This window comes from Callorhinus ursinus, unplaced genomic scaffold, assembly GCF_003265705.2.
Source record: "Callorhinus ursinus isolate GAN/ISIS: 27379988/994484 unplaced genomic scaffold, GSC_fseal_2.0 scaffold8, whole genome shotgun sequence".
Classification (NCBI taxonomy): domain Eukaryota; kingdom Metazoa; phylum Chordata; class Mammalia; order Carnivora; family Otariidae; genus Callorhinus; species Callorhinus ursinus.
This window is the reverse complement of record NW_027397070.1, coordinates 28,933,407-29,077,585: the sequence shown is the minus strand read 5'-3', so window position 1 is coordinate 29,077,585 and position 144,179 is coordinate 28,933,407. Positions and strand designations below refer to the sequence as shown.

The 144,179-nt window shown below is 41.7% G+C and overlaps 1 long non-coding RNA gene across 1 annotated transcript; it reads left to right on the top strand.

Moving 5' to 3' along the window:
* The first annotated feature begins 74,048 nt into the window (after positions 1-74,048).
* On the top strand, positions 74,049-141,086 carry LOC141373166 (uncharacterized). Its single transcript, XR_012378867.1, has 3 exons — positions 74,049-74,133; positions 139,150-139,218; positions 140,929-141,086. It is a non-coding gene; the product is annotated as an uncharacterized lncRNA (long non-coding RNA).
* The last annotated feature ends 3,093 nt before the right edge of the window (positions 141,087-144,179 follow it).

The window sequence follows — 144,179 nt, the reverse complement described above, 5'->3', positions numbered from 1 at the left end:
CTTACTAGCTATTTCATGGGAAAGGAGATAAGGTGCATTTGGGAATAGACACTAAATCGTACTGTTTTCATATTACCTTTTGTAATATTTTTCTTGTGAATAAACTCATCTTCTAATTTGTATCCTTTGGTGATGGTTTCGTTAGAGGTGTGCAAGCCCCACCCAGTGAGAATGAACGTCTTGAAGGTTTTATACCTTGCGTTGGTCCTGCCACTCGGTAACTGCCACTGTGTGTGCAGCGAGATGTAAGTGGTTTTTCGAAAATGGCAGTTGGAACAAGGCATCTCTCAGCATAAAAGCTGTCGGTGGTTTTTGATCTCATTTAGAACGAACCCCACCTCTTACTCTGCCTCCCAGGGCTTCTAGTATATAGCCTCTCCGCACCTTCAACATTGTCTCTCTCTCTCTCTCTCTCACTTTCCTCCCTGCCTCCAGGCTAAACCTGAAACGGTTTATTCAGGGTGCCGAGCTGGTCCACACTCTGCCGTCTGCATTTGCTCCTGCATCTGCTCAGCGAACCTGTCCACACACTTTCCAGGGACCAGCTCCTTCCCACTTCTCAGTCCCTTGCTTCACACAAATTCCTCAGAGAGGCTTTCTTCTTTGTCAGTGGGGTCTAAAATAGGCCTCTCCACATCTAGCTTTTTTTTTTTTTTTAATTAGAAAAATTTAAATTGTGTTCTGATTCACATGATGATGTTTTACATAGCATAGATGTCACCATTTTTTTTTTAAGATTTTATTTATTTATTCATGAGAGACAGAGGGAGAGAGAGAGAGAGAGAGAAGCAGAGGGAGAAGCAGGCTCCCGCGGAGCAGGGAGCCCGATGCAGGACTCGATCCAGGACCCTGGGATCATGACCTGAGCCGAAGGCAGACGTTTAACCATCTGAGCCACCCAGGCGCCCAGATGTCACCATTTTAAAGTGTACAATTCAGTTGGTTTTAGGATATTCAGAAGATTGTGCAATCATCACCACGATGCAACCTCAGAACATTTCCATTACCCTAAAAAGAAACCCCATACCATTAGGAAGTTACTCCCCACCCCCCCTTCCTCCCAGCCCCTGGCATTCACTAATCTACATTCCCTCTCTGTGGTTTGTCTACTCTGGACATTTCACACCCACCTCTTTTGAACCATTAAAGTCCTCTGTTTGTTTCCTTCCTGGAACATATGCCTTTGTTTGTTTACTTGCTTATTGTTTATTCTCATATTCCATGAGTAACTTGTAGAATTTCTTTCCAATTCAGTCTGCCTAACAATGATGTGAGCTCAGCCTCTTGGGGGGGTAGTGAATCATTGGGGGTTCTGGGGTTGCTGGGCAGGATGACCTCTAAGAGCTCTTCCAATTCAAAGTTTCCACATTTCTGTGCAACATCTTCCCATTCATTACATTTCCAGTAATAGTTCTTTGGGCTCCAGGTCTTCCCCAAGGATTTTCTCTTCTTCACTTGCAACCTGCAGAGTCATAACTGATTTAATCCCTTTTAACCAAGTGCTATGTTGTACTTCTAGAAAACTCTTTAAGGGCTGGGACCATGCCATGGCAATAATAATAGTAACATTCAGGGAACATGGGCCATGTGCCAAGCATGGGGATGTGTGTGCTATTTGTATTTTTTTCCACTTATTTCAATGGTCTTCTTACAACCTGGTGGGATAGGCACTGCTATTATCATCCCATTTTGAGGATGAGAAGACTGTGGCTTAGGGGAAAGGACACATTTTACTCAGCTGGTTTGTGGCAGAGCAGGGACTTGAGTCGGGGCAGTCAGCCTCTAGGGACACTTTCTTAACCACTTCATTCTCTATTCAGCTTCGTAGGTTTCAGCCATGTGTTTGCTCAAAGTGCTGGTATAATGTTTGCCTGCAATATATGAATTAATATTATTGCACTGTTAAGATTCTTCACAACAATGACATCATAAATAAAGAAATATTTCTTGGGACATCTGGGTGGCTCAATCGGTTAAGCGTCTGCCTTCAGCTCAGGTCATGATCCCAGGTTCCTGGGATCACACCCCGCATCAGGCTCCATGCTCAGTGAGGAATCTGCTTCTCCCTCTCCCTCTGCCCCACTCATGCTCTGTCTCTATCTCTCTCAAATAAATAAAATCTTTTTTTTAAAAAAGGAAATATTTCTTGCTGTTCTTAACACAGCAGCAGAGGAAGAGTCTGTTTTATGGGATTCTCTGCTGTCCTTTGGGCTAGGGAAGTGACCAACTAGTGTCCTTTGGCATATCTAGGGGCTATGTAAGCATTTGTGCATGGATGAAGGGAAGAATTCCTGTCAGTGACAGCAGCTCATGCATCCAGAGCAGTTGGCTCATGGAAGAAGGTGTTTTCTTTCCTTCAGGAAGGTTGAGCCCCAGGAGAAATGCCTCTGAATGGTTTAGGTGGTGTATTAGTCAAGGTTCTCCAGAGAAACAGGACCAAGAGGACACACACACACACACACACACACACATGCACTCTATATAAATTAAAAGATTTATTCTTTTTTTAAATAAAATCTGCAAGGTGGGCTGGAAGGTTGGAGATGCAGGCACGAACCAAGGCTGCAGTTCAAATTTGAAAGCTATCTGTTGAAAAATTCCCTCTTGCTCAGGGAGGTCAGTGTTTTGGTCTAGTCAGGCCTTTGACTGATTGGATAAGGCCCACCCACATTAGGGTGGGAAATCGGCTTTACTCAAAGTCCATCAGTTTAAATGTTAATCTCAACCAAAAACACCCTCACAGAAAATCCAGAGTAATGTGAGCCTAGCCAAGTTGGGCTCATAAAATTAACCATCAAAGCCTGGAACTTTGTGCTTGGGTTCAACCTGCCCAGGGCCTGGGCTGGAAAGCAAGGGGGTCAGTATTGGAGAATGTTCCAGTTCCTGTATAGTGAGGGGAATACAACTACCACCTGCTGTAAGGTACTACCAATTGGTTCTCCAAGGGTGGTCGTGGTGGGTAAGGATGTGTCTCAATCACTTTGAGGTTTGCCCAGAGAACAAGCACTTGCTTGAGACCCATCATTGGATTGGAGGGTCCATGAGCAGATGGTTCCTGCGCTTTCTAGCTGGGTGGACCTCAAGGACCTACTGATCACTCACCCAAAGAAGGCCTGCTTGGGGTTGACTTTGTCACCTCTGAGTCACATTTTTTTTAAATTTAAGTAGAATTAATATACAGTGTTATATTAGTTTCAGGTGTATGATATAATGATTCAACAATTCTATACATGACTTAGTGCTCATCACGGTAAGTGTACTCTTAATTCTCCTTATCTATTTCCCCACCCACCTTTCCTCTGGCAACCACCAGATTGTTCTGTATTTACGAGTCTGGTTTTTTTGTTTGTTTCCTTTTCTCTTGTTCATTTGTTTCATTTCTTAAGTTCCACATATGAGTGAGATCAAGTGGTATTTGTCTTTGTCTGACTTATTTCACTCAACATTATATCCCCTAGGTCCATCCACTGTTGTTGCAAATGGCAAGATTTCATTCTTTTTTATGGTTCAATAATATTCCATTGTGTGTGTGGGGGGGCGTGTGTGCATGTGTGTATACATCTCTCTGTGTCTCTCTCTATATATCCCCCCTTTTTTTATGCTACATCTTTATTCGCCCATCTGTCAATAGACACTTGGGGTGCTTCCATATCTCGACTATTGTAAATAATGCTGCAGGAAACATAGGGGTGTGTATATCTTTTCAAATTAGTGTTCTCATTTTCTCTGGGTAGTGGAATTACTGGATCAAATGGTAATTCTGGTTTTAATTTTTTGAGGAAACTTCATACTGTTTTTCACAGTGGCTGCAAAAGTTTGCATTCTCACCACCAGTGCTTGAGCATTTCTTTTTCTCCACATCCTCAACAACACGTTATTTCTTGTCTTTTTGATTCCAGGCATTCTGACAGGTGTAAGGTGATATCTCATTGTGGCTTTGATTTGTGTTTCCCTGAGTAGTGATATTGAGCATCTTTTCATGTGTCTGTTGGCCATCTGTATGTCTTCTTTGGAAGAATGTCTCTTTGGGTCCTCTGCCCATTTTTGAGTTAAATTTTTTTGTTTGTTTGTTTGGTGTTGAGTTGTGTAAGTTTGGATATTAACCCCTTGTTGGATATATCATTTGCAAATATCTTCTCCCACTTAGTAGGTTGTTTTCTTGTTTTACTGATGGTTTCCTTCACCGTCAAAGCTCTTTATTTGGGTGTAGTCCCAGTAGTTTAATTTTGCTTCTGTTTCCCTTGCCCCAGGAGACATATCTAGAAAAAAATGTTTCCATGGCTGATGTTAAGAGAATTACTGCCTAGGTTTCCTTCTAGGAGTTTTATGGTTTCATGTCTCACATTTAGGTCTTTACTCCATTTTGAATTTATTTTTGTGTATGGTGTGAGAAAGTGGTCCAGTTTCATTCTTTTGCATTTAGCTGTCCTGTTTTCCCAGCACCATTTATTGAAGAGACTGTCTTTTCCCCATTGTATACTCTTGTCTCCTTTGTCATAGATTAATTGACCATATAAGCATGGGTTTATTTCTGGGCTCTCTCTTCTGTTCCATTGGTCTGTGTGACCCGTGGATTGATTGATTGATTGATTGATTGATTCATTCAACAAACATTTGTTGAATGTCTATTATGTGCCAGGCTCTTTCTAAGTACTGAGGATACAGTGGTGAACAAACATAGACACAAATCAAGAAATCTACATTCTGGGAAGTGACGAGAGACAGGTATTTAAAGAAAATAAGTAAAAAAAATAGCAGATGGTGTTAAGTGCCATGGAGAAAAATAAAGGTGAGCAGGGAAATAGGGAATGCTATGGTTGGCAGTGGGCAGGATGCTCGTGGTTTGCATTATTGAAGTAGAGTGGGTAAGGAAGGCCTCACTGAAAGAAAAGGTGCTTTTTGAGTAAGGATATAGATTATATAGAGAGAGATCATATCATATAGATAACAGGAGGAAGAGAATTCCGGGCAGAGGGGATAGCAAGGGCCAAGGCCCTGAGGAAGGAGTGTGCCTGGGATGAAGTGAGAGAGGAAGAGTGATGGGAGGTCCACCTAGAGAAATAGCAGTAGGCCAGAGGGATGGGGGCCTTGAAGACCACTGTGAGCGCAGCAGGTTCTACTCTGAGAGAGCTGGAAGCCACCAGAGGGTTTTGTGTAGAGGAGTGACACGATCTGGCTCCTCTCTTGAGAACTATGGGGTGTGTGTGTGCTTGGGGGTGGGAGGAGTGTCTTAGTCCACTGGGGCTACTAGAACAAATACCATAGACTGGGTGGCTGATAAACAACAGAAATTTCTCAGAGCTGTGGAGGCTGGGAAGTCCAAGATCAAGGCGCTGGCAGATTTGGTGTCTGCTGAGGAGTGCTTTCTGGTTCATAGAGGACTGACTTCTCGCTGTGTTTTCACAGGGTAGAAGCGGGGAGGAAGCTCTCTGGGGTCTCTTTTATAAAGGCACTAATCCTTTGGTGAGGGCTCTGCTTTCATGACCTAATTACCTTCCAAGGGCCCCACCTCCTAATACCATCACCTTGGGGGTTAGCATGCCAACATAGGACTTTGGGGGGACACAAACATTCAGACCTTAGCAGGGAGTGTGAGGCAGATGTACGGAGGCCTGGCCAGAATTCAGGGGAGAGACGGTGGTGCTGTGGACCAGATGGCAGTCAGAAGAGGTTGGGTTCTAGATGCGTTTTGAAGGCCAGGCCAACAGGATTTGCTGCACATGGCGAGGCCCCTGTGAAGTGTGTGTGGGCTGGAGAGTGATGGGAGAGAAGTTTAACATTTACATTGCCATCCAGCCCTCTTTTGCACATTTACACTCGAGCTAGGGAGAAAATGGCTTTGAGCTTTTTAGGATTCTTGAACTCAGTGAGAGTGTCTGAGAACTGCCTTTGGGGCTGTTTCAGGGTGTGTGACCAGTTTGGTCTTAATGGGCGAGAAACCCCTTCCGTGGCCAGTCTCCGTGGCTGAAAGTGGATTGCCTGACTGCCCATCTTCCTGGTCCTTCTGCGAGGTGGACATCCGTGGTCCAGTGGCCATTCAAAGGAAGTAACCTCATAAGCCTGCCTTTCAAGCCACACAGGATGGGTCCTTGTGCGACATTCAGCCGTCTTTCTGGTTTACACCAAATTCAACAACTTGTGGCCTGCAGATACTCAGTATAAATAGCTGGAAAAGCCTGACCTTGACAACCTCATTTCTCATTCCTTTCTTGTTACAGGTAATAGAGCTGAAAATGTGGTTTTAATTATAGCACTAATGAAAACTGAAAATCCAGACAGACACTTGACGAACTCTGCTGTGCTTTATATTACATTTGTGCTAACTACAAAGTGCCCAGCTGGGTGTAACATTATCCCCCTTTCCTCGAGCATCCGCCTGACTGAAGCTGTATAATTGATGTGTACTTTGGCAGGAGGTCAGCTTAAAGGGTTTTTTTTTTTTTTAAGATTTTTTTTTTTTTTTTTGAAAACATCTTTAACGGTATTTGGGGGAAGGAATACGTTTATTACCTGGGCTGGGAGAACATTTCTCTGTGTTGCCCGACCCTCCCCACCCCCACACCAAACCTCTTCTAGAGCATTCCACACATTATCTTCAGGGAATTCTGGGGCCAGAAGTGGCCTTAGAGACTTACTTTAAATTGGAAACCTGTACTTTTGTCTTTGGCCACTGATATTGCCAGGGCAAAGCAATGCCTTACCACACAAACCTGTTCAGCTCTCTCGTCTTTTCTGTCAGAAGGGCATGCTCAGTGTCTATGAAAGAGAGAGTGATGGTGGCCATATCCCCATCTGCGTGGGCCCATCTCTCCTCACCTGCTAGCCCGTGGCTGCCACATGGCCTCTAAGGGAGTTCCTTAGAGGTAGGGTTTTGAAATAAAATATGGGACACCCAGTTAAATTTGAATTTCAGGTCAATAGCAAATAATTAAAAATTAGAAAGTATTAAAAAACCCTCTTAATTTTTTATTATTCATTGTTTACCCCAAATTCAAATTTTAGCTGGGGGTTCTGATTGTTTTATTTGTTGAATTTGACAACCCTACTTCCAGGATTTCTGAGACTGGACAAGGTTTCTGCAAGGACTCCTAAAGAATCCTCACCTATGACTTAAAGCAAATCTAAATCTTCCTTTGGAGACAATGTAAAGTTAGCTCTGTTCTAGCTCACCAAAGACTTCTATTCACATTCCACCTGAATTGAGAAGTAACTCTCTCATCCTGCTCCTTAGGTCACAGAATGCCATGGGTCTAGAATGACGGGAATTCATGGCCTTGCCTACCTCAAAAACAATGAAGTTTCTGCAGAGACCCACTGATGGTAAAGGTGTCTTTACTGACTTGGTTGGTGACCCTGGTCAAGCTACATAATATTTTTCCTGTTTAATTTATATTCTTTCTGTTTTTGTTTGAATTCTTGAATAGTTAATCTATTTATATTACATGTACTGATTTCAACAAAATATAAAAAGTATGTGGTAAGAAGTCTCCTTTCCTTTCCATTGTCCAGCCATCCAGTGCCCTTCCCCATAGGCAGAAGCTGCTATTAATGTCTCATTTATTCTTCCAGACATATTTATACATATATATGCAAATAAGCACATATTTTCCCTCCTTGTCATTTCTGTATAATTGTTAGCATACTGTATCCACTGTGCTTATACTAAAAGCATCTTTTTTCCGTTTACTAGCTCTTGGAGATCTAGTCATATCACGATATAAAGAACTTTCTTATTCATTTTTTATGGCTGCATAATAGTACATTATGTAGATGGAATATTTAATCAGCCTCTTTTTGATGGATATTTACATGGGTTCCAAATGTTTGCTGTGACAAACAACAATGTGGGACATGCATCATCTTGCATGTATGTGATTATATCTTTGGTTAAATTTTTAGATGTGGAGGCATTGGGCCAAAGAGTACATGCATTTGTAATTTGCCAAATTGATCTATTCGTTTCCCATTGCTGCTATAACAAATTACCACAAATATGGTGGCTTAAAACAACACAAAATTATTATCTTATATTTCTGGGGGTCCAAAATCTTAAGACCAAGGTGCTGGAGGACTGTGTCCCTTCTGGAGGCACCATGGCAGAATCCAGGTCCTTGTTTTTCTGGCTTCTAAATGCTGCCTGCATTCCTTGGCTTGCAGCCCCCTCCTCCATCTTTAAGGGCCAGAAGTGTAGTGTCTTCAGATCTCTTTTTCTCTGACCCTTGCTTCCATCATCACATCTTCTCTGACTCTGACCCTTCTGTCTCTTTTTTATAAGGATTCTTGTGACTATATTGGGCCCACCTGGATAATTCAGGATAATCTCCCCATTTCAAGATCCATAATGTTAATCACATGGACGAAGTCCCTTTTGCCATGTAAGGTGACGTAGTTGCAGGTTCTGAGTTAACATGTGGACATCTTTGTGGGGTCATTACTCAGACTACTATACTTACAGAATTTGTATCAGCTTAAACTCCTACCACAGCCTCACTCTCAGTGCACATTCCAATATTTTGAAACTTGATCAATCTGGTAGGTTAAATACCTGGTGTCTCCATGTTAAATTTTAAGTTGCTTTTCTCTTTTTATGAGTGGGTGGGTGGGGGGAAAGCTATCTAAGGGCCCTATCTTCTTTTCTTTTTAAACTGTCCAAATCATAATTTATTTTTCTATCATGTTGTCAGTTGGAAAATGATTATATATATTAGAGTAGAGGATGTTTCTGAGAAATGAATTGCAAATGTTTTCTTTACCAGTTTGTCATCTGTATTTCAACATTGCTTATGAAAGCTTTTTGCCATGCAAAAGCTGTTATTTTTATGTAGTTAAATTTATCAAATTTATTTATGGCTTCTAGGTTTTGTGTCATGATTACAAAGGTCTTTTCCACTTCAAGGCAATGAAAGAAACATAATTTCTTTTTAAATTTAAGTAAGTAAAAAAACAACACAGGAATCACGTGGTCTTTGTTGAAAAAGTAGAAAATAAAGATCAACAAGAGGAAAAACAAAAGCCACCTAAAGCATGCATTCTATTGTTTTTTCTCTGTAAGAGTGGTCAACAGATTACAGTATGTTTGCAGGTAGGGGGTGGGCAGTGAGTGCTGGAGCTGGTTCCTGTGGGTTTGTGAGAGTGGTGGAGCCTTTTCTGAGCCTCTCTCTTCAATACCACATTTAGGAAAATCAAGTTGGTAGTTCTAAGCTGATCATGTTGAGAGTATTTACACCATGGAAATTGACAACTGCAGTTGCCAGAAATCAGATCTTGCTCCCGGGGGAACAAGTTGTTAAACTTTTACCAGCACACCACTAGAGAACTTGTCTAAAAAGCCTTTAAAAAAATCCGAGAAATGATTACTTTAATTTTTATATTTGGGAGTAGCTGATGTGAGGGAGAGCTCATAGGAAGTGTGTGGGGAAGTGTGTGATTGACGGTGCCTCTGTGTGTGTATATGTACACACACACACTTACTAAAACACGTTGTATATTAAACTGGTGACCTGCTTTTTCATCTCCTTAGTGGTATATTATTGCCATCTTTCGATGTTAGTAAACATTTAACCAAATCATTTTTTTAATGGTTGCATAGTATGCCACAGAATGACTTACTGCCTTTGACCAATCCCAATTCTGAGACATTTAGGAAACTTCTGTTTGTCTTGGTTTTTCCCTCCAGTTGGTATGATATGAGGCTGCTCAGCTTTCAAGGATGTTGGGTTTATCAGTGAGAAAACTTTCGAGAAGTGCTTTCAGATATATGAGGCCTTTACAGTGTTGGCATCACTATTCTAATTACCCCCAGCCAGGCAGGCCTTTTGGGAAATGCCCTGGTTTCTTTTGGTATAATTGCTCAGACTCCCTAGAAACATAAATTCTGGAGATGTTTACATGGCAACAGCAGCTCAGGAAGAAAGAATGCTGGTACTAGAGATGTGGATTCCAAGAGACAGAGGCCCAGCCATGAGACAGACAGGGAAGGTGACAATTAAGCCATAGATAAAAATAAAGAGGATAAATCTCATCAACTCACACAGAGATTTCAGACAGGCCAGCGAGAATGGAGGATTCAGAATGAAGGATAATTAGAGAAGGTATTTTAGGGCTAAGACAAAATGAGAATGGTGTTTCCTAGTTAGCATTAGGCTTTTAAAAAGGGCAACATGATCCTTATTTCTCAAGGATAAGAATATTGTTAATACTATGTTAGGCGTTTTGGAGAACTTAGGAGAAATGTAAGAAAGGAATGGGTGGACTGGTTTTAATCAGGGAAAAACTGGAATTTTCATAAGTTCATAAGCGGCTTTGAACAACCACTTTGCAAAACATTGGTTTGATTTTGCTATGTCTGGAATCATTGGCTACCGAGTACGCTTTTGATGATGGGATACAGGATTGCCACACTCAAGTCAGTTCAGAGTTCTCCTGTGACGTTACTTGAACAACATAATTGCTTTGAGTGGGATTCCCATCCACAAAAAGGAGGTAGGTGCTTTGAATTTTTTCAACAAGTACTAAGAAAGAGTATTACTAATAGTGGAATTTTAATTAGTGCCTACATCAAGGCTTTGAAAATAATCTTTTGGTGTTTCCTTGTGCCTGAGGGCACACAGGTACTACCTGGGCAAAATACTATACACACTCTGTGGTTTTTGATTTTTAAAACCTATTGTTGCCACTGGAAGGCAGTGTTGCCTAGTCACTGTGTTCAGCGGAGCCAATGGGCAGATCTGAAGACTTGGGCTGAATTTGCAGGAAATCCAAATAAGCCCAAGGAAGTGCTTTTCTCTCTGCCTCTTTTCTGAATCTGGCCAAGATCCTGGGCTGCCTGTAGACGTACCATCCGTGTTGGATGTTTTCTGGTATCGGGTGTGCTGGCATTGATTATGTGAAGTCAGCCTGTGTGGATTAAAGGGATGAGACTTGATTCCCTTTGGTCTCCACTTTTCTCAAATGTACCATGGGACCACCAGCTCTTGCAATATCACAGCTTCATTAAAAGAAAAAAGCAGGTGGTGGAATTTCCAATCAGATAAAAGCAACCTAATCAATGATTTATACAGGTAACCTTTCAGAAATCTCGCTTTGACTATTAACTTTCGTTAGACCAAATTATTTCATGATTATCCTAGATAATTTTTTTTTTCTGTCACCTAATATACCTGGTAAAATTCTAGGTCAATCACGAGTTCTCAAAGGAAATCGGCTCAACAATTACATAGTCTTTCTGTATTTTTTTTTCTTCTTATCAACAAATCTTCAAGTAAGGTTTTGATTTAGAAGCACTCTTCAGGATTTAAGTTAGGGAATATTCTATTGACTTTCATTTTATTTTATTTATTTATTTGACAGAAAGAGACATAGAGAAAGAGGGATCACAAGCAGGGGGAGTGGGGAGGGAGAAGCAGCCTTCCCGCTGAGCAGGGAGCTCGATGTGGGGCTCGAACCCAGGACCCTGAGATCATGACCTGAGCTGAAGGCAGACGCTTAACGACTGAGCCACTCAGGTGCCCCCCCTTTTTTCTATTGACTTTTAATTGTAGACATCTCCTCTTTAGACTATTAATAATGATCCCTTATCTTTGTATGGTGCTTTGAAAATGTAAAGCTTTCCTATATGTTTTCTCCCTGGATTCTCTGGACAGTCTGGTAAACTTGGTAAAGGAGGAATCATGATTTCCATTTTGATGCTCAGGAAATAAGTTCAGATTGAATCATGCTCCCAGAGCCAGTTAAGCAGCTTCTGGTTCTAAACTGTGCTTTTGTCTTCCCCATACATACTGCATATAAACAAAGGCCCCTTCATCTTACAGGCTATGATAGTAAGGCTGGAATTGGAGCCTTTTATCCACAGGTTTTTTTTTTTTTTTGTCCTATCTTTCCTCCCTTGGTTCATAGAGAAACATACCTCTTTTTGGTTATGTCAATAAATGGTCAGCACAGCATGATTTTTCATAGACTTAGGGTGAATAGGGGCCTCTATACATTAAAAACGTTTCTGCTTCTTAGGAGGCTTTATTCAAAGAGTGTTTCTGTAGAAACGTTTTTTACTTGAAAGACTATGGATCACTTTTCAAAAGCGGAATTGTCTTATCTGAAATACATTCCTACCTTTGCTGAAAGACACAGGTATAATCAATGCCTTGATCATACAGACAATCTTTATCAAAAGTGCCTTAGATCCCGAAGAGCCTGAGGGGACGAGAGAGAGAGAGAGAGAGAGAGAGAGAGAGAGAGAGAGAGGCAGAGACAGAGAAGAGTGCTTTACTAAGTGTCTGAATGTGGCGAGGAGCTTGGCCCCTTCGTGGACCAGGTGCAAAGGAAGGTTTCAGCAAACTGCCTCGGAATCCCCTCTAATCCTTCCCATGGTTTCAGCATCAGATAATTAACATATTTCTAGATGCAGGCCACTTTAGCTCAACTGATGCCTTTATGTTCTGCACTATCTTAGGTTTAGTGTCATTTTGAAAATTGAAAGCTAGAATGTACTAGGCAGTAAATTAGTTAATGAGGATTCTTTTATTGTAGTGGCTATCAAAATGGATTGAAAATTAAATTCGCCTTCCTCACTGCCCTCCAGCAAGATTCATCAATAAAGAATAGTCCCCCAGAAGCTGCTTAGAAAAACCCAGGTCAGATTTACCAATGGTATTCAGACAGTCTGTAAGTACCATAAGGTAGGATCCTTGTATCCTTGAATAATCCAGCTACGTGCAAGGTGTGTTTTTGAGGAGACTAGAGAGATCATAGTTGGTGCTCTTCCTTTTACATTAATGTTGTGCATGTTAGTGGAGTTTCTCACATTGTACCTGTACCATTTGATAATATATCACAAACCTATAACTTATAATTTAAAATTTAAATTTTTAAAAAATTTGGAACTTTTTTACTGAGGTGATTGTTGATTCACATGCAGTTGAAAGAAATAACAGAGAGATCCAGTATACACTTAGCCCAGTTTCCCCCAGGGTAACATTGTGTAAAACCCTAGTATATATCGCAGCCAGGATATTGACATTGATAGAATCCACTGATCTTGTTCAGATTTCTAAGTTTTACTTGTACAAGTGTGTGTGTGTGCGTGTACACAATTTAGTTCCGTACAGTTTTATCACTTATGTAGGCTCATCTATCCATCACCACAATCAAGACATTGGATAATTCCATCACCACTAGGATCCCTCACCTTGCTCTTTTAGAACCACCCCCTGCCCCTAATTCCCTAGCCCCTGGCAACCGCTAATCTGGTCTCCATTTCTAAAATTCTCTCATTTCAAAAATGTTATATACGTGGCATCATACAGTGTGTAAACTTTTATAACTGCCTTTCCCCCCCCCCACTCCATGTAATTCCCTGGCGATTCATCCAAGTTGTTTGTATCGATAGTTCCTTCTTTTCTATTGGCAGTCGTATTCCATGGTATTGATGAACCACAATTTGTTTAACTGTTCACTTGTTAAAGGACATCTGTGCTGTTTCCAATTTGGGATTATTATGAATAAAGCTTCTTTGAACATTTGTATATGGATTTTGTGTGAGCATTAGTTTTCATATCTCTGGAATAAAGGCTCGACATATATAAATTTTTAAGAGTAACAGGAGTAGTAAAATTTTCATGCTGCTTTCTAGGAGGCATATTCTTCTAAAAGATGATCCATTTCAGCTTGTATTAGTGACTCCAGACTTGTGAACAGGTCTTATAGACATGTATATTATTTCCATCTTGTCCTAAGTGGAGTAGAGTTTTTATGCATGAAAATAATTTGAATTTCAGTTCATTATATGGCTATTTCATGGGGAGATGAGGTCTAAGTACTTTAAAAAAAAAGATGTATAGGCAGAGTTATCACTTCCTGCTTTGCCTTAGCACCTCTAAACTCTCCAGTCATTTAAGTATCTCTTTGTTGCCATGTAATCATGTGTTTGCACACCATACTCCCCACCCTGGTGGTCTCTTGAGTAATCATTTCAGTCTTCATCATTTCAGTAACAGATATTATCAGGGTAGAAATTTAATAAATGTTTCTAAAAGAATGCATTTCTTTTTTGCATAGGACAGTTTATAAATCATCATCATATGTTTAAGTGTCATACAGCTAATTTGTTAAAAAGAATGTACCTTAATATCTTCCAATTATGCTATTATAATCTTATACAGAGAAGAAACTCCTGCTTATAACCATGCTTTGGAGAAAATTGGAGAGTGGTTTAATGTCTGTTAGGATAAAAGGAATTTATTAAGGACCAAAGTGATATAATCCAGTTTTTCACATGAAAGAAAATAGATTAAGAATTCAACCCCTCCCTGGGTAATGTCAAAAAATGACATAATCCAACATTAAGCCCAGACGTGAATTTTGTAGTGGGATTAGTGCATGTGTGACATTTAAAAATACTCTACATTTTGACAGTTGGAAGATATTTAATGTTATTTTAACTCAGGTTTCTAAGAGGTATGATTTCAGCAACATTCCTTGGAGACTATAGCCATCATGGCAGAAAGAGTATCAGAAGCCTAGGATAATTTTATTTTACCACCCATGGTTTGAGTTTGGTATTTTCTTTTATACTTCATGATGAATATTGCATTTCTGGTATTAACACCATAGCCTTTGTGTATTACATTGCTTTGTTCCTCATTCAAGATGGTAAGGCCCAATGGTCCCGGAGCCCAGAGTCTAGATTTATTTATACAAATAAAGTTAACATTGAAATATCTATGGCATAAGAAAAATATTAACACAGGCCAGTGAAATGTACAAACAATTATTCAGTTATTTTAAAACAATAAATGTGAACTTCTCTCACTACCCTTATAGAGTTTCTAAAAACAACAATAGTTAGTAATTGTCCTATGACCTCTCCTTTTGCTGCCTCTACTAGGCATATGTATTTATACGTAAAGCTGCCAAATGATGGAACAATTAGAAAAATTGGGTTTCAAATTATATAAAAATTTAATTATCTGAAGTAGTCGATACACTCCTGCATGATCTGATATGAATGTTGTCCTTTTCTTTTAAATTTGGCATATTTTATGTCAAGGAGATTATAGGTATCCTTATGTGAAGATGAGAGAAAAATTTTAAACTCTTCCATTCTTGATGTCTTTCTTATTATTTTTTAGAGAGTTTACAGTAGCAGGCTAATAATATGTGATATTGTTTTAGAAGCGGCAGCAATTTATAGTTTGGTTGAAGCAAGTTCTTGTAATAATGACAGGCACGGTTCAACACTAATCCATGGGGATCTATGCAACATGGCAAACAATACACTTTCCAAAGCGTGTTTGAATTATGAATCCAGTGGTGGGCGGTCTCTAAGTTCTGTGCAGAATAGCTTTGGTGTGAGTTGATGGAGCATTTTGTACCTGGGATTCAGAACTTTTATGAAGGCCAATACCCTGAAACTCATTCAAGCAATAAATTCACTTGTCTTTGAGTTTACAAGGCAATAAACAGTGAAGGCCTTTGACCTTAACATTTACTGAATACATTTGCAGCAGTTGTGTTTATTGACAACTATTTATAGGGAAGCATTGGGTACTGAATTTGTTAAGGGGAGGGGAAGAGCAATTTTGCAGGTCTTTTTAAAAAAAATAAAAATGATGAATTTAATTTTTGGCTATTCGACAGATTTTCAGTCTTGGAGTTGAGATTTGATTCTAACTGCGTACAAATCATGCTTCAGGAATTTCTTTCCTTATAAAACTTCTTCCTTAAAGAAGACTCACAGGGGAGAGGACGAACACAGGAGTTAGTGTTTGCCCATTCCATTCATTGGGTATTCCACACTTTGAAAGGAGGACAGAAGAAAATGGTAAAGATATTTTAAGGTTTTTTTTCCCCCCCATAAATTCATTGTATGTCACAGAGTAAGTAACTTCTCTTCTGTATAAACTAACAGTTGTATGGAATAATTACACTGTGGCTCAACAAGGAAGTTGGGGGAATTTACTAATCCCAAGTATATTATGCATTTTGAGTTTCATGAGTTATGAACATGAAAGTAAGAGAGGAATCCTTATTACTGAAATAATGACTATGTCACAGAAAGGGCAGCCTGCAGTTCTTTATTCCTGAAAGTTGGGAGCGGTTACCATTGCTCCACATTGCAGGAGGGGAACTTGGGTGCCAGGCAATCAAGAGTTTTGCTTCAGTTAGAGGGTGATTTGGTAGCGATGGCTGAATCAGGAAAGATGCAGCAAGCACCTGAGGTTTGTGGCAAGAAGCAACCGTAATGGGAAGGTCACTTTTATGCAAGGAGATTCCTCGGAGTTAAGTTTTTGCTTAGACTCAGACCCCAGTTACTTCTCACAGTGAGGAAGCATGAGTCTATAATGGCCCCGGAACTCAGGGAGCCCCTTCTGATCATGCTATTTGAATACGTTCGAAACAGGGAGGAATCCCTTGCTGATTTTGGTGGGGCTCATGCCTTGGAGAACAAGATGTGCTGATCATTATCTTAACATCTGGTGATGGTGGGAGTACTTGAGGGGGCAGTTAACAGAATCCATCCCTTCTAGATTCCACAGTAACACTGACACCACACTCGTAGAAGAATTCTGCAGTAACAGCATTTGGCAGCCTTGCAGTTAGCTTAAAAAAAAACCCTCAGTTCAAAAATTCTTCGCAAGCTTTCTTCTCACTGAAGGAGCAAACTGCAAAGTAAACAAAAGAAGTATGTGTTCTCTGGGTCATGTTGATTACTTTTTCTTAGACAGTGTATCTGTGGACCCACTCCATTGAGGCCAGGACTGTATTTTTGCCCACTGGCTTGAATGTGGGCTTGCTTATGTGTCTGTTTTAACAGGTTGTAAAAGAAAAGTATGTTTCATCTGCTTGTTGAGGGGAGTGGGGTAGGATCTGTTTGGGTTGGTTTAGTTAAGTAAATCTGGTGTTCTGGCGTCAGGGGTTAATGGTTCTAGTTAACTCTGCCTAGAGAAAAAGACATGTTTCAATTGCACAGGCTGCTGTCTTACAAATGTGGTCATTGTTCTGGGAAGGGAGGAACGGTGTGAGTGACTTGGGATAGTTCATTCATTAAGACCGGAAAGGTGACTCCCAGAGCAGGTGCTACTGTTAGAATTCGGTTGGTGAGGTTAAGGACCAATAATGGAATCACTTGTTACTTCATAGAACACAGAGTTTTTCATTATCCTTTTCATAATGATCCCATATCTGGTAAGTGTTTAATTATACCAACTTTATAGTCATACTCTGAATAACATTTCAATATGGGCATGTCCCACTGAAATTAATTTCATCTCAATTTGTTGTTTTGGTGGCATGACTCTGGCCTGTAATTGAAGACAGCGCTCCATGCTAAGTCACGGTGTTGGGCAATAATATTAGTTGGGCAAAGCAAGTATCTGCTTTCCAAGGTTATCATGTGTAATTCCTTTTTCCAGTTCAAGAACATATCTTGTTTTAAACAACTTTTTGAAAAGCAGCCAAAGAAAAGGTTGGCTCCGATATGCCCTTACCAGCCCTGTTTATGGGATACAGTGTTCCACTTCTTGGAGGAAGACGATAAAGTGAAGCTGGCTTTGGGAGGTATGTAGGAATATGTGTTCAAGTATTTAAATTTCATGTGTAAGAGTAAAGTCCAAAGGGAAAGAATAAGAGGATTGTGGATTACTCTCTCATGTTCAGTTACAGGTACCAAGGTAAGAGTGAAGTTCTAATGGTTGTTAGTGAGAAGCGTACATTAGTAAGAGCCATCGAACGCAAGACTAAGCGGCATTACTTTTGATGGATCAAATTTGCGGCGAGAACATGAAAAATGGCATGAAGATTTGGAGGTCTTCTGTTTTCTTTCCTGTTCACTCTTATCAAATATACAGGCAAACAGTAAAATTTTCTTTGAAAGCCAGTTTCTCAAGGGAGGCAGAATTGTTTTTATGATTCAGCTGATCCCCTATTAACTTCAGGGCACTCACCTCGAAAAAACGGGAAGCTGAACTCGCTGAAAAAACTAGGAACTCCCTGAAACAACTAGAAACTTCCCAGAAAGCGGTGCACTCAGCCTTGTGTTGGAAACAAACAGAAAACAAATCCGAAGGCTGCGAAAACCTGTTTGTTAAGCAGCAAGGGGAAATGCCCTTAGCCAGGCAGTCTAAACACAGGAATGCCGGGCGGGAGATCCGATCCACCATCGGAAGGCGAGAAGAGGCTGATAAGGCTGCAAAGAAAGCAGCGTCAGTCACCAAAATTGGTTTCAGAGGTAAAGTGAGGAGGGCCAGGATGTTTGTGATATGATCACATTGTGCCACTGAATCCTGGCACACACCACAGGAGCTGTGACTAAGAGGCACCATTTCAGTTACCCAGCCCGTGCCACTCTGGAGCCTACCCAGTTGTGCTGAGGTGGGAAATGAGATACATCTCATTGACTCTGGAGGAGTCTTCCTCATTCTCAGTGGGGCGCCTGGGTTCTGTCGTCAGTGCCAACCTGTTCGAGGTATAACTGGGGTTACGGATGATCCACGTCTTGAGCTCCAGGCTCAAGACCCGCAAGGCTCATTTCCATGTGTTCACGGGGAGATCATTTTTGTGAAATGGGTATTTCTGTGGCATTACTTACCCTTTTCATCGAACGTAGGCGTACTTCAGTTAGCCTCAAGATGAGGCATTGTCATGCTTCTCTTTCTCCTTTTGGTTTCTCAGAAGTGTCCTCTTTCTGGGGTAGATGGCATCTCTGAACATTTCCTGTGCATTTGTGAGTTTCTAGGATTTCAGCGTATGGCCCCATAATGACAAGAGGTGAAAATTGGAGCATCCCCAGATGTGTCTGAGGCAGTCGTGTGAGCAAGCCTTGTCACCCTGCACAGCTGAACGTTTGGGACTCGCTTCATCACTTCTGATTCTGCCGACTGAGGGCACAGAAGCGAAAAACCACCTGCTGGGGTTTCAGCCGAAGCTAAAATGTATTTCAAGGTGTCCCGAAGCTTGTTTTTGGACACTCTAAGCATAGTGTTGCTGACGGGGAGGTGTTCAGGTGTCCATATGTGGAAGGCGAACATTGCTGCTGAGTGGGAATTGTCAGTAAGTGGAAATCAGTGGCAGAATACCTTAGCCTTTCTTCTTGTTCAACATTAATCTCAGGACTACGTTTATAGGCTGATTCCAGATGTGGTTGACTCTAAGGCTGAGTTTTCAGAGGTGACAGGTGGTGTGTTTACTTCAGTATAAAGAAGGTCAAATGGTATTATAGATCTCAGGGCAAATGTCTGCCTATCCCACGGGAGGGCCTGACGGATCATTTGGCTGCAATCTGGCCCAGAAGCTGGAGGCGAGAGTCCTCCCTCCTGGGAGGAGCGAAGAGATGTTGTTCTCAATGGCCTCGATAGAGGTCGCAGCTTGAAAGGAAAGTGCTAAGTAAGGGACGTGAAATATGAGCTTTTCACTTGGTGTCCCCCGGGGTCATTCCTCTCCGTGCCCCACTCTAAGCTGCTGGCTGGCTCTTGGTGGTGTTATCCCGCAGCCATGGTATTTGGTGAGCTCTGTTTTTAGGAACACTTAATTGGTTTGACCTGCCCCACTGCTTCTTACACGAAGGAGAGCAGAAGGGGAGCATTCCAGGAATAGAGCTTGAGACTCCTGCCTCTCAAACTTGAGAAATGTACAGACATCTTTTAAAGGGACAACACTGTCTTTGTGCATTCCTGATGTTGACTCACATCCTTTTTGTTACTGTACCCTACATACGCATCAAGTTGGACATATATTCCTGATGCTTACTGAACACATACTGTTCAAAATAACAACATCAATCAAATAGAGTGGATGGTGTCGTTTTGCTCAATCCAAATCCCTGATTCATGGTAGAAGCACAAACCTGAGATCCAGTCCTGTGTTTAGTTTGTACTTTTAACTTCAGAGATGCTAGTTCTGAGATTTTCAGTACATGCAAATGAATCGTAGGAAAAAGATTAGTGACTTCAAGGCATTATTTGTGAGTTTAGGAAAAAGTCAGACCTCACGTTAATATAAGATTGGCTGAAAATAAATTTTTCAAATGCCAGTCTGAATGAGGCATTAGTTAATTGTGTGAAGGTATCTTCTGCAGTGGAAAGTGAGATTAGCATTACAATGCATTGAAATCTGCGTCAAACGAGTGTCTGGTTCAAAGACTGTTGGAATTGGGACTAGAAATATTCTTTTTGGGTTGTTTGCTAATATATGCAGGTAACAAACTGGTGCAGACAATTATATACAAGGACAGGGGCCACCCAATGTATTAGTGCACACTATAAATGGAATATAGATTGTTACAACAAAGGTTCCTTTGAGCACCGTATGCTTATATTACTATGTGCCTTGTGATGACTCAAATTCCCCTCAGTGGTTTCAAATGTGAAGTACTGGGAGACTGTCCCATGTGGATCATATACTGTGGAGAGGCAGAAGCGGGCTTGGTCATCCCAGAGGATTCACTTATGAGGCACTGGCAAGATGATTCCGAATTTGCTTATGTTACCTATTTGAGATTTATTTGAGATTATTATCATGTGAAAAAAATAACTTAAAAATTCTAATAAAGTATAATAATCAAAAGATGGCAACAGCCTACATGTCCAGGAGATGAATGGATAGACAAAATGTGGTCTACACATACAACAGCATATTATTCAGCCTTTAAAAAGAAGGGAATTTAGGGATGCCTGGGTGGCTCAGTCGGTTAAGCATCTGCCTTCAGTTCAGGTCATGATCCCACGGTCCTGGGATTGAGCCCCGCATCAGGCTCCCTGCTCAGTGGGGAGCCAGCTTCTCCCTCTGCCTGACACTCCCCCTGCTTGTGCTGTCTCTCTCTGTCTCTGACAAATGGATAAATAAAATCTTTTTTAAAAAATGAAGGAAATTCGGACACATGTTACAGCATGGACGATCCTTGAAGACCTCATACTCAGTGAAATTGGCTAGTGACAATAAGACAACTCTTCTATGATTCCACTATGAGAAGTACCTAGAGTAGTCAAATTCATAGAGAAACAGAGCAGAATGATGATTGCCAGGGGCCCGGAGGAGCAGGGGATGGGGAGTTTATTATTTAGCGGGTTTGGAGTTTCAGCTTGGGAAGATGAAAAACAGTTCCTAGAAATTGGGCGGTGGTGATGGTTGCACAGCAATGGGAATATACTAAATGCCACTGAACTGTGCACTTAAAAGTGCTTCAAGGGATACATTTTATGTCACAGATATTTTACCACAATAAAAAATTCTAATGCAGCAAGTTCAGTCACCCAGGAATACCACAGTCTCTGAAATGTGGTTGCCCAACGTGAGTTGGGGCACCGGAGCTGGTCCACTGTCTTCGGTGAAACACGGGAAAAACAGGCTGTTGTATTAGGGTTTCATAAAGTGAATTTTATCAGTTTCAAAGGTTTTCATGTATTCTAGGCTTGGTTTATGGAGCTTTTTTTTTTTTTTTTTTTGAGGAAGGGGTGCCTAAAATCTTCCTTTTGTGAAATGAACAGAGTAGGAGTTGGTAATGATTGTTATTCTTTAATGCACTTACTTGGCAAAATAAGTAGTTGGGGATACCATGTTTCTGCCCCCAATTAAAAGTTTATTTTAAAAACCAATGAGTAAGATCTGAAAGTCTTAGAACTGCTTCTCTTTAGAACTGGCATGTGGTCCTGTTATTCCTTCCCATTTTGATGGCTATACTTACTCAAGGTGCATTGAACAAGAGAAAAATTATAGCTTAGCATTCTAGAGCCACATTCCACCATCTCCCTCAGTGGCCTTTGCAAAACATAAGGACCTATACAGATGTACGCTGTTGTTAACTCTCTTTCCATATTTATTGAATACCTATGGTAGGGCTGGGGAAACAAAGATGAATAAGGTTTGGTCCCTGCCGTGGAGGAGCCCGTGGCCCGGCAGGGGAGGCAGTCACATAACCAACTGTAACACAGCCTGATAAATTCTGTCACAAAGAGATGGACAGTGCGCTATGGGAGCACAAAGGAGGGGGTAGTAAATGGTAACATTACCCCAATGTTTTACAACTTTTATAGTAAGGAAATATGTTGTTTAAGACTTGAAGTCAAACCCTTCTGGCTGAGGCATGGGCCCATTTCCCCTCATGTTGACCCCGGATTAGAAAACAAATCATCCCACCAGGACGTGGGCAGCATTGGCTTGTGAATTCAGGGTGAGGATCTGTGATGGAAGGCAAGTTTGGGGGACTTGGCATTTATCCAAGCTTGAGCATGTCGGAGGGAAGAGTTAGGGGCTCATGGGTGGCCCAGACCCCAGAGACCAGAGTGAGACAAGCCCACACAAGGACCCCAAGTGGCAACAGGGCAGGAGGACAGCTGTGGTGCAATGTTAAGAACGGAGTTGATTGCTGTAATGAAGGGAATGGCTCCAATGACAGTAGAGTTGACCCTTGAACAGCACAGGTTTGAACTACACAGGTCCACTTATATGACGGGGTTTTACGACACAGCCCTGTAAATGTGTTCTCTCTTCCTCATGACTTTCTTAATAACATTCCTTTTCTCTGGCTTGCTTTCTTGTGAGAATACAGTGTATAACACATATAACACACTATGTGTTAATCAACTGTATATGTTCTTGGTAAGGCTTCCGGTCAACAGTAGGCTATTAGTAGTTAAGTTCTTGGGGGAGTTAAAAATTATACATGGGTTTTCAACTGTGTGGGGAGGTCAGTGGCCCAACCCCATGTTGTTCAAGGGTCAACTGTATTTATTGAAGGCTTACTGTGTTCTAGGCACTGTGTTAACATGTATTCTTTCCTTTAGTCTTCACAAGGATGCTGGGGATGTGAATACTGTTGTTATCCCCATTTTACAGTTGAGCTAACTGAGAAGTTATTAACTTGCCCCAAATCACATAAGTAGGATGTGCTAGAGGCAGAATCACAGCTTGCCTCCAGGCCTCCAGGACCCCAAAACTCGTCCTCTCCAGTCCACCTCTCATGCAGGTGCTGGCTCAATCTCACCTTCCAACTGAGTGTCTCTAGCTGGGTATTCTACCAGCACCTCAATTTTTTTTTTATGTAGTGTTGCATGATTCATTGTTTGTATATAACACCTCAAATTTAATGAGTGAAAGTAAAATTCATGCCTCTTCTCTCTGTTCCCGTAAGCATCCCTGTTTCTCTTCTCTCAGGCCTCTCTCAGAACCTCAGCTTGTTCTTCTCCCTTCCCGCTCCTTGCTTGCCCCATCAAGAAGGTTGCCTGGTTTTGTTGGCACCTGACCCACACTTTCCGTTCCTGTTGCCACGGCTGTCCAGCTGCACGCTGCCCATCACCTGCTAATTTGTCCGGGGCTGCCAGTCTCCACCATCTCCAGTTCACAAGACCGCTGCTGCCAGATCAGGCTTCTCCTAAAGCCCAACCCCAATTATATCGCTCTCTGCTCAAAATCTAACCTATGAATAATGGCAGTGGGCTACTTCCTGTGGACTCAAGAGAACGTTTAGTGTCTTTAGTTAATCACTTAGGGCCTTCGATGACAGTCTTCAGGCCACCTTTCCAGTGTTGGATTGCCTGAAGTTCTCTTCAATGTCTGTTGTTGCCCCTCACATCCTTTTATCCCAAGCCAGCTCTTCCCGACGCCTTACCCTTTACCTCTGTGCCTTGAGTTGTGTGCGACTGTTGCCTGCATTGTGCTCTCTGTCACCTCTACCTGCCGAGGTCCTAATTGTTGTTCCAGCTGCCACTTCTTCCCCGAGAACCCCCATTCCCCCTGCTGGAAGTGACCTGTCTCTCCTTGGGATGCTGGTGGCATTTTACACAGTGGAAGGGGACAGTCCCGTACTGCCTTATGCACACTTGCCTTCCTTCCTCCTTTAGACTTCGACTTCCGAAAGGCAGGGGTCTCGTCCTATTCACATTTCAGTTCTTCTCAGGGCCTAGTCCAGGAATTCACATATTCACTGAGGGCCGGAATGAGGTTGGAAGAGGTTGGCTGATGGAAGAATGAGCGAGCTGAGAGAAAATAGGGTTCTAGTCGCATAATCGATACTTTAGATGTCCCCAGAATTTCTCTGAAGAAGTAACTCCAACTTCATCATATATTCTTTTTTAAAGATTTACTTATTTGAGAGAGAGAGAGCGAGAGCGCGAATGTGCTTGCATGAGCGGGGGTTGGGGAAGGGCAGAGGGAGAGAGAGACTCTCAAGCAGACTCCCTGCTGACTGTGGAGATCATGACCTGAGCTGAAATCAAGAGTCAGACACTTAACCCACTGAGCCACCCAGGTGCCCCATCCATATTTTGGTCTCTGGCTTTGCTTTGTGGCTGTCATATCACACTGTATTTCTCCTTCTTCAGATCATTTTTTCTTCACTCTCTTTTACTCTGCCAGAAACTGTTCCATCTTTTAGGATTAAGTCAACTCTCCAATCACCTCCAAAATTCATTTATACTTACTCTAAGGATTTATGTTTTATATATTTATGGAATACATAAAACATAAATCCTTGTTTTATATATTCCAAAAATATTCTTACAGCCTCTGCTATTTACATTTTGGGCAACTTAAATTTTGGGTATTTGTACCCTGTCCTGTATTCCCTAGTTATCTCTTTGCCGAGGGCAGGACCATTGTGTGGCACAACATCAGGGCCCCAACATCAGTAGCCTGTAAGAATGGCATTCTCTGGAGCTGAGCAGTGCTCAGCCTGCTCCACAGTATGTGGCAGCCCTGATTGTGGACTCATGGAAGTCAGGTGCACGTTTGTCTGACTGTGGATCATTTTGTAAGTCCTCGTGGGCTCATTCAGACCTTGGGTATCTCCAGAAAGGTCCGATGAGAAGCCAACTGCATGCTGGTTTCTCATAGAGTTTCAGGAAAGCAGGCTTCTGTTTGGACATCCAGCCCTTGTCTGGTCTGTTACTGCACAGGCAGAGACTCCACAGACTGTCGACGTGAGTGCTGGGAGCCTGAGAAACCACTTGCAGGTGCTAAATTTCACATTTGGATATTCAGATTGGCACCAAGAGGAGAAAATACTTGGAATCCAACAGGATTGTCAATTACGAGAAGTTAGTTGTGGCCTTTTGTGTCAAAATTATGTGCTTGTTTAAGCCCTGGGTACTATGGTGATTGGTCCTGTGTAAACACAGACAAATAACACTTTATATTAGTCTACCACCTGTGCCTGTCAAGTTACCTAATTGCCTACTTCTCGTAGGATAAATGTACCAGGCAGCGCAATGAGATGTTTCCCCTTCGAGCATTGGGATTGCTTACTCCCACTTGGAATGCCCAGCCCTCTGAATGCCACGGCAGCTAGGGACGGGGGCTTTCCTGCAGAGGAGTCATGGAACTCCTCGTGAGTTTGAAAGGAAAAATGACCCAGAGGAGGACAAGCAAGAAGAGACAGCCCATTAGCAGCCGAACCATATGACAAAGTAAAAAGCAACTTCGGAGCTGTCAGCACAACAGCTGGGGGAACATGCCAAGAAGCCAGATGCTGCTGCTGAAAGACTATTTTCCACAAAGTTTGGGCCTGTGATGTTCATCTCAGCCCCATGTGTGGCCCTGGGCATGGGGCTTTACTGCTGGATGAAATAACAAAGGCAGGGAGAGGGGGGGATTGTGTGCATGCCTGGGGGCTGACTTACAAAGTTAAGGAGGACAATAGGAAGTGGAAATCCTGTTCATATAACTTCCCAGCACTATCAGGAATTAGAACTCTCTACATACTTCTTTCCGAGGGGTTTGTTTATTTGGAAGGCGACCTAATAAGTTTAATTTGAAGCTGGACATGAGGTTGGTGACATCCCACTGCTAGCTCATTCTATCAGACTTTCCAGCTTTTTTTTTTTTTTTTTGTGGTCCCCAGAATATTCTTATATGCGAAGTCTTCTGCTGTGGATCATTGACCCAGATAAGTGGAGTTTGTTCTCATTTTACAGATGAATGAACTGAAAAGAATCTTACCCACTTAAAGGAATGTGATGTGGCTTGCTTAAAGTTATTCCATTGGACATCTCCAGGAATAGAACTTCCTGAGTGCTGAAACCTTGTCTTCAGTCTTACCACTGGACTGCAGCTTCCTGATTTCTCCCTCTACCTTACCCACTCTTCGGGTTTACCTGTTTCCATCACCTGTTCTCTCCCTTGCTCCTTCACCCTGGACTACTGATGTAGGAAACCAATATAGTTCCGTTCATACTCAAAAGACGTACTGGAGGAGTCATTTCTTAATTTCCTGGAAGAGCAAAGCATTTTTTTTTTTTAAAGATGATTTGTACTGGGAAAATTTTCTGGAAACAGGCTGGATGGATAGTTACAAAAATCTTGAGGTGTGAGGAAATGATTTTTTATGCATCCAGCAAATAGAACAGTCAGAAGATAAATTGCAGAAATCAAGCTTTGTGCATTTCTTAAAGTCTTTGGCGGATGAGAGAACTTGGCCATTATATTTCTAGGGTGCCCACTCTTGGTTTATTCATTCTCCCCACCGCCCCCACTGAAAGAGAGCAGATGTGCGACAAACATAGTGTTGGGTCATCTAAAACTCAGGTACTCTGTAGCTGGTATTGCAGTGTGGTTCTGCCTCGACACATTTATATAGGGTTGGGGGAAGTTTGAAGATATTGGGTTTGCTGGCCAGGTCATTGAGACCTGGTGTGTGTGGGGGGGTGAGTTTTGAATAGGCATAAGAAAAAGGTGTTTTCCTCACTGTTTTTTTCTTTGTTTTCTGAGCTTTTCTTCTGTTTTGGAGCAATAAGAACTTCTCACTCCCTTAGCTTGGGTTCTCTCCAGAAAGCAAAGTCAGAGAGAAGGGCTAGTGTACAGGTAGTTTATTTCATGAAGTATCTCAAGGGAAGGGTCGGGGGGGGGAGAGAGAGAGAGAGAGAGAGAGAGAGAGAAGGGAGGGTTGGGAATAGTGACAGGGAGAGAGGGAAGCCAAGGTAAGGTACATCACTGAGCTGGTCGCCACCTCGGGCAACTGGGACTCAGTTCATTGGGAGCCCTATGAGGAGCCATGGAAAATGCACCTCAGGATTACCTGCCTAAGGGACAGAAGAGGGGGCCATTTGTCCACTAGTTCCCATGCTCCATAGGTCAAGGTTTGTCCCATGGGCTTAACTTCCTCCAACTTCTAGGTTTGTGAAATGTGAGTGACAAGATGTCCCATGCTGCCATGTCAGAGAAGCCTCCCAGACAGAACCTGAGAGACTGTGGGTGCAGCTGAGGCCAAGTTGCTGCTGGGTGTACCTGTGAGGAGCTGACTGCCACAGCAAGGGCTTGAGTAAAAGGTGGGCTGACAGGAGCTGCAGGGGAACCAGAGGTATCTGACGGTTATGCCTCCATCTAGGTGTGGCCCTAGCATCACAGGGTGGCCTTGAGATTCAGGGCAAAGCACAATTCCTGGGCAGATAGTAGGCCCTCCACAAGACTGGGTTGAATTCCATCTATTTCATTGATTTTTCTCTGAAGTTGTCCTGCTGTAGGACTATAGGATGATCTGCTTTGCCCCCACTGGCTTTAGACACAGGATGAAATGGGAACGTGACTTGGTGTTGGACAATCATTTTCTGCATTGCCTGATGGATGAGTCAGGGTCCCAGCAGACACCAATGGCATACTTGAAAGGGCAAGCCAAGAGAAGGGTTTAATTACACAGATTGGGTACAGTTAAGGAAAATCAGCAATATTGGAAAGCCTCACCACCTTTAGCCTGCAAGAACAAGAAGAGGGCACATTTCCTGAGCCCTGAGAATGGTAGCTGTAGCTAAGTGGAAGCTTGCAGGAGAGGAGCTGTGGACTTCAGGAGAACGACGTGTCAATCCGTGGAGACCCAGCAGGGAGGGAGCTGGGGGGCCAAATACCCTGACCTCACTTTCCTCTTGCCCTCCAATCTGCCAGTGCCTTCCATTGGCTGACCCCAACTAGGAGCCAGAGGGCGGGGGAGCCCAGGACGAAGTCCACGCAGGTTCGCCTTCCTGAGCATAGAGCAGAGTGGAGAAGGGTAGAGCGTGGATCTGGAGGGGCAAGTGGAGGATATCCGGCGTGGCTGGTGTACAATGTGTGTTGGCAGCTTGTGGTCCAGCTCTGTCTTACTGGGTATTGGGTGTTAGTCACACCTACTTGGAAGTGGCTTGCTTTAGTACAAAGAAGGAGTCTTTAGGCCTAACAAGTGGCTGGCTCCGTACAGATCTAAATGGGGGGATGTGGCTGAGAATGTGGCTAGATGGATCACTGTGGGATTTTAATAAATTCAGTTACTTGGAAAACATTTTTTAACAATGAGACTAAAGAGACATTTATTTACTATGTAAAAATTGTGTTGGCCCATGGACAAAGAATAGAAGGGGGAAGATGAGATTAAAAGCAAGTCCATGGTTTGTGGTGAAAGTGAGGCAAATTTTCTCTCTTCTAATTTCCTTGGTTGCTATTTTAGTGCAGTTTTTGCAATAAATTAAAAATAGGGAAAAGCCACTAGTCACCTCGATGAGCTTGTTTAGGCTTCTGGACAACCACGCTGGCTATACCAAGCATCTTGGAGGAGGAAGGCTTCAAACATGAAAACTTCTTGCCCGAGTCTTGGAAACTTACACTAGAATCCATGTGAGGTTCATTTTAATAGAGCCCTCTAGGTTTTTAAGCATTTTTTCCCATAATTACTTCTGTTTTCTTTATAAGCAGTTTTATGGGGAGTGGAGGGGAGGTATTTTCCTTTACCCCTTCAGGTGGCTTCGTGCCCAGTTCCCAGGTCACTGTGCACAGAGTGAGATCCCGTCTCTTACGCAACTTCGGCTAAGTGGGACATCCAAGGTTCTGAGTCCCGTCCTGTCTTTTGGGGGAGAAAGGTGATTGCTGGGTGTGGTGAGAGGGGATGGGGGAACCCAGGGCTTCCCAGAACGCTGCCAAGAGTGGCGGCTTTTCCTTCTCGCTTCTCCCTGCTGGGGAGGCTGCAGCCCCTGCCAGCCAAAGCTGGTGTCACTGCTGTGTATCAGCGTCCACAGACCAAATGCCAGACTCTGTTTCTGGTCCGTGAGCCTGCAAAGCGGAGACGGGCAGCCTCAATCCTCTTTCTAACCACAACTGCAAACCTGACTCCAATGTCTTTGGACTGTCACGAGAATTTACCCTGAGAAAAATGTTTTAGTTGAAAGGTATTGTTTCTGATCTCACGGACTATGACCAGTTGACAAGTTATCTGAGCTGAACTGGATCAGGGGCCTGGCTTCTTCCAGATGTGAACTGGTAGTTTGGTGTTCCATTCTCCTCTCACCCCTATCTGCCCAAAAAGAACGAAAAGCAAAAAAAAAAAAAAAAAAAAAAAGTGTGTGTGCGTGCGCACACCTTCATGTGCGGGTTCGAGGGGAAATAAATACCTGGCCGGTTCCTGGCATGTATCTGATGTCTTCAGGTTTGGGACTGCATCTAAACAGAATTTTGTTTGTATGAAACAGTGGTGCCTACAATTCTATCTAAACTGTGGCAAGATAGTTTTCTGTCTTCGCTACGTGCAAGGAACCAGTATAGGCATATGGCAGAATTTACCAGCAGCCAATTATGGCCTCCAGATTTGTAGCAAAATTAAAAACTTAAAAAGACTACCTGGTAAAGTTTCTTTGCCTCAGCATGGCTGCTTGATATTCTTATCTTTGGTAAGAAATTCATTTTGAGGGGCGCCTGGGTGGCTCAGTTGTTAAGCGTCTGCCTTCGGCTCAGGTCATGATCCCGGAGTCCTGGGATCAAGCCCCGCATTGGGCTCCCTGCTCAGCAGGAAGCCTGCTTCTCCCCCTCCCACTCCCCCTGCTTGTGTTCCCTCTCTCACTGTGTCTCTGTCAGATAAATAAATAAAAAAAGAAAGAAATTCATTTTGAGTTGTCTAAAATGTCTTGAATGTCAACTGTGCGTTTGAGATGGAATCTTATAAGACAAAGGATGGTCCCATCACCCGTGAGGGGGAAGTGAAGGGAAACCAGAGGCCTGGTTTAGAGTTTTTCATGGGTTCTGGAGACAAATTCATAGTCTGCAGACAAGTCCCTTTTGCTTCCATGCCAGCCTTCCTGCCCTTTTGAAAACTGGAATTTTGTCTGTGTGTCTGGACTTCCAGCAGCAGGGCGTGTGGCAGATTCCCGGTGGAAAGCCTTCTAGCTTTGGAGCTGGCCATTACCTGGAAACAGTCCAGCAAACTAAAGGCAAGATAATGGACTTTTCTGTGCTTCCTTCTCTTAATTTACAAAAGACGATACTAATTGCTTACCCTGTAAGATTCTTGTGGTGCTTAAATGAAACAACATGTCTAGTTAGCTCACACGAAGGTCGTTCTTATTTAAGTTATCTTTCTGAAACTAGATCTTCTCAGGCCTCACTCTCGCCTGACCTCCTGAGCCTCAAATACACACAAAAAAGTGAAATACGGGAGACAAAGTGCTAGACCCCAAAGAGAGAGAGCGTGTGAGGCAGCTGATTAGGAAAGCTCCATGGCTCCACATTCTGAGTGGTCGGAGATGGACAGTGTTAGCCGTCCCACAAAATGTCCTTTTGCTGGCCCAGGCCGGCCTCTAGGCTGTTTCTCGGGAGCAACCTAAACTCAAACCTCAGAGGTGGAAGTCCGATTTCCTAGAGGGTTTCAATCCACCCCCAGGCCAGAGTGACTGGACAAGGGATTCTCAGAGCCAGCCTTTTCTCAGGCCCCGCATCTCTGACAGAGAACTCTCTCTGGTTCTGCTTTGCACACGCAAGACGCCGTGCAAGTGCAAGGACAAGACAAGAACATTAGGAATTGCTTCAGAATCAGAGACGAATGTAAACCAATATAAAAATAACAGCACTCTCTTGACCCCGTGTCTTTGAGGTTTGCGGGGCCTCCGAGCTCTCTAACATATTGTTTCATGGTTTAATCCGCTTTGCATAGCTCTGAATTTAGTGATTCCGGGAGAGCAGGGTACAGGACTCTAGGAACTGAAACAAAGAACAGAAAAACAGGGAGTGCTTGGAACATTAAATTTTTAAAATATTTTTTGTTTTCTTTTCTGAATGTATCTCGGAGTACTGTTGAAAAAGAAATCCGTACAGAGAGTTTTTTTTTCAAAGAAATCAGTGTGTGTGTGTGTGTGTGTGTGTGTGTGTGTGTGTGTGTGTGTATGTTTGTCACGTATAGATTTTGCTTATCACATTAGAATAATAAAGAAAATGGTGGTATAGAACAGTAGAAGACTTTAGTGCTTTCTTCTCTTCCTCCCTCTTTCTTTGAAAACTTCCAAAATAAACCTGCAAGATGAAATTCAGGGATGTACACACACACACACACACACACACACACACACACACAAATATGCTTTAAGAGTTCATGTTTAACAATTTGGAAATGAGCTATTTATATGTTGTAACTTTAAAATTCAATTTGTGTGTTTATCAAACACCTACTAAGTGCCTGGAAAAAAAAGTACACAACTCAGTTTTTATTCTTAAGAAGCTTGCAGGCTTGTCAGAGGTAGTGGGAGTCAGGATGGGTGGAGAGCCTGGACATGCAGGAAATAGGGTTATGGTAACACAAATGTGTGTATACAAGTGCTCAAGAACCTTCACGGAGCTGGGGGGAGAAAGTGACCCAGTGATGGCTGGAAGGCTAGGAATGCCAGAGGTGGAGTTGGAGATGGACCACATGGAACTTTTGAGAGATTTTCTTCTCCTTACAAAAGGGCCTCCATAAAGCAACTGTGTGTGTCCCCCGCTAACCTTGGCATGTATGGCAAATATGTGCCACGTTTCCTTCCTCCCCTGAGCAGAGGATGTTAGCAACTGGAAAGCCGTTCTCGCTTTGCTCCAGGAGACAACAGACCTAACTGATTTTCAGTGAAGCTGCTGTCAGGGCAGATCTGCCAGAAACAATGACCAGATCTCAGGCTTCCAAACCTGGGCTGTTCTAGAAGAGACTTTAGCTCTGAGACTCAGAGCTGTTGTTTATTCTCCCCGGATGCCCAGAGTGGGTCTTTGGTGCACCATGGTCTGTGCCTAATTTTAGCTGGTTGAATTGTATTAGTTTTGATGCTACATTTTTAATTTGAGGTCCCTGGGATCCTTCCAGTCTTTCGGTTTAAATGTCCCCACTCAGGGAGGTCTGTCTGGATTGCCCTACCTTATGTGGTCACAGCCTCTATTATTTTTCAGCACAGCATCCTGTTTATTTTGCTGGAGGCACTTGTCACAAATGAATTACTTTGTTCATTAGTTTTGACAAAGAGAGGGGTCCCTCCATACTAAGACAGCATTATGTGTTCGTAGTTTTAGAGAAAGAAAGGTTAAAGTCTCGACAGGGTTTTGACTCTCCTTTCAAATAGCCTTCTGGAAGTTTACACATGACTGTAAGTCTGCCTCCCTTCCCTTGCTGAGTATCACAAGGTGTCTTCTTTCCCACCTGAGTGTCATGACCCCAAGGCCTTCCTCTGGAGGTGCTTAGGTCCCTCTGGAGTAATTTCAGTGCGGCCAGGCACTGGGAGTGGTGGGCCAGGTCCCTGGGTAGTTGGCCCTTGTGTCTATCCCTGCGACGTACTTCTGAGCAATGCCAAAAATGTATTTCAAGTTCTGAGTCTAGGGTATCTTTCTTTCCCCTCCACATATATTTGGTACTTAATGTTTGTCTTCCCTACTGGATTATGCATACCGTGAGGAGAAGGACCATGTATGTCTTGCTCTTTCGTATGTTCCCAGGGTGTAGCATAGTGTCTGACCCATACTAGGTTCTCAGTCAAGGTTGATCTTTGCTTCTTCCTGTCCCCTCTAGCCACCTTTAACTTCTGAAGTGCTCCCTCCCCCCATCTCCCAGCAGCTGTGTAGCCCATTTGAGCCACCCAAACTTGCAGGGTGATGAGGAAGGAGAGGTAGAACAATTGCTTCTGGTTCTCCTGCTAATTGGTAACAAGCTGTCTTTTGGGGGACTTGGGGGAGGGGTGGAAGAATACAAGGAGTCCCCAGAAGTCATCGTCCACTCCCGCACGTTCCTCACTCCCCAACCCAACTTTCTGATTCAGCCTGGCGGTTATTTGTTTTTAATTGGCCTCTCCTGTCCTCTTGCATTCTCTCAGCCCAGCTCCCTATGTGGGCCATTCTTGTTCTTGGACGCTTGGATCGCTCTCTATCTCCTCGCCATCTGTGTAAGGGGATCCTGCCAAGATGATCAGATGTGAACTCAGTGCCAGAAACATTTTAATTAATTTATGGTGATAAAATGCGAAAAGAAAACCAATGAGGAAAGTCTGGGCCAAAGAAAATTAAACATAAGAGGAAACAAAGAAACTAGAGCCATGCGGCCTTGGAAGGAAGGGCCTGGTTGGCAAAGGAGCCAGCAAACACTCTCTCTTTCTTGCCTTCTTCACTTTTTTAATAACACCCAAGTGGAAAAGCCACAGAGGACCCAGGGACTGGAGGGGGCGAGGGAGAAAATTGAGTAGCTTGCTGTTTGCCTTGACTTCTGGATTAGGTCAACTGAATGTAAGATAGACAGCAAGGCTGTATGATCACAGACCCCCACTGTAGTAGGGGTGGCCAGTGTTCCTCAGGTAAGTCGAAGAGGGAAGTGCCTTAAGCTCCAGCTCTGGAAAAAACCTTCAGCAGATGCTTAAATAAGTCAATATTTAATGAAATATGGCTTCATTGCAGCCTGGCAAACACTACTTGGGTTGGGTAATGCCTCTACTGGGAAAATACTAAAGAAAACCAGTATTAGCTAGCTTTTTCCCAGCTGAGACAAAAACAGGCCAGCAATATTTATTTGTAGGCTACCAGGTCATTTGACTTATTTGCAAGTTTGATTTGATTTAGTTTTTCTTCTTTTCCCTCTTTTTTTTTTTAATGTGAAACAACTGAGTGCTGAATTATGACAAATTTTGCAGTGACTCTTTCCAAGTGAACTTTCTATGAAGACAAGAGAAAAAGGGGAAGTACTTGTGAGCCAGCACATAGGCATTCTATCAAAATAAATTATTTTTTTCTAATTTATTTGGATATTTTTATAGATATGATGGTCTTAATCCAGCTGGTGTAATTCAAGGACAGTAATATACTCTTAAAAGCAACCTGGAGAAGAATATAGTAATGAAAGGAAAAATAATAGAATTTTAGAGCTGTAAGTGACTTCATACTATGGATCTGAATCAGAACTGCCTGGAGAGGTTTTCTTTTTCTTTTTTAAAATTTACATGATTGGGGGATGTCTAGGTGGCTCAGTCAGTTAAGCATCTGCCTTCGGCTCAGGTCATGATCCCAGGGTCCTGGGATCAAGCCCTGCGTCAGGGACCCGGCTCAGCAGGGGGTCTGCTTCTCCCTCTTTCTCTGCCTCTGGCCCCTGCTCATGCTCTCTTTCTCTCAAACAAATAAACTCTTAAAAAAATTTACATGATTGGGCTTCACCTACCAGGGCTTATGGGGTGAGGCATTGGTATGTATATTTGAAAAAGCCGGCAAGAGATTCTGATACGTATTCCCATTCATTCATTCATTCATTCAACACTTATTAAGTGCTTACTATGGGCCAGACACTATGGCAGGTGCTGGGAACGCTATGTTCAGGAGGAAAAGACATTGTCCCTGCCTTCATGGAGGGATGGTCTGTAGGTAATGTACAACCCTTTAATTTTCAGTTAAAGACACTATTACTCTGAGAGTTTAAGTGACTTTCTCTGGTCACTCAAGTAGTGGTGGTAAACTGGAATGGAAGGTTATCCCCAGATCTCTCAATTTTTCCTTCCATATCCTTTCCATTAGCTACTGCTGATTTCCTGACTATCTTTTATTTAGGCTAATATTAAAATGTTTGAGACTCCATTTGTACTGGAAAACAGCTAGTTTTGGATCTTGGTTGAAATTCTTGCCCTACCATGTGTTAGCTTTATGACAGTGGGTAAGTGTATAACCTCTAGCAACCTCCAATCCCCTCATCTGTAAAATAGAGTTGTACCTACCACACTGAGATGGAGGGACTGGATGTGACTATTTTATAAGACGATATAAATGGAAAAATCTGTCCAGAGGCTACAACTTTGGGAGAACTCAATTATTAGAAGTTCTGTCCAGTTCTGTGCAGGAGGCCCCCAACCTTAGTGGGTATTGCTGGGGGTGGGGTGGGCGGGGACCCAGCCTGAGAACTGGTGGAGTGACCGAATCTCCCTCACCCTTTGGAATGTGCTGGGTCAGTGTTGGGCTCTTTAGCATCAGGTGAATCCTGCCATCCAAGCAGCAATGGTATGCTTAGGATGCCAGTGGTTGGTCTCTGCGGCCCATGACAAAACACTGGCAGTCTTTCCAGAGAAAGTCAGACATTCAGAGTTGGCAGAAAGTCTGAAATCAGAGGGAGTGGTCAGCCCTGGAGTCAGAGCCTGGAGTCTAGTGGCAGTGATTTCAGAAGCCCCTATAGAATGGCTTCTTGGTTTTTGGTGCAGACCTATCAGCCTTGCCCCAGGGCATGTTGTGGTTACCTCCCACACTGCCTCCTGCTGAACAGCTCAGCAACCTTGGCCATGGCCTGAGTCTTGAGTGAGTTCTCCCTGCCAGGACAGAAGTCACCACCCCAACTTGCTCCAGGTACTAGAACCAGATCATGACACCAAATTAGAAAGGAAGCTATGAGAAGAAATTGGTTGCATCAAAAAATTGATTGGATGGGCCACGAGCAGCAAAAATCAGATTTATAATGCACTTCTCAAAGTCTTTTAGATCTTAATTATGTAAGAATATATCGTCTCTCCTAGGTATATAGCCAAGGGAAATGCATATACATGTTTACTAGAAGACACATAAAAGAATGTCTGTACATTCTGTATATTCAAGAATAGCAGCATTGTATATAATAGACCCCAGTTGGACACTACTCAAATGCTCATCAACAGTAGGATGGATAAATACATGGTGGTATAATCACACAATGGGATATACAGCAACAGGCATGAACAAACCATAACTACATGAAAAAACATGGTGGACTCCCACAAAAAAACTATTACTGCAGGGAGCCAGATATAAAGGAGTATATACACTAATTCTGTTTATGCATAATGTTCAAAAACAGGCAAAACTTATCTATGATGTTAGAAGTCAGGAGAGTGGCTACCTTTGGTGAAGGGGCAGTAACTGGAAGGACATGCAAAGTAAGTTTCTGGGGTGCTGTGGTGATGTGGGCTCTTTCTTGATTCGAGGGTCGGTTGTATGGGATTGTTAAGTTTGTGAAAAGTCATCGAGCTGCATACTTAAAAATTTTTTGCCTCAATATCTGTATATTGAGTTTCAACGAAAAGTTTAGAAGAAAGAAGAATGTGTTACTATCTCTGCACTGTTATCATCATAGATTGCTGCCTGGACTGGAAATCTACACTGTGGTTTTTCTACCGGTAAAATAATAAAGTAATACTCAGCATTTTCTTATGTCTGGCACAGAGTAGGCACTCAAAGAATATTTGTTGAATAAATGAAGAATGGGTCTTGGCTCTTCTGTGGGACAGGTAAGCTATTAAGTAACAGTGGTAGGGCATTAAGTAAGAGTGCCTGGGGAAATTTCTATTATCAGAGATTTTCATTCTCGAAACCACTGTGTCAGACATTTAGGAGGGGAACCTGTGCACCATCTGGCTTCAGTCGGCATGTACAAATCCAAGGTACTCTTCCTTGGTGGTAGAGAACAGCCCACACTTAGGGTAACCTCCCTGTAAGGAGCTCTTCCTCTGTTCCACAGCCCCCGGAGCCCTTCATTAGGCCCAGTTCAGCTGGATCTTTGATGTCATCTCTGTAAATGCTACCCGATCATTTTCTCTTGGTCTTTGATGAGTAAAATGTGAGTGGGAGATGTTTGACCTTGGGGCATGGCTTGTGGCAAGGCAGGAAATGCCTCATCTTGTTGGGGTACAAGAAGGGAAATTAAAAGGTACCATGAACTGGTGCACGTGGACTGCCTCTCAGGTCTGCCAGACATCTTTCAGGAAGTGTGACGGGGCCTGAACACAGATTTGCCAAGTGGGGCACATGGGAGGTGGCAGCAATTCAAGTTGCCCTCACTGCAGCCCAGGTGTAATCTCTTTCAGTCTGATGCGCCCTCTAGTCAAACCTGTTAGGAAGCCAAAGGTGTCAAGTGTTCGAGAACTGGTTTAATTAAGCCACAGAAAAGGCCTGTTTAAGGTCATTTTCCATTAGAAGATTGTGGGTGGTGAACGTGCAAATATGCATCACACATAGATCCAGTCCTGCCCACAAAGCCTGGATTTTGCTTCCTTTTCAAAGGTTCAAAGAACATCATACTCTGCAGCTCAAATCCAACAAACAGCACAATATCAAGAAATGTGTGCCTTTTGAAATCCAGTTTCCAAAGATATTATTCCTTTGTCTTTAAAGATAGCTGCCCTTGGGGTGCCTAGGTGGCTCAGTCGGTTATGTGACCTACTCTGGATTTCAGCTCAGGTCAGATCTCAGGGTTGTGAGATCAAGCCCCATGTTGGGCTCTGTGCTCAGTGGGGAGTCTGCTTGAGATTATTTCCCTCTCTCCTCCCCCCACGCTCTCTCTCTCAAATAAATAAATAAATCTGAAAAAAAAAAAAGATAGCTGCCCTTCTCTTGGTTCTGGTGGTACAGACCAAGAAGTCTTGGTTTTCAGAGCGCAACCCCAGAACTGGGTTCTTTACACCACGTGAAATGGTGGTGAGCTAACATTCTATTGGGATCTCTCAGAGATTTGCTTCTTTTTTAATGATGAAGTTGCTTAACCAGCTTGTGTAGCAGGAATATCTGTGTTTTGCCAAATGTCAAATAATGATGCATTTGCGCAGAGATGAAGTCCAGGGGTAAAGCCTGTCTTCCAAGGGCAGTCTGGTTCAGAGGGTCTCATGGAGCCCATCCTGGAAGACTAGATACCCCAGCTTTCGGTGCTCAGGTCTCTCTTGGCCCTGGACATTATCCTTGGGGGACAGCCATCAGTAGGGTAAGCACGGTGGCCTCTCCACCTGCCAAGGGCTAGGGCAATCAACATGATAGGAGAGGGCAGATGCAGTGGTTGGGGAGGAGAGTAGAGAAGAGCTGGATAGTGTAGGCTTTGGAAATGCCAGAAAATGCCAGAAGACCCAGGGTGTTGAAAGACTAACAAACGTACAGTTAACATTAGCCCTGGGTTTGCTACCAATAACCCTTCTCCTCCTTCTGCTATTAACACTGCCACCCCTAGATCCATTTGGGGGGGGGTGACAAAAAGGCTTCCCTTTTTTCATTTGAGAGAGAGAATGAGAAAACAAGATTGATTGATTGTAAAGATCCTTGCAGATCTGGACATGTGAACTTGCGAAGGTCTGCGGTCATGTGTCCCCCTTGGGCCTTTGTTTTCTTCTCTGCGGCAGGGCAAGGATATTAGACTTTCTGATCTCTAAGGTCCCTTTTAGCATTAAAGTTCTGCATTCCATAGTATCTTCCAAAGAGCTTACTAGGGAGGTGCTACCACCAGAGGCTTCAGTTAAAATCTAAATGTGTTTCCTCTGAAAGATAATGTTGTAAGCCTCATTAAAACGAATACCTCAGGTCAAATGCGCTTGCCAAATATACTTGATACTGGGATTCAGGACACAGGCTTGGCTCATTTATATTGGAAGAGAAGGGAGGAACATTCTGGAGAAAGGGGAACTGACAAAGGAGCTCAGGATTTAGTGACGTTCTATGGAGGATGCTCTGCCCACTATCTTACAGGAAAGGTTACTTGAGGCATTGGCAAGATTCTAGAGGAAGGATTTCTTTACCCTCATAACTGGCATCAAGAATCCAAAACCCTTCAGGATAACAGAAGGCAGCCAGCCTTTGAAATGGCCCTAAATGATGCCCACCTCCTGATAGTCACAGTCTTGGGTAATCTTCTCCCAATGGGTATTGGGTAGATCTGGAATCTTATACCTAATTCATGCAAGGGCGGGGAGGGTCTATAACATTTGTCATCAATACACGCATACTGAATAATTCTACTTTCACCAATAAAAGCCTATTTCTATCAGTCATGATCCTCGTAAAAAGACCACTACTTTTGTTTAAAAACAATTACCCATTTCTAACACTGAATATGTTAAACTTGTGAGCCTTGAGTTCAATAAGGAGCATTTGTAGTAGCTCCATTCAGAGTATGGGTTTCCTGAAGAGAACTCTAGCCAACCACCGCAGGTCTGTGCATTCTATTTTTTAGGTTTATTTATTTAAGAGAGAGAGAGCATGTGAGCGGGGGGAGGGGGAGAGGGAGAGGGAGAGAAACAGACTCCTACTGCAGACTCCCCACTGAGCACAGAGCCTGATGTGGGGCTTGATCTCATGACCCTGAGATCATGACCTGAGCCAAAATCAAGAGTCGGTTGTTAACCGACTAAGCCACCCAGGTGCTGCAGGTCTGTGTATTCTTGAGTAGAATGATTTCTTGAACCTGGGCAGCTCAAGCCCCAGACTTAAAGCTTAAACCAAGTCATACACAATGTCCCTCTGCACATGTGGAAGTATCTTAAAGCAAATTATAGACTAGTGGTAAATAAGGTAGGTTTGCAGAAGGGTTTTAATTTCTTGTTCATGTTGATGGCCAAATCCTTAGTCTCCTATTTTCCTTTATATTTATTTATTTCTTGCTTTCTCATTCTCCATCTAGAGCCCTGGTGTCTTTCTGACACCTGATAGGAATAATAGAGATGATTCTTTAGCCAAAGATTTCAGTCTCTTACCACTCGAAAGCAAGGTTTAGAAAAAAGAGATGAGGAGTGAAGGGAGGGGTTGAGGTAGTGGACTTGAACTAACCACTTTTGGACCACCCAGGACTCTGGATCCATGGCTGTGGGAGGTTGTACAGGTGCAGAAATCATGGCTCAGACTTGGTAGATGTCCCAAAGCTCCATCTGTGCTAGGCATCTGACCATCAGGCCTCCCTTTTTGTGGAAATACATTTGGTTTGGGCTGCCTGGCATATCAAGAATGACCAGACATTCTGAGACTGGGCTGCCCAGGCTCAAAATCCCATCAATGTTTTATTTTTTTATTTTTTATTTTTTAAAGATTTTATTTATTTATTTGACAGAGAGAGACACAGAGAGAGAGGGAACACAAGCAGGAAGAGTGGGAGAGGGAGAAGCAGGCTTCCCGCTGAGCAGGGAGCCCGATGCGGGGCCCGATCCCAGGACCCTGGGATCATGACCTGAGCCGAAGGCAGACGCTTAATGACTGAGCCACCTAGGCACCCCCCATCAGTGCTTTAAAAATATATCGCTCAAAACCAAGTACAGCATTGGTACCTACATTCTAACCACTGCCCTTTTAGGTGCTCTGCCCAACACCTTTTGAGATGCAGCAGCCCATTTTATATGAAAGATCTGCAGACTTCCAGGTCTCTGAGGGCAGTTGGGTGAACCAAGGCAGCAAGCCTCATTACTATGGAGTTTTGGGATTTAAGTTCCCAGGGAAGGTATCCTGGAACACCCTTATAAAATATTCCTAAACTGGGTGGCTCAGTCAGTTAAGCATCTGCCTTCAGCTCAGGTCCTGAGATCTAGTCCCACAGGGGGTTCCTGCTCATTCTCTCTCTCTCAAAAATAAATAAAAATTTTAAAAAGTTTTTTTTTTAAACATTCCTAATCCGGTAAACAATAGAAATGAAACAGATTAGATAAAGTTTTGCAAAATAAAAAATAAATTGACCATCAAGTTACTTCCTGTTCTCAGAATAATTTTTCCTTTTTTTGAAGGAAGCAGCTAGTGGTAGGCAATGGCTTTGACCAGCCTCCTCTAAGCTATTCACCCACCCTATCCCCATGGGCTTCAGTCACTCATTAATATTCTGCCTTTGTTTATGGTTACTTGTTCCCTTTCCCCGGCAGATTAGAGTTTTAATGGTAATCTCGAATCAATTGAGTTGACTTTCAGCACCTGCGCGCACAGGTTTGGTGCACGTGGGTGATGTGGGTGCAGAGCCGCGGTTCACGTAGTTCCTGAGAGGGCGCCAACACCCCTTAAATATGACTTGTCCAATGAGCGGAAACAGCGAAGCCCTCGGGGAGTCCCCTAGCCTTTGGTCTTTAGGCCTGTGGGGACCATTTGGATTGTGCCCACAGAAACACGTGCTCCCATTGGCTGCTCTCCTCGGGGCTGAGTTTGCGCTGACCAAGCTCCAATTGTGTTTTGCTTTCTAGCCCGCCTCGGTGGGTGAGAAAGGAGCAGGTTTCTTTTGGGTGGGGAGGAACATTCCTTTCTTCCTGTGGGGAAGGTGGTATTTATGTTTCTCAGAAAAGAGGTTCCTGGAGAATAACATATTGCTATATGCTTTGGCTGTTTGGGATAAAAAGAGAACAATTTAGGCAATCTATTTCTCCTCTGAAGTGCTGTCAGAAGGGTCAAGAGGGAGTACAACCTAGGAGAGCCCTTCTTCAGATTTAGTATGTGAAGAAAGCAGCGGTGCTGAACTCTGCTTACAATCACCTTGGAACTTTAAAAAAAAAAAAAAAAAAACACCAATGCTGTGTTCCACCCCAGACCGATTAAGTCCAAGTCTTGGTATTTTTTAAAAGCTCCCCAGGTGATTTTCATGTGTGGCCAAGGTTGAGAGAGAGCCACTGCAGTAGAATATGGTATAGCTTATTTTAAAAGCGTGAGGGAGAGGGAATTGTGATTACCTGAGGTGAACGGAAAAAGAAAAATGCTTTCTCTGAGTCAGGTATTGTGCTGGGCACTTGCCTTATATTGTCCTATAATGCCCACAGTGACTGCACGGTAGGTGATGTGTCAGTCTCACCATTTTATAGAAGAGGAACTGAGGCTTAGAAAGATGAGCTGGCTTGTACAAGGTCACCCAGCTGGGAAGTGGTGGAGCTAGAATTTGAGGTAAAATCTATGTGATTCCTAACCCACGTGTTCCTGCAAAGGACTTACGTAGGGGCCAATGGAGAGAAAGGGCCACAGGCTTTGGGGGGGGGGGTGTTTGTGGGGATGGTAATGGGCCAGTCAATAAAGAGAGGCAATTTCAAGTTAGTTTTAAGGGCGAATGCCAAGTGTTCATCTGCTGTGCAGCTTTCATTGGCCCTTGCCACATTTCCTGCTGCTGTTATTTTCCTTTTCCCCTCCCATTCATTCCTGCTTCTTCTGGCTTTCCAGAAGGTAGTCTGGGCCAGAATATAGTACATATCAAGAACAGAATTCATTGTCTTTCTACCCAAACCGGTTTCTTCTCCTCTGAGCTGTGTTCTGCAGAGGTGTACCTCCATCCCACTGGGCACTCTAGCCTGACAACAGAGACTGGTCTTCAACCCTCTCTGCCTCCTTATATGCCCCCGTGTTGCTGACAGAGCTTGGTCTAGAGCCAGCTTCTAGCTATGTGACACCCTCCTCCTCCTCTCTGCTCCCTGTTGCCATTGGACCATCGCACGATCCTTCTCTTTTTCCTCCTCCCTCATTTGATGATGTCATGATAGAAGGAGCATGCTACTTATTTAAAAACAGGAATAAGACAGTGTAAGCTTCTCTGAGTGTGCCTATTTATGCAGTTTTGACTTTTGAAAGCATTTTCTACATATTCAAACAATGAAATAAAATCAACAATGATGGAAGGTAAAAAAAGGATCCTAAATCTGGAAGAAAACTAAAGCAAATGAATGTAGCTATATTTCGTATGAATAACATTACTGTAGTGAAGGGGAAAAATAACTGACTGAAGTAATTTGTGAACACAGTATGACTATATACACACAGTCTTGGGCAGGCTTGGGAGATGGGGAGAAGAGCAAAAAGTCCTGAACTTTTCACTGTAGGTTTGCTTTTGGGAGAAGCCCTTCTGAAGCTCTTTTAGATGTATTGTAGGATTGGGCAATGAGTAAATTAGTTCATGTTGTTGGGAGTTCATGTCACTGTGGAATAAGAGGTCCAAATGTGGAATAGGGAAGTCAAGAAAGAACCCAGGGGAATGGATTGGAATTAGAGGCACTGGTGTGGACTCAGAATTGTGTGTGTGTGTGTGTTGTGTATGGATACATAGCTATGTATATTTCCCAGCTTTGTCCACTAAAAAGGGCCAAGAAGCAGTGACATCTCAGTAGCAATGAATACATTTGGTGCTCAGATCTTGTTGCCTAATGCCATTCCCCCATACAGAGAACTAGGGCTCCTTGGAGAAATGGATGATTCCAGGGCTGAAGCAGGGTAGGTACAAGATAAACCTGGAATATCTTGTTTTGCTAGAAAGTGAGAAAGTGCAAAAAAAGAAACCAGCAACAAATAACCAATGGGATATATTACTAGGACCCAGGAGCCAGTTAGAAGGGATTCCCAGTGGTCAAATCAAAGGTAATTTGAACACTAAAATTAAAGACAGCAATGAATTATAAGAACTGAAGAAAAAGGAATCCATGAGTCCATACTGATCATACAGAAATGAATAAAGAAATCAGTGGAGGAGAAGGGAGGGCTCTTACTTATAAACTTATAATGGAATGCCGAGTACCTTCTGGTAAATGTGGAAGGGGTGCTAAAGTTGGAAAGACCATTTTGCAACCATCATAGTAAAATTGCTTCAGGTAAAAATCATCATTAGATGCCAAATCTAGGAGAGAAACTTCGATTAGGAACAGTATATTTATGTGATCTTAAAATGTCTCCCCTCAAATTGCTTATTAACAGCAAAGTAAAAAATAGTAACTATACATAGAATGGAGAAATTGAAAACACTGACTGGAGATCAAAATTAATATCATAAAGGAGGAACACTCATGTATCATCCCTCCTGAGAATGTATCTAAATCTAATCAATAGGGAACATCAGACAACCCCAAATGAGCAACATTCTATTAAATGAAAAGTGGGGAGGAGAGCATTGTTCAAAAATATCAATGTTATGAAAGACAAAGAAAGGTCGAAGAAATGGTCCAGATTAAAGGTGACTAGAGAGACATCATGACTACATAGAGTGTGTGGTCTGAGACTGGGTCCTCTACTGGAGGGGGGGAAATGTGATAAATGACAGTTTGGGGATAATTGACAAAACTGGAATTAGGCTGGAAGGGTGAAGTTTTGCATAAACGTTCAGTTTACTTGAACTGATAACTATACTGTGGAAGGAATATTTCCACTTAGGAAGTATACATTGAGATATTTAGTGTTAAATAGCCATGATGTATGTAACTTACTCTCAAATGGTTCAGAAAAACAAGTATACACAATACCTATGTGTATGTGTATATATATACATATATATATTTTAAAAGAACAAGAGCAAGAAAATAAATGATAAAGCAAACAGGGCAAAGTATTAACAATATGGGAATCTGGGTAGAGTATATATGGGTATGCTTTGTGTGCAACTATGTGTGTAACTTTTTTTAAGATTTTATTTATTTATTTATCTTAGAGAGAGCACACAAACGGGGGCGGGGAGGAGAGAGGAGCAGAGGAAAGTGGGACAAGCGGACTCTGCACTGAACGTAGAGCCCGATGTGGGGCTCAATCCCACGACCCTGAGATCTGACCTGAGTGGAAATCAAGAGTGGGAGCTACCCAGGTGCCTCACTATGTATGCAACTTTAAGTTTGACATTATTTCAGAAAAAAAATCATTTAGGAACAAGCAATATGAATTCTCTCAAATCTACTATTTACCAAATTTTGACCAGTTCACAAACTCATGTTCTCATCAAATGGACCAGTCCCTTTATTTTTCATACAATGAGTATGCACTAACAACATAAGCAACATAAGAAGTTAATTTGTTATGTAAGTTGAGATCATACTTAACATTTCACAGTAAAATGGTTCCCCCTACTAAAACAGGTTGAAAATCACTGGATGATAGAATAAAAATCCAAATTCCTTAGAAGGTGTCCAAAGTCCTCATGACTTGTCCCAGATTTCCTTTGCCCTCACCCCCTGGCTTCTTAGGTGTCTCTCAGCTTCTTGTACTTTCCAGCCATTCTCTCAGCCCCTTCACCCCCACTTTCTGTTGCATTACTGTGGGTCTTTGTGCATGGGTTTCCTTTGCATGCCCTTCCCCCACCACACTTACAAATCCGGTGAACATGTTCTCAACTATAAAGGCATCTTTTCTGCAGAGCCTCCTCTGCGGGTCCAACTACAGCCGAGGCTGAGGGGGTCACCCCCACCTTTGGGCCATCTCTGCATCTTGGGTGTGCCTGTATTATAGCAATTACTGCCCTATGTTAAAATCATTTATTTCCTTTTCTGTTTCCTCTGAAATAGTCTTTGAAATCAGGGACTAGGTATCATTCAGTCTTTTGTAGGTACATAGAGAGGGGTATGCAATATAATGTAGTCAGTGATGTACGGAGGCACCTGCTTGCACCTGCTCCGCCAGGCTCAGGACAGTCTTTTGTGGCCATCTCTTCCCAGGCCTCAGGGTGGAGTGACCTCAGGGGGGTAGCTGGAAATGGGGCCAGGTGACAGTATTCCCACCAGGAAAATTTATACCACTTCTAGAACCACTGGAAAAGAGTTTTTTTCTTTCTGGTGTCCAAGGGGTTAAGATGTGAATCTGGAGGTGCCAGGGTGTTTTCTGGAAAACTGGGTCTGAGGGAATGATTGATGCCTACTCACAGAGAGAAAGACATGAGCGAGATATAAAAAGCAAAGCACTTAAACATTTCATCCTTCTGTCCCTAAGGCTAGATACACACTTGCCCCACAGTTTAGTCAGGTGAGCCAGTGAGTTCCCACCACCCTCCACTTTTTCTGTGTTGGGGTTGAGCTAGATCAAGTTACATTTCCAACACTTGTACCGAGCAGGGGCCAACTGCATCCTCAATTGTTTGGAGGAGTTTGAAAGCACAGACAGTCATGCAGATTTCACATGGTACCTAATGCTGTCCTGGGCACATAGAAGATGCTCAGTAAATCCATCAGATTCACTTTATGGAACATCCACAGTGGCCTGGGCATGTGGCCTGGCTAACTGATCCTGCTTGTATTTGTTATCCTGTGGAACCCATCAATTGGTGTGTTGCAATACTTAAATTGCGTTTGTTTGATGTGGCAACAGCCAGCCCTTTTTATCCTACTGGTGTCTAAAGAGAACATAGTTTCTTTCTTGCTTGCTTTTTTTTTTAAATATTTTTTTTATTTATTTGAGAGAGAGCTCTTGCGAGAGAGCACAAGTGGAAGGGAGGGGCACAGGGAGGAGAAGATGCAGACTCACCTGCTGAGCAAGGAGCCCAATGTGGGGCTCGATCCAGGACCCTGGGATCATAACCGAGCCAAAGATAGACGCTTAATCGACTGAGCTGCCCACATGCTCCTAGAGAACATATTTTCTGAACCCCAAATCCAGACACATGAATAGGTGGGAAGCAGTTTAAAATACATGATTTAGAAGCCGAAATTGTGACATTTCTGGGATATTTTGCTTGTTTATGGGGATAATTAACTCAAGAATAGCCACATGTATTATATGTTTATTTAAAAATTTGTTTTAAGAATATTTTTATAATATTTAATTTCACAACACCATTGGGTTAGATGCTTCCAGAACAGGGCTGGAAACCAGAGGCACCCAACGGTGATGTCTCTGAGTCAGACACCCATCAAAACTTTATCTTTCAACATCCATGCCATAAAAAACAGCATAGTTTAGCTACAAAGTTCTATTTTAGATTTGGTTGCTCAATTATGTTAAACCTTAAAATAGAAGTATACCAAGCAGACACCTCATTTTTCAATATAGAATTAAGTTCTGCCTGATAACGGATGGATACTTTCCACATTAATGTAAAATGTGAGTATGCATTGTGAGATAGTGTAATGCACTCCAGGAACAGACCCTGATATATTTAGATACTGATTAGAAGTAAAACTGATACATCATTCCTTATAATGTACATGAATAGTATCAGTGCATAACAGTGCCTCTTGGGACTGAGGTCATTTATTTTTCCTCCTGGATATATTGTTTATATCATGTTCTCTCCCTCATGTTATATATTAAATTGTTTAATGTAAACCATAAGAGAGCAAATGTCACTAAAGGTCTTCCCCCACACCCCCTTAAAATCTGAAGAATCAAATCTTCTAAAGCAGGTGATCTGTCAGTTTTCATTCCTGAATGTCATTGGTACGTACAGCTTTTCTTATCAGTTCATTTCACATTCCCAAATCAAATGACTGTTAATCTACAACATCTGAGCAGAAAGACTGGGGGCTTCCTGGCTTTTATGCAGGCTACTTTCTGGGTTCCAAACATGTGTCTACAGGAATGAAAGCTTCTTTGAAGTTACTGGGAAAATTAATTTATTATTAGAAAGTTTCCTAAGAGGTGAAGACCATTTAAAGTCAAATTGATAGTAACTACTATGATTATTCTCAGCAATGTGTGTGTGTGTATGTGTGTGTGAACAGTGGTGTAAGAGTAAAGCAACCGTATGTCTTGGAAAATCAGATGGTCAAAAATTAAACTGTTCTGCTCTGTGATCATCAGCACCTCTTCAATCTAGAACTACAACAGTAACAATCACCATTGTTGAGGCTTATGGTATGTCTGGCAGCATGAAAGAAGTTCATATACATCATCTTATTTAATCTGCACCCACATAAATCCATGGTGAGGTGGTTATGATTATTCCACATCTAATCCATCAGGAAATCTTGTTGTCTCTGCCTTCAGAATATCTTCTGCATCTGTTTCCTAACACCTCTCCTGTGACTGCCTGGTCTAAGCTGCTCTCATCTCTTGCCTGGATTACCGTAAGAGCCTCTTAATTGGTCTCTCTGCTTCCCTCTGGTCTCTGTGGTATTCGTTAGCGCTGTTCACCCAATATCCCATCTTGCAGGCACATGGTAGGATTGTACTTTCCCACTGCCTTTGAAGTTAGATATGGTCCAACGATCTGCGTTGGCCAATGAAATATGAGTGGAAGTAACGCATGTCACTTCCAGGTTGATGTTTCAGAGCCCATGCATGAGTCACCGTGCTCCCCGTTCCCTCTGTCATGGTGATTTGAATGGAGGTTTCTCCATCCCTGGCTCCCAGAATGAGGAGAGGTGGAGCAGACCCAGGGCTTATTTGCAGTGGCCATGAAGTACAAGTGAGAAGTAACCCTTGTTTTATAAACCACTAGAATTTTGTGGTTGTTTATTAACATCTCATTTTATAGGTGTAGAGAAACTGAGGCCAAGGAACTTAATTCCTGGGGAAATGATTATGTCAACTTGCAACAGTGAAGGATGACTTAGCCTATTCTGATTAATGCACTCCTCTCCCACCCTCACCACCCCCAGTCTCATCTTCAAACAGCAGCTTGAAAGTGCATCAGTCTATGCTGCTCAGAACTTCTAATGGCTTCTTATCAATATAGAATGAGACCCAAACTGCTCACTTTCAGGCCCTTTATGATCTGGCTACCTCTTTGACCTCATTTCTTACCACTTTCTTCCTCACTTTTCTTAACCCACACTTGCCTCCTTGCTGTCACTTGACCATTCCTCAAATGCTCCTGCCTCAGGGTCTTTGCACCTACACTTTGCTTCTGCCTGGGTGGCTTTTGTCCAGATGTTGTAAGGCTCCTTCCTCATTTTAATCTGGTCTCTGTTGACATGTCCCCTCCTCAGAGAGACCTTTCCTGACCACATGATCTGAAATAGCAATCTATTATTCTAACTCCTCACCCTGCTTTATTTTTCATCATAGTGTATATTAATTTACTACTACCTGACACTATAGTTTCTATTTCTTTGTCTCCTCTCTGTGTTCCTCCCAAGGCCTGGGATTTTTGCCTGTTTTGCCCACTGCTTGCACTTATTATATAGTTACTGGTCCACTCTAGGCACTCAGTAAATATTTGTTGAGTAACTATGAGCCCCATTTTATATATAAGGAAACCGAGGCTCAGAGAAGTGAAGTAGTTTGGCCAAGGTCACACAAGCAGTTAGTAAAGGAGTTGTGATCAAGCCTTGGTCTGTGACTTCAATATGCTCATGAGCCAGACTCTTCTCCACACAGCACCCTGTAAATTCCATCAGCACACATGAGCACTGGGCCTCTGGGTCATACCAGCCACGTACTTTCTCTGGTTTTCATTTATGAAACTTGAGGTTAGGATGAGTGGTTTTGAAAAGTTCCATGCTCAGTTGTGGTTCATTTGTCATGTGGGTCATAATCTGTTTTCTAACTGCATCTCTACAACATTCTCTCATTGTGCTAATGGAGGAGACTTGTCGTATAATACATAAAAAATCATGGGTGATCCCAAAGTCACTACTTGCCTTTAAAATGAATGGTTTCTGCACTTAACTTTGAAAATGCAAGTGTCTGCTGTTTGGAGAACTCACTTTGAACACAAAAGGGATGTAACATTTAAAGAACCCCCTGTCTTTGAGGCTGGTAGGAGCCTATGGGCTGGGCTAGGCTGGGCTGGAGTGATGTGCTCAATCTTTGGAGGGCAAAACTGCCACCCACATCCTGCTCAGCCTCGTCCCCACCGGAGCTGGGCTTGCTGGTTCACAAAATAGACACAGGGAGTGGAGATGCTGATGAGGCCGCACTGGATGGAAATAAGTCAGTAAATGTAAGATTTGCCCAGATAATCAGCTAACATCTCATTAACATTTTTAGAGTCCCAGACTATTGGAAGAAAAATTGGAATAGGAACACCTTGGAGTTCATCAGACCAGTATTCTCAGAGCGTGGTCCATGGACCATCTGCATTAGACTCCCCCGGGGGAAGTTGGAAATGGAATATTCCCGGTTCCTGTTTCAACATTACTGAATCAGTTCTGCCAGGAGTAGAACTCTGGAATCTGTACACTGAACTAGGTGTTTCTCGTGATCACTCCAACTTTGGTTCTAGTTCAGCCTTTTCATTTAATAGGTTTAGAGAAACCGAGACCTGGGGATTTGCTTCTTGTGGAGATGTTTACGGCATACTGTAACAAGGAAAGGTGAAATTAATTGGGTAAAATAAAAATAAGAGCCATCATTCATTTTTGGGGGGCACCAATCCCCTTAATAAAACAATATAAACAGAAAACCCAGGTGCCTATATCAAGCATGTGGTAAATAAAAGTTTTCTCTAATATTCCTTGAAATCCGTTTTCAGATTCTCTGCACCACCCGTTCTAGAGTGGTTGACTCTTGTCTAAAGCAACAACCTTCCATGAATTTGCTCCTGTGTTTACCTGCAGAACTGAGGCTGCTAAGAGTTAGTCAGCAGTCGAAGGAGAGATGGGAGAAGGAAAAGAAGAATGAGTCCAACCTCAGCAGATTATTCATCCACGTAAATGCTGTGAAGAGCTTCTTTAGAGACCCTTACTACTGAGGCAAAGGAATAAAAGTAGAGCCCAGTAGAGAAGCCGTTGTGACTACATGAACCACCTAATTTTTTTTTTCCAATGATGTGCAATAAGGCCAAGGACCTATCAATCAGCCCAGGAATGACTAATTATTAGAGAACAGAAGATTCTCTGTAGTTTATTCTTTGTATCAATACATGAAAAAAAAAATCCCTAGAATTTTGTGGTCAAGTGTGGCCTTAAGTGAACAGATAAGGGCCCAAGTAAATGGAAGCATTCCTCCATTCCTAAGGGAAGTTGGTGAACTGCCCACATAATTTGCTGATAAAGGCCCATCTGTTAAAACAAAGTAGAGTTGCACTGGCAATACATTTCAGCCAGAGACCGTAAGTGGTTATTTTTTCTTGACAGGCTTGTTGGCTTTTTTTTTTTTAAGCCCAGAAAACGATCTGAGGGTGAAATATAGATTATGATATTGGCTTTAAGCTAATGTTACACTTTCAGCTCAGAGAGAGAAAACCCATCGGCACAAGTTCTCTGGTAAACACGGTTGCGTGATAAATTGTTATGAGAATAAAGTCATAAGGAAAACTCAGCTTTGCAAATGACACACGTAGCAGATGTCTGATGAAGTAAAGAACCGACTTATTGCCAAGACCTTGAAAAACAAAATTAATTTCCTTTCGTCTTTGATAATGATGATGTAATGTAGTTAATAGGAAGAGCCTGCCACGCTCAAGTAGTTATAAAAGGAGAAACATTCAGCAGAGTCCTCGGTTTTAGTTGCTGTTACTCTCCACACGTTGGTTGCTAGATGAGGCGAGTCAAAAAAGCAAGGAACTTGTTTCGTGTTGTTTGCGATGGAAATGGGCTTGGACTCTATTCATATTTTTAAGCAGCTATTTCATACAGAGGAAAGAAAGCAGTTACATTAGTGTTTTACCTCTGACAGGGATTTCAAATATTTGAAGCCTTTCAAAATTACTGTTGGTGAAGAATGAAAGTCATAGTTTACAGAATCATTAAATTTCCATACGGAGGAGGACGCTTGGTTTTTAGGTAACTGAGGCACATAGCTGGTGTCCTTTTCCATGCAGAAGAAATTTTGAAGTACACAGTAAAGAAAGATTTATCTGTGACTTAACGCCACGAGCAACCCATAGGTAGGTCCAACTGTCTCTTTTCAGCCCCATCTAAAAATAATCAACATGAAAGTTTATTTTGAGGAACATCTGACAGTTGCTGGCATCTTGTGTTTCAGGATGTGGAAGCCGCTGAGCTTTCTGGCCCCAATAAACAAGTTTTTAACAGGCAAAGTGCCAGGCAGCCTAACTCTGGTCTCAGCATCAGAATTGGCCCCATTCTACTGCACATCTGACTTTGTTTTGTCTGCCCTGAACCCCATGCCTTGTGAGCAACCTTTCAGTGAGGTTACTCTGAATCTCAGAGAGCGAGATATCCCTCTTATGACAGCTGGTGGCCAGAGGGTCAGAGTATCAGCAACTGGAAATACCAGCCTGGTGGGGTTAGTGAAATTTGTCCCCCTTTCCAGTGCATTCCCTGGAAAGCGTACACATGTCAACCTGGGAGTCCCTTTTCCAGTAGCTCCAGAGATTGGTCACTGCTCCTGACCTGCTCCTGACTTGTACCTCGATGCAGAGGCCAGAGTGTTAAACTTTCTTTTGGTATTTTGAGGTTAGTCATTATCTCTCTTCTCCGGGGGAGATTCTTCTCCCTTGATAAAAGAACTCTGAAGAACTAATGGATGAGTCTTTTCCTGATCCATGATGGTTTATGTTGAAATCTGGGAAAGATGCAAGCTTTATCTGTTTTGTCTGTTCTTTTTCTTTGATTTTCTCTTTTCTGATTCTAGACCATTTATATTGGAAAGACATTTAAAAGGGCCTTTGTTTATTATTTTCCTTTTTTTTTCCACTTAATTCATCTGGTATAAGTTTGGGTTATCTAGGAGGGAAACCTGACAATATACCTCTTGGCCTAAATTCCTTTGCTATCATGAGAAGCTGCCTGGTTCAATGATGTTATAGCGAATAAAAACAGTCATGATAGGAACCACTTATCAAGCATGGTACCATAAGAGTATTAAGTGTTTTTTGTTCTATCTTGTTATATTGTGACTATCCTGTCACAGCAAAATGACATATTGCATACTATAAATAGCTCCATTTTACAGATGAGGTAACAGGAGTTCATTAATTTGCCCCAGATCACACAATTGTTCTGTGCCAAAACGGGAATTTCAAGGCCTTTACTCTTAACCACCAGGCCGTACCACTCCCACTTTTCTCCAACGTTTTATTTTCTCTACCTTTGGGGTTTTTGACCTGTTATCCCCCATAACCAGGAGTGGGGAGATGGCCTATGAATGGATACTTGCTATTCTGAGCTGGATTGGGAGAGAAGGTCCATGTGCATCCAGGCTCTCCCTACTGTGAAAAGGTTCTTATTAAAATTCAGTCATTTGGTTAATACATCTTGGAGGCTGCTGAAAGTGCCCTTTTAGAAAGATGAGTCAGGCTGTGGAACTCCTTCCCCACCATAATGTAACGAGTTTGAAAGCTGTTGCTTTTTTGGGGTGAACTGGGAGATTTGGATATGTCTTCAAAACCTTCCGTCTTTGCTGTTTCAGCTGGGGGATTTTTCGCTCAGAAGTCAACCCCAAGAAGAGATGGAAAGAGAGCCCGCTGAGCAGAGTTGTAAATCTTACACACTTGCATTTTCATACAAAGGCAAGCAGAAGGGAGTAAGAACTGGGAAAGTCACCTCACAGAGGGAAAAAATTAAGGGAGAAGCTGGAAGACTTCATGTAGAAATTGTGTGGGGGAGATCAGAAGGTGGGGAGAAGGGACAAGAGTTTACTAGGCAGATTCTCTTGTGATGAGTTCTAGGAAGGAAGAAAGGAAAAGAATGAGACTCAGAATGAGCTATGGACAGATTGAGAAAGAAAACTCAGGTATCAGGATAAAAGCGAAATAACTGGGCGTTTGAAGAAAGTAAGTTGTTTCCTTCTCTATTTTTCTCTGAAATATTATCCTAATGTCTCTTATAGCTTTGTTTGAGCAGTGTTGACGACGATATAGCTATTATTATAGAAAAATTAGATCTTGTAAACTGTATAAATCTTACTTCTAGGAACATTCTTTTTTTTTTGTCTTACGCATTACTGTTGGTAGAAGCTTACTACTAAGGAGTGAGGAACTCAGTTTAAATTCTCCATAAATAGAAGATGTTTGTCACTTGGAACAAAGAGCAGCAGTTTCTACAGGTGCTAAATCTCAAATAATTCTGCTTTTTTTCCCTTGGAGTTGATGGGATGACAAAAACTCACAAAAAACCTGAAGTAGTTGTATTCCTATCTTGCAAATAAGCACTTGTTTTGAATGGCTATGGTGGGGTTGGAAAACTATTACTATAAATATGACTACACAAATGTCTTCAAACCTTGCAAGGACACCATATGTATGTGCAGCATGAGCTAATTATCTTTATTGATGTTTTGGTTTCTCAAAACAAAGAAGTGGTTAAAGATTTATTTATTTATTTGAGAGAGAGAGAGAGAGGGACAGAGAGAGAGCCCAAGCATGAGGGGCAGAGGGAGAAGGACAGAGAGTCTCAATCAGGTAACACAGGGCTCGATCTCACGACCCTGAGATCATGACCTGAGCCGAAATCAAGAGTTGGACGCCAACAAAGAAGTGGTGAAAAGCATGAGCCTTCAAGATGGATGGGACAGACAAGGTTCAGATACCAGCTCTAACACTCATTTTTTCCATGCGTTTTTTCAAATCACTTGGGACTCAATCTCCTCATCTGTGAAGTAGGGATAATATCCCTACCTCATTGTGTTGCTCTGCAGGCTAATGAGAGAATGTGTTACACACATTCCTGGCAGGGAAGGTACTCACTAAGTGGTAACTATTATCATTATCTAGATGCTAAATATATCTAAGCATTCTAATATGTAGGCAATTTTGTGTTTGGAAACTAGAAGATACCCTTAAAGTCAGGGAGGTTCTCATAACACTTGGACACTGAGCCAAGTGTCAGGGTGTTTGAAGTTGTTAATGCCCTTCAAACTCCTTAAGTAACAAGCCAGATATTTGATAGTTTCTCTTGAGAAGTTCTGCCTTTCCATTGAGGAACACTGGGCAATTCGTTCATTCATTCATTGTTTCTTTATCTCCTACTATGTGCCATGCATTGCCTAGATACTGGGTGTTTGAGAGTGCGAAAAATTGGTGAAGTTTCCCCTTTATGGAACTGATATTCTAGTGAGAGGAGAGAGCTAACAATGAATAAATAAATAAACACAGAAGGTTTTTTGATGATCATAAGTACTCTAAAGAAAAGTCTTAGGGGGATGTAATGGACAGTAACTGGATGGAGGTAGAGGACTGATTCAGGTGGGGAGGTCACAGAAGTGTCTCTCAGCTGGTGATTGTTAATATTATTCTTATTATTTTGAGAGAGAGAGGGAGAGTGGGGGTGGGGGCAGAGAGAATCTTAAGCAGACCCCACACCCAGTGCAAGCTGGACACCGGGCTCGATCTCACACCTCCAAGATCATGACTCAAGCCAAAATCAAGAGTTGGATGCTTAACCAGCTGAGCCACCCAGGTGCCCTGACTGAGCTGGTGATTTTGAGGGAAGAAATGAAAGGTGATGGGCACATAGGGAAGAGTCTTCCAGGTAAAGTGAACAAGCAAATGCAAGCACCTATGGGCAGGAAGGGGTTTGGTCTGTTCGAGAGAGAAGGCCATCATGTCAGGAGTGTGGTGAGGGAAAGGGAGAGTGGTGCAAGCTGAGGTCTCAGTGAGAAGACAGAGACAAGGAGCAAAGGATCAGAAAAGGGAGTGGGGGTTGCTGCAGGAAATTGCTCTACTAAAGCAGAGGCTTCCACTGTAGGTGGACTCCTTGTCCCTTAGGCACCCAACAAATGAAAGACTGAGAGATTAAGTAAAAAGGGGACTCACTGGGAAAAGAACACTAGAATTTTGGTGGCAATTTTACTTTAGAAAACAAGTAGAAGATCCTCATTTCCCCAGCTTTCTGGTGCACCTGAGTGTAATGGAGCCACTGCAAAGCTTCCGAAACATCTTCTTTCAGTTTCTTTCCAGGAAGGTCATAAAATTTTATATATGTTTTATACATGTTCTATATATATATGTATATATTATATATTTACATACCTTTTTATATGTGTGTATATATGTAAAATAAGGTAATTGTTGTATGTATGTATATGTATATGTATATGTATAAATCTACCTACCTATTATTTCAGTTTCTCCTCAAGGTTGTAAAATTATATGTATTTAATATATATTATATATGTAATACTATAATTATGTTATTTATATAAAATATCTATCTACCTATTATATGTATAGTCCATTAAAGGCTTAGAATCAACCTTTTCATTCTATAGCAGTTTCTATATTTTTGAAAATAGGAACATGTCGTATGAAGTATTCTATTTCCTAGAAATAGATGTGTAGGTGGTTATTTAAGCCTTAATTTCTCCAGACTTTTCTTGCCTATCCAGGGCTCACATGTTGATGGTTTCATGCTAGGTGACGTGACCACATAGCATACAGCAACTTAACTCTATTGGGGAAAGCATGGTGCTAATGAGGTCAAGGTGGTGGGGTCAGACACCAGTGGCTGGCAATCTTTGTTCTGCTGTAAGGCCAAGAATTCATTAACTCATGCAGTCCGCTTCGGCTTATGTGCCTTTGACCATGGGGAGCACAGGTGATAGCATGTCAGTGGGCAGGGAAGATCTGTCATGACCAGGGGCATGTGGAAGAGCAGGTGACCGCCTCACTGTGGCCTCCACAGACACACTTTGAGCTGAGGCTTCTCTGCTGTCAGCAAAATTCCCGGATAGTTGAGAAATCCCATGGAAAGTCCTAGTGCAGGAAATGTTACTCTTTGTGGAGGCTCGCTTGCTGGGCAAGTTAGTTCTCCCTCTATTTGCTAAGACACTCTTGTCCACCCACTGTCTTCTTTGACTCTATTCAACAACTTGGTTTGATTATATTTTAACCTAAATCTCAACATATGGCAAGACTTTCTTTAAGTTATACACTATGGAGGGCAGGGAACTAATTTGACTCTTTTTCCAAGGAATTGAAAAAATACTCCAGGAGAGCGCAGACATAAGAAATTTATGGTAAAAATATACTTTTGTGAAATTTTTTTAAGTTGAAATATGGTTGACACACAATGTTACATGAGTTTCAGGTGTACAACATAGTGATTTGATAAGCCTATACTTTATGCTACGGTCATCACAAGTGTAGCTACCATCAGTCACTTTGGTGTAATTTTCTTGAGTCAAATCTTCCCTTTGAACATGTTCTTCTATTGACTGCCCCACTGGAGTCTTAATTTGTCTTACAGCAGTTTTTAAACACTTCACTGATTCCCATGTTGTGAGCAAGCAGGGGCCATATTCAAATACATAGATTCCAAGAAAAGAGCAACATATTTCTCAGAGGAATAGCACCTTCTATCTCAGAAGGGTACATAAACATTTTAGGGAGTTGGCACAGTTTAGGTTAAGTAGGCACATAATTTATCAAAGTACAAAGAAGTGATAGGAAAAAATGTTGAAGGGGTGCCTGGGTGGCTCAGTTGTTTGGGTATCCACCTCCTGATTTCAGCTCAGGTCATGATCTCAGGATTGTGGGATCAAGCCCCGCAGCAGGCTCCACACTCGGCGGGACACCTGCTTGAGAGTCTCTCTCTCCCTCTGCTCCTCCCCACTCTAAAATAAATAAATAAACCTTTAAAAAAATGCTGCATTGTAGGTTAAGATGTTCAAATGTAATGTGAATGTTTAAAGCAGCTGATGGCCAAAATAGGTCAGTCAAGGAAGGTAGTCTGGGTTTGGAGATGATTTTATATCTAGAGAATTCTCTCCATGACCCCAGTGACTGAGCACTGGAAAGTAGGTCTTCTCCTTAAGGTAAATGATACTTGAGATACCGGATCGTTTCGTTTTGCAACTGTGGTTGAGTTCAAGTTCAAGGAGAGGGGGGGCTTGGGCCTAAACTGTAATCAGCCAAAAGAGGTATCAGCAACTGAGCAGGTCACTTGATAACGGTGATAGTAGATCACTCCTTAGGGATGAACCGAAGCACCAAGAAGCTGACAAAGCTCCAGAACACATTCATCAAGATGAGAGGCCTGTGAGGCCATTATACACCATGGTTGCCACTGGAGCTTCCAGCCTCTGCCCCGCACTGCCTCACTTTTGTACTACATGACTGCTTTCTTTGACAGGGAAAAAAAATTGCCTTTTGGCTGGCTTGAACTCCCCAACCCTCCTTCCCAACTTTGGCTTTGTATGGTTTGGCTCAGAGACTTTTCCCCACAAGGTGGACCAGTGGTGCTGATCCATCAATCTTCGGCCAAGGGTGCCAAGTTCTGTCTTCAGCCAGGCTGGCCATTCCAGCATCCAAAGGCTATTTGACCCTGAACTTTCATGGTGAACTATTTGAGAGGAATGGCAAAGTAGTCATTGGACACAGGGTCAGAAGACAATGGCCCATTACCTTAATAGAACAGAAGGCAATCGGGAGACTGCCCCTCTAAAGGATTAGTACAAATTGTTGTGTTAAGAGGAGGAAGAAAGTGAGAAAAATGGATCTACTCCTGTTGGGGGAAATCATGCCAGGCTTCTCTCACACGTTGCACTTGAAAACTAAGGAAATTAATGTAAAAGATACATTTCTTGAAAGTCATAAGACTTGGGAGGAAGGCACAAGGAATTGGTGGACCTGTTTCTAGGTCCCCGCCAATGCACTTTATGATCCATGTTCTCCTCCATGAAATACTGATTTTCTCCTGACTTAATTAACAGAAATGCAAGAATGAGGGGAAACTGTTTCAATAGTAATATAATTGGAAATAGGCAATGCAACCATTTGCATGAATAAAACAAACCGCTAAAGTCATGTGAAAGCTTGGATGGAGAAGTCTGAGGAAAGATGTTCTAGAAGAGAAAGGCTACTGCCGCTTGGTGGGCTAGTGGGGAATTCGTAGACATTTTGGATTTAGGTTGGCAGTTCACGGTCTGGCTCTGGAGTCAGATGCCTCCATTCAAATCCCAACATTTCCAGTTTACTTCCATGTGACCCTGGGGAAGGCAATTAACCTCTTTAGGACCACTTACCTCATCTGTTAAATGGTACCTATTTCATAGGACTCTTGTGAGAACTAAAAGAAAGAATATAAAGCTTGTCAGGTGCTTAGCTCCAAGCTTGGTAAATGTGAGCTCTTGATAAATGGTAGCTATCAATATTAAGTCATGCTTTGGAAGGAAATACACAAAACAGCTTGGCAAGGCATGTATATTCTTCCTGGAGGCTATAAATGTAAAGACGACACACATTATGGTCCGTTTTCTGGGCTTAAGGTATAACTGTTATTGTGTCATTTTTCCCAGCTTTTCCTCATTTTCTGGCCCATGTCACTGATCCACTTTGCTTTCTCTTATCTGGATCCTGAATCAAAGTGGTTTAATATGCGTCAGTGATCTTTGTTGAGCATTTCCCATACTTACTAACGAAAAGCTCAAATTGATCTAAATATACATTTATATATGTTATAAAGGAGGAATAGCCAAGACTTTATTTCTAAAATTATAATATGTATGTGATAGATAGGAAGGCATATATGAGTAAACATAACGTCTTAGTTAATGGGGCAATCTAAACGGCTATATTCCAAAATGAGTCCCGTGGGCTATTTTAGCAATTTAGCTCCCTATATTTTTTCTCCTTCAGTTTCATAGATTAAGGATTTAGGAATCAAAGCAACGGTCATAAAGCCATATAGGAATCAATGGAATTGGTTTTTTAAATGAATATTCTCATGGCTTTAAAAACAATTGGTATGTCCCAAATGCAGGGCGTTCTGGATTTAATTTTTTTGTTTGTTGTACTTTTGGATCCACAGTTTCAGATGGTTGTCTGTGAAGTACTTGTGAATTCTTTAGGATGAACAGTGGGAGAAGCATATAAATTTTTATTATACGTCCTAAATTGCAAAATGAGTTGTTAAAATTAGATCTACCTGTGTATGCAGCTCTTAAGTAACTCTCGTAAACTTAGTTGAACGGAAGGAAAATTGCTTTTGGAAGATTCAAAACGTCCAACTGTACTGCTAGCTTCCTCTCACGGTTTGTGTGTTCCAGACTGACAAACACGCGAAAAGTATTCTTGGAGCTACTGGGACATTTTTGTTTTTTAATTCAGAGAGCAAACTCTTTGGAACTCCACACCAAATCCCCGTGGTTCTCAAAAGAAAAGGCATAGCAATGCACTGCTTGTCCGCGAACCAAATAAATCGTGAAGGAAAATATTGGATCATTGTGTTTATTCCTGTGTCAAGAGTTTATTGATCGAGTGAGCTCTCCTGTAGCTTGGGCAGCCTTTGATCTGCCAGGGAGAAATTGGGTTTGGGGTTTTGGCGGAAGGGAGGGGAGGAGGTTGGGAAAGGATTTGGAACGTAATGGCCCTTGTTATCTGTGGTGGCCAGAGACACCCTGACACGGGCCAGCTCGGAGCTGCTACCCGGGAGGAGCAGAGGCCAGGGGGATGGCTGGTGGGAGCTGAAGGCAGGCCGTGGGCATTTTCAGCAGGAGAAGCACTTAGTTAAAGCCGTTGGAGTGATTTCTTGCTGCTAATAGATTTGTTTCTTTAGAGGCAGATAAGTAAAGGAAACGATGACTTTTAAGTGAATAGTTCCCCTGCTTGGGGCTGGTTAGTGTCAGCTAGTCCAGTGGCAGGAAATACCGATGGTTTTTTTTTTTTTTTTGGTAGCCTAGTGACAAAAGGCTCTGCTGTCTCCCCTCCCCCCTCTCCCTCAGACCCCCACCCTCTTACCCCTCTCCTGGCCTACAAAACCCAGACGCCGGCCCTTCTGCCTGCTGGTGGAGGGCCAAGGCTTGTCTGAAAGCCGTTTAAGTAATTGCTCATAATTGCACATGTTTCCCCGACTGCGCTTTTACCTCTCCACCCCTGAAATTAAAAGGGGCCAAAGATGTGTGACCTTTTTGTAATGGGATGGGTTCTGGAACAAAGGAATTCAAGGAGGAGGCCCAGGGCCTTTATCAGGTCTCATCTCTGACAGCTGGCCCAGGCCTGGGGGAGAGGCAGGATGGTCCTTTTTCAAGTTGGAGAGGAGCCTGGTTGGGAGGGAATTCCTCCTCCCCAGACCTCACAGTTTCCTGGGGCATGTTCTGAAGTTCTCACTTCTCTCTCTTCCTCCACTCTTCGCCTGATGCCGAGCACCCTTAAGTTCTGAAAAGGAGTTGACCGACAACACCCCATGGCAACTCGGGAGGTCTGCCTTTCCCTGGATAACTCCTTGTCCCTTGGATAGCTCACTTCTCTGAGCCCCAGGTTCCTCATCTGAAAAACAGGGATAATGAGATAACGTCACCTGTCAGGGGGATTGGAGGTAGTATATACCATGCATAGTGCTTGGCCCCAGGGAAGCCAATAAATGGTCCCTATTTCCTAAACATAATTTCTTGATGTCATTTCGACCCTCTTATCTCCCTCAGCTGGGGAGAAACAAATTCTAGGCCTTGAAGTTTATGACTCAAATTAGTTAAAATCTCTAGAATTCTTTTTTCTTTTTTAAAAGAGGGAGATGGGGAGGGGCAGAGGGAGAGGGTAAGAGAGAGTCCCAAGCAGGCTGCACGCCCAGAGCAGAGCCCGATGTGGGGCTCAATCTCATCACCCCAAGATCGTGACCTGAGCCAAAATCAAGAGTTCGCCGCTTAATTGACTGAGCCACCCAGGTGCCCCCAAATCTATAGAATTCTAAAGACAGAAAGGAATTTTAGGATCATCTAGTCTACATTAGAAAACCTGGGGAGTTTTTCCAGTTACTGGTGCCCAAGCCCCATGTCTAGACATTCTGACTTATTTGGTCTTGGGTAGGATCTGGTATTAGTATTTTTATAAAGTGGTTCAAGGTCATTCCATTGTGCAACCAGAGTTGAGAAAAGCTGATCTTGTTGAACTGCAAATGAGAAACCTGAGGCCAGTAGAGATTTGTTTGCTGATTCCTTCCTTAGCTCGCTGATCTATCCATCAGTTCGTGGCAGCACCAAACATATATTAAGCATTTACTATATGTCAGGCAACGTCCTAAGCCCTGGGGATGAAGTTAGTGGATTGTTCTCGTTGCAGGAGAGCACAAGAACCAGACAGAACCGAGCTCTGGTAAGTAATAATTCTGATCTATCAACTGCTAGCTTGTTGCTCTAAGTTGCTTTATTATTATTATTTAAAGATTTATTTATTTATTTTAAAGGCGGGGGGGGGGGGAGAGAGCGAGAGAGAGAGAGAGAAAGAGAGAATCCAAAACACATTCCTTGCTGAGCATGGAGCCTGATGCCGGGCTGGTCACGGGCCTCCATCCCACGACCCTGAGACCCTGACCTGAGCCGAAACCAAGAGTTCAATGCTCAACTGACTGAGCCACCCAGGCACCTTGTTGCTTCTTTATATAAGTAAAAGTTACACTTGGGGCAAGGAGAAATCTGTCATTCAAGATGAATAGTTGATAGGAAATAGTTGATAGGGATTTAGTTGATAGAGCCGATGGTGTCTTCTCCATGCTGAGATTCCCGTGATCATCACTAAATGCAAACATCACAGCATATCTTGCACCTGAGCGGACTCTGCATGTCCCGAGCCATTTTCTCTGGGCTGTCCTCTTGCCCTCAAATTTGCCTTACACATTAGGGCACAGTTCATGAGCTACAACCAGATTCTGGTCTGGAAATCCTGCTGACACAAACAAAATGGAGACAACATGAAAATTCTGTGCCTTGGTTTATGCTATTATAGTTAATGATCTGTCAGTGTTTCCATTATAAACCCCTATTTTCGGGGATGTATAACCCAGTCATAAACGATCTCTCCAGGCAGAGCTTTGGCACTTGTGATTTCAGCCTGGGAGCACATGTGTGTGTTGCTGTGTGCATGTGTTTTTACAAGGATATGAGAGAAAAAAATAAGTTAGCCATTTTTAAGCAAAGGATGGTGAGGAACAGGGGTGGGGGGAAGGTGGTAATTGATTGCAGATGCTCTTTTGATGCCGCCAGGACTTGAAAACTGCTGAGTTGCTTTGCCCCCCAATTGGGGATCTGAAGGGCTGAGATGCTATTCTGTGCCTTAATTCTGTGCAAGAAATGTTATTTAACAAAGTAAAAATCCACACATGAAGGGTAACATATGGACCTGGGTAGTTTCCATAAGAACAGGAATTGACTCAGGTCCAAAGGCTGTAGGGACCAGAAGCCAAAGAATCAGAACAATATGCTGCAAAGACAAGTTCCTTTCACCTGGGCCTGGCTTCCCTTCACCCCCTCATGCTCTACCCCTAAATCGTAGGGGATGGAGAAGGTATAACAGGGGCTTCCAAGAACCTGATTCCATTTGGTTTTTGGTGGTTGCCATAGTTGTCTTGGTGTGTGGTTTCTGGATGGAGTTGTCCATTTTCCCTTTGAAAACAGAATTCCAGAAGACTTCTGATAATTTGGATTTAATGAGATTATAGAAAAACAGTCATGTGGAAGGCCCCAGGGTGACACATGTTGGTTAGAACCCAGGAATCAAATGATCTATAACACTCCTAATGTTGTAAACCCTGAAGTGGCCGTTACTCATTAAAGCAAAACAAAACAAACAAAATCTTAATTTGGGAGCTGCTTCACCCACAGTTTTCTTCCAGAGAGATGCTGTTGTTTCCAACGTAAGAAGGACTAATCTTGAGCAGTAAAGAAATCTGCAGAAGAGAAACCAGCGCCAGTAAGGTCAGAATCCGTTTTGTCCAAAGACATGCCCATTAGTCCAAGCTCACCATATGTGTCTCTCCAACATGAAGATAAGAACAAAGACCAGGGTTACGTTCATCCTTCCATCTCCAAACCATGACCAAGTGAGAACACACGTTTCTAGATCCATTTCCCCTCACGACCATTCAACCACTGTCAATGGTGTAGAGCACCGTGGATATATGTATTTTTTATTGTTAAAAGCTGATTTTGAGACCATGTGCCTCAAGAAGCACTCATCTCCTGCAGCTTTCTCTCTTGTTCGCTGTACATTAGCCACTCTGATCATCTTTGTGTTTTTTGAGCATGTCAAGTTAATTCCTTCTCTAAGGCCTTTGTACCACTCCTCCCTGTGCCTGGAATGTTCTTCCCTCCTCTCTTTGCCTGGCTGGTTCTTTATGCTCATTTTAGTCTTGGCTCAAGTGTCCCTTTCCACGCAGGCCCTCACTTCTTGCCTTGTCACTCTATTCCAGGGGTTTGCTAACTGTGCCCTGGGGGCCACAGCCGGCCATCAACCTGTTTTTGTGTGGCTTGAGAGCTAAGCATGGTTTTTACATTTTTTTAAAAAGGTTGAAAAGAACAAGACAAGAATAATATTTTGTGATGTAAAAATTATATGAAATTTGAATTTCAGTGTCTGTAAATAAAGTTTTATTTGAACGCAGCCAGGCTTGTTCATTTACATAATGACCATAGCTGCCTTCATCCTGCAGTGGCAGAATCAGTAGTTGCAATAGACAGTCTTTGGCTCACAAAACCTAAAATATTTTCTCTCTGGCCCTTTCAAGAAAAAATTTGTTGACCTCTGCTCTAGTCTAATCCTGCATTTTAGTTTCTCTGGAGCACTTGCTATTGGTTATAAGTTACCTCACTCTTATTTGCTTGTATATTTATTTGTTTGTGTCTCCCCACTAGAAGCTCTGGATATAAAACAGAAACCTTTTCTGTTTTGTTCACTGATGCCTAGTTGCCTAGTTCAAGACATAAAAGGGACACTCAGAATGTATGTGCTGAATGAACAAATGAATGAATGGATACAGTTCCTGGACCAAATGATTAACTGGCTCATTCACCCATTCATTCGGTAACTAATTATTGAGAGCCTACTAGGTGGCTTGTGGCAAGCATTTGTGCCTTTGGCTTATCCATTCATTTGCTCTCATGGGGGTTGACCTATCAAGACTGCTTCCTTCCCTGGGTGACTGTGGAGTTACGGCCAATGAGCTTGACAGACTTTTCAGGCCTCAGACAAATCTGACTCTTTCTATCTGATGAGGCGGTCTCCCATCCTGCAGCATCCTTCCCTGATTCCCTGACCACAGCACCGAGCTTGTGCAGCTCAGAGCTCTACATTGCCTCTCAGGCTGACGCATCCACCCTCCCTCAGGAAGAGGCATCTGTCCTCTTTTTGCTCATTCAAGCACAATTTTTGCTTCTGCCTGTGCCCCCAAATTCTTCTGTCTCCACGTTCCCATTCGTCTGGGTTTGCCCCTGCAGTCTCCCACTCACACCTGCACATCTCACTCATGTGGCGTTGGATTCATTATTACTGGCCTGAAAGCCTTTTCCTGAATGCAGCCACAGGTTCCAAGAGAGAGGAGGGCAAGCGTCTGGTGGTCTGCAAGCTTCACCCCCCTCCTCCTTCCTGCTTTCTCTGCAGGTGAGTTTCTGGGAAGGAGTGTCTGGGTGCTTTTTCTGGAGTGGATATGTGGTTTACTAATGCTGCTTGTAGAGCAGGAGGATGTAACAGTCTACTTTTCCGTATTATAGATCTCAGTTCCTGGTGATGATAGGACGATAATTACCCACCTGAGTTCACATAGCAATTGATACACTGAACAAGATGTTGAAAGATCTCAGGTTTAGACACATAAGAAAGGATGCAATTCATCTTTAAAAAAAACCTATCTCCTTTCCTCCTGTGTTAGGATAAAATGCCCATTTTTGTACTTATCTAGTTTGCGGTTATAGTGACCGTATGATCTAGATTTTCCAGGCCAGCTCTGATTTGAAATGTACTTCCCCAATGTAAAATCATGAACCCCAATATGGAGTTGGTGAGTCTGGTCACTCCATCTTTGAGATTTTAATAGGGAAATTTGGCCTATTTCGACACCCTTTTCAGTACTTCCTGGGTTGTCCAGTTTTCCTCCAAGCAGTAAGGAGCTGGCAGGGTTCAGCCAGGGTGGGTGATGGCCAGAGAAGTTGAAGACAGCTGTTGGACAGGGCTGATGGGGATGAACTGAGATAAGAGGAAACTGACCTGTCATAGCTCACTGACTTACCTGAATAAGAATCGGCGACTACTTCTCATGTGTTGTATATATCTCCTTTCTTGGTTGTTAACTTTAAATATGAGCCTGTTCATGTTCCTACAGAGCCTCCAAGAACACCAGAGTAGAAAGTTCAAATAAAGGGTAATGCCATTATGTCGGCCACCTGGCAACCCCAAGCACCGAGAAAAGCTCGAGGCCCATGTGGGTGCTTCATAAACATCATTTAACGTTTAATGGAGGGAAGAGACTAGTAAATGTGCTCTTGGTTGGCAAAAGGATAGGGAATCTGATCCCTTCCTTCTGACATTTAAGCTCTGCTTTTTCCATACACAAAAACACACAGAGCCAGGGAAAATAGATGAGACACATAGAAGAGATTCAGGAAAGCAATTCATAAAGAAAAAAATAATTCCTGTTTTTGTTGTTAAATCGGCATTCAAAATACCAGCCCCACCGTGCAGAGGTGGCTACATCCTGACATCATTAAATACAAGGTCTGAAAAATACACTGGCCATTTAGGTTTGGACTAGGATAAAATAAGAGAGGGGTCTGGCTCCTCTTCTCTTCCCAACCTCTATCCCTTGTTCCAGATACTCCAGGTCTCTTTAGGACAGAACATCTCAGAATCTTGAGGACGTATGTATCACCTGTGGGTCTTGTCAAACACACACGCAGATTTCCTGTGTCTCCAGTGGGGCCTGAGATCTTGTGCATAAAGCAAGCATCGAGCTGATGCCCATGTTGCTGGGCCACAGTTCACACTTTGAGTCATGAGACCTTCAAGAACAAGTCATCAAGTCTAAATTGCTGGCTTCCTCTTGGCCTGAGATCCAATTCAATCCCTGGGCCAGAACTCTGAAGAGGGAGACATTTTTCTTGGGCTGGATGGTTTGAAATGTGTGTGTGTACGGTAGAGTTTGGGCTCCTGATGATCCTGCTTTTGGAGTTCCTCACTGGCCGGCTGTCCTCCTCAGCTTCCAGTGGGACTGAGATGCTCTTCTGCCCTCCCTGGTACTTTTCCATGCTCTGTCCCCATCAGGGCCCCTGGTCTTAGGCTCTGCCACTCCCTGGCTATGAAAGCTGGGCAAATGACTAGCATTAGACCTCAGTTTCCTCATCTCAAAAATGGAAAAAAAAGAATATTACCTACATCATAGTGTTTTTAAGATTCAGTGAGTTAACCTGTGTGAGGTGCTCAATATGGTGCCCAGCTCCGAGTTAGCCCTCAGGGACCTCTGGTTTGTTCCATCGCATGCACTGATCTCTGCCCCCTCTCAGGGAGCTGACAGTGCTCAGGAGGGACATGGTTGTTGCTGTATTTGTGGCCAAGTTTTCCTTGTGTACTTTGGCCTTCAGGGACACACTCAGGTGCATTGTGATTAGCAGGTTTTGAAGTGAGCAAACTCTGGGGGCAAAGGACAGACCTAGTTCTGTTACCTCCGGTAATCTCAGGTGGCAGCTTCTCTATATGGACACTTGGGGAAACCAAAGAGACTGGCAATCATCTCAGCAGTGTCAGCAAGAACAGAGGACTTTTCCAGGTACACGGCACCTGTGGCAGTGGGCCTCTTCCCCTCTCCCAGAAGTGCTGGCCAGTGCTCCCTAATCTGATGACTGGGTCCTACACATGACCCTGCTCATCTCTGCTGCTGTTGTTCTCATCACTCTGGACCGCTTCCTCACACTGACATCCTTCCCTCAGGCCTTCTGCTTGCTTTCTCTGCGTTGGTCTCCTGATTCTGCTGCCATTCTTCTACTTACTGCCTCTTTCCCTCTGTCCTGAGCTTAAACTCTCCCAGAGACTATGTGATCAGTTGAGCCAAATCTAGAGTGAAACACCTCAACGAGCCTCTTATGGGCCACTGACCAGCATGTAGTCCATTCGGCTGTGGCCAGGACCCCATGGTTATGATGTGCAGGTCATGACAGTTCCCTCTGATTGTCTAAGTGCTACAGGCAGTCACATGAAGGCCATTTAGGATGCTTTCAGCAGAAAATCTGATTTAAGTGGCGTACACAGAATAAGGAACTAATTATCTAATATAAGAAGTCCAGAAGCAGGGTGGTTCCTGGGTGGGTCACTATCGGTTGCCTGCCTAAACCTGTTTTTCTCTTTTCTCCTGCTGGAAGAGCCTGGATTTTGTTTCCATGGGAAACTATATGGTTAGGCGGGATTGTACTTTTTCCTATATAGCAAGGGAGGTGGATTTTAATGAGTTTCTCTGTTCTTTCTGCCAGAGATTGGTCTAGGCAGGGGCTTGTGACTCCATTCTAAGACACATAGGAACTACTGGGAAAAGTTTTATCACTCTTAAAAAGCAGTGTCCATTAACCTTCCAACTCAGCAATCCCACTCCTAAGGATTTACTGGAGAGAAATGAAAACATACCTCTATACAAAAACCTGTCTGTGAATGTTCACAACAGCTTTATTCATAATAGTTAAAACTGGAAACAGCCCAAATGTCCATTAACTGGTGAATGGATAAACAAATTATGGTATATCTATACAATGGAATACCACTCAGCAATAAAACAGAACAAATCACTGATATATGCAATGATATGGATGGAGCTCATATGTGTTATGCTTAGTGAAAAAATAAACAGACCCAAAAGGCTAACCCTAACGTATGATTCCATTTATATGACACCCTGGCAAAAGCAAGTTATAAGGACAGAAATTAGATTCGTGGTTGCCGGGTGCTGGGTTGAAGGAGACTGACTACAAACAGACATGACGGAACTTTCTGGCATGATGGAAATATTCTACACCTTGGTTGTTACATGACTGTATACATTTGTCAAACTTACCAGTTTGTAAACCTAAACCTGTTGAATTTTACTGTATGTCACCCATATATTCATAAACCTGACTTTAGAAAAAGACATAAGTGAGAGGAAGCCAACCCATTTTGGCCTTCCAGACAATGCCTTCAGCTTGTATTATCTGAAGCTGCAGTGGCCTCGTGGTGCCATGAAGAGGAGCCAACCTGGAAGGTCACACCACACATTGAAGATGGAGTGGAAAAAATTGTCGAGCAGCTGAATTAACCAGCCCTAGAATGACCCTGCCTCCAACTTCCCGTCATGTGAGATTGTGAGTTCTTATTGTTTAAGCTAGTCGAATCAGGCTTTCTGCCCAAAGCATCCCATCCTAAATGACACTGATGTATGTGTAAGGAACTGCCCGTACTAGTGCTGTCCACCAGAATGGGACTGAAGATGTAGAAGAAACTCCATCAAGCATCATTATCCATCTAGGCAATAAGCTAAAGATACTGTGGTGATTCATGCTTTTTTATGTCTTGAGTCTCTTAGACTGTACTTCCCACTCATTACTATGGAAGTTTCTGGTATATCTGCTTTCCTTAGACGTCTAAGGCATATGTATCATAGCTGCATGAATAACGTTTTCCTATGATGAGGACAGGGGGCCCGCAGCTGTTGGCTGGTAATGCTCTGGAAACCCATCAGAGCACAGAAGGACTGAATTTTCCAAGGTGACCTGAAAACTTGGTATTGCCATTTGGTACCTTCAGTGGTCTTCTGATGGAGATGACTTCCAGGCTGAGGACTGTGTGGAGAGGACCATGTGTTAATGTATTCTGAACAGGAAGGTAGATGTCTCTGGGGAAGGTAGAGGTAGGTTTTTGGTTGGTAAAATTATAAGACACATTTTTAGAGACTCACTTATAAAAGTAAGCTGTGGCATTCAGCCAACGTGACTCTGGAGTTAAGGCCAGAGACTTTTCTTCTTTTGGTTTAAGAGTCAAGGAAGTAGGGCACTCATGACTCGTATAAATAAGTCAAAGCCACAGATACAAATGATGACCAAGGTAGGATCTGACAGTCTGGGATACTACCTTGTATATATGTGGCTCCAACTACTGGGCATAATTTTATGTCAAGAATCCTATTCTAGGACTAAAGAGAACCCTACACACCAAGGCTACATTGTGTCACTTAGTTTAGCAGGAGCATAAAATTCTCCCAGGTGAGCAAAGCCACTTTTTCCTTTCTCTCTCCATCCTTCTCCATTCAATGCCTCCTTCCTTTTTTTTTTTTTTCTTTTTTTCACTTAGTAGATCTACATCATTTCCAGTTTTCTAGCACTCCCAGAGTAGGCCTGGCATACCTTGACAATAATTCATCCTGCGGGCCTGTCCGTGTCTCCTTCCCAACCAAAGGATCCAGTTTTACGTATCTGATGACTAAAAAGTTGTCCATGGACTGCTTCTGGCTCCTTACATTTCCAACCTTGTTTCTCCAATTACTCACATACTTGGGATATGGGGTTCAGTAGGACACATTCAGATTATGATATGACCTCTGGCCCTATGCTGTTGTCTTGATGCAGAGCTAGTCGGCACAATGGGTAGAGGAGCATTCCTGGAATGAGGTTCTACACTGGGATGGCTAGTAATGACTTAACTATCCATGGGAAATGACTGTGAATCACATACATTTCTCCTACTAAACACAAATGTACCCCCAATTTAACTTCTGAGCCAGATCCCCAAAATGCCCAGAGCCACTCCAAAAACACCCAAACTGAGGATAAGTGTGGCTGAAGGAAAGCCAAAATGGAAATATATAATGGACTTAAGCCAATTGCAGTTAAAATATTATGCATTTGCATATTTCATAAACCATACAACTATGTAAGCTTTTTGCTAAGTTCCCTCACAGGGTCTTGGAAAGTACCTATTCTAGAGAGATGCCCCAAGGTTTAAGCTTTCTTAATTTAAGGTGCATCTATCTCTGATTTAATTAAACTGTGTAATATGAATCCTCTCTGGCCTGATGGTGAATCATTGTGTGAAACACATGTGCTGCTCACACATTAGAGGCTCAAAGAATGTTTGTTGAGTGAATGAATAAGAAAATGGGTTAGCCCATTGCAATTTGAGCTGGCTTGAAGAACTAGGAAGGAGGCTATGCATAATTCACAAAAATTTATTTTCTTTCTTTCCTCAAGCTTCCTCTCTGCTTCCAAGCTGTAGGATGGGAATTAGGAGTTAGACTAGTTAGTTTCTTATGAGTCTATCAGTGGATATTTAGAGAAATTGGGATATGTTTACCCTTTTATCACAAATATAAATAGAACCTAATTAGCTTTGGTTGAAAAGGGGCCCAGAAAGGGGGTTTGTTTATCTTTAGTGAGTGGAGCAAAGGGGTCCCTTTGGGAAGTCAAAACTGAGCTCTGAGTCTGACCCCTGTTCTCCACGAAAACAAATAGGAATGGTCATGTAGAATGACATAGTGTAGAACACTGTCCACCACTGGGTGATATTATCCATCAGCTGCCAGAAACGAAGTGAAAACTTCGTCTCCTTTGAGACAGTTCTGACAAACAGCCCACAATGCTCTGTGGCAGCAGAGAGCCTGAAGTGAGGTGGGTCTCCCTGAACCATGCTCTTCTGCGTCTTGGACGCAGTGCCTACAACCCTCCTGCCCTGAGTCACGTTAGGTTTTCGTCACTTCTGAAACCCCGTAGGTGGTTACCAGAGCCTGTAACCTGCAGCCCTGGCTGGGACCCCCAAGTTAGCACACAGCCTGCATGGGTGGCTGCCCATCTTCTCCTCAGTGACGTCCAAGTCCAGCTTGATATGGAGGTTCCTTCTACTGCCACCTGTCTCCTCTCCAACCCCAGCTTCCAGGCACCTGTTCTGACCTGTGCACCTGATGCTCTAGTTTGCTTCAGGTACCACTCTGTGTCACTCCTCAGTGCCTTTGCTCAGTCATTCATTCCTCTTTCTGGAAGGCCCAGACTGTCTGCTTCTCCAGGGCACATCCCACTTAGTTTTGAAGTCTTACCTCACATAGCAACCCCACTAAGGTGTCTTTCCTGCCTATATCCCCAACTGCTCATTCTCTGAGCATTTACTTCCTGCTCTGAGCATTATCTTCCTGCCCCTAGAGCTGGAAATAACAGTAAGTGCTCCTAATGTGCGTTTTGCCGTATGGTTTGAGAATGTGCCGTTCTGCTGTAGAGGAAAGCAAATGGAAGTGGATGAAACTCATTAAGATGTGTTAAGCATAGAGTAAGCAGTTCGACAAATAAATGAAGTACAGCATATTTGTGTAAATGCACAGAGAAAAGGGTGGGCCAAGTAGTTACCGAATATTCATGATACATTGAATATAAGAAGGTACTGAATATTGATAAGGTCTTAATTTAGATACTCACTGATGTGCCTCTTTTGGCCTGTGTGTCCTCTACCCGAGAAGTACACATATAATCATCCATGGCTGCTGAATAGGCTAATTGCCAAACTACAGCTATGGCCAGGTAGGATTGCTCTGATAGAACAAGTATATGCCCTTGAACCCAGACACCTTCACCTATGGGGCCCTCCTGCCCATACTAACTCTGATCCTCACACCAATACCATCCACAGGGAAGGCGGAACCCAATTCAGGTGATGTAGTTTCTTCCCACCTGCTTGTACTCTAGCCTAAGTGTGATAACTTACACCATATCTTTTTCCCTTGCTTCTCACTATGTGCTTTAAATTTATTTAATGAACCAACCATGTGATTCAAACATATTAATGTAGTCTGAGAGCCTTTCTGTTCCATGACCCCTGGGAGAACTTGCCTGGTAGGGTACTTGGAGGTTATCATTATGTCAAGGTAGTTTCTCACCCTACGCTGCTCAATAAATATTTACTTAATGAGTGATTCTGTGAGGGAACACAGTGCAGAATTCAGAATTGTCTTTCAAAGCCTTACAGGCTCTTTCATGGTTCTACCTACCGTAGGCAAAAAAGCCAGGAAAACTGGACTGTTGGTGCCTTTTATGCTTCCAAGATGATCTCTACCTTTCTTGGGAAGGGACGGGAAATTCTTGCAAGCCTAAAGGCAGGGTAAACAGATTAGAGGGAAGTAGATTCAATATGAAGAATGAGAACAGAAGTATGAGGTGGGAATGCATGGTAGGTGGGGATGTCATTTCCCAGAAAACGGTAGTGATGGGCAGAGGATAAGAATAGTGGTTTAAACAGCAAGTAACTAAGTAGAATGGTTCAGGGAAGGTAAGGACAAAAAGCGGGATTTGGAACTATGACTGGGAGTGTGGTGTACAGAGGAAGGGGTGAGAGCAGGTGGAGTGGACGTGGGATATTGAGCCCTGGTAATGTGCTGGGCCAGTGTGGAAATAAATTCTGGGGTAGTACAAGGTTAGGAGGGGCCTCAGGGGTTCAGGATTCTTTGCTTCATGAATTTACAAGGACAGACAGTTTCCACTTTATTGGTGTTTTGCCTCTGCTTGGGATAGGTTCATTCTCCATGTGCACTTCACTTATTACTATTTTTTTAACTGTAGGTTCCTTCTATGTTGTTTGATAGGTGTTTTAATAATACAGATCACCTCAGACTCCTTTTTTAAAATTAGTTCCTTGAAGTATAAATAAGCAAATAAATACTCAAACAATTAAATGAGATTTCCTCCTATTGATGGTCTGTGACCATTCTGAAAAATAACATCTGCCCTCTACTTGGCTCCGGGGGAATTTTATGAGCATTAATGACATGTCTGAAAAGCGTTTCATTTCCTTGGAAACGAGCTTAACAAAGTGTTTTTCTCTCCACAATGATATAACAAGCCACTCATGCTGTGCTCCTGATTTATAATAATTGAAACTTTGGTTGCTAAAAAATTTAAGTAGTTTGATAGTAGTTCAAAATAAAATGTTAAATATTTTTTATATCTCCTATGTGTTTTTAAGGTGATAGATAGGTAAATGGCCTTTTCATGACTTAAAAAAAAATCCATGATATTTATTCTCCCATCATATTTTAACTAGTCCTTACATTAGTTCACAAGGTCACGGCCTTGGCCTGTTTTTCATTTTGCAAACATCTGGATTTATAGTAAATGATTCATGCAGCCTGATACATAACTGCCCTCTTTTTGCTCTCTCTTATTATCACTTGTGGAATTGGATTTACCTCCTACCCTGTGAGCTATTCTTTCATTTGGAACGATTTCCTCAGTTATACAAGTCTCTAGTTCATGGGGTAATCATGATTAATTTGTCCACTGTAATGGGAAGTGCTATGTGGAGTGGGTTTTCTCATTTTTAGATAGAAAAATCTGTGTCATCCTTTACGAAGAACACAACAAAGAGCTGAGACAACACGGCCCCAGAGCAGAAGGTTGCATATAGGATAGAATGGAGGAAACCAAGTAGGAATTTTTAGATACAGTGCTCTTGCCTTCTTTTTCTTCTTCTTATCACCATCTGACAAGTTATATGATTATGAATAGACCTGTTTATCTGTTAACCGTCATGAGAGCAGAAACTGTTTCACCAGCACCTATAACTGTGCCTGGTATATTGTAGATACTCAGTAAAAATCTGAGTTAATCAATGAGAGGCCCATCCATCCATTAGTCAATAAAATAAGTCGATACTAATAGTTACCCTTTTTTTCAATGCCTCTGTATTAGGTTGAATAGTGTCTCTTCAAAATTCATGTCTACCCAGAACCTCAGAATGTGACCTTATTTGGAAATGGGATCTTTGCAGATGTAATAAGTTAGATTGAGATGAGGTCACACTGGATTAGGGTGGACGTGCAGAGAGAGACACAGGGAAGAAGCCCATGTGACAATGTAGGCAGAGTTTGGAATTAAGCAGCTGCAAGCCAAGGAATGCCAGGGGTTGCCTAGCAGCTAGGAGAGAGGCATGGAACAGATTCTCCCAGAGGGTACCACCTCTGCTGACTTACTGATTTCCAACTTCTGGTCTTCAGAACTGTGAGAGAATAAATTTTGGTTATTTTTTTAAAAGATTTTATTTATTTATTTGAGAGAAAGAGAATGAGAGAGAGAGAGCACATGAGAGGGGGGAGAGTCAGAGGGAGAAACAGACTCCCCGCTGAGCAGGGAGCCCGATGTGGGACTCGATCCGGGGACTCCAGGATCATGACCTGAGCTGAGGGCAGTCGCTTAACCAACTGAGCCACCCAGGCGCCCAAATTTTGGTTATTTTAAGCCACCCCGTGTGTGGTACTTATTATGGCGGATCTAGGTAACTAATATAATCTCTTTAGTGACAAGCCCTGGGCAAGTACATTTCTATGACAATTTCCAACTGACAGCTAAGGAAACTGAGGCTCAGAGAAGCTGAATGTCTTGCTTGTCGGTAACTGAGCCCAATCCAGGTCTTTGCACTTAGAAAGTGTGCTCCAGACTGGCTCCAAACTGTTTCCATGCTTGGCCAGTTTGGAGTCGGGTGTTGAGGGGGATTGTAAGTTTAAAGATAGGGCCCCTAATCTGGGGTCATTCCACGGCTGCTTTTACCAAGTTACGATTAGTAAAAGGGGTATGGACAAGAGGTTATGTACCTTCTTTATTAGGTTTGTGCCCAGTGGAGTCAATGGGAATGCCAGTCAGCCAGGAACCAGGGAATGTGCTCGCTGAGTTCCCAGAATTTTTTCTAAATCTGTGATTCCATTACCGATTGTGCCCTCCCCACAAATGGCTAAGGCTTTGAAAATTATTTGGCAATATCTACTGAAGTTGAACATTTGCATGCATATCCCATGACCCTGCAATTTCATCCCTAGGCATATATAACCAACCGAAGTGCATACACATGTTCACCAAAAGGAAAGAAAGTATAAGAAAGTTCATAGGAGTGTTGTTTATAGTTGCCTCAAGCTAGAAACCACTCAAATGGCCATCAACAACAGAATAGAAAATAAATTATAGTATGTCCATTCAAAGGCAGATTATACAGCAATGCGAATGAACCATCTAGTGCCACATGCAACAATACCCACAAAGACAATATTGAGTGAAAGAAGCCAGCTAGAAAGAATACTTATGGAGCGATTTCACTGTTAATGCATTTCAGAAACAGGCAAAACTAAGCTTTAGTTTTAGAAGTCTAGATAATAGCTTATCTCCGGTTGGGTAATGAAGTACCGGTAATATTTTATTTCTTGATCTGGGTGGTGGTTACATGTGTGTGTTCAGTTTTTGAAAAAATATGAGCTGTGTATTCATGATTTATGTGTGTCTCTGTGCGTAGATAATACTTCAATAAAAAGTTTTAAAAAGTGATATTAAGAAAATTGCAAAAATCCTCTGCCATCCTGCCTCTTTCACTGGACTGATATTCCAGTCACATCTGGGAAGAACTGCTCTTGGTGGGTTGTACTCTACAGTTACTAGAGAGTTTTCAAATGACACTTTACTCTGTTCTTAAACTGTCATCTTCAGAGAAATCGGCCTTTGGACACCTCCGTGCTGAGAAGGGATGAAGGATCATTTCCTAAGGTCCCTACTACAAGGGCTCCTTGTAGCCTTCCTCATGAAGCAAAATACAGTGCATATTTTCAGTGAACTACCAAAAGAGAGATGTCTCCTGGACTGAGGAAATAATGTTAAAAACTCTCTTATCATTGTAATTGTGGGAAAAAAAAGTCAGGTGAATACAATGTTAAGAGTATAAGTCTTACAAATTTTTTTTTCAACCAGTTGATTGGGATTCAGATTTGACTACTTGTCTTCTGTCAGCTCCACGTGATATGGTGGTGGGAGAGGTCAGGGAGAGCTGTCCGATCCTTCCCACACACCCCCAACAGCTATTCCATGTTCTCTTGATACTATTAGGAAAGCAAGGCACTCCATAGTTGGAGATGTGGAATGAAGTAAGATGAAAACACACCCGGGAAAAGGGACACTGGGCTTTAATTCTCACTAGTGGATTCAATGAATGAGTGCAGAGCCTTTCCAGATTTTGAAAAGATGGATGGAATTCAGAATGCTGATTGCCTAAAACAGAGAGATAAAGACATTGACAGAGAAGCCACGATTCAAAACCATCAGTTTCAAAATTATGCCATGTAGGTGGATGTAGGGCGAAGAGCTTGGGAAAAAACCCTTGGTCTTGAACAAAGTGGTAGAGTTAGATGTTTGTCAGTGCAGTTCTGGTGCTATAAGAATACTTTTCATATCCAGAAAGCATTCTTGGCCTAGAGTAAGAGAAATATCATCTTAAATGGGCCGTGTTCACAAGACTGGTGCCTGAATCCCTAGAACCCAACCCCATTTCATTGTCTTCTTGCCTGTCCCCTACTGGGTCTGCCCTTCCATCCTGGCACCTTGCTACTTGGCTGCCATGTTAAGGCCACTTCTGCGTGGAACTATTAACCTCATGGTGAATGGATCCCTCTTTGGCTGAGCCACTGAGTTCTCCTATCAGTATTTTCCCAGAATTGTCACAATTTTAGCACTGAAAGTCCTGTGTCCTGAGAAACCCTTCAGACCTGGGGAAACCAGGATGGTTGGCTGCCCTAGTCTTGTTGGATAGGGCCACTCTGATTACCCAGTCTTGACCCCTTCCTGACCTGGTTCTTGAGACTTGGTCAAACAAGGTATGAACAAAACTCAATAGAAACAGGACCTTGAAAGCACTCTTTGAGAAATGGGCCTTTACAATCTCTGACTTTGGGTCACCAGATATGGATATGATTCCCAGCTATGTATTTACTGGCTATGTGACCTTGGGGATGTCACTTTTCTTTTCTGAGGCTCATCTTGTCTGTGGACAAAAATGTCCTACCAATCAAAGTGGTTTTATGACTTTGATAAGATAGGGCATGTCAAAGTGCTGGTTCACAGTAGTTGTTCAACAAATATCCCTTTCCTTTCCTATCAGTTTCTTTCTTCTTTTCTTTCTTACCCATGTGGTTCCCATTCCTCCAAACTCCCATTCACATTGTTTATACTTTTTTTTGGTGACACTTCTCTCCATTGCAAGGTAGTATGGAAGAAGCTTTAAAATTAAATATCTCTAGGTTCAAGTTCTGGTTTGGTCACTTTCTAATTATGGCCCTCATGGAAGTTAACTTCTGAGAGCCTTGGTTTCATGACCTATAAAATGGGAATAATAAATTCTTCTTTAAAAACATATAATAAATGCAGATATTACAGTTGCTTTTGGTAGCCTGTACCATCCCTGCATAGCCCATCTCTCATTTATCCTGTAGCTCTGGTTCCCTAGGAATTGAGACTCATACTGCCAGTACCCTGTGATGTGTGTCTCTGCTGTTTAGCCTCTAGTTTTATTGAGACTACACTAATACAAACAGAAAATGAGATATACAGAATTTCAAATGAAGTCAGATACTAAATTATTAGATGCTATGATCGAGGATAACAATATATAAGAGTTTGAACTTTGAGAGACAGAACACAGATTTAAAAAGAGGAGGGAGTCTAATGAGTTTGCCATGATCTGCATCTTCCTTGTTAATTTGGGCTGTATTTTCAATTTACTTAGTAGTAGAATGCAATGTATTAACCAAATACCCATTAATATTTATCTCTATCTTCAGAACTTTGTGTCTTAGTAGGTCATGAAAATCTATCTAGCACACAAATTCAAACATTTGCTTCAAAGAATGTGGTTTAGAATTCATTCTTGTCATTAAGCCCTAGAGCATTACATTGTTTCATGGGGTCTTAATGATGCTCTGGTTCTCTTACTCCTAAACAGATTATTTAAGTGTGCAAGGCATTATATGTAATATATACTTGAAAAAGATACAGTTTGTGCCTCCAGAGCTGTACTTAAGTGAGATGAAAGCTAAATGCAGAAATACTTTTGTTGAGTGTCCATATGACATGCACATTATATGTACCATCTCTAACCACTGCCCCCCCCAACATATATAAAGCTTGGATTCCTTTTAAAGCAGACACCAAGAATTTGAGATGGCTTAAAATTTTATTTAACCTTGAGGTGGATTACAAAAAATATGTAAAGTATAAACTATATGGTTAAAGGAATCCAGGGAAAGGCAAATAGAGCTAGTCTGTGATAAAACAGTTCACAGGAATATATCCCATATGGTTCTGTGAGGCTGCTTGAGGTGGACTGACTATTTGACTTTGGGTTTCCTAAAGACCAATGTAAGAAAGAAAAACAGGCATAGTTTCAAGAGTTGTATCCTAGAGATAGGATTGAATCAGTTAGGAGAAGCACAGTTGTCTAGAGACTTGAAAGCAAATCCTACCGTAGGTCTTCATTAAGACCACACTATGAAGTAGGGGACATTATCCCAGAAGGTATCCTTACAGTAAAAACTGTGGATAGCTGTTATATGGCTGTTTCTTACATTGTCCCTCAATATAAATCTAAGACAAAAGCCCATCTTAGCAAAATAAACGGAAAACAAATATTTGTTGTCCTTCAAACAATTCTCTATAAATATAATTTTTAAACAATATTTTAGATTTGGCTTATTTGAATCAGGATCCTCCCATTGCATTTGGGGGAGGTTTTACAACTCTTTTAATCTATAACAGTTTCCATTCCCTTTGTTTTCCTTCTTGCCATTTAGTTACTGAAGAAACAGGTCACTTGTCTTATTCAATTCCCCACATTCAGTATTTGGTTGATTGTATGCTTGTGGTTTCCCTGAATTTTAAACAATTATTCTATTCACACAACTGAAAATGTTATTTAGTTCTTTTTCAAATTTGGTCATTTTATCTGTTTTTAGATAGTCTCTGTCTCCTTATTTATAGCTTTGATTCCTTCATTTATTTAAAAATATTAAATGTACTTATCTTTTATTTAGAATCTGATAATGTCACTATCTGACATCTTTCTGGGTCTGATTCTATTATTTGTTGTTCCCGATGACTCTTGTTTATGGTTGCTTGTCTCCCAGTAGATTTTGTGATTTTTTGATCGTGAGTTCATGTAAGTTCATATTTATTGGCATTATCTCTGACGGAGCTCCATGAAACCTGGGTGGAGGGTTTGTTTCTCCAGATGGATTTTCTTTTTTTTAAAGTAGGCTCCATGCCCAGTGTGGAGCCCAATGTGGGGCTTGAACTCACCACCCTGAGATTGAAACCTGAGCTGAGATAGAGTTTGACACTCAACTGACTGAGCGACCCAGGTGCTTCTCTCTAGGTGGATTTTCAATCTTCTTTACCCCATGCCTGCAGGCATCACAGACCTGGGTTCATCTTAAATGAAATTCTCCTCTAGGTTTTTTGGCCCACACACATAAATAGGGTGATTTCTAGCCCTGAACCCCTGTGCATGGCCAATTTGGATTTTTGAAATCTCAGAGGATGATTTTTTGTTGTTTTGTTTTGTTAACCTCTATATGGAGCCCAAGGTTTCCTTTGTGCTTGCCATCACTGGATGGACTCCCTTTTAGTTCGCCATTTTCCTGAAGGAATAAGCCTTTGTGAATCCTGCCCCTATGGAGATGGCTCTCCAATCTGGCTTCCTGTCTCACACAATGCTAGCATTAGAACTCTTACCTCTCTGATCTTAGCATCAGCTCCTTAGCAGGTCTGTGGATATTTCACTTATTTTCTAAAACTGATTAATGTGTGTCTATATAATTGAGTAACTTACATATAATTATATAGCATAATATATGGTGATATATTATTGTTATTGACATATGTAATATAGATAATCATACCTTATAATATTATATATGTATATAATATTAAACTTTTATATATTAAACCTTTTTGTAGCTGGTAGATTTCAGGATCTCTAGCCTACCATTTTTCCAAATAGAAGTTCTTCATTCTCTGTCTTCAGTCAGATCCAGATCCAGTGTGTCTTGTGTCAGGCCTAAACCCAAAGAATCTTTTCATACTCTTCTGAGCTACCCTCCTATGCTGACCCAAAACATGTTGCTGTGCTTCTCTGTTTTCTTGACTACAATTCATCTCACTTAACTACACTTGGCTGATTCTCATAACTAGTGGGTGGCTCTGCTGTGGGTGGCTCTGCCATGAACAGATCTTCAGTTGCCCTCCTTGACTTTCAGGTTGCTCTCTGGAATCCTCTGATGTTTCAGCCACCGTATTGGACTTCTTGATTCTGAAGACTGCTTGAATCCAAGCTTGCTGTGATCTTTAGATGCCATATTTGAACAGCCCCCACAGCCAGTGTCAGCTTTTCTCACCTTATTTATCTCCCCAGCTACCCCCACCCCTGGCCTGCCCAAACTCAAATAACCAGCTCCACTTTGGGTACCAGTCATTAGATATACTCCAGGCTCCTTTGCTAGCCTGGGGTTGCTGAGGTAACAGCATGCCTATGGCCAAAACTTCCTTGAGCTGTGACAAAAGTGATATTTGTGAAAAAGAAAAGTATTAGCCCAAAGACCTCCTGGAATAATGCAGTCAAAGAATCTCTCTTCCTTGAATTATTTTTACCACTCTTATGGCATTGTTCACCTTCCCCTTTATGCTGTAATTATTATTATTATTTTTAAAGATTTTATTTATTTATTTGAGAGAGAGAGAATGAGAGATAGAGAGCACGAGAGGGAAGAGGGTCAGAGGGAGAAGCAGACTCCTCGCTGAGCAGGGAGCCCGATATGGGACTCGATCCCAGGACTCCAGGATCATGACCTGAGCCGAAGGCAGTCGCTTAACCAACTGAGCCACCCAGGCGCCCTATGCTGTAATTATTTAATAGATGTTTTGTCTTCCTTCCTAGGAAATTAGTTGCTTAAGAGTAAGAAATGGAATTGGGGTCAAAAGACCTGTGTTCAAATCCTGACCCTATCATATTCTAGTTATGTGACTTTGGGCAAGTTATTTTCACATCTATGCTTCAATGTCTTCCCCTATAAAACTGAATTTAATATCCAATTCCTTATCAAAAAACTTTGGGGCTACTTATGTCTAGGGACTTAGAGGGTTTTTTTTTTTTCAGATTTTATCTGAATAGAAGTAATGCAGTACATATATATTACGGTATACCCCAGCAGTTCCTTGCAATCAAACACCGTCCTATTTTTGTGACAACACATATAAACATTCATAGTAAATGGATTAAATAACAATTGTAATTACACTCATATCATTTCATTCAGGCCAGTTTTTGCCACCAAAGAGTTAAAAAATAACTTGGTTTTTAGAGATTTGACTTTTGTAATTGCAGATAAAGGACTGTGGGCCTGTATTACTTATTTCACAGAGGTGTTGCAAGGATTAAATAAGATAATATAAATAAGATCTCCCAGCACTGAGTCTGGTATGTATATAGTAAACTCACAAAATTTCATGTGAAGCTTGAAGCTGATTTTTAATCACCTAATGAATATTTATTTATGTTGTTCATGTGGAGGCCAGTGATAGGGATTTTTATGTGAATGATAAAAATTTTCTAGCCCTTGGCTTGCTTTCTTTGGAGATTTATTGGAAGGCACCAGCAGCCAGCTGGTTCTTCTGATCACAAAGAAGAACTTTCTGTTACCTGTTTAAGTCAGGAGCGGGTGACCTACAAATTCGAGTGGTCTGGAAAGTTAGGACTGGAAGGGGCTTCAGAGACCAATTGGCCTGTGAATCTGAATGGCTTTCCAAGGCTGGTTATCTGTATTGCCATTTATTCTCTTAATTTTATAATTAAGGAAACTGAATTCTTAAGTGGAGAGATGTGAACATCACATGGAAGAGAGGAATTCTTTTCACAGCTGTACTATGGTGACCATCCCTCCTCACTGAGAACTACTTTCAGGAAAAAATGGAAAATTGTCCCACTTTTTCAGTTACTTACTTGGTTAAAAAGTAATGCATTTATGGTTTTAAATATGTCCAGTCTTTATTTATTTTATTTTTTTAAAGATTTATTCATTTGAGAGAGCGAGAAAGAGAGAGAGTACATGAGAGGGGAGAGGGTCAGAGGGAGAAGCAGACTCCTCGCCGAGCAGGGAGCCCGATGCGGGACTCGATCCCGGGACTCCGGGATCATGACCTGAGTTGAAGGCAGTCACTTAACCAACTGAGCCACCCAGGCGCCCAAATATGTCCAGTCTTTAAATACTGTGCACGTAGTTGTATTATTAACCTAAATGCTTGGTATCTGCAGTACATTCATTCATTCGATAGGTATTTGAGTTCTTACCATGCAAAAGATCTTGTTCTGTCTTTCGGAAGAAATGGTGAACAAAAAGAAAAGTTTTGCTCTAATGGATTCTATGTGGGTGGAGGGGGGAAATAGAAAAAAAATCAGGTGAACAAATAAACAGACCAGGTAATGTCAGTCCCTGATGAGTGGCATGAAGACCATCTGTCAGGATGGGTCAAAGAGACTGACTGGGGCTGGACAGGCTTTTCTTCAGTTTGATCGCTCAGGGTCATTCACAGGGGATCATTCACCCCTGTGAATGGTGATATTTGGGTGACATCTGAATGTTACCCAAAGGAGGATCCAGCCATTTGGAAAAAGAGCACTGAAAGGTGAGGGGACAGAAAACACAACGTCTTAAAGCCAGAGGGAGCTTGGAATGCCAAGCAACATGGAAACATGGGGGCCAGTGTGGCTGGAGACAGTGGTTCAGAGGGAGATGGTGGTCTAGTCACTCAAGGCTTGTAGGCCATAAGAAGGAGAAAGGAGTTTTTCTCTGAGTGTGCAGGCAATGGTTGGAGGACTTTGGGGCCTAGGAGCAATGTCAGGAAAGTAAGACACAAAATTCCAGGGGGTCCCCAAACATGCAATAATTGAGATAAATTGTATATTTTTTAAAAAATGGAAATGAATGCAAAAATCCATGATGAACAAAGTATCACAATTTTAAATAAAGACAGGGTCTGACCCTGCACATACCTGATGCTGAGAGTCAGTTCCTTACCCTTCTCACCCTGGTCCCAGGCCGGCCTGGGAGTGAGATTGACCTGATTTATGTCCCAGAAAGATGGCCCTGGGGCTCTGTGGGGAGGCTGCCAGGAACACTGGGCACAGTGGGAGAGCAGGATGGAGCCTGTCGTGGGAGCACAGGGAGAAGAAGTTTCAGTAAGAGGGTCGGGAGAGAGAAGGATGGATTGAGGTAGAGACCTCAAGCCTTGCTGGACCTAATTATAATATGGACCTCTATTATTACAACTGGTTTTTAAGTTCCTTTTTGTGCTTCTACAGTCTGTGCTTCTATGTTTTGCTTTGTGAAGTGGGGAGTTGACAGAGCATGCGTGCTTAAAGGCAGATAGCAGTATCCTTACATTTGCATGCTTTGCCTAAACCAATGTGGACTCTTCGTATCTTGGTCCTTGGTCTTCAGCACAGCTTCTGGGGTCTGTGCTGACATTGGCTTCATTCAGTTCAGGCAGGCCAATGGTTTTCCTTTAGGCCTCAGAGTCTCCTTGGGGCCCCAGGTGGTGTTCAGAGTAAAGGCACCTGATGCCAGAGCATGCTCAGAACTTTGGGGCTTGATTATCTCTTGTTTCATATTCTGCACATCCTTCTTCACAGGGTAAGAGGCAAACACACAGCCCAGACACCCCTCCTAGCCCTTCCTCAAATTTGTGCCCCTCTGAAATAAAGCCTGTTCCTTCCTCACCCTCTCATGAAAGCTACTCTTGTCTTTACCCTTTGAGTAAGTACACAGCTAGGACACGGTGGAGTCTCAGAGATTCCACTGTGTTCCCCACTGCAGCAAAACTTTCACTTTTGGTGTGGGCTTTGGTTGAAACTTTGCCTCTATTAAAATGGACTCTTTAAACATGAGTTATGCAATAGACAATACATTCAGTGATAATGTGTCATATTAATAATAACAGAACACTTCTCTTTTTTGGTAGAGTTAGGAATGAAGAGGCCCATCTAAGATGGAGTAAAATGAAAATAGGATATTTTACATGATTATTTAAATTTTAAGTAATGTTTCTAGCTTCCAATTAGCTTGAAATTGAAGGCCTTGTAGTCTTCACCACCTCCTTCTAGAACATTCCTGCTTCTAGAAGGAGATTGAGAAGACCAGCAAAGAGCCACAGGCAGATGTGTTTTCCAGCACACTGTCTAGGGTGCATTTTGTTGAGTAGTTCCTGATATTTATGTGAAAAAGAGTATGACTGGGTTGCTCTTACTTCTTGTTGAGTTTCGTCAGAGGTCGCCCTCACAGAAATCAGAAGAAATGGGGTGTGTAGGAATTTGGGGCTGGTAAGTTATTTATTTACTTAACCATATTTTAAAGGCTGAAGAGCCTTCCATAAAGACTGTGGAATGCATTGTCATAAGAGGTGGGCAAGCCAAGTTCTGTGACTGCATTTTCCAAAGGATCAGGTCATTTTGTGACTAATGCTATTTGTAGTTATGATTACACCTCAGGCTTGGGTAGAGCTTGAATTTGGGGGACAGGGTTGGGAAGAAACATTACCACTCTTCTCTTCTCAATCCCAACCTCTGAATCCCAAACAATACCCCCAGCCCCAAATATCCCTTGGAGTAGAGGCATTGTAGGGAGAGAAGACCATCACAGAAGAGTTATGAAGACACACATCAGAGGACATTTGGTGGGGGGGGGGGGGTCTGCTGCTCTCCAAAGTAGAATCCCATGTTGTCCTCGACAAGAGACCTGGAACACCAGTAGTGCATGAAGAAGGACTGTAATTCTAGTGATGGGATCCTTGTACTGACAGGCACTAGGGCTGTAGAGAATTACCTCAAGCAATGCCCTCATTAAAAACAAAAACCAAAGAACAAAAATCCATGTGTAACTTGACATATTTTCGTTTTTTGGTAGATATAAGATATCCTCAGGGTATCTGCTCTGTAATATGCACCCACTCTGGACATTCATCTTATTTAATCCTTACAGCCAGCCACTGAGGAAGGGGCTGTCATTGCCCATGTCTCAGAGTATGGAAACTGAGGCTCAGAGAGTTTAAGCCAATTGCTCAAGATCAGATAGCTGATTTGCTTCCACACCTATGGTCTGAATTATGAAGTCATCTAGCTTCCATGGAAAAAAATGCATAAAGAGACAGTAATCCAATAAAACACTAAATCCAATAAAACACCACCTAGGAGAAACTCCTGGTAGTACTTGGCATTCAACAGATATGGAAAAGGACAACCAGCCTGCTTAAGTGGCTTGCTTAGCATTCTGGTTTTATCACTGTTATTCCACAGAGCACTTTTCATGGTTAAATGTGTAACGATTTGGGTAATATTTGTCTCCCCCAGTAGGCAATAAATTCTCTGAGTGAGGGGATTGTTTGGTTTTGCTCCTCTCTGTATCCCCAGGGCCTGGCTCGTAGTGGACTCGCATCAACATTTCCAAATGAATAAATGAATGGACAGAGCTAAGTTGTGGCAGGTCCAGCATTTTTCCTGCCTTCCTCGAAGTTTTGTGACAGGAATTGGTTTTCCTTTGATCTCTGGGAGCAGAGAAGTGTCATAATCTTGTCCCCCCAGGGAGCTTGACCTCCTGATGACATCTTCAAGGCTGCAGTGAAATGTTGCTGGAACATCAGGTGTGTAGGGCCCTCTCTCTCCCATCCTCATCTTAGGGCAAAAAAAAAAAAAAAAAAAACGCTTCCAGGTAGGAAGCCCCTGGGCCCCAGGAGGCAGGATTTGGATCCCATCTTGGAGCTTCAAGGAATAACTGAAGGGATGTTGGCAGCCATGGGCCAATTGTAGGGGGGCTTGCGGGCCCATAAGAGTGTATAACGAATGTGGACATGTGGCGGAAATGGTCGTGTGCGGGACTCCTCATTTAGAAAGTCTCCCCTGATGTGATATTCCTTATTGCAATGTGACTTGGGCCATGCATTGGAATTTTCAAGAGAATCCAAGAAAAACAGGAAGGAAAATAAAACGTTCCTAGTGGGAATACTCTCTAGAATTGAAGAATAGATGCGATTCTCTGGTTTCTAGACAAAATAATTCAGTATGATGGTATTTTATGGAGAAGCATCTATCTCCCTGAGCAAAAAGAAGGGAAAAGTATTCTCCAGTAAATCTACTGTGCCCTCGTTAACATACAGCCAGACTTCAAGGGACCCTTGCACTGAGGATTTCAATGCAATTAATTACATAAATACCAAGACATGTAGTCTCCCCCCCCCAGACTAAAAGGTCTCTGGAACAATTAGGAGACTGTGGCCCCCTTGCCCCCCTGTCATGCACATGAATGTCACAGGCCTCAGCAGAGGACTTGGGGTGCTTTGATGCCCAATGTGCTCAATTTGGTTTCAGAGATTTCCAATTCCTTGTACCTAAGCACATGTCCTAAACAAACAAATAGCACTGGCACAGAATTCTCTAGCAGGCTGTGGAGACTTAATGACCTCAACTCAGTGGTCTTCCCACTGTTGAGAGCCTCCCAGATACTTGGCAGCATTAACATTCCTGGGATTGTATTTGGCCAGCCTTTGTAAAGGAGTTGAATACCGCCTCATTAGCTCAGGCTCGTGGGGCATTTGTGTCTCCGACAACAGTTTAATTATGGACATTGTTTACTAATCAGTATTACTGTGACAGACTAGAGGGCTAATCTGAAGATGAACACAATAGCTTGCTTTCTTTTTATTCTTTCAGCCAGTGAACGTAAGAGTTAAAACAAACCTGTTTTTGTAGCCCTTGTTTTCCCTAATAAGATTGGGGGACACATTCTGAGGCAGGCAAGAGTTTCTCTCTCTCTCTTCTTCAGTTTAACTTGAATTTAGCCTGCTTTGTCCCACACACAGAAATGACAGCATTTGGAAAGGTGCCAGTTGGACAAACAGAAGATGAGGGGGACCGGCTCATTAGGACAACTGAATTTAGGAAACTTTGTCAGGAGCCTTTGTCAGCTGCCACGAAAGCCTCTTCTCAGAGGGGGTTTTGGAATCCCGAGGGGTTAACTTTACAGAAAGTCGAAGAACTGAATTAAAAATTTCCCTTTGTGCACATTCGCTTTGCCACATATGTAGTTGAAGATTCAGCGTGTTTCTACTTAGCACGTTGGGAACTGTGAGCACAGAGTATTGTGAAAACATTCCTTACTGGGGAGAAAAATGGTTATTCTCTGTCTCCGGAACTTCAGGACTGATTCTGGGACATTTGTAGGAAAGTATTTTTGTCATTAGTTTTGATTAATTAAGGAAATAGCCTTGAGCATTGAAAGGCTTAATCCCTCCAACCTCTCAATTGGAGGTAAGAGGGTAGCAGTTGGAGAATTCAACTTTCCAAAGTCAGATTTGTCCCCAGAACAGAAGGTGAGGGAGGAATGTGGGTGACCGTGGCAAGTTTGGACAGGATCTTGGAGCCAGACCTGGGGTTGTCTTGAACATCACACTGGCTGGGTGGCAGCCTTCTGGAGGTGGATGAAAAAGTCGAGAAGAAGAAGATGTCCTCTACTGCATAGATGTGGGCAGAAGCCTGGACCCCAAGCCCACCAGGAACACACCTGTGTTTCAAATAAGCCTTGGCTGTGTTGTCGCCTAGGGGGACGGGGATCCTCAACTCCACTGACTGAAATAGGACATGGGCATGAAAATCCCTTTGCTCTTCACTACCGTTAGTGACCAGGAGTCTTTCACATAGTGCCAGAGACCCCGAACATTCGCATGACTGGGCCAAGGGTGAGCAAGTTGGCAACCTGGGAGCCACACCAGCTGGTTGATGGGGGTTGTTTGCCCTGGTACACTTTATTTTTCTGTTTTTCAACTGATTTAGGAACTAACATAAAAATATTGAGATTTCACATGAAAATCTATAGCTCTGCCTTTTCTGGAATCATTGGAGTCTCTGAGAGCCAGGCCAACATTCTCACAAGGGGATACACCTGTGATCTGTCTGTGGCTACAGCTGCATGCCTTCTGACCCCTAGAGGTCTGGATGTGTGCTCTCCTGTGCCCAGACCCTCCGCAGCCATTCGGCCTTGCTCACTCAGGTCCCCGGCTGGCCCCACACACATGGTATACAAGGGGAAGGACCCTCTCACACAGGTGTTGGCTCTTAACATTTGGAGGATGTCCTTTCAGGTTAGAATTTCCCTGCCTCTTTCAGAATATGATACTTTGGTGTCGATGTACAGTAAGTCTCTCATACCCTAGTTCCTAGTATGAATTGTCTTGTCAGATGGCACCCGAGAGAAGGAGAAGTATCTATAAGGGTAAGAAAAAGGCTCAAGGAGAGTCACTTTGATCACTTTGCGACTGGGTTGAGGATGAGGACTGGGCAGAAAGCACAATCTAGAGCTGATTCCTCCACATCCATTTGTTTGAGCCTGATCCCAGGCACATGAGTAAGAAGAAAGCTGTCTTGTGGCCTGCTGTAGACTGAATGTTTGTGTCCCCTCGGAATCCATTCATTGAATTCTAATCCCCAACGTGATGGTAGTTGTAGGGAGGGCCTTTGGGAGGTGATTAGGCCTTGAGGATGGAGCCCTCATGAATGGAATTAGTGCCTTTATAAGAGACCCCAAAGAGCTCCCTTTCCCCTTGCATCCTGTGAGGACACAGCTAGGAGGTAGCCGTCTATGAACCAGGAAGCTGGTCCTTACCAGGCACTGAATCTGCCAGTGCCTTGATCACTGACTTCCCAGCCCAGGGACCTGTGAGAAATAAATGTCTGCTGTTTATAAGCCACCCAGTCTGTGGTATTCTGCTATATTCTGCAGCCCAAGACTAAGGTAAGACCCATGGAGGCCCTCATGCCTCCTGTTTATTAATAGAGATACTGGAACTGTTTTACTTTCTTAGGTTTCTGGAGTATTTTGAGAGCACAGAGAGAGTATATGGTGACGATAAGGAAAACAATTATGCAGATAGTTTTGAGCTCTATTGGTCATTATAGAAGTATTATAATCACATTATATTTTATAGGTATTATAATATATTATATTTGGTCATTATATAAGTCACCTTGATTTAGCCACTTGAAAGAGCAAAGATGACTATTTTAACTTAACCTCCTCTTAACTGTCCAGTATTAAGAGTGTTAGAGTGGCCAGAAGCAAAGAGCCAGAGTAAGGAGGGGAAAAAGGGATGGGCTTGCACAGTCCCTTCCTCCACATCCGGGTGCACTGGCCCCGCAGAGCAGTCACACGGGCCTTGCCCCATGGCTCAGTCTGCCAGCATCCCCCTCAACTGTGTTTGTCCCGCTTGTAATAACTAGTCTCAGAATTTCTTATTTGATTCCGCCAATCCACATGGTGTGATTTAGCTTCTTAGAAGAATAAATCAACATTTTCAAGCCTGCTTGGAGTTATTTTAACTAGCCTCTCTCCATTAAAGACGGCCCACAGTGTGATTTGGCCCAGTGCTAGGATGGTGTCTCCATTTTGGAGACATAGTTGACTAAAATAACATGGCTGCAAGGAAATGCACCTCTTTGTTGGCCATGCACGTTTTTTCTTACGAAATTGAAGGGACTTCTCTCTGAGCCACCTTAGCTGCTCCTGTGAGTCGTTTCTGAGACTCGGGCGGAGAAGGAGGACAGAGAAGCGGGCGATGAAAAGGCCTGGGCAGACGGCACCCTGGCCGCTGGGGCCCACCTCATACAGCTCTGGCTTGCTTTTGCCTCGGTGACATGTGCCCAGGCCTCCTCTGGCCTCGAGGAAACTCAGAAGGGAGCAGACAGACTTTCTACCAGGCAAGTGTGTTTAGGCGTGTCCTGTATTGTAGCTTTGCACAAAAAGCACTGCAGCTTTTCCAAGACCACCAGACCTGATCCTACCCCTTTGAGGCTGGTGCCAGGTAGACACGGCCTTCCGCAGCAGCACCTCTACCCTCTGCCACCAGCACACAGAGCCTGCCTGCATCTTCTTGCTTGTCCACGAGGTGTACGTGGATTTGGGGCTCCTTGAGTCCCAGCAGAACTGGTGACCTATTCTTCTTCTCTCTTTGCTTGTGACTCGGAAGCCCCCATGGTCCCCAGACCTTTTGCCTCTGCATCTGACAACCACTCAGGCATATTTCAAAGGCGTAAATTACTTGGTGAGCTTTCTCTCTGGAAATGTACATTTCTAGTTTTGTGGTTCCATGGAATCAGAATAAGTGCATTCTAAGTTTCGTGTCACTGTTTGTTAGTTTGGTGAACTTGGGCAAATTAACTTAACCATTCTCATATGATGGAGATTTTAATAGTGGTGACTATGGCTTGCTTCACTCATTTACAGAACCCTACTTCACAGGGTTTTGTGGGAATTAAATGAAGTAATTTCTGTAAAGTACTTGGGTACCAAACGGATTAGGTGGGTAAAGTAAATGGATAGAGTCATGGGTACTGAACACCCATTGAGTATTTAGTAAATGCTACTATTGCTGCATCTTCATGGATGTGGGAGCTGAAATGTACACTGTTAAACATCCTGGGGTGTGAATCATTGAAAAACTTCATAGCTGCTGGGGGTGTCTGAACCTTCCAAACCAGGCCTGTGCGAGAGTCTTCCTGGCAGGTATCCCAGGCTGACCTCATGCTGGTCTGTGAGGGGGAAAGGTTGTTGCTGGTGAAGGGAAAGTCTCGGAGGGAGATTCCAAATTCACCAGCCAGTTTTCAGGCAGCTGGCTGGGCCCAGAGTCTTAGGCTGCAGCAGTATTCTGACTTCTTAAACGATATGAGCTGCTGCTTCCTTCTGCGCTGCATCCTTGGACAAATTAAAAGAAGTGTACACACAGAACTCTTTGGCCAGTGTTCACAAGCTAAGCCAAATTCAGAGCTGAAGGTTAGACACGAAATAGCAAACAGAAGCAAAGCAGACAGGCACTCACACCTGGCTGCTAAGAATGAACAAAACAGATGCCCGGAAAGTCGGGAAGAATTTGTATGTGAATGCAGAGTCTTATGGATTTCCCATTTTTACTCCAGCAGCTCCGAGAAGACTTTCAAAGTGAGGGAATGCCCCCTTAGGATTTCTGGAGCAGTCGGGCACCTGCGTGGGGAGCCACGCCCAGTGATTCCCGGGAGGACTCTGATTTATGGAGAGAGGGATTCTGAGCTCAGCTGCATTCTTGTGACTGGGATCAAAAGGGCTTTCTCACTGACCACAGATCACATCCTGGGAATCCTCCCTAGACAGCACATTCCTGAGAACAAATGCGGCCTTGGCCATAGCCCATGGGGTGGAGTAAGACTGGGAGGGCACATAATCCAGGGGGGATGGCATTTTTAATACCCTAAATCACAGGTTTTATGTGTCTCCCAAACAAGAGAACTGCAGGTTTGGGGAAAGTTACAATCTTCCCTTATCTAAGGGCAACTGGTTTAGTGGAAAATAAGCTAACCTGAATTCTCATCCTGATAAATTACTTTACTTTTTTGGGACTACATTTCGTCATCTGTGAAATGGGTATCTTGGATTATAATCAGAAGGATGTTTTTAGGCAGTTTGCCACAATCCTCATCGCTCCCTATTATCTCATCCATGCCTTGCTTTACTCATGTACTCCCTGACTCCATTAGGAACTTAAATTTGCAATCTCTGTACTAGATAATCTCTAAGCCCTGTTCTTCCCCTCCCCCCACCAACTCCCCAGCTGTAACTTTCTTGAAAATCATAGTTGGGAATAAATTTTAGAATATTTGTTTATATAAGCAGGATGCTCATGTGTCTTCTGGACCAAGGTTCTTGGATCAGTAGGAGAAGGGAATGGACACAACTAGGGCTGCGGTTGGGCTAGGCATGATGGTGTCAAGTCTGGCAATTCCAAAGCAGAGAAGAGCATCAGTGGGAAGTGGGTTGACACACCCAAGATATTCCACTGTTTGCTTTTCCTGAATCTTTTCAAGAGTTGGCTTGCTCACCTGTTCCAGGGCAACTTGGCCTTGAAAGGGTTATTGAAGTTGTACTTTCTCCTCTGATGGGGTGTGTTAACCTGGCAGAAGAAAAGGATGCTGGGCTTCCTCCTGCCAGGCAACACCACTGATGCAATTCTCAGTTGCCTACATCTGTAATGAAAAGAAGAAAAAAAGTGCTCAATATAATTAGAGCTCCAAATCCCCTTTTGGAAGATGGAAGAAATATTGTACCCAAAATGAGCTAGTGTAAGGAGGAGGAGGCTGTACAGAACTCCCTTTGTTTTTATTCCACTCGTGATGAAGTTACAGCCAAGGCTTTTGTTTGGTGAAGAAACAAATTGTATAATACTTGTAAGTCTATAGAGACAGTACCAGTCATATTGGGTTGTATTTTTGGCACAGTAGCTTGAAGTTGTACTTAGATAAGAATCCTGTACCTAAGAGTAAGTTGATACTTTAGTTAATTACAGATTTATCTCTTTCAATCTATTAAGATTGAACATTTGATAATTATGTGGTGTTGATAACTTGTCTTTCTCCCCAACCATGGGGCCAAGAGAAGACGTATGGGTAGGTGGCTGGGTGGGTGGGGAGAGTATTATAATGGGAGTATATGAGTAATGGCTCTTAGCTCATAATATTATATCCAAAACCCAAGAAAAATAATATTCTGAATATACAACCATTAGCTGAGGGATGAGATCTCACTCACAGATTGGGGACATTGGAAAAAAGAATAATGCATGCCTCTACATCCAACATTTTCTTATTTGTATTAGTACATTTGTCTTACAGCTTTCTTTCTGCAAAGAGAACTCATTGAATCGAGGAAGGTAGGCTATCCGTTTGGAAAGTGGGCTGTGCTAAGTACCAGAATAGAGAAACAAGGCCCCTTGGGGATTCTAGCAATCCAGGGAGATAGAAGAGACTCTTCCAAAGCAGGCCTTGTTGGTGGACCATAATACAGCTAAGTGTCTATATTTCTGGGGCTTAGAAAGACTCTGAATATAGAAGGAACTTTCACTTTGCAATGAAAAGATCTTTCAAAAAATAAAACACTTATATTAATTTACAGGGATATAGATGAATTAGTCACTTGTCTATGTATAGATGTAGATTTTTAACTAACTAATTGATTGATTGATTCATTAATTTTTAAGTAGGCTCCATTGTGGGGCCCGAACTCACATCCCGGAGATCGTGACCTGAGCTGAGATCAAGAGTCAGATGCTTAACAGACTGAGCCACCCAGGAGTCCCAGATGTAGCTTATTAATGTAGTTTATATACCTATTCAAAATCACCTACCATATAAAATAATTTAAAATAGAAATATTGCATTTTTCACTATCAAAGTTTATGAAACAATTTTATGGAAACATTTCCCCTATTATCTGTGACATCCAAGCCTTGTGAGTCTTCTAACATGATTTGAAACTGCACGTAGTCCTCACCTCTCTGTTTCAGATACAGATGTGCTTGAAATCTGTTTATCCCAAGCCACAGTTAGCCATTTACAGAATATTAGAGAGTTATTTTGTTTTTTATTCATTCTCTGCATGTATAGTTGTGATCTCCACAATGTAGCCTTTACTCTATGACTTTTATTTTTTATTTTTTATTAAGTTCAATGAGCCAACATATAGTACATCATTAGTTTTTGATGTAGTGTTCAATGATTCATTAGTTGCATATAAAATTGTCTTTTTAAAAGCTCCTTTGCAATGATACATAATATTTGCAATTAAACTGGATAAATTTTGTCTCTTTCCTTTTTTTTTTTTTTAAACCAGCTCTATCCGGTGAATTGTGTAAATATCTCAGATTAGTTTTGTGTTCTATTAATCTAATTGTTTATTGTTTGATTAAATAATGTAATTGAGAGCATGCTCTGTAAAAATAAAAGTCCCCCACTCCTACACATGCATACCCTCACTGCTCTAAAAGTCCTCTGTGCTCCACCTGTTCACCTTTCCTCACAAATCCCTAGCAACTGCTGAACTTTTTATTGTCTCCTTAATTTTGCCTTTTCTAGAATGTCATATATTTGGAATCATATTGTACATAGCCTTTTTAGTTTGGCTTCTTTCACTTAGTAGGATGCATTTAAGTTTCCTTCCTGTATTTTCATGGCTTGATAGGTCATTTACTTTTAGCACTGAATAGTATTCCATTGTTTGGATGTAGCACAGTTTATCGTCTACACAAGGACATTTTCGTTGCTTCCAAGTCTTGACAGGTATGAAGAAAGCTGCTATAAACATGCATGTGCAGGCTTTTTGTTTGTTTGCTTATTTGGTTTTTTTTCAGAGACGTAAGTTTTCAGTTCATTTGGGTAAATACCAAGGAGTGCAATTGCTGGATCATATGGTAAGAATATGTTTGATTTGTAAAAACTGCCAAACCGTCTTCAGAGTGACTGTACCATTTTCCATTCCCACTTGCAATGAATGAGAGTTCATGTGCTCCACATCCTTGCTAGCGTTTGGTATTGTCAGTGTTCCAGATTTTAGCCATTCTAATAGATGTGTAGTAATATCTCATTATTGTTTAATTTGTATTTCCCTGATGACATATGATGTGAAACATCTTTTCATATGGTTATTTGCCATCTGTATATCTTCTTTGGTGAGGTATCTGTTAAGATCTTTGGCCCATTTATTAATCAGGTTGCTTGTTTTCTTGTTGAGTTTTCAGAGTTCTTTGGATAAAAATCCTTTATCAGATGGGTCTTTGCAAATATTTTGTCCCAGTCTGTGGCTTGTCTTCTCATTCTCTTGACATTGTCTTTCACAGAGCAGAAGTTTTTTATTTTAATGAAATCTAGCTTATTAATTATTTCTTTCATGGATCATGCCCTCGGTGTTGATTTGAAAAAATCACCACCCAACCCAAAGTCATCTAGGTTTTCTCCTATGTTGTCTTCTAGGAGTTTTATAGTTTTGCTTTTATATTTAGGTCTGTGATCCATTTTGAGTTAATTTTTTGAAAGGTGTAAGGCCTACGTTGAGATTCATCTTTTTTTTTTTCCTGTGTACGTCCAGTTGTTCAAGCACCATTTGTTGAAAAGATTTTCTTTGCACCATTGTATTGTTTTTGTTCCTTATGTCAAAGATCAGTTAACTGTATTTATGTAGGTATATTTCTGGGTTCCCTAATCTGTTCCATTGATCTGCTTGTCAATTCTTTTGCTGTTACCACACCATCTTGATTACTATAACCTTATAGTAAGTCTTAAAGTCAGATGTCAGTCCTCCAACTTTATTCTGCTTTTTCAATATTAAGCTGTTATTCTGGGTCTTTTGCTTCTTAAACTTAAGAATCAGTTTGTCAATATCTAGAAAATAACTTGCTGGGATTTTGATTGGGATTCATGAAATTTACTGATCAAGTTGGGAAGAACTGACATCTTGACAATATGAATCTTCCATGCATATGGAATATCTCTCCATTTATTTAGTTTTCCTTTGATTTTATTCACCAGAGTTTTGTAATTTTCCTCATATAGATCTCATACATACTTTGTTAAATTTATAACTAAGTATTTCATATTTTGAGTGCTAATATAAATGGTAATGTCTTTTTTAATTTCAAATTCCACTTGTTTGTTGCTAATATATAGGAAAACAATTGACTTTTTGTATGTTAACCTTGTACCCTATAACCTTGCTATAATCATTTATTAGCTCTAGAATTTTTTTTTGGTGAATTCTTTCAAATTTTCTACATAGATGATCATTTCATCTGTGAACAAAGACATTTAATTTTTTTCTTCTCAGTCTATATGCCTTTTTTTCCTCTTTTCTTGTCTTATTGCATTAGCTAGAACTTTTAGTAAGATATTGAAAAAAAGTGGTGAGAGGAAACATCCTTGTCTTTTTCCTGATACTACTGGGAAAGCTTCAAGTTTCTCACTATTAAGTATGTTGTTAGCCGTAGGGTTTTTGTAGATATTCTTTATCAAGCTAACATCATATAGTTCATGGACAGGTATTGGATTTTGTCAGATGTTTTTTCTGTATCTATCAATATAATTCTGTGATTTTTATTTTTTAGCCTGTTGATGTGATGGATTATATTAACTGATTTTTGAGTGTTGAACTAGCCTTGCATATCTGTGATAAATCCCACTTAGATGTGGTGTATAATTCTTTTTACCCATTGTTGGATTTGAGTAACTTGTTTTTAATCCAGTGCTTCCCAAATAGATTTCACTATGGAACCCTTTGCATAAAGCAATTGCTAACAGATTGTGTAACAGCAGGTCTGTGGCACTAATCTCTCAAGAAAAAGTGGAGAGAAAGAAATGAAGAGGAGAGATGCCACATAGAATCTGGAAGGGTCCCCATGGTCTTTAGGGGATATGTATAGGCACTTTCAGGTACATGTAGGAAAAAATCAAGCATCAGAAGACATTTCTTTTGTAAAGAGGAATCTTACTATTTTGTGTGCTCCTCTAGGGTACCTGGTTATGCTAGAGTAGGCTGTCAGGAGCATGTGTCTATGAGGTCTGTAGAGACACCTAAGAGAGACCTGGATCTCCTTTCTGACAAAGGAGACCAATAAGTACAGCCCCATTACTTCTGAAAAAGCAGGGGATACCCGTGAAGGGGTAAAGGTGGTAAGTGAGGGATGGTTCCTGGTGTCACATGGGGTGACATCACTCAAAATATCTATCTTTGGACCAAGACTCTCCCCCCCTCACCTCTCTCAACCCTCGTCTCAAGAAAACCTTTCCTGCAGAAAAGGAATTTTGGAAACATTATTTAAATGCACAGCAGCCCTTTTTTTTGTAACTTGTTGAAAAATTGTAAGCCTTGTGGGAGGAGGATGCTTTCCCTAGCATGACATAGTCACCAGCCACGGTAGAAGAATGACTTGGTTTACCTGCCTCTTGGTGACTTCAGGCAGAGAGTGCTAGAAGCACAGCTTTAGCCAGGAAGGGTAATACCCCTGTGAACCATGTGGGGAGCACAGAACATAAAGGAAGAGAAGAGATTCCTGGGGATGGTCAAGAGGCTAAAATGGTGGACAAAGAGCCTTGGTGAGACACAGAGAAGACTCTTGAACAAGGAAGGAAGGTGCTGTGGACTGTATAAGTCAGATCCCACAGCCACACATTGTTTTAGGTCACCCTAAAATTGGTATATCTAGGGCAGAAGTCCCCAAATGTCATTGGTGACCAAGAAACCGTAGGTAGCCTTTGAAAAAATGCAATTCCAGGGAGCACCCCAGGAAATTCAGAATCAGTAGATATGTCCTGAATGGGTTTTTAACAAGTTCCCCAGGTGATTCTGAAGTGCATCCAAGTTGAAGGACCACTAATGTGAAAGAAAGGCAAGACTTTACATCGAAAATATTTCTTGAATTTAAAAATATCTATTGCGAAGTAAACTTGAAGAAATTAAAATGCACTCTCTTAAACTCATAGTGCTGTTTATTAAATGCAGAAATCTTACTTAAAAAGAAATCAAACAGTTGCACTTACTGAATGTTTTAAAGAATATCTTATTCATCCATTTGCCTGCAGACCTGGATCCTCCCCATCCCTTTCCTCATTTGTCCTTGTTTGAGACAATTTCTGATTTGTAATTTTAATTTTTTGCTCTTGCTTGGATTATCTACACTTTGATACTTTTTAAATAATCTTACTCCCCATTTTCGAGTCATTGAACTGGAAATGGTCAGGGGCCACTTTTCTCATTTTAATAATAGCATTCATGATACCTGAGAGCTGGACTCTATCCTCAGAGGTCAATTTCATGCAAGTCTCACCAGGCAAATCCATCTGAAAGGAGATTCTGGTCAAGAGGGAACACACTGCAAACTTTACACCTCCAATCAACTTCATTTATGGTAGTTCCTTTTAGATTTTGTCATTTGCAATAGAAAGCTGTTTTATATTTCCTGTGTCATTTTCCAGAAATTTTGCACAAGATGCTTGTGCCTCAGTTTCTCCATCTGTAAAATTGAGGCTATCATGTAATATTACACAATATAAACTTTTTGGAAAGAATATTGTAAAGCAAGTGTGGCTGGTTCAAGTGTGACTAACCCAAAATGTGTTTATCATTTAAAATGGAAATCTGCAAAGAACAATTTGATAGTAACTGCATTTTCAATGAGCGGCTTGAGGTCACAGTTCATAAACTAGTCCTACACCACTTGGGTCATTTTCTGCAGAATTTGTAAACTGAAAGGATGGAATGCTCTCTGCTGTGTAAATTTTGCATCTGCTATTTCTTACAGCTGCTTTCCCTAGAGCATAAGTGACCGAAGAAGCAGAGTTAGTAGAGAAAACAGGTGTGCTTGTTCAAAGGAGGAAAGTAAGCGTATTCATGAAAATGATCTTCCCAGCACCCCGGCCTCTCTCCAGGAGAGATTCACAATCCAGGCATCCCTGTGGGCACAGTCAACTGACTAGTGCAGAGCTGGCTCCTTGCATGGATTTTTCAACTTGTAGCTTAGCAAGTTCAGGACCGAAGATTGACTCCTGCCTGCAGGATAAAAGATGCATGCTTGTTCTTTGTGGCACTGCAGAGTTTCTTTGGTTTTGGCTTGTTGAGATTTTGCCAGTTAGAGTAAGAGAACTGTGCTTACCTGGGTACCTGCTTTCAAAACTTGAACCTTAGAGATGCTCATTGGTAAGTAAGGCAGATCAGGAATTTATGTTTTCATTTCATTTCAAAGCTATTTCTTCAAGAATCTAGGGCTATAGGGGATGGCAAACCAGGGCCAAAGCATAAGGGATCTTAATGTTTAATCTTAAAGGAGCATAACAGACCCTCAAAGGGATGCCTACACAGTGCTTAAAGGGTCATATTTCTTGGTGATGACAATAGGGCCCAGGTTCTGTCTGGTCTTAACATTTGCAGGTTTAGAAACTGGGTTTTGTCAGAACCTAGAAACTCTTGAAAACCGTCTCATGCCCACAAAACTAACAAGTGACGATGGTTTGACTTACGCTGAAGTGGACTGGATACTCTTATTGGCAGGATGAAATATTTGTATTAATTTACAACAAGAAATACAACTCTCAAGGGTACCAGGCATTTATACCAGCTTTCCTAACACTTATCTCTGTAGGATGACTACAGAGGAGGCTAAAACATAATCAGAATGTTGTATGTTGAACATGGACACTGATCTTGTCAATATCAACATTGAGTGCATCTAGTCATATAACCTGACATGTCTGTCTATAGTATCTGAATTCATGCCAACCAAACTGGGTATTTGAGCCAGGGGGTCAGGACCTCTTCTGAAAGGGGTGGTGTTGGAAGCTTCCTGTCACATTTGAATTATCTCATTTTTTTTTTTCCGTATTCAGATGACAAATTTCTTTCCTCCCTCAGTGTTTCTCAAATGTGTCCTATGGTTCACTAATCCTACCTGATTCTTTGAGAAAAAAGGATTTTGTGGCTGAAAAATTCACCACTGCATACCATATCTCATTTTGTGGGTTCACGATGTTCATTAGCACTTTTCTCTAGCAAAGGAACTTTGCTTAGTAGGATAGGGAAGATTTTCTGAGAACCTACATGAACCATTATGAGTTCTTAATTGTAATGGCTTTTAGGGGTTAGCAGGTAGTGTGGTGGAAAAAGACCAAGCTTGACATCAGAAAACCTGGGTTCAAATTCCAACACCATCCTGGTGTTATATTGGGCACATGACTTCAGCTCTCCAAACTTCAGATTCATTTTTATCAGTTCAAATGGGGATAGTGATGCCAGTTTGTAATGTCATCATAAAGATTAAATAATGATTGGATAACATCCAACAGCTCTAATCACTGTACTGAGTCTTTTACATGCTTGTTTCTTTTTAATCTTCCTAAACAATTCTATGTAGTAGGTGCAGCAGAAGCAGACTCTAAGGTGTAGGGAAATAAAGACACATGGCTAATAATAGTGGACCTGGAATTTGAGTCTAGAAGTCTATTTTCTTTGCTACAATGCTACATGCAGAAGCCTAGAATCTAGCACATAAGTATTTAATATATGTTTTCTTTTTATGTAACATAATGACTAGACTGATTCATGTTAAGTATGAAACTATGGAAAAAGGCAGAGAAGACAACACTTTAGGGAAGAAAAGCTCAAGCCAGGTAAACCTTATATATTGCTTAACATAAATTTTTTATTAGACTGTGTTTAGGAAGGTCTGCATGATGTTGGTAATCACTGCCTATAGATTTTTGGTTTTGTTTTGTTTATGTACTATTATACTGGATTGAATGCTCCATATTGTCAGACTGTGTCATATCTTATAGTGAACATTTGTGGTCACCCAACCTTTTGGTGATTTCCCATATATGAGGCTTACCTTTCCAGTGTAGAAGGCAGGAAATGTGTATCTTAGATTACTTTGTGGCCAGGGGGCAGGACTGTGACCTGGGCTCTGTGATCCAGCCCATGCAAGGTAGATTTGGAAGTAAGCTGCAAGAGATGGCAACATGGGAGAGAACTGATCTTTTGCTAAGGTTGACGGAAGAGATATGCAGGGGAGGTGACAGTGGCATATTTCCTGGCCTCCAGCCCTAAGGGTCTTAGGTATTGAGTATTGATGCAGTGGTATTTTCCTTAGAGACATCCTTATGCTGTGGATGAGCATGATTCCTGGCCATGTAGCTTCAGGGTTTGGCTTCCTGGTCCTTCTGGATAGTCCTGAGATACGTACTACTGTTTAATCAATTCCCTTTTTCCATTTAAACTTGCCAGAATGGATCCTGTTGTTTATAACTCAAAATTGTCACCGATAACACTGTGTCACTGAAGTGCCCGATACTCTCCTGGGTATGCAGTAGATGCTCAAAGAATAATCGCTGCATGTATAAATGGAGGGCAATTGTGAAACTGTGATGGTGATGGTGATGGCGTGTGTGTGTGTGAGAGAGAGAGAGAGAGAGAGAGAGAGAGAGAGACCCCTGCTCTATCACTTTTCTTAGCTTTGATCTCAATCCTTTGGAAACTTTATGCTGGGGTTTGGTATGATACATTTTTGTTTCTGCCTGTGACTTTGGAATGTAGGAGCATTGTAAATATTAAGTCCATTCTTCACTTTGTTTTGAGGGGCTGTTACTGAAGATATGTGGATAAATTTATACCAGGTTTTCCTCCTCTAGAATTATGTGGACAAGTTTTCCTCATTTCTGCTTGTCAGAAGAAAATTTGGAATGTATGAGGTCTGGGGTTAACTTTTGAGTTAAAGTTGACATTTTTTTAGTGAAGAATCTTCCTGAAAATTGTTTCATTCTTTGAGAGATGTTTAACAACGAATCTCAAAGAGTCACAGGAACAGTTTTCAAATTTATCATTTTTGTTTCATATTTAAAAATATATTTTATTATTTATAAGGGATTATTCAGAAATTGATCCAATTAGGCTTACATTTTGTGGTAGTTAAAGGATAGTAGATCCTTGCTTGACATCCTTCCTTTAGAACCTAGGAAGCCCCAAATAACAAAGTTTTATGCCTGAATAACATTTAAGATTTATTCCAGAAGCTATATAAAATGGGACATTTATGTTTTGGGCCAAACTTTCACTTAGTTGCCTTAAAAATTTTGTAGTTCTGTTGGAGAATCCATTGGTTTCTTGGGGATATCCTTGAAGAGGACATTTTAAATAGAAAAGCCCTACTAAATTTTGGATTTGGCATCTACTCAGAAAGAGGCAAAAGGAGGACAGTGAGTAGCAAGGAAGGAGACCAGAAGATCATATCACCACCTCTCGTCTCTCTCAGGCCAGAAGGAAGACTGGCTTCCCTGGGGGAACCCACCATTCCTGTCTGGTCCCTACTACACATAACACTTAAGACCTTCTCCAAGAGAAATGTCTCTTTCCTGAAGTTTTAAGATACCTTCTGTATAATTTGGTTATTTTTGGTTCAGATAGGTGTTAATTAAGGGAAATTTCACCCAAAATAGCTAACACATATGAAGTTGTTTTGTGAAGGTTATTTTTTCCCTAGAGGAAAAAAAAAGAGAGCTGATGGCCTTGTAATCACACACTAGGATGCTCTTAAGGGTCTGGCTTATCTGGAAAGAGGACATTTAACAGATAAGGTCGACACTCCATTTTAATCCCACCCCCAGCAGAATCAAGTTTTTGTGTCATTTCTCTTTGTCAGGAATTAAGACTGAAATGTGCAAGAAACAGGTTTTTGTTTTTAAAACAACAGCTGCTAAGCAATCACTATCATCTACCTTCTGTTACCAAGTTTTGGGCAGATAGTGGCCGAGTGGGTACTTCCAGGAGCTCTCCCATATTTTGGTGTTTGATCCCACAATAATCTTTGAACATCTGTTTTTATACCCACTGAGCTGTTTCTCTTCTCATGTTTAAATCTGGCACACACAATTTTGTAATTCTGCAAGGGAAGTATAGTGGGAAACAGTATATTACTGTGTTTATAAAAAAAGTGCAATGGAAATAAATACTAATGTATAGTATTTCTTTCTTGGCATATCTGAATTAGATTCTTGCTAATTAGTTATATATATATGCATATATAATACATATGATATACATATTATATTATATATATATAAAGCACTAATATTTTAGTGTATATGTTCAATTTAATTTTTTTAAAGATTTATTTATTTATTAGAGAGAGAGAGTAGGCATGCGCAGGGGCAGGCAGCAGAGGGAGAGAATCCCAAGCAGACTCCCCGCTGAATGTTGACCCTGAGATCACGACCTGAGCCGAAATCAAGAGTCGGATGCTTAACTGACTGAGCCACCCAGGCACCCTGTTCCGTCTATTTTTTGTGCTTGGACATATGTATGTGAGTATACTAGTGTGGACTGAAAAATTATAATCATGCTGTACTTACTATCTTGTAATTTGTGTTTTTCTACCATATCATATCTCAAACATTTTCTATTTTGTTGAATACCCTTTTAAAAATGATAATACGCTAATATAAGGGTGTACCACACTTTATTTAGCCAATCTCTGAATGTTAGACATGTAATTATTCTAAAAGGGCATATTTTTAATGTAAAAATCCTTGGATTCATCTCTGGTTAGGTTGTTGGGATATAGTCCTAGAAATGGGATCGACAGGTCAAATGGTATACATGTTTTGACACATATTGCCAAGTTGCCTTTAAAAGATTGAAACAACTTTCACTCTTACTCATATTATATATACATGTTGGTTTTTCTCTCTGTTTGTATTTACTGGTTATAATTGCTTTTCTAACCCCTAGCCATTTGCTAGGCAAAAAAGAAAGCATCTTCTTTTTAAATTTGTATTTTGAGATGTGATAGTCTTATCTTCTATGTCATGGTTCCTAGAAATTCTTAGTTCTTCCTACTTAGCTTGTTTTAAAAGGGACAGACACTGCAATGTTTCATATAGGGTAAAAGTTTATGTAGAAGTTTAAAGCTATGGTTGAGTAGAGAATCTACAGTTCTGTGGATGTCCAACTGTTATAATAAATACAGATAATATAAAATGGGCCACTTACATTGTTTCTGAACACAGATCTTAGAAATGTATTGCCATTTGCAACGACGTGGATGGAACTGGAGGGTGTTATGCTGAGCGAAATAAGTCAATCAGAGAAAGACATGTATCATATGATCTCACTGATATAAAGAATTCTTAATCTCAGGACACAAACTAAGGGTTTCTGGAGTGGTGGGGCGGTGTGAGGCATGGGGTGGCTGGGTGATAGACATTGGGGTGGGTATGTGCTATGGTGAGCGCTGTGAATTGTGCAAGACTGTTGAATCACAAACCTGTACCTCTGAAATAAATAATACATTATATGTTAAAAAAAAGAAGAAGATAGTAGGAAGGGAAAAATGAAGGGGGGGGGAATCGGAGGGGGAGACGAACCATGAGAGACTATGGACTCTGAGAAACAAACTGAGGGTTCTAGAGGGGAGGGGGTGGGGGGATGGGTTAGCCTGGTGATGGGTATTAAAGAGGGCACGTTCTGCATGGAGCACTGGGTGTTATACGCAAACAATGAATCACGGAACACTACATCAAAAACTAATGATGTAATGTATGGTGATTAACATAACATAAGAAAAAAATAGATGATGAAAAAAAGAAATGTATTGTATAATCAAATAAACTCAACGCGAAATTGAGCAGAGATTTTTTTGGGGGCTAACACCTGAGGAGATGTATCTGTGAATTGAAGGCTGTGTTAAACTTGGCCCAATCAAGATAACCAGATAGCAGCTTTCAAAAGAACGTAACACCCATCAGAACATATTTCTGTGTTCCCTCTTTCCTCATAAGCCTTTGGAACTTATATATGTGCACATGCTTTTTTGAAGTAAAACTATGGTGTTTCTGGATAATATGCAAATAGAGGCACTTTGGGGTCAGCTCTTCTCTCCTACTGCTTCAACTGTGGCCTGAGGGATGAGAAGAGAAATCATTATCCAGTTTTGTCACACAGCGAAATCATTGTAATGTAGCTAGGGAATGTAAACAGATTCTCTCAAAGCCTGGAGATTTATGCCTTTGATAGAGCTCTGAGAGAGAAACCTGCAGCCCTCAGCTAGGAACCAAATAGATGGCTAATGGATAAGGGACCACCACAACTGGACAAAGCAGTTCTTGCCTTTATCATAACATACTCCATCCGGTTGCTTTCCTTGACCGTTCCCTACTTCTCGATCAAAAGTTAATTCCCTCTCTGTGTGTGTCTCTATCCTGGCACTGGCTGCACTGGATGCTTTGTGATTATATTTTCATTGGTCTGCTCAGGTACTACACTGTGAGTCTCCTGCTTACCCATTTTTTATACTTTAAGTCCATAATACAGGGCTTGCTACACACCAGCACCAGTATTTGCATGATCTTTCTGGGCTAAGGTTATCAGCCTTTGGCTCCTCTGCATGTTGCCCAGAAGGGCAGCTTCGAGTAGCATGGAGGCAAAGGCTTTGCTAGACCTGAGTAGCTCCTGGAGTCTGCTGTGTTTCACCTTAGATTCAACTCCTGCATCACCCTCTGAGACTTTGATTTTTTGAGACCAGTTTTCTTTGTCACTATTAAAATATCACAGGAGTAATAAAAAAAACTTTATTGGAGACCTGTTTGATATTAATAATAGGAAAGGAGAGATATTTTGAGAATTAATTTAAAGATAGCACGATGTGAAGACTGAGTTTATCTGTAACCTCAAAGGATGGGGAAGGGACTGTTGCAAGGTATTGCAAGCATTTCTTTTATTCTTCTAAAGAGATGGCTGTGTTCTAAACACCCCAGGGCTGCCCTGCCCAGGGGGCCTCTTAAATCAGCTACAGGGTCCAAGTGTTCCAGTCAGTGCAACGTTCCATGCACCTGTGAGGAGTGCAAGGTGTCCTTTGTGTAAAGCCCAAAAGTTTGATTTTAGCTTATCTGGAAAATATCATAAAGAGCTCAAATAGAAATAAGTGTTGTCGAGGAGGTGGAGAAAAGGGAGCCCTGGTGCACTCTTGGGTGGGAACATAAATTGGTGCAGCCACAGTGGAAGACAGTATGGAGGTTCCTCAAAAAAATGAAAAATAGAACTGCTCTACAATCCAGCAATTCCACTTCAGGGTATTTAGCCAAAGATAATGAAAACACTAATTTAAAAAGATATATCCACCCCCAGGTTCACCGTAGCATTATTTATAGTAGCCAAGATATGGAAGCAACGTAGGTGTCCATTAGTAGATGAATGGATAAAGAAGATGTGGGGTGTGTGTGTGTGTGTGTGTGTGTGTATAAATATTACTCAGCCACAAAAAAGAATGAAATCTTGCCATGTGCAACAACATGGATGGACTTAGAAGATACTATGCTAAGTGAAATAAGTCAGAGAAAGACAAATACTGTATGATTTCACTTATATGGGGAGTCTAAAAAACAAAACAAATGAACAAAACAAAATAGAAACAAACTCATAAATACAGAGAATAAAACAGTGGTTGCCAGAGGGGAGGGAAATGAAAGAATGGGCCATAGAGGTGAAGGGGATTAAGAGGTATAAACTTATAGTTATAAAATAAGTAAGTCTGGAGATGTAAAGTGCAGCATAGGGAATATAGCCACAAATTTTAAAGAGGCGTTCAAATGAACAATAAAGTGACTTAAAAAAAATGCACGGATCAGTTATTTCAAAACAGACATGGAATTTTAGTTTAAAATCGTTTGTTCTAACAATGTTGCTGCCTTCCAAAGGGCTTTTAGATGCTATTGAAAAGAATCAGAGATGACTAGTCTTTATAGCTGGGCACATAGAAGAGATTCAACAGATACAGATATTTTATCTCAACGTCTCAAACCTGCAGGTAAAGAATCATTAGAGCTTAATTTTGGCTAGAAAGACAGATTGAACAATAAGCTATTACTAGACTTTGATTTATTTCCAAGTATTAAATATGTACCGGATAAATATGATCTTCATGAAAACTATATGTAAAAATTTCTCTACTTTTGGTACCTTCTGCAACCCACTAGAAAAATATGGCAAATTTCTGGCTTTTCTGATAATTTGAATAATAAGAAGAAAGCCATGGGAGGTGGACAAATTTTGTCTCAGTGTCTCCTTTTTATTGGAGCAGCAATGTTACCTCCTGTCAAATTACATAGGCAAAAATCTTGTTCCTTTGAGAATAGTCACTCCAGGTGTGTTTCTTATTTTGGCTGATAGACTATTTAAAAAAAAAAAAATTCTAGTTCCTTTCCACTTTTGCATATGCTTTGATTTTTGGCTCATGGGTCTATCGTAGTTACTAAATTGTAACTGTGATCTGGCCCCCTTATTAGAAGTCTGTCAGCTGTACTCATATGAACAGCATCACTTTAGGGGAATAAGTTTTGAACTTTTTGGATTGCCGTCCCATTTTCACAGTTGCAAACCCCTGCGATGGGAACTTTATATGCTCTTAGAGATTTTTTTGAACCAGGCGTATAGAAGAGAGAAAAAGAATGGGAACAGATGCAGCTGATGAAAATACCAGAGAAGACTCTAATTATTCAGTAGGTCTTTGTTACTTTTAAGCCAGAGACAATTTTTTTAAGAGAAAAATCCTGATTTAACTAAATAGCACATCGAATCCAACCCAATGTTCAGAGTGAATTTTCTTTATCTTTTAGGATCCACCCCTCCACTCCCGTTCCCTGTGCTTTTGGTCTCTCAGTTACAATATCATTTTTCAAAGGGAAAAATATTGAACAGTCCTTTGTATTTTCAGCTCAGGCATTATCAGTTACGGACTCAGGATCTTCTCAGACTGAAAGAAAAAATAAAATGGCAAATAAAAAAGGGGGAAGTTCATTTCTGAATATGAGATTTGGTTCTACTCTATCAAATACAGTATGAAAGCTTGAGCTTTAAAAATGTGACATAAATAGGGAAATGGTTCAAAAAATTATGGTGCATCTGTATTATTGGATATTACACAGCCTTTTAAAAGAACAATGTAGATACGTCTAATCAGGTTTAGCAAACTTGAGGTTTAGAGGGCCAGGATAGATGTGGGGCCGGGGGGTGTGCAGAGCATGTGATATACTGAGAATGGGGGTCCTGCCAGAGGGACTTTGTTTCTCATTGGTTCATGGTGCAAATAGGGCACAATGTTGCTGTATCTTTCCCTTAAAAAAAAAAAAGAAAGAAATATGGGCTTTCTTTATGTTGAAAACAAGTTTTAAAAATTTAAAAGAATTTGTGAACTGTGACCTACTGGTTTGCAACTTCTGGCCAAAAATACTGACCTAGAGTGATGTCTGAGACAAACAGGAAGAAAAACAACCTACAGAACAATACCTATAGTATAATCTCATTTATTTAAAAAAAAATCCTCCATTACACATGTGTGTATGTACTCAGAAAAAGGTCCATAACATACCTTCTGCATTGCTAACTGAGATTGTTGTTAGCAGAGAGAGGGGGAGGTGTGATGTGCATTTGGGGGGAGGGGATTCGGGTGTTTGAAGGAGGCTTTTGCTTTTATTCTGCATACCTTTGTATTGTTGGCACTTAAAAAATAATAAAAATGTTCTCATATATTGTGTTCATAAATAAAAACTGTTTAAAACTGGGTCTTAATGTTCAACTACCACAGTTTCCTACCTTTTTTGTAATGTCCTTTTTTAGAATGTAGATGAAAAAATAGGGAGAAGGAATGAAAATATTTTGGAAAGCATTTACCTTTTATGGGTGTAGCCTAGTCTCATTCATACTAACAATATAAGTTTAATAGGGTTTTGAAAGTCATTGCTGAAATGGGAGCATTTTCAGGGACTGCTATAGCAGACTCAATGTTATGATTCTAAAAAAATATTGAAGCCCATTTGTATTTTAAATGTATGTTGGTTTTGTTTTTTCATTGATAAATTGGTCGTACCTGGGTCATTAACTGCGTGCGTGGTTACCTCGATTGGTGATGTAATACCAGTCTTTATTCTTGCTATTCTGTCAGTAGTTGGACACTTCCCTTAACTGCGGCTGTCTTGGGAAAGTGTTTTATTGATGAAATATTAGATGGATGAACCATTATCAATCCATTACTACTTACTACTGGAATGACGACTCAAAGTAAATAGCCTGCTAGTTGTTGATCCCTCCATCTGTGTACAAATAATACAAAGGTCTGTAATACCAATGCCGCAATATTAGTTAGCTGCACAAATTAGTATCTATTTGGTTGCAATTGCTAAAAAGAAAAGAGAAAAGAGAAAACAAAATTAAAGAGCCCTTACCATTTAGATGAAAAATAGTTGGGAGAACAAAACAATTTATTTCCAGTATGAGGTATATAAAATGGAAATACCAAATGTGTTTTCTTACCTCTTTGCATTTTGCAATTGCCCATATGCTGCAGAGCTTAAAATTGAATGATTCATAGACAACATGGTGAAATGCTATGTAAGTTCATGCTGTATGTGAACTCTTGTAAATTGCAGCGCTGACATGAACTCAAAACCTTCACCATTCCAATTCATTGTTTGAAAACACATGTTTTAGTACCACAGTGGCAAAACCTCCCTAGACAAGAGTTGCTGCTTTGAACCCACGCTCCTGTTGGTGATTTTTAAAATCTCTTCACAATTAAATACTTAAATAATGTTACAATCATTCCTCTTACTTCCTATATCAAATTGTACTATGGAATTCCATTTAGATCTTTTCTCAGCAGGAAGGAAAGAAAAGTGAATGAAAGTATACCATTCAAAATATCAAAAATGACCTGGGAGAGAGATGGAAGCTTGTTTCATTACCTAGGGCTACTGAATAAGGGGGAATAAAAGAACGTTGTTGCAGCATTTTATTATCCACTCTGCAGCCTAATGTAGTCATGGGGCTCTCGGTAAAACTGCCGCTTTATCTTAAATGAACTGCGGTATGTTGCAGTACTGAAGTGTTTTGGAAGAACAGTCACTCCATTATTTTTGCAGAGATTACCTGCTTCAAGTGAAACCTATACGGAATCCTTTCTGACCTGTTTGGTATTGTGATATTGATAACCAGCCACACTTTCCAGCTCCTTATCTTGCCTTCTACGGGATAATCTTTTCTTCTGGATCTTAATTCTGCTAATAGCACCCTTGACTGGCTGCCAAACAACAAACACAGGCAGGTGAAAAATGAATGGCTCCAGCCTGACCGCTGATAACTTCCAAAGGCTTTTTATTCTCAGAATTCCCTCCAAAAAATACAAGATGACAGGATGTCTGTCAATTGCATTCCTCTTGCTCTGTTCTGCAGGCACCCACCCTTCCCCACCAGCCACCTCCCTTCTTATGATTTATTCCTGTAAGGGAAAAGCTAACTGATCTCTGTTCTATTTGCTTTTTTTCTTTAATGTATTTTTACTTTTTTTTTTAATTTAGAAAGCAATATGTGTGTCTTATGAAAAGCTAGAAAACCCACAGGGGCTTACAAAATGTTCTCTTCCTTTCTTATTCCTAACGGTTAATCACTGCAAACAGTTTGATGTTAATTCTTCCAGACCCCTTTTATGGACCCATCAACATATATGTCTATTTTTGTTTTTTCTTTTTAATGACAACAAAAAAATGATACGAAAATGTATTTGTGGTGTGTTGTTCTTAACACATCATCAAGATCCTTCCTTAGTACATACAAATATTCTTTATCCTTATTGACTGGCTATAAGATATTCCACATTATGCATGTAACATAATTCATTTTATCACCCTCCTATTAAGACACATTGTTATTGACTTTAATTTTTCTGTATTTTATGTGTAATACATTTCTAATTTCATTTTCTACTGTAATGAACATTCTTGTGTTTTTACCGTTATGCAAGAATTACTTCTAGTTGAGTTTTTTAACCCCTATAATTTTTGAGTCTTTTGGTCTCTGTGTTTTTAAAAAAAATCAGGAACACATGATATTTCCAAATTAAAGGTGGTCGTTGGAGAAAGTAATTTCCCATGTAACTGGTTAATGCATAGGCTTACCTTCTGTGATTCTAGGTCTTGATGTAGTTTAAAATGAACAAAACGAATGTGTACCACAGGTATGCAAAATAGTTTTAAAGAAAATACTTTCTTGATTTATTATCTGTGGAAGTAACTTATGCAATTCTGGGGGGAAAAAAAAACAAGAGTTTTTATTCTGTGAAATCAATATACTACGTTGTATAGGACTTGAACTCTGAAAAGTGCTGAAAACAGCTTACTGCCTTTCCCTTGCAAGGGGCTCTGGAAAGCCCATAGTATATGGTGTGGGGGAAACAACGGCTTGTTTGCTCCAGAGTAAAGTTTTGTATTCCTAAAGGATTCTCGATTGTTCTGTGACTCTCAGACCAGGGCATTATATTTAACAGTGCAGTGAAATCAATCTCAGAATAAGACTCATTTGGTACCAAAGTAGTGATTTAGGTGGAACATTTGAACATATGATTATAAGGTAAGTCCTACTAAGGGGGCCTGGCATGATTAGCTTTGCTGGAATATATAAAAGTATCAACTGTTCCTTCAGGGAAATCACTTTAATAGATAACAGCATGTTGTACAATGTTTCATCAGTGATATTTAGATCTAAATTAAGAGCAGTTGTGAGATGGGTTGCCGATTTTTCTTGTGATAAAAGGGAAATAGTTCAAGAAATATAGACCAGATGTTATCTTAATCCAGACCTCATGTAAAAAAGCACACTATGGGACAGTAATAATAGTCCATTCTACCTGTTTTTAATTTTCCTACTCTCAGACACCCCCTGTGAAAAATAGATTAAACCAACACATCATTTATGCATCAGCACTAGACTGGGGTTTACTTTGTATGGAATGTACAGATTGAAGTTTGCAGTCATTGGTTTTTGATAAATGTTTTAAAATGCTCGTTTGACAGTAGCATTTAAGAGGAAAAACCCTCAGACAGTCAATGGCTTAGAAGGAACGTTCACAGTTTGGGGATAATCCAGACTTCAAGAAAGATTCTTACATTCATTGCTCCTTGACTCTGAGCTACAAAATCTGTAATAAATTTATATAAAGTCAGCATTAAAAAAATAGGTAATATGAACCTTCTCCTGAAAAGTGCCTTTCATTCATTTGGAAGCATCTACTTAATGGCCCTGTTTGCAACTGTGGAGTAAGGAAGCATGACTTAGTCGGTCTCCAGAGTGTGACATCCACTGTCTTTTCCCCACGGTGGGTAGGTGGAAGAGGGTATCAAGGGTTCATTTTGTAGGAGATGGGCTTCTCCATCATGTTTCTGTCATGGATGCTATCTTCTGTCTCTCACCTCACCTCATCTGTGCCTGGGACAGACGGTGTTAATTGTGTTGCAGGCTAAAATCTGATTCTAGGCAAGTCTTTGAAAGCTGCAGGCACAGGGGAGAGCTATCCACAGGGTCCCTTAGAGCAGAAGACTGCAGGGGCCTGGCAGGTAGTCTATGTGGATAAAGTAGAATGGGCAGAAGACCAGAGGGAGGACTGGGGGCCACCAGGACCGAAACATGCATTTAAGTGGGCGAGGGCTCCTCAGTTTCAATCTCTATTATCCTTCAGGAATACTGGCTAATGCTAACAGTTACTTGGATTTCTTTGTTTCTAGAAAAATTGGAGCTATTTTAATGTAAAAAAAATCTCATTTTTCTATCATGACAAAATATACACAACATAAAATTTACCATTTCAACCATTTTTAAGTTGCATTAGGTACATTCGCATTGTTGTGAAACCATCTCCAGAAGTTTTTCCATCCTTCCAAATTGAAACTATACCCATTAAGCAATAATAACTCCCCCTTCCACCCTCCACCTAGTCCTTGGCAACCACTGTTCTATCTTCTGTCTTTATGATTTTGACTACTCAGGGAACTTCATATAAGCGAAATCGTACATTTGTCCTTTTGTATCCGGCTTACTTTACTTAGCATAAAGTCATCAAGGATCACCCACGTTGTAGCTTGTGCCAGACTTTCCTCCCTTTTTTTTTTTTTGAAGATTTTTGTATTGATTCATTCGAGACACAGAGATACAGACGCCCAATTTCTTTCCTTTTTAAGGCTGGACAATATTCCATTGTATGTATATACCGTACTTTGTTTATCCATTCATCCACCTATGGACACTTGGGTTGCTTTCAACTTTGGTCTATTGTGAATAACGCTGCTGTGGCTCGCTTGGTTTTTAGAACAACGTGCTGTCCACATGAACACGTCTTCAGACTGGGTTGAGGCTTGGGCAGTTGGTTTGTGACCTCTGCCTGAGAACAAGTGTGTGGCAGCCAAATCCTACTTTTTCTTGAATGGAACGTAGCCCCATATAGGAAGGGATACGAAAGCAATAACTTAATGGAGTCCCTGCTGGCGCCAAAGAGTTAAAACAGGCTGGAATTCTCTTCCTGGGCATACTTTCACAGAGGGAGGACTCAGTTCATTGTGAGTAGGGCTGTCTCCAGGCCTAGCCTTCTTCCTTCAGTCTCTGGTGCCAGTGGCAGTCACTAGTTGAAGGGAACAATCGGGACAAGCCTCCACGAAAGGAGCATCTCCCCTGTGGAAGACGCCTTCCATGGCTGGCAAAAAAGGCTTCGTTACGTTTTCGACGAGAATCAGTGCTCTTTTCAAAATGTGATATTTCCATTTTTATTTCATGACAGAGAAGCAAGACTGTGTAATAAGAAAAATGAGCCTTTAGGGGCTGCCCACACAGCTCGACCTCTGCCAGGGGAGTTGTTCCAAATAGCTTCAATAGGGATTACAACTCAGGATTTACATTTTTAAATAATTAACCTTCTGATCACCAGTGACAGTCTGAGGGCATTTTAATGACCATTGTTGTTTTAATTGGAGTGACAGCAAAAGCCTTAGGAAACCACTTTTTCTTATCGAATCTAGGCAAAAATGCGGTTTTTGTCATTCTGAAGAAATTACTGCAACTTTTCTGAACTCTAAATTACCTAAAAAGATGTGTTTTGCTCAGTGCTGTATCCCCAGTGTTGAGCACAAAGCCATGCACCCTGTGGGTGTTTGCTAAATATTTGTAAACACTGGATTTTTTTTTTTAATACTGGATTTTCTTTTTGGACAACTGTACACAATGAGTATAGGAAGCTATTAGAATGGTTTCAAGACCGATGAAACCATAGAACGTGGGATGAAAAGTACATCTTAATTTATGTGTTTTGAATATTCTTTCTGAAATCTCTATTTACTTTTAAAACAAAGACTTACAAAAATGTGCTCTTAATGTAAAAAAGATCCCGTCAGTAGTTGCAACAGGACATATAGGTTAATACTCAAAGTGTGTTATTAGTAATGACCAAAGACCTTTAGCCTCCTGTCCAAAATTCTGTTTTACTGTATAGAATGAGAATGTAAACTCTATCATGTTGGGCTATTTAGTAACTTATTAGTGCATTCATCTTTTCATCATTTGACAGGTGGAAGTAGTAGTTCAGTTTTTAGTTTTAATTATAAGGGATTCCAGATGTAGAATGCTACACAAATTAAAACCAGAGCTGCTCATATGTCTTTTCAAAGCAGGCTGACTTCAAGGTATCTGCTTTTCATTTCAAAATGTTATTAAAGCTATTACTAAGAAATTCATCGTCTTAGCCTGTTCCAATAATTGACACCTTTAAAGTGACTAAACAGATTTAGAGTGTGCAGAAAAGTAAATTTGTCTTAGAGAATGACCCTAATCATCTATTTCCATATAATGGACAAATCAGTGCCCTTGGTATTAGCCTGGGAGTTGATGAATTAAGCTGAAGGTTCTCCTCTTTCCTCGCTCTTTCTCAGTTTTACTTTTGTCTTCCTAATTAAACTTTACTTGCAGAATTTTGCTATTTAGAGGTGAGGATTTAATGATCTCTGCTTACCTCAGCTTGCAGTCCCCCAAGTTTATTTCTAGCCTGTTGGAACAAGGGAGAACATTTTCATAGAAACAAAACAACTGAACCCAGAAACTTATTGTTTTTGAGTGATTTTGATAAGCAGCCCTGGGGAAGTCCCGTCCACAAAAACTTTCCTACACCCGTTTCCCAGCTTGCTGTTCATTGTACCTCTACAAAAGTGGCTTCATAAACAGCTGAGATTTTCAGTAATTAGAAGGATAGCTGGCCCGGCTGATAAATTAGAGAAATAACTTGTTTGGTGTAAACCGAGCCTGTTTCTGAGGCAGAAATGTTAGGCTTTTATCCTCTGGAGTGTGATTGAAAGGGTGAGAAGTTAATTTGGCAGCCTCGCTTCTATGGTTTCATAATGTTTCTCCCCACCCCCTCCCTCCAGCCCCAGCGAAGCCCAGGATTGCAGCGCTTTGCGCCTGCCCTCATACAAGGCAGGACCGTGACCCGAAACGGAACCCCTCTCCCCAGGGCACTTTCTGAGCAGCAACAGCTTGGCTCAAGTGTTTCTTATGAACAGCCGTCCTGAGCACTTGATCTAAATCATGCCATTTCCTTCACAGCATGGCACAGTTAACAAGTCAGTGCACCAACACAATCTACAGATGGCAGTTCAAAAGGTGCGGGTCCCCCCAGCAAGATAAAGGGCAGGCGGTTCCAGGGGGATGCTCATTACCGGGATGCAGCCGGGGGCTCCGGAGGGGTGTGAGCGCGGAGCTGGGCTGCGGGGTGGGGGGCTGGCCGCGGGTGGGGGTGCGTCAGCCCTGCTCCGAAATGCAGGCGTGTCTTCGCAAATCAGGCCAGTGTTCTGAGAGATATGTTATTGAAGTAAAGTGCAAACAGCTTGCAGAGAAAGGCTGCATTCAGCCTGGGCTGCCTCCTTCCAGAGCCTGGGGAGGAGAGAGGGTGGTGACAGGGTACAGCACTTACCTTGCTCCATTTATCTGCAAACCCTGGCAAGTATAAGGCAATTTCCTGAGCAAAGCCCCCAACATCAAAAGCGGTGGGGGGAACTACCGGCGAATGCAGAGTCCCCTTGGCACTGGGAAAGCGCCCTTCTAGCTTGCGGCCTGCGCTCCTCCGCAAATTACATTAGCGCTAATGTCCAGCGAAGAATCTACGAGACATATTGGGCCTTTAGACTTCAAAACAGGCCTAAATTGGAACCATATTGCGGGAATACTTCTTAGCTAACATTTATATTACTTCAGTTACCAAATCCAGACTAAGTCCCCGGACTCGGCAGGGGAGGACATAATATATTAGGAAGTAAGAGGAGGGTGTTCTCTTCTGGCCTCCTTTTATAAAAATGTACAAAAACTTTCCTCGCACTAGCAAGGAAATGACTACAAGGCCCTAAAATGTGGATTTCCAGAGGCTGATGGGGAGGCTGCTCCCCGCCCTGGCCGGCCCCCCAGCTGTGTGTCTGCCACGCCTTTGAGGGGAGAGTTAGCGCACCCAGGCTGCGGGGAGAAAGGCTCAGGTATCAGGCAGGTAATTAGACACGCAGAGCGAGATTCAGCGGGGTCTCAGTGAGTTGTCAGAGGATGAGATCTATCTCAGGAGACCCAACCAGCCTCTCCTATACTGATCTTTGTAAGCAAATCTCTTTGGGAACGCGCAAGCTGGTGCTTTACCACGAATTTCAGCGCTCAGGAGAAAGGAACGGTACCCGTGCAGCTTATTTCTGAGTTTTGTACACAGCAGTGAAGATTTTTCCTTTCTGCACTTATTTTAATGTGAATGTACTGAAATGGATAACATTCCTACAGCTCAGAAGTTTCAACAGCAGAGCTGCCCACGAAGGGGTAGACGGTGCAGTGCGAGAGATTCTTTAAAAGTATCAGGACTGGAGGAAGGAAGAATGCAAATTTATGAAGAGTGACTTTGAGGTCGTTCTTGTTGCTCTCTCTGGTCTGAAGTTTACACTGGTGTTAATGCCCTTACCAACGATTCCCTTCATGAGCTCTCCTATTCTTCCATTTTTATCACCCCACCCCTTATCCCCACCCAGAAGGGGGGGGCGCAGTGCGCAGAGGGGAAGAAAGGAGAAATAAATAGGAAGGGTGATAAACTAGAAGATTTAAAGTTTAGGCTGGGCCGAGGGGGTTTTAGCTCCAGCTGGGCCTCAGTAGGACAGAGATTTTACAATGGTCTATCCTATTAAGAGCCCCCAGCACCATAATCCAGGGGCTGCCGCTATTGTCCTTATTGGGTTCCTGAATATCCTTTCACACAGTGAGAGCTTGAAAATCGCATTGATTTTTAGAAGGGAAGTAGATTTTTAAAATGATTTTTAGAATGGAAATCAATGGGTTACAAAGCACTTGTACGTGCTTTAGGCATTCTTTCTCTATGGTTTATTTCTACATGACATTTTCAAGACTTGGGCGTGACTTTGGAGAGGAAGAGTCATATGATTATACGTACCTGTAATTGAACAGCATTGTTTTGTCAGCCCACATTACATTACGTACGTTTGGTTTGCTGTCTTTAGGGAAGGTTTCATTTGCCATCTCCCATCTGAATTTTATTTGGAATTTACACTGGTACATACATGGACCTTATCAGTTTCTCTTTGCCTAGTGTTGAAAAGGCCATCAGCTTAAAGTACCTGTGCAGACTCACAGATGGAATGTAACATACAAGCTTATGAAAACTGGCCAAGGACCAGAACAGACTTTGTATCTGTGCAGAAATGAGCATAATGCAGTGATCATCACAGGTCCTCAGAACTTTCCTTGGCAATTTGGAGAACACGGGTTGGCTTGCTGTGGAAGACAGAAACAAGTACTAAATATGTTATTACAGATCATAGCCATGAAATCCATATGGGCAAGACTAGAGAATGAAAATTTAAAAGACAAAACAAAACAACAAAAGTCAGAACTTGCATCATCAAGTGAGTTTTATTTTTTAAAGTATCATCTTAAGAGACTATGCGTTTATACTAATAGTGCCATCATTACTGAGAACATTCTTAGAAATGCTCCAGAAGAGAATATGGGAAAATGTTTTGAGCAAGGGAAGTTCATTATCTGTTGATCGTACTTTTTAATGAATGGAAAAGCAAATAATGAATCAAATGGGAAAATTGAAGTAAGAACTTTCAGCAACTCCTGACTTTCTCCTTAGGGCCTTGTAGTATTTACCACACTAATGTGTCAGATTCGATGTGACTTCAAAGTTCAATTTTTTGCTAATGTGCACCAATTTATATTGGGTGTGTGTGTGTGTGTTTTTTTTCTTTTGTATCACTGGCCAAGGAAATTTTCAGAAAATTTGTGGTATATTGGATTATCATTCACCACAATTCACCCCCTCCCTGTCATGGGATTCTACATTCCTCTTCCTGTGGTGTGTGATTTGCCCTTGCCTCCAGTATTCTTGCTTGATTCATGACTTTGAGCTTGATCCTGTGACATGCCAGTGCTCTGGCCAGTGAAGATGAGTGGGTGTAGAGCTGAGCAGAGACCAGAAGAACTGTGGCTAACCTACAGCCCTCATGAAACAAGAGCAAGATAGATATATTCATTGTAAGCCATTGATGTATTGAGGTTGTTTGTTACTGTGGCAAACTGCTAAGTCTATTAGATCTAATCTCATAATTTACCTATAAAAGGCAGATAAAACTTAGTGAGGCCATAAAGAAAATTTCCAAATGTCAGTCATCTGGAAAAAAAAAAAAAAGTCTGAGGAATTCTATCCAGGACTCCAGAACCAAGTAAAATGTTTAAAGAATTCCACAAGGATCCAAATCTGAGCACTGTGTTTATTGGGGCAATATTTGTTGATGGATGGTGGTCAGGGCATTTCCAATTGTTAAAAATGAACTCCCAGCATCCAGATATCATATTTGATAACTGGGTGTTGGCATTTTAATGATATAGCAAAGCTGTAAGCCCTGTCAATAGTGTTTACAAGGCAAGTGGTGCATATATATTATAGGAGTACAAGTTACATGATAATTTACAGTGGAGACCTCCAGAGTTTAATTACCAAGTCATCTATAGGAATGATACACACACTTGAGAAAGCAAACGTAAGCCCATTTTATCCTGTGTTAAAACACAAACCTTTATTCCTTGGGTTCAGAAATTGAACTGATACAAGAATCTGTACACATTCTTTTGCTCTCTCCAACCACTGCCCATCGTTTTTGATTCTAGTTAAGAAAAGAGAACCACAAGTGAAGCTATTGCTATTTTAACTGTAGATAATTTGTGGTTCCAAATATCCCCCTGGGCTGCTTCTTAAAGACAAGCTCAAACTTCATCGAACAGATCTCCTAGGATAGTGTACCAAATTTTTTCAGTCATCCATGATGCCTTAGCCTTGGGGAATAGTGGAAACTTGGGGGGTTTGAAACGAAGCATAGCATCTTCTCCAAGGTTTGGTAGATGACCTAGCTACATGGGAACTCCCAGGTTCTTCTCTTTATCCCTTCCTTCTCTCTCAAAGGTAGAAGACCTATTTTCTCTGTGGAATAAACTTTGTGAACTGAGTTTTCAAGACTTGGATGTTGATTACAGAAGTATTTTAGAAAATCATCTTTCAAAATTTGGCTATAACTGGTTGACTTGAAGATGTTTATATACTATCAACTGGCATTTTCATTTCCAGGTACATAATAGGTTGAGCCATATATATACATATTTTTAAAAGATTTGTTTATTTATTTGAGAGAGAGAGAGAGAGAGAGAGGGAGCATGAGCAAGAGTGGGGCTCGATCTCACAACCCTAAGATCATGACCTGAGCCAAAACCAAGAGTCGGATGCTCAACTGACTGCACCACCCAGGCACCCCTAGGTTGAACCATAATAATCTGTCATTTTGTATGTCAAAATGGTTGAATATTGACAATTTCCTGTGATTCAATCTACACATCAAAGGCAAACCTTCACAAATGTTTAGAGAGAGGCAAAAATGTTTGTTGCAGCACTGTTTGAATAGTGAAAAATTGAAAACTATCTATTAATAGGAGAATGAGTAAATTAGAATACACTATAAAGCTGATGAATTGAATGAAAATAGCTACATCTATCATTTAATCTATCATTAATCTCAGAAGGATAATGATTAGTGATTAAAGAAACCTAAAATTTCACTTGAAATTATACACTATGATACAATTCATAGAATGTTTAAAGGCACAGAAAGTAAGAAAGGATACTGGTGTAGGGCGCCTGGGTGGCTCAGTTGGTTAAGCGACTGCCTTCGGCTCAGGTCATGATCCCGGAGTCCCGGGATCGAGTCCCACATCAGGCTCCCTGCTCGGCGGGGAGTCTGCTTCTCCCTCTGACCCTCTTCCCTCTTGTGCTCTCTATCTCTCATTCTCTCTCTCTAATAAATAAATAAAATCTTAAAAAAAAAAAAAGAAAGGATACTGGTGTAGAAATATACATATATGGTAAAAGAATACAAAAAGACCCACTGATCAGAGTAGAGAAGAATGGGCTTGGGAAGCTATCCCTTATGTTTTGTTAAAAAAAGATCCAAAGCAAATAGGAAAAACGTTAAGAATTTTTTATTTTGGATATAGATATAAAGAGATTTATAATGTCATTATGTTGTCTGTATGTTTAAAATATTTTACAATAAAACTTTAAAAAAATCCTTATTTAATGAAACCTGACTTGCAAATCTATTGCCTTATTTTGGAATCCAATTCTGAAAGTTAAAAGTTGAGTATTAACTCTCTATTGCTCTTTCCTTTTCTGCCAAAACAATCCTACTTTGCCACAAGAGCAGGTGGATGCTTTATGCTTACTAAGGAGAAGCAAAATACATGGAAATACAAAATAAAACAAGCACTTAGTATTTTTCAGTATCACTCCAGTTATTCCTATTATATCAGTTTTCTTTTAGTGCAAGAGTGAGGTACTCTCACTGATTCTGACTTTCTCTCCATTGCCTTTTGTACTTTTCCTACTCTGAGTAGATCTGAGATGTGTGAATAATAAACATCTCAAAAAGATACAGAAACATTTTATCTTGGGACTTTTGGAGAAATAAGTCCTTATTTCTATAATAATATGATTGTATTTTTCATTCCTTAAGTTTTGATACAGTATCAGCAGGTGAGCAACTCTTGCAAATCTAACCAAAATGGGTGCACTGAGTAAATGCAGTGTAACATTCTATGATTAGTCTGCTCTGAATGAACAGTTCTTAGGTCTTATATGGGAGGTGAGTTTGTGGCTTCTGTCTCTGAATTCTGGATGGACACCTTGAAGCTCAGACAGCCAATGTCTGTGTCAAGGGATGGTGGTACAGGGAGCGGCTCTATTCATTGTGTTGTTTAGCCACATGCAGAAAACTCTGAGTCAACTAGCTTAAACAATATGGAGATTTATTGCTTCACATTATAAGAAGTCTAGAGATGGTGTGGTTTCCCGAGTGTGTTGCTTCAGAGGCCAGTGAGGCTGTCATTAACCCAGTTTCTTTTCATCTCCTTCAGCAGCTAGCCCCTGGGTTGACTGCATCCTCAGGCTGGTAGTAAGATGGCTGCAGCAATGTTGGGAGTCACATCCACTCAGGTCAGTGTTCATGGCAGAGGAGGCTGTCTTGCTTAGGAGTGAGGAAATAGATTCTAGAATCCTCCAGCAAACTTTTCCTCACATCTTGTTGGCCAGAGTTAGGTCATATGCTTATTTCTAAAACATTCCAGGAAAGGCCCATGGAGTTATCTTAGACTACCTGGATTTGGTGTTGGACCATGTTTCCCTAAGGATCATGGCTGTGTAGACAATCAGTGGTTGACTGATCATATCAGAGTTCTGTCAGGGAGAAAGAAAGTAGGAGTGGATGCTGGGTAGACAACTAGCAGTGCTGACTACTGTGACTTGGAGTGTGTATGGGGGATATTAGTTTCACTGTAATCTTCATTAGCCCTTCATTAGCTCATTCTCCAAGTACCTCACTGATAATAATTGTACTATCTAAATAAAATCCACGAGCTGCTAGATCATCTTCAAGTTCCCGACCTGCCCTCCTACCCAGATCATCTCCCATATGCCCCTTCTATATAGAAATTCTGGGACCATCTCTATCTACTGCCTGGTAGGGACTTCTGAAGCAGTAGCTCAAGTGTTAAAAGCAAACACTAGAAAAAGAAAAAAAAAGTTCGTTTATATAGACCCTCCAGCATATTCATATCCATCACTTTAACACTTTTAAAAATTTTACCTTGTTTATGTTTTGGGAAATTCCAAGGTTTTCCTCAGGGTATAGTCACTTGCCCAAATTGAGATTTTAGGAATATTTTCAAGAATTTTCCAGAAAGCGTTTCCATTTTGGCAGCAGCAACCTTTTCTTTTTTTCTTTCTGTGAGTCAGAAGAGATACTTGTCACATTCCAAATTACTCATTTTCTTTGTGAATTTGCTTGTTGTTGTGGTGACCAGAAAATTTGTCGCTGAGGGAAAAAAGTTTTGTTTTGGAGTGGGGGGGGTGGGGAGAGGGAGGGGAAAGAAGTGGCTTTAAGAAAGGGAGTGGAAATGCATTGACTATTTTGAGTCTTCTACAAAAGGGACAGAGGAGATGAATGCTCTGTTTGGCTCTCAGAGAAAATTTCCCAGGACTTGTGCAATGAAAATAAGTTCACCAGTTGTCTTCTCTTTGTCAATAATATATTCTTTTCCTGTTTGTTTCTTCAAGCACACAACCAAATTAAAATTCAAGATCTGTGATCTTTTTTTTCCTCACTGGATTTGATGAGTGTCTCCTCCTGTAGGGAATTCTTCTGTTCTGAAGCAAAGGAGCCCAATGCACTTGTCCTCAGGTTTTTTTCTTTAGCAAGATAGGCCACTGTAATAATACTTGCATAAGCCATCGCCTCAAGTCAGGAACTAGGAGGGACATTTTAAGCGCTTGTTTGAAGGAGAGAGAAGCAAGATTTTCTTCCCCCTCTGGTTTCATCAAGGATTCTTGTAAAATACAATTTAATTGAAAAAAAAAAAACACAAAAAACTTGAGTTCTTTTCCCTGAAGTGTCATTCCTTCCCCTTAACTGAATTAAGGCTAACAAAACAAAATTATAGCTTTTGCATTCTTACCCCAGCCAAAGAGCTACAGCGATCCTTCTCCGCTTTACTGGAGCCAGTGAGAAGTGGGAGTTAACAGGTCAGACCTGGGCTCCTACAGACCTCTTCAGATTCTGCCTCTGCCACTTCCTAGCAATATGACCTTGGTCTAGTTACTTAATTTCTCTGGAATTCAGACTCCTTGTTTGTAAAGTGGGGATAGTAAGAATACCTATCACACTGGTCCTTGGGGGATGCAAGCACACGGTATCTACGACATCAAATGTGTTCAACCTCAGTGAGATAGATACACACATGTCTATGTTACTATTGCTTGAGTTTTATTGGGAGCATCATCACAAAACTATAGTTTAGCACAGACCGTCTGCACTCTATATCCCAAGGGAGTATAACATCAAATGCAAAACTTCCCTCAATTTCAGTTTCACAAACTTGTATTAATGGGCAGTTGCCTGAGTGATGCCAAATCTCTACTTTTATTCAACTATTCTAGATTCTACACCTAGATTAAACCAGACCATTGAGGAGTACTTAACCAGGGTTATTTATGTGCTATTTTGAGCAGATCAAAAAGAGAGCAGAAGGCGCTTTATCTAGAAGTAGGCAAGGCAAAAGTGGAGGTGTCTAGTGGAGAAGAGAGAGGATTAATGATATTTCAACTTCTCAGTGTTTGAGCATCTATTATAAGGAAGGATATCTGTATATCTGATAAAAAGAGTCTGAGCTGGGAGTGGCTGAGAGGTAAGAGGTAGAAGATAAAATAAAACAGACTTCTGGGGACAGTCACCTACTCCAAAGAGGAGGAAAAGAGGGTATGAAAGTGACCCGAGTGGCATTAATACGTCGTGACAATTACCAAGCAATGTTCATCCAAAACAAGAAGTAAACTGATAAAGAAACAGATAATTTTTCATCCTTATCATTTATCCCTACCTAGTGCACTCTCAATAATAACTTCCCACAAATGAACAAAAGACACAGGAATTCCTGCTATAGACTCACTAGCATTTGAAATGTAAAGGTTTTGGGCGCCTGGGTGGCTCAGTCGTTAAGCGTCTGCCTTCCGCTCAGGTCATGATCCCAGGGTCCTGGGATCGAGCCCCACATCGGGCTCCCTGCTCAGCGGGAAGCCTGCTTCTCCCTCTCCCACTCCCCCTGCTTGTGTTCCTGCTCTCGCTGTGTCTCTCTCTGTCAAATAAATAAATAAAATCTTAAAAAAAAAAATGAAATGTAAAGGTTTTAGAAGATGCTGCTTTATTTTCATCTGTCATCTCTCTTAGTGTTGTTAATGTTGTGTCCCAAATTGAGTATAGAACTTTGAGTTCTACCATTTATATTACAGGCCATTGGAAACAATAATTTTGTCGTTGTCGTGATACTTGTCTCAGTTACCTTTGATCACATTGGATCAAGAATTGAATATTAAAAAAAAAAAACTAAAGCAGTTTCCTTTCTAAGGTGAAGCAGCTCTAGAATGGTGGTTGTATGTATACAGATATTGCTTGGCTGATCACCAGGTTTGGAAGAACGAACTCAGCTGAACTTTCAGTTAATTGAATGGATTCAAACTCATTAAAAATGTTTTAGGCTCTGCAAAAGCCAAAATGTCTTTGCCTCAAGTGTTTTTTCCCTTGGCCTTTAAACCCTGGTGCAGTTTAGGAGAAATTCAATCTGTGTGTTTGTGATTCATTTACACTTAACTCATCCCTGTGTGGTTTCTTAAGAGCTAGTTTGGTGTTCAGTAATCTTTGGAGCCAATTTTTTTTTTCTTGGTACTTGGAAGGTGAATTTTGCACAGAGTAAATGAACTCAAACCCCCAAAGTTTCAGTAAAAGCAAGAAGCTCAGAACCCATAAAGTTCAGGTTGGTTCCACACTCACCAAAAATGTGTCTTCCTCCTGTTCCTGTGGGTTTTCTACACCCCTTCACTTTGGACTTTGCAGAAGTTCTCATATGCATGTCCCTGGATTGATATTTGGCTATGCATTCTTGCATATCTCCCTTTCGCCTCCAGACACAGGAGAGTCTTGCTCTCTAATGCTCTGACTCTACCATTACATTCTTTAATTCAGAATTAACATTTTCCCCTTCCATGCCTCATCTGCCAAGAGCAGAAGTCCTTGATCCCAAACATACTCTCCTCCCATCTTTAAATATGTTTAATTTCACTCTAGAATGAAGCCAAGATTCAGCTCCCCCCAACCCTGCCTCTTCCTAATATACCCTTATGCTTAGAAATTCTTATTTTCTTTCTCAGTATAGGAGTTTTCCCCCCCACTATGATCCTCCTAAATTCTAAACAATTAATCTGAATTGTGTAGGTAATTATGTATTGGATGTATGCTATTCCTCCAGGGGTCAACAGACACAATGCCCGTCTTGCTCATCTTGTGTGAGTTAGGGTGGGTTGACCTCTCAGTTGCCATTGTTCCCTTTTCCTTATGGGAAAAGCCTTGATTTGGGGGTCCCCCCTTCTCTTATGTGACTTAGAAGTGAATCCTGATTGGTCTAAACGAATCACGATGATCCTATCCTTGCTAGAGTTTGATTTAGAAAGGGACGAGACTCCGACGCTGGCCAAAGGGACCTCGGAGCTCAGTCTGCTGGGGGTTTCTGGGATGAATTTCCTCACTCTTAAAAGTGGACCAGCTGGGAAACAGCCTCTCTTTCTTCTGTTGCCTTCTATTGTTGTGCCTACTGGTTGCCATAGCTAGGTGTGACACTTGGAACTGCGTCAGCCTTCCTGGGACCTGCGGAATACCAATTGTGAGGACAACTCTGACACCCTGTGGTCTTCAGAACAGAAAGAAGACGAGAGTCTGGGACTTTGCTGACATTGTTGGACCACCGAATGAACCTGGCCACCGTCACTTAGGAGGACTCGTTATGTGAGCTCCTAACGTTCCTCGTTGTTCAAATCCTTTTGGGCTGGCGTTTCTGTTCCTTGGACCTAAAGGCTTTCTCATGATTCGTTTACTCTCCTGAATGAAATCCACATCACCTTGGCTTGTGAAAATGTTGGTAGTTGTTTCTTGGGATGCCAGGGGCTTCTCGACCCCTCCGTGTTCTTTCCCTCAGCCTTAGCCACTTCCCTCCACCCACATTTTACCGCAGCGGGGGTTGTTCTTTCCCTGCGCCTAGCCCATCTATCTGAAATTTCTTTTCTGCCCCCGGAGCCACTAAATCAGTTCCTCCCTTTAAATCTTATCCTGCAGCAGACCCTTTCTCGTCAACATTTGATTAGCTCCTTGTGATAGCTCGCATGAAGGATGCTCTATAAAAGTGAATTATGCCGTACTATGTTATACTGCTCCGCCCTGGGGCCCAGTAGGAATCATGGGAAACAGATGAGTGCAGAGGTCAGAGGCACAGGCTGCAGAGGAAGCCTGTGGAGGGATGGCAACACTGTGACCCTCTCAGGGACACATGTAAAAGCTCCAGTAGTCTCCAGACTCTCTGAGGTATAAGCTAGAAGTAAAACACTAGTTTATGTGACAGCCGGGGAGCCCCAGGGATGAACCGAGGAGTTTCATCACTATAGATCATAGACTTTTAAATAAGTGTGATATTCCAGAAGCTGAAATATTCTTTGAAAACAAAACACACCGTAAAAGCTCAAGAATGAGGTCTCCCCTGGATGTTTGCCAGGTGAGGCCTTTGTTTCCAGCCCTGACTCCAGGAGGGCCCTTGTGGATGATTTGGGGCAGGTTGAGGAGTCCAGAGAACTAGGTACGAACTTTAATTTGACCTGCAGTGATTTGCTCGAGGGGACCCTCGGCAGCATCCGGAGAACACAGAGGTAGAAGCAGGGTGATACATGACTTTGTGGGGAAGAATTTCCAGGCTCTGATCACAACTCACCCTTACCCTGCTCCTTTCTGTGCCTCTCCTTGTTGCATGTTGTTTCCAGCTCACTCTACTCTGCATTTTCTGACAATAGTTGCCTTTCCTACCTGTCCCCATTCGGTCACTTTGCTTCCTCTCCTGGAATGCTCAAGTCCAGCAACTCCCTTTTGGCTTCTCCTTGTCCTCTTGCAAGCTTCAGACCACATGCCATTTCTTTGGCCTGAAACTCGAGTCCCTGGTTCTCTCGAGAGGAAGCTTTGGAGTCGTATTTGGCCTTGCATCTGTCTCTCCTGGACTGTATGGGGATGGACTGTGTGAGTCTCTGTTTCCTCCTGTAATGATGAGGGCTAATGGTATTTCAGGACTGCAGTGAGAATCTGTGCCTGGCACATAGTAAGTGCTCAAAAATCTTAGCATATTTTCTTCTGTTCTCTTCTTGACTTGAAGTGATTTATTTCTTCTTTTGAACCTCCCCTGCAACATATTTGAAACTGTGCTTGAAATTCCATTTTAAAACATTTATTTGTTTATAAGATACCGGTATATATGTAGGAGTTATTTGCTGCCCATACGTTTTATGTATGAGAAGTGAGATGGAGGGTCAAGATGCTCGAGGGTGGAGACAGAAAGGCCAGAGTTATTCTGGAATTTATTTTCCCTTGAGTCATTCCATTTTCCCTTTACCTATTCCTTTAAGCCACGATGACCATGTGAGTGCATGTGAGTGCAGACCCGGGAGGAGAATCTTTTGGGCATCTGATCTTTACACAGCAAACTTTCTGAACTCTACTACCTTGAACCCTACCTTCCCCCGGTCTTTTCCTTCACTCTTCTGGCTTCTTTTCTTGTTCCTGGCCTGGAGCCAGCTCCTTGATCTTGTGTTGTGTTCTACTTTTCTGGTTTTATCCCCACATGATCTCTTGAACATGGCTCTGTACTTTCACCTAGACTCTGCCTCCTTCTCCCCGGGACTCTAACAGTCCTGCCTGATCCTGATTGAGCTGCCAGAACCTAACCCTGATGCAAGCCTCACTCCCTGCAAGTCAACACCGGGCAATAGAACTTTCCTTTTGGAATAACTAGGTACTTAAAGAATTACCCCTTTTAAAGTTCATTTACAAATATAATAGAACCTTGCTCTAGACCATGCCATGATCAGTGCCTGCTTTTTTCAGACTGGACATTTTCCAAATGAATATACTATTTCCCATTTACCTCAACCTTTCCCTGAAGTGTGATTTGTTTTGTAGATTTAGAAAGGTAAAAAGATTAAAGTAGAAGGTTTTGCTAATTGTGTCACCAGTTTTCTGTCATCTCAGACCATTTTGAAGTCTCATCTCGATGGCATCGTGTTGCTTCCTCTTTTGCTGTGTTCACTGGATTCTTGATTGTAGAAACCAGCCCTCTCTGTTCCAGGGTTAGGCAAATATGGATTTTGACCACCCAATTTCTCTTTTGGGAAGGCCCATCAAGGCCAAGTGTGAGAGGTGGTATGCTGTTTATCATGATCTTGGGTCTTTAAAGCCACACATACACCCTACAATGATGTGGGTTACAGCCAATAAGGGAAGCAGATTTGGGAATACAACACACATGATATTGTTTCAGTACAGATTTGAAGTGAATTTTGGGGAGGCTTAATTCCTTAATTTTTCTAGTGTTATAGTCCCAGGTCACTCATCCCAAACATGTGCAACTTAGAATCCTCTATGACTGGGGCACCTGGGTGGCTCAGTTGGTTAAGACTCTGTCTTCGGCTCTGGTCATGATCTCAGGATCCTGGGATCGAGCCCCTGCATCGGGCTCCTTGCTTGGTGGGGAGCTTGCTTCTCCCTCTCCTTCTGCTGCTCCCCCTGTTTGTGCTCTCTCTCTCCCTCCCACTCTCTCTCTCAAATAAATAAAATCTTTAAAAAAAAGTCCTCTATGACTGAATCTCAGGAGTGCTTCTCTTTTTGGCTTCTCTGATTAAAAATGTCAAGTTAAGTTTCAGGCAATGATTTCTGTTACCAGAATTATCTAAAGGTTGATTTGGTTAGTAGATTCTTGTCCTCTTGGTACATTACCCTTTCTTGCTTTGATCCTGCTTGGATAGACTCAAAGAAAAACTACTCAAAATGGACACTTTCATACTCTACCTAAACTTCAGATGTATTATTTTGCCGGAACTTCTGTGAAAATATTCCCTTCCTAAGGGCCACCAAGGCTTTCTCTCTGCTCACTTGCTTTCTTCTTTGCCATCTGTAGGTATGGATGAAGTGACAGAAACAGCAATCACTCAAGCTTCCCTTGCCTTGCTCCCACCTATTGGTACAAGGCCCTAGGTTTCCAGTTTCCAGCAATATTCTTCTAAGTATCTCTGGGAGTCCCCAGAGAGGATCTCACAGGTGCTCACAAGCAAACCCCTCCCATCCTGCCAGGCAGTGCTGTGAGCCATTTGTCACCACGGACCTCTGACAGGTTCTGTGCTGCACCTGCTGGACACCATGTCTGCTATGGGGTGGGGTGGGGGACTTCCTGGCCCTGCAGGCTCCATGGACACCCCTGCTCCTCCCCACTCTCAGCACCATCTCTTGGGGATGTCTGCTGAGCACCAGTGGCTCTCACTGCAGGGAAACAGTGAAGCCCTAGACGTTTGGTTTTAAACTAGGGAGGAATCTGCCTCTATGATACATTCCGTCACATGGAGTCCTGAAGGGAGGGAGGATGCTGCTTATGGAATTTTTTTTTTGTTTGTTTATGGAATTTAAAAAAAATGAATGGTTCTTTCAATATTTATTCATGATCTCCAAACCCAATAGGTAGCTGGACTGGAAGACAAATTTAAGTGACAGACCCAGAATTGTTACTGCCTTGACACAAAAGCCTTTCTTCTTGCTCAATCTTCCCATGCCTGTCTTCTTGATCTCACAACTAAGTTTGTTGTCCCAGTCATCAGTTCTGCAGTGGACAAGGTCATCTTCAAACACACAGAAAGCCTGGCTCAAAATGACTAAGTGATGAGGAAAAGTTCTTACTTCACATAAGAAGCAGCCTGGTAGTCAGGGAGCTCTAGGGCTGGTGAATGCAAAGACCCAGGTTCTTTCCATCTTCTTGCTCTGCCACCTTGAGCATGTCAGCTCTGTTCTCAGATGGATTCCTTTCATGGTTGCAAGGTGGTTAGGATGCTTACAGTTACCAGACCTAGAGGAAGAAGGGGCTGCTTCCCCCTACGTGCCTCTTTTCTCCCCCCTTCCTTCCTCCCTCCCTCCCTTCCTCCCTCACTCCCTGCCTCCCTCCCTTCCTTCCTTCCTTCCTTTTCTCTTTCTTTTCTTTTTATTCCAGCAAGGTAGTATTTCTCAGACCTTCCTCTCCTATCAGCTGACTTCTCTCATCTCATTGGCTAGAATCGCTGCAGCTAATGCTTGCTGCAAAAACGACTTCCTAGCAAGGGGAACGGGATTAGCATGCATAGTTTAAGAAAGCACAAGGCTGTGTGTACTGTGTGGATCACCCAAAGAAAATCTGGGGTTAGAAGGTAAATAACCGGCCAAGTGCTACACTTGGGTGTGAGCAGATGTGATTGAATACTATGCTTTAAATGAGAACAAACAAAATGACCAAAAAAGATGGTCCGTCTTTCCTGTACTCAACGGTTATAGCTAACTTATAAATTACAGTGGGTGTCTTGCTTGCAAGGAAACAGAGACCTTCAGGGGCTTGAAAAGAAAGCGTCCCACCTCCTGTGAGTCTCGTAAGGGGCTTAGCTCCAGGACAGGAAGCAGGGCACTCCGGAAGATCTGGGGGTGGTGGGTAGGGACCAGGAAGTGTGTGGAGGCCACCAGGCTCCTGGAGGCCTTGTAAACCTACCCCCCAGCCTTGCTGAATGAGAACCAGGATTCCGTGGGGAGGGGATGGAAGCCGATGTACCAGGAGAAGAGGAAATGCTAAGTGAGCAGAGCAGGAACGGGCTCTGAGGCCCGAGGTGGTTTTTATTATTTATTTTTGGTTTATTTTCAGGAAGCTCAGGGAATTCTTGTGCCTGAAAGCAGTATTTCTTGTACTGGAAAACAACTTTCTAGGATGTACTAAATATTTCTCAAGGCTTGGTTCTCTCTTCCCTACCTGTGCATGTCCACTCCAAGGAAAGTGTTACCTTCTCCTTACCTCAAACTCCCGCTTTCAATACTTGATAGACTTGGTAGACTAGATCTGAGTTCTGTTTTCTATAAACTCACTGAAGAGTTTTGAAATTCACATGGTCTCTGCACATCAGGAGTTTTGCAATTTCTTTGAAAATAGAACATGCTTAGGGGCGCCTGGCAGTCTCAGCCATTAAGCGTCTGCCTTCGGCTCAGGTCGTGATCCCAGGGTCCTGGGATCGAGCCCTGCATCAGGCTCCCTGCTCCGTGGAGGCCTATTTCTCCCTTTCCCACTCCCCCGGCTTGTGTTCCCTCTTTTGCTGTGTCTCTCTCTGTCAAATAAATAAATAAAATCTTAAAAAAAAAAGAAAATAGGACGTGTTTACGTGAAAAATAACTATACTGAGCCAACCAGCTGAAACCCATGAGTTAGTTTTTGACTAGTCTTCCCAGAGCTCAGGGAGAATGGTGACAATGTGATAATTATGCTTTGGGACATAAAACAGTATGGGCTTTGATGTACAACAAACAAACAAAGCAGAAAATCAGATTTGAATCTTGGCTTTACCCTGTTCTCACCACATGACATTTAGAGTTGATGAAATTTGAGACTCAGTAGTCCTCATTTGTAAAGTGGGAATTATTAATACCTACTCCTCCCCATTGCCTCTATATGTCCACAGTGGGCAATATGTGTCGCTCGTTCTCGTTCCCCACCAAATAAATGTTCCCATGTCTGAACATACAATTGGGGAAAGAACCCACTCAATTTATTGAACAGTTGCAAAGAAATCTGTGACCCAAAGATTTATATAAGATTTCATATATATATGTATATATATATGAAAAGAATATAATTAGATATTCATATATAATGTAAATATTAACATGGAGAGTTTTAGGATTTATTACATCCCGAGTTTTGAATCATGGAGTCAGAATTTTATAGCTGAAAGAGGCTTATCCTTCTCCAAGCCATTCTTACTCGGCAGCAAGTGTGGTCTTTCTAAAACTCTGATCATGTCATCTCCCTGCTTTAACCCTGAAATGGATTCTTATTTTGCTCTATAGAAACAGGAACCTGTTTCTCTTGTTACTATTCTGGTAACCCCAGAGCCTAGGAAAAAATGCCTGCCTCATAGTGAGATCGATAAATAGTTTCTGAAGAAATGAATCAAGTTGAAACTCTTTTTGGTGACATACGAGGCCGCTGCTGATGGGCCCCTGCCTCCCTGTGCATCTCCTATATGCCCACTCCCAGCTGCCTTTGCACAAACCGGACATGGTAAGCAAGTTGTAGTTTCCTAAGGGACCATGGTGGCCCCTGGCAGGCCTTTGCCCTCACTGTTCGATCTGCCTGGGTCACTGCTCCTGCTCCCCCTTTGCATATGCACACTTTGCCTTTGGTTTTTTTCTGCCTCTGCTTTAGACACCACTCTCTCTACAGTGTACCCCTCTCCTGTACCCTGCAAGTGAATTTTGCGCTTCTATTTCATTCTCTATTTACCTTTTTATAACAGTTATCACACTGCATTAAAGTAGTTTGTCCTCTTAACTATCTCTTTTAGTAGACTGGAAACCACCCGAGGGCCAAGACTGTGTGTTACTAATGAATATTTACTGAATCAATCAGTCAATCTTCTAGCCCAACCCCTTTATTTTCTTCTCAAGGAAGCTGAAGGCCAGACAAGTTAGTGACCTGTCTGATGCCACCAGCATTTGGGCATCATGGAAGCTGGGCCCTGAATTCTTTCTCAGCTGCCCAATGGTTTCTTGGCTGGCTTGCTCTAATACTCAGCTAACATTGTTCCAATAACTACATAATAATTGTAATTTAACATTTGAAAACTGGGGATAGGAACTCAAATAATTATATAATTAATTCAAAAGACAGATACAAAGATTTTTTTTTTTAAATCCTCTATTATTTTAAATTACCCACACCATTGTTTTCCTCTGTTCTCCTGGAGCTGTTGAAAGAATGTGACATAATAGTGTGCTCACTGTCGGAAGCCTGGGTTTCTGTATGACAGCCAGGATGTAACTCCATTCTGGCAAAATCTGATGTTATCACTCAGGTTTTTGTTGCACTGAAGTTAGGACATCTTCTTCTGGGAGGATCTGGTGGAAAAAAACATCCAGATATCAGATCCGTCTCTTCAGCAGTGCCAACTAACAGGACTCTCAATTAAAATGAGAACAAAGGAAACATGGGATGGTAAAAAAAAAGCAGAAGCTTTGAAACCCCAAAACCCTTGTTGAATCCTACTTTACCACTTTGCAAACTGGGGCATAGTATTTTCTCTGAGCATTTGCTTCCTCATCTGTAAAATGGGGCTAACCGGGAAGATAACTTAAGGTAAAGAGCCTGGCTCAGTGTCTGGCTATGGGCTCTTTCCCAGTTCAGATATTCCTGCAGCGCAGAGATCATCCTAGTGCCTGGCTTGAGAACCTAGTAGGTGCTCAGTAATGCTGGATGATTAATGATTGTGAAGGAGATATAGAATAGCTACATTCTTGCTTCAAAGAATCTGAGGTTACTCTGTCTCTTCCTGTCTGTTTCTTATTGGGATGTGTGTTGGGATGTCTTTGCTCATGTCTTTTAGGCATAATCTTTATATATGTATACTGCAGAAAGAACTGCAGTCTGATTATGCTTGTTACAGTGACTGGGGGAAGACAGATCTTTGTAAAAAGGGCTCAAAGAATCTCTCTCAACAGAAATTGCATTTTGCCATCTTTGCTTGCTCAGATGACTGAATTGGATTAGTCCAAATTGTGTAAGACTGTTGAATCACAGACCTGTACCTCTGAAACAAATAAAACGTTATATGTTAAAAAGAAGAAGAAGAAGAAGAGAGCAGGAGGGGAAGAGTGAAGGGGGGGAAATCGGAGGGGGAGACAAACCATGAGAGACTATGGACTCTGAGAAACAAACTGAGGGTTCTAGAGGGGAGGGGGTGGGGGGATGGGTTAGCCTGGTGATGGGTATTAAAGAGGGCACGTTCTGCGTGGAGCACTGGGTGTTATGCACAAACAATGAATCATGGAACACTACATCAAAAACTAATGATGTACTGTATGGTGATTAACATAACATAATAAAAAAAAGTAAAGAAAAAAAATGAAAACAAAGAGAAAAACTTTTATGAAGTGACTGGCAGAGTCATTTTGGAGCCAGGTCCAAAATTCAGAAAAGTTCAGCTGAATGTTGATTAGGAATTCATGGAGATCTCGAGAAAGTGGCTATATAACCCTTCAGATCATTTTCTCAAAGTACCTATAAGATGTCCCTTAAGGAAAAGTATTAACACTGACTTGTTGTCTCACTACTCCAATCCATACCACTTTCTCCTTAGGCTGACACCTACTGCTTTTTGAATGTACATTCCTAGCATTTAATTATGTACTGTCTTGGGTACCTGGGTGGCTCAGTCCTTAAGCATCTGCCTTCAGCTCAGATCATGATCCCAGGGTCCTGGGATCGAGCCCCACAACGGGCTCCCTGCTCGGCGGGAAGCCTGCTTCTCCCTCTCCCGCTCCCCCTGCTTGTGTTCCTGCTCTCGCTCTCTCTCTCTCTGTCAAATAAACAAATAAATCTTAAAATTAATAATTATGTACTATCTTGTCTCTGTCCTTTGAAATGAGATTGTAAGCTTCTTGAGACTGAGGACCAGGTCTGTATGTTGAGGCAATACTGGGACTTCAAAGGAGAGCAAAATACAATTGTTCATCAACTGTGTGACTCACATGGCATCTCCTCTGGTTTTTCAGCAACTTGAGAGCAGGTATTCTCCCCGTATTTCAGATGGGGAGAAAAAGACAAGCTCAAAGCCTTGAGTTGGAATTACCGTGAAAATCTTACCTCTTACCTTTTGGCAAACAGCTATTGTTCTAGGCCATTCCCTTGGCAGGATTCTTTTGGGAAATGTAGGAGGCATTATAATTTTAAGCCAAAAAATGTGAATTCTGATTTGTTTCTTCTCATTTTAAAAAATGAATGTGGAAAGGGACACTTCTGATAAGCAATGAGACAAAGATATAATATCAGGTGAGGGAATGAGGTGCAGAAAAACCAGAATCGTTTAGCAAATGGATTGAAGCTAGCCAGAATTTCACTACATTTTAAAACTTGAGCCCAACAGAACACAAAGGGATGTGTGTCTTACCATGTCTTTAGTGAAGGCCATTTAACACTGGGAAGGTTTCCAGCAGTGTATTTCTATAACAGCAACCCCTTCTTACAACGTTTGGGGCTTGCCACTTGGAAAACCAATACTGTTTGGTGTCTACTGAAGTTGCACATTTGTTCTCTGTAAAATGTATGTGGGATGACCATATAAATTATCCTCCATACTGGGACATCTTTTTTTTTTTTTTTTTTTTTTTTTTAAGAGAAAGGGAGAGCCATTAATTGCACTATGGCAATAGGTAGAAATTGGGACTATCCCAAGAAAACTGTGATGACAGAAAGTGACAGTTATAGCAGAGATTTGCATAGTCTATTTACAGAAATAGTTATTTTATATATTTTGTGGACTTAAAAGAATAGGTAATTAAGGTGTTCAGCCCGCCATGGCGATGGAATCATCTACACACCCTCAATTAGTCTCTTTTGTAACTTAGGTCTTTCATTTGCAGGTCAGCTCCATGCATTAGCCCATTCCGATGCAAGGGTCACTACTGGCCTGCTCAGAAATTGAACCCATAATCTTGCTCTCATCAGTTGAGTTTGTAACCAGCTTTAGATTCTGCAGGGCCCTATCAAGGGGTCATATGCTAGACTAGGAGATCAAAGCAAAAATGTAGAGGGTTCTGGGCTTTTCTGTAAGGACCCAGATTCTAGTCCTGTCTTTATCAGTAACTAACTGTGATTTTTGGCAAGTCACGTAACCTCTCTGTGTTTTGGTTTCCTTATCTCTAAAATGGGGTAATAGTATCTGATGTGCAGACCTCAAAGGTTTGTTGGGAGGATCCAGCGAGGTGATATAAGCAGAAGCCTTCTGGAAAGTGCTATGCATATGTGAAGTGTTATCATTATAGGAGAGAAGGGGGGACATGAGATGTAAGGGAAAAACAGGGCTTTCAACTCTAGCTGGCCTTGTAGATTAGGCTTATGCAAACAAATGATGAAAATAAGGCCACGGGAGAGGCATAATATTCTCTTTTATGAATAGGACTTGGAGGGAGAGAAAAGTAAGGACAAAGAATGTAGCCAGTGAGACTCAGGGAAGATAGGGAGGGATGGCTTATATATGGTCTTCCCATATCACTGTTTTCCCCAAAGCCTGGCAAGACCTCATCAAAAATGAACATGTTGAAGATGAAATGTTAGACAGCTGGGTTCCCAGGCTGTGAGGGCACATTCTCTCATTCCTGATTGAGAGGGTTGGCTTTATTTTGCAATCCAGTAGGAATCAGAATTTCATACTTGGCTTTTTTATTCTTGTTGACTTTTTGTCAAGATTAAACAAAATCATTTATATAAACTTGCTTTATGAACTATAAATTATAGTAAAAAATAGTAACTTTATGGGATGAGTCTATTGATATGAGTTATTATTATGGTAAGAATCATGGGTTTTTTCTTCAAAATGATTATAACTTTTAAAAAAATTTAAAAAGTCAAATGTGCTTATAAAAATTTAGATATAGGCATAATGAAGGAAATAAAAAATCACACCTCATCCTGCCACAATGGACAATATTTTGGTGGATGGTCTTTCAGACGTTTTTGATATTTGTGTAACATTTTCTAAAAAACCAAAATGGAATCTTTAGTTTGTCATTCATTTTTAAATTTGTTCGTGGTAAGTTATATATTAGTAGATAGAATGCTAATAACATAAACACCATGTCTTTTTTTAATGTGGTTTATACTTTCCTGGGGGAATACAGACAAATAAATGATTTTGTTTCAAAGATTTTATTTATTTATTTGTCAGAGAGAGAGAGCGAGAGAGAGCACAAGCAGGGGGAGCGGCAGAGGCAGAGGGAGAAGCACGCTCCCACTGAGCAGGGAGCCCGATGCGGGACTCGATCCCAGGACCCTGGGATCATGACCTGAGATGAAAGCAGACACTCAACTGACTGAGCCACGCAGGGTTCCCTAAACAAATGATTATAATGAAATGTGAAGCATGCGGTAATGGGGAAGCAACAGGTGCTTTGTGGGAGCATCTCTCCTAGGCTTAGGGAGTCAGGAGAGGCTTCCTGGAGGAAGAGATATTTGAGACCAAAAAGGTGACGGACGGGAGTTAGCCAGACTGCATCGGATGTTGTGGTGTGCCATCTAGGGACCTCCTCAGGAACTGGGACACTCATTCCCCTGCTGGCAACAGTGTTGTCCTCCCATGGTTCTTAGCTGAGGTCCTGCCCTAGAAATTGCCCTTTGCTGAAGGAAGCCTCTTGCTCAAGATTATCTCTATCTCCAGGGGCAATTGGGGTAAAAGTTCAACCTTCTTGCCTTAATGTGGACATCTCTGAAGGGCCATCTCAGTTCCAGAGCTCTTCCTGGGATCAGTGGAGGCCTCAGTTGAACTTGTATTGTAGTTCAGTTTTTCCTTCTGCCCAATCCTGCATCCCTCTCTTCACAGGTATTGTTCCTGAGAACACTTCACAGTAAAATCCTGCACATACATCAGCTCTCCCCTTGACACAGGCAAAGAGTGGTAGTGATGGTGTGAATGCAGGGAAGGTGTTACTAAAAGGTGGAACAGCTTGTGCAAGGCCTAGAGGTGTTGGAGGAGTTAAATTTTTATTTTTTTATTTTTTATTTTTTTACAAAGACTGCAAAGTAGCAAGTGAAGTCAGTAAAGAGACACGGTTCCAAAGAGGGAGTCAAGCTCTTGTCAGCCACATCAAGGAGGTGGGGAGATTGGACTTTATCCCAAGGCCATTGGGAAGCCCTATGAGATAGTAAATCACAGGAGACAGACATGATCTGATTTTCTAATTCGTATTTTAGAAAGATCATTTTGGCTGCCATGTGGCACTATTAATTAAAACTCTCATCATCGATCACTGTATTTTTTTATTAGAACGTTGGAGCGATTTGTGACCTCCTTCTGCACTTTACATCTTTACAGAATGGATGGCAAATCATATGTCCCCCGGGAAAGTCATGTAATGAACACCAGTACTGTAGCAGTTTTGTGGGACCTTTCAAACTCGAAGGGATTCAATCAGAGTTCTTGGATCTTTTTTTTTAACCCTGATTCACACTGTTTTAAATATTTATTGAGCACCAACTACATGCCAGAATGAAAGGTGCTATTATTGCTGTGTGGGATCAAGGACAAAAGCTCCAGTTAGGAGACCATGACTGTCTTGTTCATTGCTCTACACTGCAGTGCCTGGCAAACAGTGAGTGCTCAATAAATGAACAGGTAGAATGAAGAGACTTAGAGAGATGGGCAAATTACTTGGTCCTCATGACCACAAAATGAGAACAATAGTAGCTTCTATCTGTCAAGGTCGTTGGGAGCAGTAACTAAGATAATGCAGGTAAAACACCTACTTTGCTTAGTATACACCATAAATCATATTTACTCAAATAGTTCTAAGATTGTTTGCTATTCCCAATATTGATAGAAAGAACTAAGAACTTAACCGATGACAATCAAACTTCTGACATCTATTTCTCTATTGTCCTCTAGATCCTATAATATCACTTCAAGAGAAACATGTGATTTATAACCAGGTTAAAAAGAAACATTCACTCAGGTTACTCAACAGATATTTTCTGAGGGCATCCAAAGTGCCAGGCATGAGTCATGCAGTGGTGAACAGAATAGACAAAGTCCCTGTTTTCATGGAGTTTATAATCTAGAAGGGAGACACTAAACAAAGAAAATCTCATTATATTATAATCCAGTCTGTCATTAGAGAGAATAATAGAAGCTAATTTAATAATAGAAAGGCAAGTCTTCTCTGAAGAAGTGACCTTTAATCTGGGAACTAAGAGTGGGAGTTTTATTAAGAATAGGAGATAAAGCATTCCAGACAGCAGGAAAATCCTGTGCGAAGGCCCTGGGGTAGGAAAAAAACTTTGGCCCTTTGGAAGGATGGAGAGAAAGCCAGTGTGGCAGAGTGGAGGGAGATGAAACTAGAAAGGAGGCAAGGCAAATCTTGAGGGACAGTGGTTGCCACATGGCCTTCCTTTATCCAGACTAAAGGATACATAAACTGCCTGAACTCTGACTGCTCTCTGGCTCTATCAGAGCAGTCCAGGATGCCTGTGAAATAGGAGGGCAGACTAACTGTGGTCTGAACAGTCATATTGAAGCCTTGGGAAAAGTTGGTTCATTTTCCCCCCTTCTGGTCATCACGATAAATGAAAAGCACGTAACAAAGAAACCTAGCTGTTTGTTGAGAATGTTTATATATTTGCAGATATACATTGCATATATTTCTAACTACATTTCTATCCCCATCAAAGTAGAACTATTAGAAAGCCTTTTTTTTCCTACTTCTTGTTTTCTTGGATGTGATTCTTCCAGTGGAAACAATCAGTGGGAGTAAGGAACAATTTAGAATAGAGATGCTGCGGTGGTTTCCCAGGAGAGGTAGGAGAATTTTGGGTGTCGTAAGTGTTTGGGTGGTGGCTTATGCCCTGAATTTGCCCAGAGAAGCCTCCATTTTCCCTCTTAGTGATTAGAACAACCTGTGTTCAGGAATACAGTATTTAAACAGAGAGATTGGCATTGCTATCTTCCAGGATGGTGAAGGCTTAATTAACATTTGAAAATGCTTTGAGATCTTTGGATAAAAGTGTTCTGGCAGCATGCAGTGTTATTATCTTTGGAGGGATATAGGTCATGTGACACAGGAAGTGGCTTTGAAGGAAAAGAAAACCTTTCATCAGGCGAACTCCTTGGGGTGGTTTGAGCCTGTTTTGAGTGACTCAACATGCCCGTGTCATCTCTCTCTAGACCATGAATGAAAGGAATAACTTGGCCTACAGCTTAGCAACTGCCACCATCATTAACTGCAAGAATTAGGTAAGATTGCACGTTAAACATATTACAAATTATGCAGAATCCTAAAGCATTTAGAGCAGCTGCCCCTTAATAAGCAATGAATAAATATTAGCTATTACTATTATTGTTGTTCTCATGCATGTAGTTTAAGATGTCTGGATCTGTTTTCTCTGAACTTAATGCCTTTTAACCAAAGAGTTCGATGTTCTTCAGTGATAAACTAATCTAGATTTCATTTTAAAGACTTGGTAAAGAGCAAAATAAATGTAAATCATTACTGTTGAGGTCCTACTGTGAGAACCACAGATAAGGCACCTTCAGTGCCTAACACCCTTCCTGGCAGGTAACATGAGATCAATGTTGGATACTTAGTCCTTCCCTTTTCAACAAGAAGGGCTCAAAACAGAAATTGGGTTTCCTAACTTCTACTTCCCTGATGATTCCTCAGGGTCTTCACTGGATAGGTTTTCAAATAGAATATTTAAAAGTAGTTGCAATTTATTTAAGGGTAGAAGTGCAGAAAGATTTCATCCTGTTCCTTCCACCAGCTTTAATGTCTTCATAATACTTCCTGGAAATGTAGATGTCAGGACACGGGTGGGGAGTGGGGAATAGGAATATGGTTCACTTGAGAAAAGTATATTTTTGAGCAATATATATGTCAAACCAAACTTGCCCATGTGTATTTGTGAAATTAATTTTGCTGGCTAGATGACCAGAGGTTTGTTTTGTTCTGTTTTTTAAATGCACACCTGCCTCAAATATGATATTCTGAACAAAGAAAAGGTGTATTGGGAAGTGGCACAGGAAGAGGAGAGAGAGAAAGAGTAAAGGGTGTACGTCAGATGCTATAAACAAAGAGAGAAAGGGGTGAGGTCGGAGGAAGGGCCCCTCAGGGCATGCTGGGAAGATGGGTGGCCTAGGGCATGCCGGGATAGAGAGCTCACCCAAGGCATGCCGGGAAGGGTTCCAGGACCTTTAGCTGCATCTGTGGGTGGGGAAGTCCCCTTTAGGCGCGGGTCCACGGTACAGTGGCGGCAGACTCCAAGCCAACCTAATTAAAAGCTCATTACACCAGAGTATCCCCATGAAGAGGGGGACCCACGTGCAAATCCCTCGGAGCAGGCGCTCTCTCTGCCTCCCATTTGGGAATTCCAGCCCCAGCCCCAGGGCCTGGGCACTCCGGCCAAGGTAAAGTGCTCTCCCCGTCTGTGACCATCAGGTACAGTTTCTTTCGGGATTATTTCACATTCCAGTAAATGAGTTTTATCCGCTCTGAAACAGTTTAACAAAGAAAGCTCTCTGGTCATCACATGGGTAAAATAACAAGAGATAAAAGAACGTGTACTTCACCTAATCAGAAACAAATAACTAAATCTGTCTGAAAATGCAGCCTTTCCTGTCCCGTCCTCCTTTCCATTTCTCTTTCACTGGTGGGATTTTGAAATTACAATTCTATAGGCGGACTGTGGTACCGGTGTTCCTCTCCTTGTGTTTTATATCATTGTTGCCGACCTTGACAGAAAATCTCAAAACTTAAGTATAAAGTTGGTAAATGATACTATTGTTTGGGAGGTGGGGTAGAGATGGGGTGGGAGCAGAGGGTTTATCTAAGGAGGAAAAAAAAAAAAGGAAAATGCCCGCTAACCAGGCTCAAATGAACTGAAATGGATCAAAGTAAACAGAGACATCTAAAAGCTTTTGTAAGTTAAAAGTGGCTATCTGTTGCAGGTCTTGCCTCATTAACTGCTGATTGAAGCTCTGCTTGGCCCTCTGGGATACCTAACACCCCAGGCCTATCACCAGATGAACCCCCAGTTAGGCGCTTTTGCCTTTGCCTGTGTTGCTTTGTACAGCTCCTTGACCTCAACCTTCTTACAAATGTTTATCCTTCTACCAGACAAAGTGAGTAAAGGTTTGTCCTTGAGAATCTTGCTGGGAATTTCACTTCCAGCCAATGAGGAATTCCCAGAAAAGAGAAATGGAACGCACAGTTGTGGTATCTAGGGAGACCGGTGTTCTGAAAAGTAGACATGCAGCTCTGGTGTTTTAAATAGAGCCTCTGCCCAAGAATATGTAGGGGAAGGAGTCCACAGTGCATCTTTCCCTTGGGTGTTGGCCTCATCTCCATATGTGAATGGTGAAAGTGACGATGAGGCCATATGCTTGAAGATAGAGATATCTCTTGGCTCCCATGGTCACCGTCCTTTACCAGGCCATTCAGCTGGGACAGGGAGCTGAAACTGACAGGGCTGTCTAGGGGAGGAAGACAGAATAGTCGTGGGGGTAGGTTTGGGGGGTGGGCTGGGGAGGGAGGAGCAGGGCTCTTTGAGTGGGACCAGATAGGTCTCTGTGTAGAGTAATATTACAGCTCTTTCTCTCATAAACAAGCTGCATGCCTGCTTCTAAAGACCCATCTGGCATAGCTTTGAGAATGGCAATAATTACAAGCTGATGATGGACATGGAAAAAAGCCCTGCTGAGCTAACTCATAAGGAAGTACAGGCCAGGACTGCAGGGAAATTACAGGCTGAAAACCTTTCTAGTTTAGGCCTTTTGGTGTTCTTAATCACAGACTTTAAATGTTGTAATAAACACTGTTGCATTTTATTGACCAACTCCCATGACAGGCAAATCTTTTTCATTTTATTTTATTTTTACCATTTGCTCTTTGGAAAGCTGCTCAGCAGTGTCTGTCTAGGCCATGCCAATAGGCCTTTAGTTTTTCTGCTTCTGGGAAAATTAGGTAAACAGGGGTGACTTTTTATTTAGTTAATAGAAATTCACAAAATTTTTTCTTAAATTGCTCTTTGCGTTTTGTGGTTCAGACGGACTCTCAGGCTGGATGCTTAACCTGTAACCGTATAAGATATGGCCTGGCTGCCTCAAGGAAGAAGAGGCTAGAAGAACAAACTTGGGAAGAATAATTTATGACTTGGTACCATCAAATAGTGTTTATAATGTAGAAACAAGTAAAACTCCAAGTTAAAAACTATACTGTTAGATTAATGGAAACTTAGGTTCTGGTCTCGTTTGTAGGGATGATCCTTATTTCAGGGATATATTTGATACTGAAAGGATGATTCTTCTCAGAGTTTTGGATCCTAATATTATACAAGTGGATCTAAGACATTTTGTCTTCTCAGACATTTTAGATCATTTAATGGAGCAAATACGTTTAGGAAATCTTCCTAGAAAGAAGATAGAAACACTGGAAATTTTCTTTCCTCTGAAACATTATTATTTTTTTTTAAGATTTTATTTATTTATTTATTTGAGAGAGCGAGAATGAGAGAGCGAGAGAGAGCACATGAGAGGGGGGAGGTTCAGAGGGAGAAGCAGACTCCCCGCTGAGCAGGGAACCCAGTGCGGGACTCGATCCCGGGACTTCAGGATCATGACCTGAGCCAAAGGCAGTCACCCAACCAACTGAGCCACCCAGGCGCCCCTCCTCTGAAACATTATTAACCTCAAAATCTAGAACTTAAATGTCATGGCAAAATTAGTCTTGAATATAACACATTACCAATTGCTGTAATAATGGGATTTTGAGACCTCGTGTGGGTTTTGTTTTACTTCAACACACATTATCTGTTTCCATCAAAAGAGTTTAATCTTCATTTTATACATTTTAAAAGTCTGAGGTTAGAAATGTTGAGTAATGTTATGAATCAGGATTTTTTTCTGTGTGTGATCATATTCACTTACACTAGTAGATCTCTGTTCAAAAGATACCTTTAAGGATTTTAAGGCAGCGCATGTGAAGTTCATTATTCCATGAGCACTAGATACTGCTTTAGTAACTTACTTTTAGGTCCTTCTCTTCTTTGCCACAATTGCTCGTTTATATTCCTTCAAGACTTGTGTTTTATTCTTTGTATTTTGCATCCAGTCGTGGCTATCCCAGATGGATTATTTAGTTCTGTCCTTTTGCATTTGATTACTTGTTCAAGGGCGTAAAGTTTTGGGGGTCTCTGAAGTTAAAGCAATGAAATGGTTGTGCAGTGGAAATTCACCAGTATAAACTCAATTTCTTATCCTTTCTTTGCCTTTCATAAGCATTGCTTTACCTGAAGCTCCCCTTGTCAATGAGAAATTATTTCTTTATTTCGAACTGTCTCTTTTCCTATAGAGGGTAGAATTGTTCCTAACAAAAGAAGCATGAATTGGTGGAAACTATATATTAAATGCAAGACTATTTGTCTAGTTTTCATTAGGTTGCTGAGTGAAAAGCCTCAATTCCTCTCTTTTCCCAAGGTACTCAGATATCCATGAAGTCCCCCTCATCTCACACTATCGTTTCTCTCACTGGGCGCAACCCGACTTTAAAGAATTCAACACTTACTGGTCTTTAGAGAACTGTCAGCAATGACAGCAACCAGGGACGCTGACATGTCTTATTGTTTACAAAGGATGAGCACAACAAGGCATCTCGGATGACTTGATAAGCCCTGCAATTTCTCTCTCCCTGATTCTGGCCTCTGGACCAGCTGCCTTTTCGTGGCCGGCTAAAGACCCACGTATCAAAACTTGATCTAAACCCCACAAGTCAGCGAACAGCCGCAAAGATAAACGAGGGCTGCTCAAGGTCGCTTTGTAAACAGTGAAACAGAAAGAGAAACGAGAGTGTCTCAGTCCCCGATTCTTTATATGCATACAGTTTTCATCTGTACTTAAAGTTTGATGAGAAAACATCCTGGGCTAGCATTAAAGGAAGCTCATGGACTGTTATCATGGTCTTGAATATTTAGTCTCTTTTTCTTACTTTAGCATCCTTCCATTCCTCTAGAAGTACCAGCCGATGTTGTACTTAAGTTCAACTTTTTTGTTATTGTTCTGTTTTGGTTTGAAATGTTCTCAACATACTCTTTTCTATTTAAGGAATCGTGAGGTGTCTTGGAAATTGTAGAAATGCACATGCTTTTCCTCATTCCTACGTTGTAAAGAGGAACTTTCCTATCAGGAAGGGGACCCCAGGAAAT